The sequence below is a fragment of the Eulemur rufifrons genome, chromosome 15 (genome assembly GCF_041146395.1).
Source record: "Eulemur rufifrons isolate Redbay chromosome 15, OSU_ERuf_1, whole genome shotgun sequence".
NCBI classification, from domain to species: Eukaryota; Metazoa; Chordata; class Mammalia; order Primates; family Lemuridae; genus Eulemur; species Eulemur rufifrons.
Window position 1 is genome coordinate 101,783,802 of NC_090997.1, and position 144,179 is coordinate 101,927,980.

The 144,179-nt window shown below is 45.2% G+C and overlaps 1 protein-coding gene across 1 annotated transcript; it reads left to right on the forward strand.

Moving 5' to 3' along the window:
- The first annotated feature begins 21,229 nt into the window (after nt 1-21,229).
- On the forward strand, nt 21,230-109,645 carry FNDC1 (fibronectin type III domain containing 1). Its single transcript, XM_069487852.1, has 24 exons — nt 21,230-21,329; nt 45,153-45,347; nt 47,827-47,913; nt 48,351-48,419; nt 60,863-61,069; nt 64,850-64,948; nt 66,458-66,575; nt 68,453-68,640; nt 69,498-69,605; nt 72,293-72,481; nt 73,848-75,898; nt 75,941-76,460; nt 78,205-78,305; nt 80,237-80,348; nt 81,300-81,770; nt 87,740-87,808; nt 89,161-89,310; nt 91,302-91,532; nt 98,060-98,168; nt 102,508-102,587; nt 104,529-104,558; nt 105,304-105,465; nt 106,773-106,895; nt 108,896-109,645. Exons 1-24 carry the CDS (start codon nt 21,230-21,232, stop codon nt 109,009-109,011), a joined length of 5,685 nt encoding a protein of 1,894 aa, XP_069343953.1. The 3' UTR covers nt 109,012-109,645.
- The last annotated feature ends 34,534 nt before the right edge of the window (nt 109,646-144,179 follow it).

Below are 144,179 nucleotides of genomic sequence, written 5' to 3' on the forward strand. Positions count from 1 at the left end.
TGGGTGGTCTACACTGCAGGGCTCCCCTGGGGGATCAGACTGGTGCTCCCTTCTGTGGGACTTTTGCTTGGGGTTGAGCCTTGGGTTAGCCTCCTCCCCTGCCTGCCCTGCCCTCCTGGTCTGCCCTGGTGGGGACACTGCCTTCCTAAGCAAGAAATCACCCGCATGGGAATCTTCATCCTAGAATCCACTTCTGGGGAGTTCTAACTTAAGATAGGGACCTTTTTAGGACAAAAACCCTCAGACATGCCCAAACATATGTAATCTACACAGGATTGTGATCAACAATAAAAATGTCTCAGGGTACTCTGTTAGACACCGAGGACGTGTAGAGACAAAAGGCACAGTTGAGGTCCTGGAGGGAGTCAGTATCTTGCTTGGAACATGTAAAACAGGCAGGAGACAAAGTGTAATCGTACCTGGGGCAGGAGAGTATTTGGAGCCTACTAGCCCATGGTTTCATCTCCGTGTTCTCCTTGCCCCTCGTTCCCCTCCCATACACCATCCTTTATGGACGGGCTGTGTGCTGTGTCCGCGCCACCTCTCTGAGCCCAGTGTCCCTTGGGGTGCTGAAGGTCCCTGTGTCCTTAAGTGTGGCACAGAAGTCACGGGGAGAGCTGCCAGGTATGAGGGACGGTGTCAGGAACACGAGGGGACTTGTGTGAACAGATGAAATGAGGGCTCCATGGCACCTTCCCCAAAGCCTCTGCACCCTCTAAGCGTCCTGGAACTTGGACACAACTCCAGGGAAAGGAGAGGGGAGACCCTGAGTTGACTGAGATTGTTTCTCCTTATCCTGATAGGATGTGGCATCAAAATAGAAATCCAACTGGGGTACAGAAAATAAAGTTCTATTTCTTGCACCCCTGCATGTGTGGACTGAGATTCATACCCACTCTAAATACAGAGGCACACGCCGAATCAGTGGTGCAGAATGCGGCCTTATGGTATTTGGCGTGTTAAACTTTTTATGGGTTCAGGGAGTTTCTGCCACGCATGTGTATTCTTGCAGAAGGTCCCTAACATCTTAGACCTTCAGGGAAGTAAAAGCATTAGATAAACCAATAAATAAGAGAAACCCTATGCAAAAATCACGCCCTCATTTTGTGCTTTGCTTTGACTTGCTTCACTTTTAAGCTTGCCCCGAGGCCAAGGAATCCCCAACTCAAGGCTGGTTAGAAGGGATCAGAAAAGTTTTGTTTAACAAAGCAAAGGGAAGTCAGCCCTTCAAAGCGAAACATTTCAAGGGATTTAATTTTTATGAACACAAATGTATCATATTTACTGAGTTCCTAATCTGGCCCAGACACTTTGCCCTCTTATGAAGATAAATAAGGGTAGGGGGGTGTCTGCTAGGTCCTCCTTTGTGTTTCCTCCATGAGCTCTTGGAATGAAGGATGAGTATGTCAGACCCTTGCTCCTTAACGGACTGCTGTTTCTTTTCCCATTTGTAATATGGGGTGGATGATATTTGCCTCACTAATTATGAAGGCAAGAGAAAATAAATGAATCATTTTAAAGACCTGGCTTACACAGAGCATGACCTTAGAAAGCCAATGCTCTTATGATTGATGATGTTGGCAACGACATTGGCAGTGATACTGTTAGCAAGCCCAGGTATCAGTCAGGGTTCAATCAGAGAAGTAGAACCACTAGTGGAGATAAATATATCTATATCAATCTGTCTATCATCTACCTATCATCTGTCATAGATATATATCTCACACACACACCCCCCTACCTGAAGGGCTGTGTCACAGAGGCTTGGCCCTACACAATTCTGGGAGCTGGTTGAGCAGTCCCTTCATGGCCACTGCCTTTGTTTCTGATGCTGCAGGGCTGGGAAGAAGGATGGATGCGAAGTCTTGGCAACCAAGAACCAGCTGAGAGCCCAGAGCAGGACACTGGAACCCATGTGCATTGTCCTGGTCCGACCTCCATGGTGCGGGTGTCCTGCAGGGGCTGGGCCCTGGGTCAGAGTTGCGCACGCACTCCTGGCCCAGGAACCAGAGAGGCTGCAGGGGGTCGGGGAAGGAGGCGCAGCTGCAGGCCACGCCAATGAGGGGAGCCAGAGTTTAAGTAACATCATGAGCTACACAATGGCTGCTATTCCTTTTCCTCCCTCCAGACTTTGCCCAGTGATCTTGTGGACCACCCTAACAGAAAACTTCCAGGCAAGGGAATTCTGGGAGATGTAGCTTGGCCAGCCGTGTTGACACACTGCCAAGTCATCACACCCCGAATACTGAAATTAAATGTGCACTGTGCATGTGTGGAATGAACCTCCCTGGGCAGCCTCTGCAGCTGTACGCAGAAGCCATAGTTGCTTTAAGGGTGGGTCTTGAAGTAGGTGAAAATAGCCTTTAGAGAATCCGACCATCTGCCAATTATTGTGCCTTTACTTCCCCATTACATTTGAGTTATTTACCTTAAATCACACTTTCCTTCAACAAAGACTGTGTACCCTGTGACTGGCGGTAATTGAACTTTCTGGTCTTCCGACATCTCACAGGCGCTTTTGCATCTCTGCTGAGATTTTGGCTGGTCTTGACGATAAATTTAAACAAAATGAAATCTGACTAAATTGGTTTCTTACACTCTGGCTCCAAAGAGGAATTTATTTGTGAAACTTAGTTCGTTGTGTGCTGCTATCACAGAATACCTGGGACTAGGTAATTTAGAGTGAACAGAATCAATTGGCTCGTGGTTCTGGAGGTAGTGAAGTCCAAGATCAAGGTGCCCTGTCTGGTGAGAGGGCCTTCTTGCTGTGTCATTCCATGGCAGAAGGGGAAAGAGAGGGCAAGAGATGCACAAAAGAGGGCTGACTTGTCCTTTTGTAGGGAACCCTATCTTGTGATAATGGCATCAATCCATTCAGGAGGGCAGAGCCCTCAAGGCTTCATCACCCCTCAAAGGTCCCACCTCTTAATAATCTTACAGTGGCAATTAAATTTCAACATGGGTGTGGGGGGGGACAAACATTTAAACAATGGCAGGAAATTAAAATGTATTTTTAAAATTTATCTTTTTGCCTTTATCTGTTTCATCTGACTCTACAAATGTTGCAGTTGAAGAAATATTGACAGCGAAAATTGTCACCCAGCGTGAGTGCCTTAGCTCAGTTCTCTGGCTTTGGGTAAAGAACAGAACCTCTTTCTTTGGTTTTTCCACGCATATAAAATGGCTATAATTTCAGAAGTATCAAATTAATGTCACAGGTAACAACTCTTACTAGTCAGATTGTTAAAACAGTCTTTCTTTTTGGATTTTTAGAAATAAAGGCATACATTTTCTTCTGAAAATCCTGAGAGAATTACATTAGGAGAACATGAATATATTGTGATTAAAAACTCTTCCTGAGGGTTCCATGTTGGATTCTAGAAGTCCAAATTCCTGTGGGAATAGATAGAGAGCCACAGCTCGGTTGTGCCTGCAAAAATACTGTTTTGAGAGGGATTCTTGGGGTGCCCTTACATTAATTGAAGAGAATTCTGAGACTGATTAGTCATGTCTGCTAAGGGGGCAGGATAGCAGGCCATGGTATGCTTGCTGTGTGTTTTTAGACTCTTTTCATGTGATAGCTAACATTACACTTAGTGCTAACAATGTGATGGATTTTTATGGTTAGGTGCCTTATGTATTATGTCACTTAGATTGAACCACCTGTCATGGCTGTTTGTGTAGGTAAAGAGTGGTTGAATAGTCACAATTTCCTACGATTCAATTTAATCGTAATCCATTTTAATCCTCACAAAAATCCTGTAAGGAAGACATTCTTCTTACCCTGTTTGACAGTTGAGGATGCTGTGGCACAGAGGGGTGAAATGACGTACAAGGTCAGTTACCTTGTCAGTGGTAAACTGCAGCGCTGGCCGCAGCAGTCGGGCCGCCATGCTCTCAGCTTCCTGTCTGGCAACTAGTCTGGAAATACGTATAAAAGACAGGTGGCTTTTGTTTTAAAGCTGAGTACTTCTAGGCTACTATAAGTGTACCACAGAATCTGAAATAAAGGATTTTATTCATTACTATCATAATTTTTATAAAAATATTTTGCATCTGTATTATACTTCTAGGTATCTTCACAAAATCTTCTTTCATCATTACAAATTCTTGAAATACTTTAAGTCTCTGAGGCTCTCTAGTTGCGATCAAACTTAATCTATTTGCACTTGAATACTGAAACATCCAAATGAATGATGTCTAAGCCTCAGTTTCTTCACCTGTACAATGGGAATAATAATGAAATCCTATAGAATTGTCCTGAGGAATAAAAGATGTAATCTATATACAGTGTTTAACTCAGTGGCCTGGCACATAATGGCCCTAAGTAAATGGTACCCTTAAAGTTAATCCTTAAATAGTGCATACAAACATTTCATAGCACTGTTAAAAACCTTTCTTCTTATGTTTATTAGAAGAGGGTTCGGTGATCAGCCAGCAATTTCTGCCTAGTCACATGGGAAGAACAGAGAGAGTAGATATGGATTTTGTTTAAACATGTTGGGTTTGAGGGACCCATGGAACACCCAGGGAGGAATGATCAACAAGCTGTTGGATGTGCAAGTCTCGGGCTAGAGTCGGTAGACAGTAGATAAAACCAGGGGAGTGGAGGTGCACGTAAACTCAGACACATGGCATGTTGTAAAGGTGTTTTAGGAAGATCAGTCTTATGCAAAGGTACAGGATGTTCTGGAGTGCGAGAAAGGGATATCGGCTAGAAAGTGATCACACTTACCTAGGTGGGAAGTGAGAAGAACCTGACGAGGGTGGTAGTAATAAGAACAGAAAGAAAGGAGAACAGAGACATTCAGCAATTCAGAACTGGGAGGGCTTAGTGATGGACTGAATAGCTGAAGTGAGTTAGTGTCTAAGATGTTTGTGTCTAAGAGCTTTGGAGAATGGAGGGACATTAATAGAAATAGAAGGTGTCACTTGTTATGGGGTAGGGGTTAGGTGATAACAATGAAAATCGTAGGGGATATTGTCATTTGGATTTTGATGATATAACAGGACATTTAAGTGGAAATAACCAGTAGGAAGTTAGAAGGGGGAGCTGAACTCAAATGAAAGATTGAGGCTGAGAATACAAGCCACGCTTGTAAAGGTTCAAGTTGAAGCTTTGAGATTGGAGAGGTTTCCTAGGGAGAGTGTGGACCCTTTATTATAAGTTTAAAAATAAGAATAGGCAGAATAGGTCATCTTTTCTCCGAATTACAAACTGTCAACAACTAAAGTACTGCCAATTCTCATTATTTGTGGTAGTTATGGTCCATAAATTTGCCACAAACTCTGATTTAGCGAATACTAAACCATTGCTCCTAGGGGAGATACAAGATTCGGTTCCTGCGGGCCTCTGATCCACAACATTTTCATCAACCAATCAATGCATGGCCTTTATAAAATGTATGTTTCCGTTTAAATAAGCTTTATTTGACATACATTGTTGATTTGTTAACATAGGTCTCGTGGCCAACAGCACTGTAACTCATGTTTGCATGAACCTTTTCTAACACATGTGTTTTCTCTGCGAGGCACATCACTTTGTAACGCTAGACAGCACTTCAGCACGATGCTTGGGGGCCATTTTAAACAGTGAAATCACCAACAAGCCCACAAAAATGTGAAAAATGTGGCAGTAAATAAATAGTGCAAGGGACACTTATTTACAATATGAGAGCTGGAACAAGAAGGCAAAGTCTCTGCTTGTTAGGTCTCAGCTGGGAATGTGCCAGTTGGGTGATTCCAATTTCCACCACCCTGTACATATCTGAGAGTGGCTTGCGAGTGCCATGAGTGCTGAATTTGGGGTTACAGATAAATTTTATAAAGTAGGCTGATTTGTAAACCGGAAGCTGTGAATAATGAGGATTGACTGTACTTGTATGAGAAGAATATATAGTGACTAAGAACTGGCATCATTTACTACTCGGTTCCAGCTTTAAACTTCAGGTTTAGGAGACCATTTGCAGATTTACCTGCAGTAATTTTTTTTTTTTTTTTTTTTGAGACAGGATCTCACTCTGTTGTCCAGGCTGGAATGCAGTGGCATCATCATAGCTCACGGCAACCTCAAATTCGTGGGCTCAAGCAATCCTACTGCCTCAGCCTCCCAAGTACCTGGGATTAGCACCCATCACCGTACTTGGCTAATTTCTGTATTAAAAAAATTTTTTTTGTAGATACAGCGTGTTCTTATGTTGCTCAGGCTGGCCTTGAACTTCTGGCCTCATGCAATCCTCCTACCTCAGCCTCTCAAAGTGTTGGGATTGCAAGCGTTGAGCCACCATGCCCGGCCTCCTACTGCATATGTTTTAAAGGAACAGTGTAAGACAAAAATAAAGAAGTTTTCTTATTAGATCTTACGATTTTTTTTCCTGTTCAATGGACATCTTTTAATGCTTTACATAAACATTAGACCTCACAAGCTCTTTTGAAACTTCCTTTATTCACTTACTGATGTATGACAGGGTCCACTGACTTTTATGGCTGCTTACAATTCTGCAGTGCGGATGTACAATACTTTGTTTAGCTACTCCTGCATTGATGGGCATCCATATTATTTTATTTTTTACCATTAGAAGCAATATTGCAAAAGCACTGCCCATCATCCGTAGGACACACGAGTGGATTCTTTGGAACGGAGGCGCTGGAGTGGAACTGCCCTTGCAAAGAAGCTGGAACACGTGTTGCTTCGCTGTGCCTGTCTCCCATTCTCCCTCTTTCCGATAATAGCATCTCCATTTTCCTTTGGGGGAAATGGAGGTGTAGTAAGACAATACCTCTATTTTCTGTCTTCTGCTGTTCTTTTAAAACTGTGGGTAGAGCTTTCCCATCCGGAAGAGAACTCTGCGTCCCGCCCTCTAGTGGAGAAGGGGTGTCACGCCGCCCAAACTGAGCCAACCAGAGGCTCCCTGGGGGAACTTGAACCCTGAAGAGAGATACAAAAATGGAAAGTGATCGGAAATGATTTGTCCAGAAAGAGGTGCCTTAGAGAAGCTGGCCAAGTGTTTCTGCCCTAGAGCTTTCCTGAGTCCTGTTTTTTAGGAGACCTTGTTATTTGGCCTTTTCTTTAATCCAGTGAGCTACTCCATGTTCTAACACTGGTTTGTTTGTTTGTTTGTTACTTAATTTAGCCAGAGTGTGTCTCTATTGTTTGTCAATGATATAAAGGATATGTTCATTTAATATTTTGACAAATACTTGTAATTACCCTCCAATATGAGGTAGCAATTTACATTATACTTCTACCAACAGTTGGAAGTGTCTGGTTATTTTGTTTTGCTTTTATTTTATTTTGATTTGCTTTGTACAGGTCTGTGGTCTTAGGAGCAGAATTTCCTTTTATTCAATTTTCCTAATACAATACCACTTTGATTTCCTGATAGAGAGATGTTGTTGATTTCTAAATAAGTGAAATGCCGTTTACTGTAGTGGATTGGCCAACAAATAGCTCATTTATTATTGCCAGAATACAACTGGTTTGTATTAACTTGCCAGAGGTATAGCTGATGAAATGATCTAGTGTCAAATCAATTTCATTTATAAGTGGAGTGATTCACAAGGATATGAGCCGCCAACTTGGACACTAAGTATTCCAAAATTCAGCATTCTTACACGATTACCTTCGCCGCTGTACATAGTGACATAATCATCAAATACCACTAAAAAGAATGGTCAGGCATGGTACAAAAAGTTCCTTTAATGAACATTATGTTCACCGATTACTTTATTCTTAGGAAAGCCAGCTGTGGAAGTAGAACAATCTGTGATCTGAACTGAAGGCATACAAAAATAATTCAGATTCTCTAACTGGGCAAATAGCATCACTGAAATGATGTCCTGTGTGCGTGTGGGTGTGTCTGTGTGAAGAAAAATGTCCAGGTGGTTTGTGGAAAACGTGAGCCACAGGTGAAGATGAACTACAGTGAGAACTCAGTCACCCAGAATCGTGCACACCGGGAAGGGTGTGAAGAAATGAAATCACGCCCACAGCCAACTTCTTGAAACATTTCCTACAAAATGAATAAGGGAAAAAATGTACACAGTGGACTTTTATCTCCTCTTTTTTTTCCACTTCACCTACTTTTGTTGACATTTTAAAAAAGAATGGAAAATGTTCAGTGGAGAGAGATTTATAATGCTGGAACAAGGGCTTTGCAAGGTTTTGCACAAGAGCAAAAGTGTTATTCAAAATATTTGACAGCCAGCATAGTAATGTAAATAAATATATAAAGCAAAATTAAATCAATAACCACCATGCGTTTTATAGGATCTCAGAAAGGAAGATTACTTAAGTAAATAAAGTTGTGTTGTTTTGTTACTAAGATACATGGAAAGGATTGCCTTTCCTGTGCCAAGCAGTACAACTGACGGCAGGAGACACTCCAAGTGCCTGGAATAGATAAAGGCTCCTTGCCAGGGCCTCCGTTGTGCTGTCCGATGGAACTGACAATAGTGGACATCGCCTGCTTTGCAGAGCTCACAATTAAGAACCGTGTTTGCTGTAGGTTCTTTGTAGATACTATTGTTAGTTTACGGACTCCCCCTTGTGTTTTGAGTCTCTTAAGATTCTTTTTTTTGACATGAAAAGATGTTGAATTTTATCAAATACTTTTTCTGAGTCAAATGAAAAGACCATATGGTTTTTTCTTCTTTAGTCTATTAAATGTGGTAAATTACATTTATTCTAATGTTAAACCTCTTCTGAATTCCTTGGAGCAAATCTGGACAAGACACATTTTCTTTTTTTATGCTTGGCTGGATTCAGTTTGTTAATGTTGTATAGGATTTTTGTGTCGATATTTATCAGTTAATCATCTGTAACTTTCCTCTGTCATATCATCTTTGTCTAGCCTTGGCATCAGGCTATGTTAACCTTATAGAATGCTACTACGGGAATATTTCATTTTTCTATCTTCTAGAAGATTGGAACACTTTTTCCTTGAGAGCTTTTTAGAATTTTCCCATAAAGTTGGCTGTGCCTGCTATTTTCTTTGTGGGAAGAATTTGAACTACTTATTACATTTCTTTAATAATTGTAGGAGCATTCCAGCATTCCCTTTTGTTCTGAGTCAAATTTAGTAAGTTATAATTTTCCACGAATTCATTTATTTCAAATTTATTAACATAACTTCTGAGGAACAAATGAAGTAATTATGATAAGTAGATAAAATAATTATGATAATTCATAATTATTCTCTTTTCTTTTTATGTCTACGGTTTGTGTAGTTGTGTCTCTTTTTAAATCCTACTACTCTTATTTGTGCCTTCTATCCTTTATTCTTGATAAATCTCACTAAATATTTGGTTATTATATAATTCTTTTCTACGAACCATTTTTTTTTGTGTTAGATCCTCTGTTGTACCTTTGTTTTCCTTTTCATTAATGTCTGCTGATATCTTTATTGTCTCCTTTTTTTAAAGAGTTTATTCTCTTGTTCTTCTCCTAACTTCTTAATGGGAAATCAGCTTATTTTCAGTCTTATATTTTTAAATACAGTATTTAAGTATTAAGTATTTAAGTATTTAAAGCTATATATTTTCCTCATGTATACATATTAGGGCTACATATTTTCCAGTTTTACATCTTATAAGTTATATGTACAAGATTTATTATTGTTCAGTCTCACCATTAAAAATTTCTATTAGGATTTTGTCTATGTTTAATTCTAAAAATATATTTTAAATTTTGATTTTGATTTCTGACTTTATTGTACTGTAGTAAAAGAACATAATAAATATATTAATAATACAATTTTTTGAAATTTGATATGACTTCTTCATGGCATAATTCATGGTCAATTTTTCTGAATATTCTATGTTTGCTTGAGAATAATGTGTATTCTATATATGATCATTAAATCAACCTTCATAATTGTCTGGTTCAAATTTTCTATAGCTTTACTGCTTTTTATGATTTATCCATAATTGAAGAAAAAATATTGAAATCCTCCCTTTTTCTTGATTTAGAAGTTATACACTTTATATTTTTTAGCTATTACTCTTAAAATTTCACCATATTTAACAACAACAACAACAAAAAACTCAAATTAATTTCCCGTCTTCCCTCCTGAACAATACAAGTTCATTAGAACACTCTTAACAAAGCTTACCCCAACTGGATTCTACTCTTTCGTGATCTAGTATTTTAGTTGTCTTCTTTTTTAACCCCATGATTAAACATTTTAAAAATTATATTATACAATTGATGTTTGTTTAGATTTGCCAATATATTTCCAAATTTCTTGGGTCACCATTTCTCCTTGCGATGCTGATCATAATCCCAAAAGATACAATCCCAGATGCCCTAATACTGAATGTTGAAACCCTGAAAGATCAAAATCTCTAAAGTTGAAATCCCCAAAGTCTATAATTTCTAACATCTAATTGAATCCCCAAACCATAATGACAGATTTGGACTTTGGTGCCATCAAGGCTTCTAAAAGGGAACTTCAAGGTGCTACCAATCAAGCTGATCTTTTTCCATTCAGCCCAATGCATTTGTCAGAAAACTCAGATGAGTGGATTGGCCACCCAAAATGGCAATGACAAAAACGTCAGTTTAAAAATGCATTATTTGTCTACATTGGCATTCCTTCCAGCTGATGAAATTCCAGGAACTTTTAATGGATTAAAGACACATTGCCTGAAGATGCCAGTGAAGTACTGACTGGTTTGAAAACAATTACATGCACAGTAGGATAAGAGACATTTAAGTAACAGTGTTACTGTTCAACACTGGTATTGTTTTTGCCAATTTGTAGTCTGTATAGGAGTGCATGTGGAATGGACTTCTGCGTACCCAAAGCAATGTAGAAGCATGGCACACAAGATGGGAAGAAAATTTAATAGGAAATACTCATGTTAGTGCATATCAAATCTAAGAAAAACTTCAAAAAGAGCAGTGCCACATAGAAAATGCGTGTGAATTATTCTCCAAGGAGAGCCATGCCTTAAAAGAAAAAAAGGGCAGCTGTTCATTGCAACATGAGACTTCAAACTATGGATAATGATTGTGAAAACTGGCCACCCCCACATGATTGCCCATAATCTATCCCTGTGTACCCTTTTTCATATGTCAAATTTTCTTTCAGTGTTTTTTTTTGTTTTATTTTTTCACTATTTTAAATTGTCAACATTATTTTTTACAATTGCTATGTTATACATTTCATATTCACATCATTTCTAATATTGGAGGTATAAATTGGGTAAAGATTTGTAGAGAGTTCTAAATCATTTTGGCATTTTTTGCAAATTTGACTCCACAAAATAGCATTATCACAACATTGACTTTGTGTATAAGCATTGTGCACATACATACAAATGTTGAAATTTCAATAAATGAAGAGATGTTCTTTTTGTATATCTACATTTGTGAAAGATGAAGTTTCTCGAGCTCTGCTTCTGCTGGAGACGGAGATGTCTCTGACCTACGATGCTCAGGAGTCCAGAGTGCTGGTGGGGTCAGAGGCGCTCAGAGTCAGCGTCGGCCTGCGGTGAGCCCAAAGATCCGATAAGGCCCCGCCACATCTATACCACATTCTGTTGATTTTGCCTCCACAGTGTGTTGTGTAGGGATTTCTCTGTCTCTGAAGCCCTCATTCAGGCCTTTATGACCTCTCATTGGGATTATTTTAATGGCCTCCTAACTGCCTCTCTGCCTTGATTCATTTCTCCCACCGATCAATTCTACAGCTGGATGCCGCGTTCATCTTTCTAAAATGCAAGTTTGATTTTTGTGGTGTAAATCCATTAGGTTGGTGTAGCTTGTCACTTTTTTGAAAATGCTGCTACTAGGTTGTCTGACTTATACTTCACTGCCCCTTTGTGAGGAGCAGTTGGTTCACGTTTCCATTCGGTGGCTCCCTCTTTCCTTTGAAATCCCAGCTCTCTCCTGCCTTTAAGCTTTCCCATTATTAGCTCTCTCCTATCTTTGAACCTCATCACCTGCTCACCCCTTTCATGCACCCTACAGTCCAGCCAACCTGCACCTCTCAAATCTCTCCTTTTCCTTCTTTGCATTGGTCTCTCTGGGGAGACTATCCTGTCACCTCTGTTTCCCCTGGCATTGTCTTTTCTTCAAGGTCTGGTTCCAACACTGACACTCCCAAGGCATCTTTCACTGGATTCCCCAGCTGGACATGTTCTGTCTCTCCTGTGCACTAAGCAGTGTGTGTGTATAAACATGGATGTGTATTTATATGTGTATGTGTGTGTACACACTCACACACACATACACTCATATCCTTCCTTTAGGAATTAATGGCTTTGTCTTATAGCTCCTTTTCTTTTCTTTTCTTTCTTTCTTTCTTTCTTTTTTTTTTTTTTTTTTTTTTTGCCTCTTTCCTGCTACTCTGAAGCTGCTTTTGGAGTTCAGGTTCTGTTTCATCTTTGTACTTGATCCTTTGTTCTGTTCACTCCAACCCCATTTTTAATAATTTTTCCACTTAAAGAGGAAATGCATTCGCACAATCCCAAGTATTGTGAAGGGAGCGCAGGGGAGACTGGGGTGGTCACAGCTCTGCATAATTCTGCCCAGTCGCTCCCTGAAGGATTCCTAGATGGAGGCTGAGACTTCATTCTGAAGAGCTAAAACGCTAAAAAGGGTCTCTACTGATCTGTGTTTCACATGAAAGAGGAAAACCCAGACAAAGCAGAGACACGGTCTTGAATGGGCTTGTGGCGGCGTCCGCGTTCAGAGGGCATCAGAACAAGGCAGAGATAAATAGTGCAGGGAGTGGGGCCCTCGGTCCCTCTGTTGGGGGACCATGCTTGCCACGGAGATTCTCCTCCCTGGTTGGAGAAGTCCTGGTGAGTCTCTCCTCTTGGAGAACCTGTACCCGTCATCTGATTTGGAAGCTCAGCAGTTTCAAGTTTCCTTGTAATATGTGATACTTTGCATATTTTCTTTCTTGCCAACAGTTAAAACAAGATGTCTTACTTTTTAAACACATTCCAATGACATTTTCATGTAAGGCTCTGCAAACCAAGCTAACAACTGCATAAAAGGAATGTCCACATTGATTAATAGCCTCGTTTAGGAGTTTGCTAACTATTGCAATATGCAAAGTGACCATGTTGTTACGTTTCAACCTTTATCTGATATGAAGTTCATTAAGCCATTCAGAGAAGTCACACTTTCAAGTGAATGACACTTCATTGAGCCTTGTGCTTTGTTGATACGAAAATATCATTTGTCAGGAAAACAATTCCAGACACTGACTTCATCCTGTTTGTGCCTTCAGTATTGATCACAGCACTTGATGCATAGTAGGTATTCCATGAACGATTATTGAAAAATTCAATGAGGTCATTTAAATATGATTTTTTTAAGGCTCAGTTTGTTCTCTGCATTCTTGGTAGTTCTATGAGATACACAGGAGTTTGCTCAAGTCAGGAACAAGAACATGGGATTATAAACCATGTGATATGAAACGTAAGTGCTAAAGGAATTTGGAGGGAAAAATTTTTTGAGGGGCTAGTCAGGGAGGGCTTCCAGGAGGAGGTGGCATATGATTTGAATAAATATTGTAAAAAAATTTGTTGGGGTAAACGGATTAGGTAAAAGGGAAATGTATGGGGGCTGTCCAGGCTAAGGGAAGTGTGGGAGAGAACACGGGGCGGGGGGCGGTGATCTATTGGAGCAGTAAAGAGGGAAACCCGCATCATTTCCGTCTGCAAGATGCTGCACAGGGGGCCTTGTTAAATGCCATGAGGCTGCACATGGAGGCTGTGTTGGACGGGCTGCTGCACAGAATTTATGAGCTGCAGTATATGTCATGTTTTATGAGTATATAAGAAGGATACTTGCTGTAAAAGCAAATCAGAAGGTTTTAATCTAGTTTGAAATATTCTCAGGTACACAGGACAGTGGGACACACTGACAGAGGATGTGCCCAAACAAGGATACAAATAAGAGGGCAAAGGCTTGGAGGAGCAGAAAGTCGTGCCCGTGACCCCGGGCAGCAGGTGTCAGGGGCCTGTGCAGGTGTGCGCCCTCCCCATCAGCAAGGGCTCGGCTGGAACAGAGGGCAGTGAACTTGGGGTAGAGTCAAGGGAAGATGAGTCACAGGTTCAGTGAGCCTGGAGATTGGCAGGAAAGCAGGTTTCCCACTGCAGGGTCAGCCCGTGGTAGTGAGATCACAGCTCATCTGATATTTCTAAACTGTGTCTGCCAGAGCATCTCCCGGCCTGGGGACATCTGCCCATTTGTTCACCGAATTGCTGCTGTGCATGGAGGCTGTTCCCCACGGCCAGGGTCTGTGTGGGAGAGGAGCGGCAGCAGGGAAGGGGTCCGAGCTTACGCCGACTTCTTGCAGAGGCCGGTTCTACTAAGCTTGCGCTACTGAATAGAGAACATCCCTCATCCACGCGTGCATGCATCCATGGACTCATAAATGGTGACAGTGTGCCTGCCATGGGTCATGTCCTATACCAGGTGCTGCGCATGTGAGGCGAGCAAAACCAGACGTGGTCCCAGTCCTCGTGGAGCTGACCGTCAGGCTGGGGTGATGGATGACAGGTAACCACAGAGAAAGGACAACAAAGGAAAGTTGCACAGTGCTTTGAGTGGGTAGAAAGGGGGGATTTTACCTGATCAGAGAGGTCAAGGGGACTTTGGTAAAAGCTGGCCTCTGAAGGGTAGGCAGGAAGGCAGAAAGGGGCAGGGGACAGGATTGGCTGGTGCAAAAGCCCTGTGGAGAGGTAGCACGGTGACCCCGAGACTGGAAGGGTGGGTGGCCGGAGCAGCTGGGGACGTGGATGGGATCTTCCACGGAGAGAGGGGAGGAGGTGGCAAGGGCCCGGCACTGCAGAGCGGGAGGGACAGTAGCGGGAGGAGCAGAAGAGAAGTCAGGATGGGATCTGGTGGCAGAGGCAGGGAAAGATGCTTCCAGAATGAGGAAGAGGCCATGAGCTTAATGCTGCTCGGGGCTCAGCAAGTCATGACTGAAGCAGGAATGGAGAGGACCCTTCCCAGGGCGGAGGCAGCCTGGGAAGTGGCGTTGTGCTTTCTCTCTTCAAGGGCATCACAGAAGTATGGACGAGGCACGACTCGTGAGCTGTGTCAGAGACGCACATTGATTTGGATGGTGCAAGATCACAGCACGTTCCTCCTGGATGCCAGTGTCTGTGCAATTCTAAAGGACCTAAGGAAAATAGACTTTGCTCCTCCAATGTTGCCTGAGAGAGCTGGTTATAACGCTGATGCAGAAAATGGCCCTTTTTCTAAAGTCAGAAAAATCTAAGTGTGAATAAAGAGGCCCTTGTCCTAAATGCCTCCCTGCTGACGATTCGTTACTGCTAATTCCACATTGGAGAATACTCTTTGACCGGCCTGTAGTGCCAAGAACACTGCATTTGCAAATGGAGTATCAGGATTTGCTCCTGGTCATGCTGTTTACTAAGCGTATAAATGTGGGCTGTGCACAGAACCTCAGTTTCCACCTCTGTCAGATGGGCACAATAATGTGTCTCCCTCCTTGATGGTTCATGAGGATGAGTGAGATCATGTTTTGTGAATTGCAAAGCACCACACACTTGGAGAGGAGTCCATGAAGCCTTGTTAGTCACTCACGCACATCTCAGTTAGAAGGGGGTGATCAGAGCCTCTAAGGAGGTTTGATGGGTGTGTGGGAGGGGGTAGAGTACAAGAGGATATGGTGTGCCTGGGTAGGTGGCATGAGAGGGGGATGCCACCCAGGAGGAAAGGGGCTGAGGCCACCACAGGCAAACTCTACTTCATCACCTTCTCCCGGGCTGGTCACACTGGCAGGTCACACCACCAGCCAGGGGTGGGTATTCTTTGGGAGAGAAGGATCTTGCCGGGCCTTTGTGTGGCTTTCCAGGGGACAGCCCACTGGACTGCTGGTAGCAAAGCCCACTCTTAGCTGTCAGCTGGTCCAGATGACAGGTAACCGCAGAGATAGGACCATCTGGACCAGCTGTCACATGTCTGTGCCCCATTCATGAGCCGGGTACACTATGGGGGCTCATTTCAGGACTGCTGCGCAAAAGACAAGTCTTCCTATTTCAAGAGTGAGTGCCTGTATGTCCTCATGCTGTCCGAGGCACGTGGGCTTCCGTGGCACGCCCCGCACACCGCGGCGTGGACCCGGAGGGCAGCTCTGCTCTCGACACGAGGCTGAGGCAGGAAAATGCAGCAGGGAAGGCAGCCAGACGTGTGTTTTCCTAGCATAATGCCTGGGCCAACTTTTAAAACTGCCAACTGCAGCCTGAAGACTACATTTTGAGCTCTTATTCTACCTAGATTTACTAACCACTCCTCCCCAAACTGTGCTCTTTTTAATTCCATAGGATTAGGGTGAATGTACCCCTATGTCTGCCCATGGGAAGTGCATGTAGGGTTATAAACCTCCTTGGTGGAAAAGTAAAGTAAAGGAAGAGATGGGCAACATTTACAAAAATTCTCTTAAGTTTCATGGCCTGAGTAGCACAGTAGTTGTCACACTGGATTGTCGGGGGCTGTTTGCTTATCTGGTACATTTGATTGTGAGCTCTCGGAGACCAGGGCTGTCTGTGCCTTAGTCACATTAGTACACCCAGGTCCCAGCACATTACCTGCAACAAGAATAGGTGTTCAACAAGGGTTATATAAAGGAATAGATGAATTACAATTTCTCTTGGTATGGCCCAGTCATGTGCCCACTGACAAGTGGGAGTTGGCAGAACTGAAATATCTGCTTCCGTTTGTGGTATGAAGGCCTGATTTACCTGGGCCGTTAGATAGAAACTTGGAACACAAGTCTGTGGGCTTTTTTTTATCATGCCAACAGAAACATTCTCAGAACCCTCCACAATGCATATGCTAGGCTGGGTATGTGACATCTTAATTCTTTATGTTTCACTGATTCCCAGGAGATTTCTACAAAAGGATAGAATTGCCTTGGCACTGCCTTGCAGTGGAAACAGGTCAGAGCTTCTGTGCAGAGGAAGCAGCTTTCGGGCAGTGATGGTTCATAGCAGTTTTTTTAAGGAGCACCATTTCTTTCCTGCATCTTTCAAACCCTGAGAAGATGAATAACGTAACAGTGAGGTCTTAAGCAATTGTTTGCTAAGAAGGATTGGTTACCATTTGGATGATAAGGAAGTGCCTCTGATAAATCTGTACTGGACGTGGGGCGTGCAAAACTGAGTTTTATTCGTACTCTCTGCAGCGATCTTGATGCTTTTATCGAAAATCTGAGAGAGAGGGACCTTCTGAGGTGTCTTAGTGCAGTGGAGAGAGATGTGCAGTCGGAGTCAGAAGTCTCAGGCTGGACTCAGGCTCACCAGTTAGAGGACCCAGGACATGCCACACAACTTCCTGGAACTTTGCTTTTCTCCCCGTAAAATCAGAATTGTGTCTCTAAAGTTGCTGTGAGAATCAGAACAAAAGGGACACTGCACAAGGAAAGTTTAGTAAAGAATTATTTTATTTGATTGTCAGCTAGAAGCAATTTCTATCATCCTTCTCCCAGGTCAAGGTGAAATTGAGACGGTAGAGTCTACTTGCTGACCTCTGTTTTTTCCCCTTTCCCTCTGTTCCTGCAATTCTCCAGGTCTGTTGTGCCTAAATGATTGCTCTCCCCATAGTTACTCCAAGCACCATAGGTACACCCTCTCTTTCATTCTGCTTCTGTGTATCTTTTAAACGTCAAGTGCACATCACTGTTGTGTAATGGATGCATAATGTCCCGCTGTAGTTACAATATATAGATATATACAAATGTGGTGCTTAAAAAAGAATTAAAGAGCCATCTGAACCAAATCAAAGACTGAACAATATTTGGCATCAGATGCATAGTATGAGGAATGCCCTTTCAAAATTCTACTTGAGTTTGTGCTGGATGGTCATGCGAACTTGGTTCTCATTTATTCACATGAAACACGAGAACAGCATTTTAATCTACCCTACCACGTGATGCAGGAGTGCCATGACAGTGTATGTATGGAGAGTGTTGAACTCTTTGGATGTATGGTTAAGAAATAACTAGAATCAGAAATAGTGTACGTGGAAACAGACTGATCCAAAAAGCAAGAAGTAAACCCTAGAACTAAGTTGAGCATAGGCCAGCAAAAGATCCCATTTAGATAGCTGATGTCTGTCTAGCCCCAGAGTGACCTCTACTCTGTTTTGTTTTGATGAAAAAAATAGTAGCGATAGCCAGGAGATTAAGAAATTGTGTGAAAAAATGGTAAAATCTCTCAGTACAACAGCGACAACAAAGTGGACTCCAAATTGGAAGGAAGAAGACTTCAGTGTGCTTATATTTTTGAGATGATCACATTCAGGACAGATGACTATGATTCACAGTTTAGTTTATTTTGAGGTCTCTTAAACCTAAAAGTATAATTCTTTGGAAGTCTCCCTTAGGACATGTTTGATTAAACACACATTCTCAAAGTTGTAATCAAATCAGAATCAAGACTCATAACTGTCAGTAATTTCATTTAACATCTAACATCCCATGATGGATGGTTCTAATCTAGTTATCAGAACTCTAAAGCTGGAAGTAATTTTGCATTGCACTTTACTCTGAAACGTCCACCTAAGAAAGTTGCTTAATAAGTAACATTCTTGGGGTGGGGAGGTCGATAAATACACAGCAGCTCATGAGGAAGGGGGGAAGGAAACCACCCTTTGATGAGCTTTCACTGTGTCCTTCTACAGATTATGTGATGTGATAATTTCATTAAAACTCAATTGAGGCGTGAAATCCTGAAATTATGAGAGTCCTAAAGGAGAGTAAACGACCAGGGTGAGAACAGTGTGGCTTGGTATGTTGCCAATTCTCTTTCTCCTCACATGCACTTAGTTGGAAAATCATCCCATCTGAACCTTTGAGATGTGCCAGGATCTCATCAGTTCTCATGCCCCATTGCTGTCCTTCAGGCCCAAGAACCAGCTCATCTCCCCGGGAAGCTAAGAGGCTGCTCACCTGGCTCCTCTGCACCCACACCTGCCTCAGCCTGCAAGGTCCTGACCGCTGCCTCCTCCCCTCTCTTTGACTTAACTCCTGCTAGTCCTCTGCTCTTAGTCACCACTGATCCCCAGGGTCTAGAGCAGTGTTGGGCACATAGATTCACAACAAGGATTTGCCGAATGAACAGATGGACGGCAAGTAACTGGACATTACTATGTGCTTGATACTGTGATGGCCTCTTTTGGGTGGCAGATAAGAACTAAAGATAAATCTTGGTTCTTGTCTTTTTAAGGATGGGGGAATGTACTAACCAAGACAGGTGTGGCTTTCTTCTTTCTCGCTGGTGTCCCTTCTGACTGGAGCCAAAGCCACAAGCCCGTCTTGGCTACTGTGTTGGTGTCCTCTGGCTACTGCAACAAATAACTGGGTGGCTTAAACAATAGAAATTTATTCTCTCACAGTCCTGGAGACCAGAAGTCTGAAATTAGTTCACCGGACTGAAGTCCACCACAAGCTCTAGAGGAGAATCAGTCCTTGCCTCTTCATCTCCCGGGAGCCGCCAGTGTCCCTGGGCTTGCGGCTGCATCATGTCCCCGTCTGGCTCCATCCTCACCTTGTGTGTGTCAAATCTCCCTCTCCTTCTTATCAGTATACACATGATGGCATTTAGGGCCCACCCAGATAATCCAGGATAGTCTTCCTATCTCAAAATGCTTAATTTAATCACACCTCCCCTCCTTATATGAGGTGACATTCACAGGGTCCAGGGACCAGGACAGGAGTATCTCCTGGGGGGCCGTGTTTCAGCCTGCCACGGCCACCGTCATTCCACATCCACAAATGATGGCAGAAAAGGAAGAAGACTTTTCCACGGGCTCCAGTTAGAAAAGTCCTGACTCTGTCTGAGTGACCTGCCTGGGCCGCTGGAGATTCCTGAGCCAATGGGGGAGTGGGGCTGTGGGAAGGAGGGCGGTCGGGCTGTCACTTGATTGGAGTGGGGGAAGGGACTGCTATTCCCCAAAGAAGGGCGGGGTGGAGGCTGCTGGGTAGACAAAAGCCATAGCTCCTTAGCTGGCACGTGGGGAAACATCACGGCATTAGGGAGCAATGTAACAAACTGTATTTTCACAGTTAAATGCTTGCAAACTCTGAGCGCCCTGGGGGCTCATGCGGCTTGCAAGATGAATGAAGAAGGAACTCTTGTCGGGAACCAGGAGCACGTTTTCCCAAAAGGAAGGCGGCAGATTTATGCCTTCCTGGAAGCTCAAACTGGGCAAGGGGCACAAGCCAGGGCTTAAGGGCATGGTTGTGTTGTTTTCGTTGTTTCTTTTCAGAAAGGAGATACCGTATTTCTAATTTCATCAGTTTACAATTCATTTGTCAATTTTTTTTTCCTCTCTGCAGAATGCCACAAATCTGGTCAAGTTTTGGGAGAGGAGACTACATTGGGTTTTGAGTTCAGCCGGATCAGGTCTGTGAGGACACCGGTCGCTGTCGCCTCCAGGGGCGCTCCGAGCCCGCGTGTCCCAGGCGGGAGCTGACCAAACGCAGGCGGGAATGAGGAATCCGGAGACCCTAAGGCAGCGCTAAAATTACAGAAATGAGAGAAGCGAGGTCAGTTAGGTCCCTGGCCTGGATTATAAAGCGCGCTTGAAACTGTTTCCTTCTCAACTAGTATCATGTGCCCCGCAGAAATGACCGCCAGGAGCGACGGTGTCTCAGGATCTTCTAAAAGCCCCTTTCCTGGGCGCACCGGGAGCGTGGGAAGGACGGGGATAGCCCGGGAACGACGGCGACGCGCAGATGGAGCGCAGGGTCCCGGCCCGCGGACACGGGCGGTATTTAACGGGCAAAGTGCATTCCTGGGCTTGGCAGCCACTGGGCGCGACGGGCTGTTTCCCCAGCCAGAAAATGAGACGTTAGACAAGGGGACGGAATTCCCCGGCCCCTCGGGCCGGCACGGCGACCGCTGAGTTGCCAGACTCTCCCAGTCGGGATGGGGCACCTGGGACCCCGGCCCCGCGCCCCGCCCCGGCCCGGGCCCCCGCCGGCCCCTCCTCGCCCCGCGCCGCCGCCGGCAGGGGGCGCCCGCGCGCGGCTAAAAGGCGCGGCGGGAGGTCGGCGGCCCCAGTGGCGGAGCGCGGCGGCCGGTGCGCGGCCGGGAGCGATCGCCGCGGGGCAGGGGCGCGGCGGGCACTGCGCAGAGCGCGCAGACCAGAAGGACGGCGGCGGGGACCCGACGGCAGCGCCTCCGCACCCCGACTCCGGCCAGCGCCCCCGGCCAGCCCCGAGCACCGCGGCTCCCGATGGCCCCCGAGGCCGGGGCGCCCCAGCGCCCGCTGCCCTGGGCGGCGCTGCTGCTCCTGGCCGCGCTGCTCCCCGTCGCCTCCTCGGCGGGGGCCCCAGGTACGCAGCGCCGGCCCGGCTGCCGTCTCTCGGCGCCCTGCTCGCCGCTTCTCTGCCCTCCTGCCCGGGACCACCGCCCCCGCTGTGTGGCGCGCGTCGTGTCACTAACCTGTGCGTCCTCCTCCCTCGCGGGTCGGGGCGCGCGCGGTCTGGGCACAGCCGGTCCAGAGGACCATCGCGCCCCGGCTTTAGCTTTGCCGTCGATCGCCTTGGGGGCTGGGGCCGTCTAACTGTCGGGGAGATTCGGCAAAGAAAAAGAAAAAAAGGAAAACTTTCAGCGTTGCGGGGGAGAAAATGCCTTGGTGTGCCCAGAACTGCCCCGGGGGCGTGGGTGGCCACCCTTCTTTCCTCACGTTCACCTGTCCTGAGGCAGGATGGCTGTTCAAGGGGGCACTCGGGAGAGCGGAGGGAGGCAGGGAAGCAGGACTGTTCCAGAAGGGCCCAGAGAAAGGATGGAGCCTCCCCGGGGCCGTCGGGGTCTCTGCGCTCCTGGAGGAGCCGCACTTTGGGAGATCCGCTCCCTCCCGGGAGCTGTAAGCCCAAGAGCCCTGGTGGGAACTTTCGAGCTGGGAGAAGTGGGAGAAGACTTTTGTCTTGAGAGGAGGGAGAGGAAAGTGGGAAAGTCCGTTCCAGAGAAGCTCACCCTTCCCCGAAGGATGGCTCGCGCTGGAGCCGGGATGGATGCTTTCGTAGGGAGCAGTGCTTTTCAGAAAATGCTAGCGCGCTCTTGTGAGATTTCTTGCACGTTTCCCGCAGGGAGAGAGACAAGTTTGCGGTGAGGTTTTCATCCCTATGCCTCTGTGGCCCTTGTTCCCACCCCCGGTGCAGGCATCTTCACACTTGAAACGCTGTGGTTTTTATTTATGTCATCGGCTGGTAGAAATGCAAGAAGTAAACGTTGTTGATACTGTCCACGTCCAGCTGTGTTAGAAAAATTCAGATGCTATTGCAGTGAGGGTTACTTGCTTTATGATGCAATTTAGTGTCTATTTTGCTCTCTTACCGCAAGGGTAAAGGGAGAAATGTTGAGGGTCACACTGCTTTGTGACTTTTTGGTGGATATATCATGCTTAATGCTTGGTTCCCGTTTATGCCAAGTATTCTGATGGCCAAGCCACTTTTTAATAAAAGGCTGTGCCAACTGTAGGGTCTTTTTTCCCCCTGGTAGCGATCTCTAGGAAAGCATTCACTGAATATTTTGAACATTACTTGACAAGAATAAAACTATTTCAAAGTCTTCCAACTCCCCCACCCACAACTCCTGGCTTTTGTTTTTCTAAGTTAAAGTTTTCTGAGTGTTGAAAGAGTTTTTGTTTCAGAAAACAGTCAGAAACTAGAGCCAGTGCTAAACTGGCTGTGTGGTGATTACAGCTTTATTCCTTTAGCCTCCTCTGCCACCTGCAGATGGGTTATCCGTGAGTGTCTGAAGGCAGGGTTGTTTGTGAGGCTCCCGGAATCCTGCCGAGTTCTGCGCTGTTCCTTCTTTTGCCTTCTGCTCTGTAGATCACAGAGCTGTGGAATGTCGGAGCCGGAATGCTTCCTGGCACTTCTCTCTGCTGTGTTGACGTGGGATCTGCAGTGAAATGATGACCAGACTAGAAGTGGACAAAGGAGGACAAGCACATTTCAGAATGACTATCTACCACATTTAAATTAAATCAGAGGATGTAGAAACACACTTAGCAAGCTGCGGATAGCTTCCAATGCTGTGGAAAAAATCATGGGGCACATAATTTATTTCATGGGCTCCTGATGGCAACATTATGGGCAGACTGCTCGCTCTCTCTGGTTGAAGTAATGCAGGGACCAAGCAAGCTGCTTGTGTCCAGCCCTCCCAGCCTCCTACTCCTTTGGGGCCAGACTCTCTGTAAGGAAATTGCCCAGGGTGGCATAATAGTGGCAGACACTGCATTGCAGCTCCAGAGGGAGTCTCCTAAAAGCAGAAGTGATTTGCAGGACACAGTGAAGTTCTAGATAAACCTTCAGCTTAGGGTCAATTAAAACACAAAACAAAATAAACAAGCAATGCAATGCTCCACATCCCAATCCATCCCTACACTAGGCTGCTGTGCAAACACTGAAATCATCATGGTGCTTGCCAGTCTGATATGATACATTATTCTAAAAATCGTGTATACACACATGCATGCACTCCTTTATAGTGGCTATCTTAGGGTGGTCAGAGGTGATTTTTATTTTCTTCTTTGAAGATCCTTTCAGGGAATCTTTGAGGTCAAAACTATTTTCAAAACAATATTAAGATGCTATTTGCCTTTTTCACTGCGTTAGCATTTACACTGAGGGTGCAGAGGCTTGGTGGGTAAACTGCTGGTGCCTTATCATGAATCAAGGCAGGGACACTGTAATGCGCTAGCAGCCATTGAATTTTTCTAGCCTTTGCAGTTAAAAAAGGATTTGCCAGTTTCAATTAAGAATGCCCTTGATACCACAGCAAAATTATTACTTTTACCAAATCTTTATGTCTTTGAATGCATGTCTTAAATATTCTGTGTGAAGAAAATGGGAAGAACACAAAGCACTTCTGCTGACTACCAGGTTTAATGGTAACCCCAAGGAAAAGCACTTGTGTGGTAGTTTGAGTTGAGAGTTGAACTAGCTGCTTTTTTTTTTTATGGAATGTGGTATTTACCAAAAAGAATGACTACAGAGAAACTATAATTATTTTGACGTGGGTATTTGGCAGACATTTTCTCAAAAATGAACAAAGAGAGCCAGCTACTTCTAGTAAAATAACTGCTGGTATTTCTTGCCAGTGATAAAATTTGAGCTTTCAAGTGAAAATTAGAATTTTGCCAAGTTGTTTCCATCATTGTCATCTTGAAAGCTTCTCAATACTTAGAAACTTTTTTAATGAGATAAATGGTGATATAAATGAATGTGATTTATAAATACGTTGTAAAATGTGTCAACATTTGGATGATCTCCCTAACCAAGTGAACCAATAAATCCAAATGGCCAGTGTATGGTGAGTGTTACAAAAATCTTGCATGAGTAAAAGATCCATTCAAAGTGCATGACAGCCCAATGCATTTTTAATGTAACAGAATGTGAAAAATGCATTATATGGTTTCAGATTCTACGGTGGAACTAACCTTTAAGAAATTGCTACTTGATGAGTTTTGGTGTAGTATCAAAGATTTTCCAAAATTTTTTCCCGTCCCCCAGGTTTTCCAAATTTATCCAAAAAGTCTATTGAAATACTTTTCCAACTACACATCTGTGTGAGGCTGGATTTTCTTCAACCAAAACAACATATTGCAATAGAGTAAATGCATAAGTACTGTTAAAGAGATTTGCCCAAATGTAAAAACAATGGCACTCTTCACACTATTATTTTTTGTTTTAGAAAACAGTTTTTATAAAAATATGTTTTTATATCAATATGTAATGGTTTATCATTTTAGAATGAATTAATAAATAAACTTTTCTTAGTTTTAATTCCTAGTACAGTAGGCAAGGATGGATAAAACCCACATAAACAGAACCTCTGTGGGATCCTCACAAATTTAAGAGTAGAAAGGAATCCAGAGACCAAGAAGTTTGAGAGCCGCTGGTATATATGGAGGGAAGTAGGTTAAAAAATCAAGATGCCTGGGTTTGAGTGGCAGTGCTGTCAGGGGACCACTGGGGACCTTTGGCTAGTCTCCTCTCTGGGACAGAGCATGTGACTGAAGATTCCTTCCACCTCTGAAGGCTCTCAGAAGCTTTCCAGTGGCCCAACCTGCCTCCAGCTCTGTAGAGTTTCCCTGTTACTTTTGTCATCCTTGAGGGGAGGTGGTGAGCACAGCCTTTCCTTTTATCTTGTGCATTGCAGTCCTTCGGTGAGAGATGGAAGACCTGTTTGATTCATCAGCTGAGCATGAAATTCATTACTGTGGAATTAGAGGTTGTAGTAGGATTGCAGTGACAGTTCACATCCCTGGAAAGTTATGACCAGACAGTTCCAGAGCATTATCAATATGTCCTACCAAGATCTTTCATATCTATGTAATATATTTAAGTACTAAAGGGCCATTCCCTGAAAACAAGAGGGGGAGGGAGTGGGGAGTGTCTTAGTTTCCTATGGCTGTTGTAACAAATTACCACATATTTAGTGGCTTAAAACAACACAAATTTCTTATTGTACAGTTCTTGAGGTCAGAAGTCTGAAATTGGTCTCATGGGCTAAAATTAAGGGCTGCCTTCCTTCTGGAGGCTGTGGGGAAGAGAGAATATGTTTACTTGCCATGTCCAGCGTTGAGAGGTGCCCACGTTGCTCGCTTGGGAGGACTTGCACAGGACATCTTTGGGGGACCATTATTCTGCCTACCTCAAGGGGTGAGGGTAGGGCAGGGAGCCTAGAAGTAAAGGTTTCAGGAGAGGCCCCGTGGCCCTTGGCTGATTAAGGAAAAGACCTCTTTTCATTGTTCCCTTGGAACTTAGGGATTTCTTGCATTGTAATTAAACCTCTGTTATCAGGAGCTTTTATTTCAGCTGGAAAATAAGAGGAGGGACCAGGCTCGGTGGCTCACGCCTGTAATCCTAGCACTATGGGAGGCTGAGGCAGGAGGATTGCTTGAGCTCAGGAGTTCGAGACCAGCCTGAGCAAGAGTGAGACCCGTTTCTACTAAAAATAGAAAAATTAGCCGTGATCACTTGAGCCCAGGAGTTGGAGGTTGCAGTGAGCTACGATGAAGCCACTGCACTCTACCCAAGGCAACAGAGTGCGACTCTGTCTAAAGAAGAGAGAGAGAGAGAGAGAGGTGTGAGTATTTCAAGGTATAAAAGTAAAAGAGAAAATAGAATATGTATGTGTATATATTTACTTGTAAATGCATAGGCTATTTATGTTAGGATACGCATGAAACTGCAAACTTTGCTGGCTATGAGGAGAACAGGCTGGCTGGCTGGGGGATGGTGGTGGGTATTGTTCCATCCGTATCTTTTGCCAACTTTAGCAGATGTTAAAGCTTTTGGAGTGAGGGAGGTGTCGGTTATTCGCTCAAGTTAGCATCCTCTCTTCCTTCCTCCTGAAAGTTATCCTTGTCTCCAGAAGACCTGAGCCTTCCTCCTGGCCCTGGCGCGCGGCCGCGCTGGCGCTCTGCGGCCTTTAGGGGGCGCTCCCGGCCTTCCGGAGGCGGCTCCGCCTCCTGCCGGCCCCTTCCCTGCGGGCCTGGGATGGAGAGAGGTCCTTGGCGGGAGCCTCCGCTTTGGAGATAAGGAAATTAGGACAAACCTTCAGTTCTCGCGCATTGTTCCCTTGGTGCTTGTCTTTTGGCAGTTTTGCTACTCACTGGCACTTCCTTCAGACACTGAGCTGGGAAGGACACATCACTGATAAGAGTCCAAATGAGCGACTGTTAGCAGCTTTGGATGAAGCATTGGTAGGAAAGGAAATTGAAGCCTAAACCTAAAGCCGGGGTCAGCAGTGCGTTAGCTGTTGGGGTGCCCCAGCTGCCTCTGCAGGCCCCGCTAGAGCTGCAGCAGCCGGAAGATGGAGTAAGAATAGGAGATTCCGGAGGGGGTGGCCTCAGTGTCTGCCTCCCTAGCCCTGACTGTCCCCTCGCAGCCTCTCCCCTCCTCCCTCAATGTTTATTTTTGTATCAAGGGAGAATATTATAATTATAAATGATATCTAATTATAGTAGTTATATATAGTAATTACTGTAATTATAACAGTGCTACACTTGCAATATAGCAAAATAACTTGAGAGCTATTCATGTTGACTAGAAAAGAAATAATATATTTTTCTATTTATGTCTCCTATACACAGAGGAAATTATGATTCAATTATGGCATTGTCATAATCTATCCATAATTCTGTTTTCATCTTTCTGAGTTCTTAGATGTACATTTTTATTTCCTTTTAGTAATAACTGGCAATTTAAAGTGTGGTGGAGTTTGCCATTTCTCTGTATGTTATGTCATTTAATTTTCACAGTAACCTTGTGAGGTTGGTAATATCCTCGTCTTACTAGTGCGGGAACTGAGTTCAGAGAGGCCAACTGGCTTCCCCAAAGTCCACAGTCCAGTACGTGGTAGTCCTGGGATTTGGACCCCAATCTTCTGGATCCAAATCCCACACTGTCCCTGCAGACCACCCGGCGCTTGTTGGTTTGAGTTCACTGTGTGGCCCTTGTTTACTTCTCCAGGCTGGGTGCCAGCACCCACATTGCTGTGTTCTCAGAGCACCCTCTGAGTCTGTTCTTGTAACGTTGCCGTTGGCTGTTGAGAAATGATTCTCTCACACACAGAGATGTGTTGAACTCGAGTAGGGCTTAACTTAAGATGGAGTTGCAGTGAACCTATTCCCTGTTACAAAATAGATTTTGCCTGTGGATACAAGCTAGGTCCTCACTGTGGGAAGCAGGCTTTACTCGGGGGTCCTGTTAAAACCTGCCCTGGCAGCTCCCGGAGGCCAGTCCTCTGTGTCTAGCTCATTACATAAACCCTGCACGTTAAACACAGTGGCTTTCTGTGAGTGCCTGGTGCTGGTGATGGAAATCACAACCTCGAACCTGTCAGGAATATATTTTAACCAGAAGGCTCTCAGAAGTCCCATCACCTCATGCTAAGACATTCAGGTGTGTTTACTGGACCACTTAAGTCAAAGAACAAAGCTGAGAAACTTTTGTTGCTAATCTATGGGGTTGACAAATTCCTGCTTCTCATGGTTGATACTATTAATAATGGCATTAAAGAGTCTTGAACTTTTTGGAAGAAATATGTCATTTAAAGCAGGGCTTTGTTATTTAGGGCCTTTTTTTTTTTTTATAGTGTCACATCTCTTCATCCAGTTTATTAGGTCTTGATCAGCCACTGATTGGGCTATGTGATTTTGGGCAAGTCATAACTCTTCAGGCCTCAGTTTTCTTATCTGTAAAATGAGGGGATTGACCTAGGTATTGTTAAGGGCCCCTGCAGCTCTAACTTTGTGCCAGTCTCCATATGAAGGATGTCCATTCATTCATTCAGTTAGCAAGTGTTAATACATGTCAGATGCAGGATGCAAAGTCAGATAAACCCTGCTGTCAGAGAAGGCACAGGAAGGGGAGTGGCAGGGAGGGAGAGCACAGATGGTGATATATGATAGGACAGAGAAGTACAGGTGCCTTGGGGGTGAATTAACTGGAAGGTCAAGGTGGGAAGATGCCTGCTTCCCACAGTGAGGACCTAGCTTGTATCCACAGGCAAAATCTATTTTGTAACAGGGAATAGGTTCACTGCAACTTCATCTTAAGCCCTACTTGAGTTCAGCACAGCTCCGTTTGAGCAGGGCTTTGAATAGGGCATAGGCATCAGCTGGAGAAGGAAGACAAGAAGGGACATCTCGGGTAGAGGAACAGACATTCAGGCTTGGAGGCATAGGCAGCAGCCATCTCGGGAAGCTCCTGAGTTTGACATTGATCCACAGTGTTGGTGGCAGTTGAAGGGGTGTCTTCAGTGCACCACCAGGGGGAGGCTGTGCAGGCAGCCGAAGGGAGGAGCGCACTGGGCTCCGGCCAGAAGGGGCAGTCGATGCTTCTGTTCATTGTGTTTGGGGGCTTCTTTTGTATTTGCTTGCTTACTCTGGGGTGTTTCTTGACTACAGTGTAGACCAAGTCAGCTACTAGCTACTGACTTTACCTTTAGTCCTATCTTATTTGAAGAATCTTCTTTGTTTCATGTTTTCTGAAATGGCTCATATATTCTAGAAAAATCCCACTTTGGAAAAGGTTCCAGAGTACCATGGGTCTCATGCATTCAGATGTGAACAGTCTAGTAGGATTTATAATTAAGGTAAGAGTCCTGAATGGTGGAGTGCATTGGCTTTGAGGCCATGGGTGGGTCTGTGGGCAGAAGTGCAGTGTCCAAATGGAGACTCCATGTGAGTAATTTTAGGAGTTCATTGGGAGGGGTGGTAAGTAACTTGGATTAAAGAGGAAATCAGTGGATATAATTTACTTAGACTTTTATGAAGTCTGCAAAGAGAGTGGAGATGAGCATGCGTTGCTCTAGGAGAAGTGTGGATAATGGGTCCCTTAAGCACCAGTGCTGTGGCTGGAGCCAGGTAGCATTTCATACACAATCTGAGAAAGGTGTGCAGTGACAGCTCCTACTTTGTGATGTCCCACGTTTGTCTGGAGATGAAGTCTCACCAACAGCACCTTTGGCAGAACTCACAGGGCTTGGTGGGGTGCGGCAGGTGTGGACAGCGCAGAAGTGGTCATGTGTGGTCAGGTGTGGTGTCCTAGAAGCTCAGGAGAAGCCACCACAGTCAGGCGGGACCTGGGGGTCACTGTGAGCTGCCTTCTGAAGAACCAGATGTTTTGACTAAAAAACTCCATGAAATTTGCTGCCCCCCCTCCCCACCCCTATAGGTGAGTGCCCCGGGGGATGTCAGGAGAAGCCGCTGCAGAGGTACAGACTCACAGGGGAGCTCCCCTTCATCCTCACAGTGTGTTATAGAATAAAATCCCCCTGCAGAGAAGCCTCAGCCTCCTCTGGAGGAAGGTGCCAGTAATGAGGACGGAACGCTTAGGTGTGCCTTTCACAGAGAAGCCAATATGGCTGCACTGATTGTCGCTCAGTGTCAAAGCATGTGTTAGGTTTTCCTTTCTCAGTAGCCAATTCTAGCATGCCTGTCCCGCGCCCCGCACCCCACCCCCCCACGCACATAAGGGTCAGGCTTTTAGACTTCACTATAGGCTTAAAAGCCTATTTTTCGAAAAATGACTTTTAAAAATTTTTATTTTAGGATAGTTGTAGATCCAGTGTTTAAAACCTTTTGACATCTTTGAGGGGCTTCCTCAATGTCAAAAATTTAAATTAAGTCTTTTTGACATAGAATTAACTGTGGGATTTTCCTGTTGAGCCCCTGGAGTACAATCGAAGGATGTATTTCTCATCTTACAGAGATATTATTGATTGATTAGGCTTCTTCATGGTATGGGAAACACTCTCAAATGGTAAATGATGCTAGATCTTCTTTAAATTACATTTATGGGTACGTTATTGATATGAATGTTTCAGAATTGTATATGTTCATAGAAATCTAGTATGTTGTGAGTCATAATTTCAGTTGTTATGTTAAGATATTGTATGCCACAAAAATAACCAAATTTCCTTGTTGATTGCTGATTATAATGAATTTCCATCAGATTTTTAACCGTGGCTCTTCTGTTCCTGTCATTCACAGTTATGATTAGTCTCTAAAGACATTTGCTGTCAGATTTATGGAAAAGACTCTTAAATACAGGTTTCTAATAACTTTAAGGTCAAAGAACTAAAAACATTTTCTGAACTCTCATAAAGAAACTGATGCATTCATGAAACTACTAATCAAGATCAAGCAAAACAAAAATTAATTACATGAGATTAAGTAACTGGTAATGTTTTCATGACTTTTACTTAAAACATTGTTGGTTCTTTACTTCATTGTATTATTTTCCGGATTTAAGGAGATTTTCTCTCTTAGGCTATCTATGGTTTATAGCAATTTGATAAAGTCTACATTTGTGAACAAAGGTGGAAACTTTTTCTCTCTACTTGATTCCTCTATAATTTGGAAATTATTCATGAATATCATATGGCAATATGTTCAATAAAAATCTGCTCTCTCTTTGTAACAGGATACAATTAGCAACATTGGCTATATCACCGAGGCTTTGACTGATATATCATATTTGAAAATGTACATAAAATGCCTGGCTTCGAGGGTCGCTCGTCTTAGCATGAGTGAATAAAAGTTGTCACTTCCTGACAGGCCCAGAAACCTTAAGACTGCAGGGAAAATCTAAAGTCTGCCTAGCCTCAAAAGGTTTTTAAATATAAGATTCCTATGTGATCAATGTAGAACAAAAGTTATATTTTTAAAGAAAAATTATAATACACCTGCTGTTAAATTGTAGTCCTGTGCCTGTTTTTGAGTGCTTGTTATCTACCTAGAGACTAGACTAGATCCTGAGTTTTTCTAGATTCCACCAGTCCAACTTTTTTCCATGAAATTATTAAACATGGGAACTACTCTGTTCCTGAAGCCCTATAAGGTAAAACTAAATAAATTTTAAGGGACAAGTCTTGTGCCTGCTGTATGGGCCACACCAAGAGTTGACCAAACAGCTTGGTGCGGTAACCAGAGACATTCAGACTGCAAACCAGGGTCTGACTGTCTAGTCATGGAAAGTACTGAAGTGGATTCACAGTCGATAGGAAGATTGAAGAGGGGAAATTGAATTAGATTATCTATGTTTCCTTTCAACTCTCAATTCTAATTCAAATGTATTAGCCAAGATTAGGGAACGGGAGGACCCAAACCCACTCCTGCTGTGCGAGGAGGGAGAACTGGCCAAGAGCCAACTGGGAATCGTGCTAGCTCGTTTCGTGTTGGGCTTTGATTGATGAGATCAGCCGTTCTGTGGCTGTAATTCCTAGTATTGATATTATCTCACATCTGTTGAGTGCTTTATGATTTTATTTCATATTTTATTCTTGCATCAATCCTATGAGGTAGGTAGGGTAACTATAGAAAGGAACTAATTAAGTTTTATATTTGCAGAGAGAAGCTTTTGTGGGGTATTTGCTTTGTTTGGGGGCCTTGAACAGTAGTGGCTGATCTGATTAGAAGAGGAGAAAAATAGGTTCTTTTCAGCCTTGACTTGATATTGATGGACATTCCCTTCTTGGAATCTCTCCTCTCCTGGCTTCCACGATGCAACTTGTGTCCTGGTTCTGCTCTTTATCACTAGTATTTCAGGCTTAGAATGTCCTCTCCTCCCCCAGCCACCCCTCAGACATCTGTGTTCTTTGGGTCCCACGGGAGATGTCGAGTCCACAGCTGGACACACGGGCACACAGGGGGAAGCCAGGCTGGAGTTGTGAATTCAGGAGCCATCCGCATGTGCGTGGTATTTGCAATCGCAGGACCAGAGGTGCTAAGTTGGGGAGAGAGGGCAGAGGAGTGCAGTAGAGGAGAGGGAGGGCCAGGGGCTGGGCTCTGAAGCACCCCAGCATCGAGGGTCCTGATGTGGAGGAGAGGCCAGGGGGCGGGTGTCCTGGAAGTGGGTGGTCAGGGAGGATGGGAGAAGAGATGACTCCAGGGCGAGAAGCAGTCAGCGGTCATTGGAAATAGAGGCAGGTGAGGACCAAGAGATGAGGATTTGGAATCTCCTTGACATCCACAAGATCTCATTTGGTTCAGTGAGCTCATATGTCTGCGTGACTTCAGCTGCCACTGGAGGCTTTCAGTTTTACGTCTTTGGTTCCGATTATTCTCCAGGTCTGCAGTTGCTGCTTTTGGTTATAGTTATAGTCGAGAGGCAACCAAGTGTGGTAGAAAGAGCATGGTCTACGGCTTCAGATAGGTCTGAGTTTGACTGCTGTCACTTACTAGCTGTGTGGCCTCCAACAAATCACTTAACTTTCTGAGACTCAGTTTCCTAATTTATAAAAATGGGTATACCGAACAGTGTCGTCATGAGGGATAAATAGTTATAATAATGTAGAACTCTTTTTTACCCACTTCTGCATGCCTAGTTTCTAGCTTAGAATCTGACACATAGTAGGCACTTAATGAATATCTGTTGGAGTGAAATGGCTGGCACTAAGTATGCAACAAGTGCTCATTTCCTTTCTTCTTTGCTTATATATTTTTCCTTTATCACAAATGTACCCACTGCAAAACTCAAATTCTTTGCTCATGAGGTGTTTTGTGTATTTTTCCCTCTTTATTGATAGATTATTTGCCTGTGTCTGTTCATAACCATTAAGTGAGTATCTGAAATGTTGAAAAAATGCTCCCTTAGCAACTAGGTTGTCACCGGGTCCACATGGTGGCCGACCCGGCTCTCATCGTGCCTGTCTCATCTGCTCTGTTTCAGACCAACCTCTCCACAATATTTCCTTGGCTTCTCATCTAAGGATATTTTTCTGGGAGCTTTCTGAGTAATACGAGTGGTGATTTTGGGGACAGTAATGCCCAAGTATTTAACATAGTTAGACAATGACTTTCACATTTCGGGAAAAGGAATGAATTTTCAGGGAGTTTTTTTTTTTTTTTTGGCTGGTATGTCAAGCAGTTTATAGTAGGCTGAGTTTAAGCTGGACCAACAAACAATGGTAATTCTTTAAGAAACTATTTCTTGGTTACAAATTGAATTTGAAGAATGTGCAAAAGATCCCACAGAAACCTGGAAAGTCCTGGTTTCCAGCTGGGTCTCCGATGCCTGTTGATGGTGGGCACGAGCCCTTTCCAGCTACAGCATCTGCTCTTCAGGACCTTTTTTCCCGTATTGTTGTTATAAATAAATATACCCATCTAATCCCTCCACTTCCATTTTCCTAAAGTGTTCTGGAAAGCTGGTTCATATGGGGGAAAAAAATCTCATTTTTTTTCTCTGGAACAGTAGCTTTTCCTCATACTTGTTCCTGAATCAAATGGCCAAGAACTTTAAAACCTCAAATCCTAATGATCAAATTCTGCCAGCTCTGCCGGTTAAGTCCATTCCAATTTCTGGCTGCATCGTTTTCTGGACAGATGAACTTGCTCAAGTCAATGGCATATTGGCAAATAAGCATTCACATTGTCAAAATTAAATTCCCAGAGGGGATCCTTAAAAACAACAAACAGAAAGAAAATAAAAGTTAAAACAAAGCAGCTCTCCTTTAGAAATCAAGAGGAAAAGTGACTTAATTTTACGGATCCAGAAGTGACAATGTTAGGTAGCAATGGAGCCATGGATTGGGCTGCTGTTCACATATGTGACTAACTGTGGCTAAACACATGAGGGAAATGTTTATCTGACTTACCAATAAACCTGGGAGCAGAGAGACTGGGCCTGGCCCAGTGCTTTAACAAGGTTGTCATGGACCAGGATCATTCTATTTTTCTGCTCTGGCCATGTCATCATTCTCAGGCTGGTCACTTCATGTTTCGAGATGGCGGCTGCATCTCTGAGTGTCATGTTGACATCTCAAGGGGCAAAAAAGGAGGAAGATACAAAAGGCCATGGGCACATAATAGTAGAGCTTTTAAAATGCTTTTCTTGGAAATGGCAGCAGTAACTCCCCATATATGTCATTGGCTAGATCATATGGCCATCCTAGCTGCAAGGGAAGCTGGAAAGTCATGACCGAATGTTTAGTATTCCAACCTCTGTAGCAGAGGAAGGTGAGGGAGAAAGAAGTTGGGAATGGCTTTTGGATAGACAATCCACAGCGTCAACCACGGTGGTTTCTGAATTTGATGTAAGCTGCTAAACTGTTATAAATTAGCTGGAAAACTTGGTTTGAATGGGACTAACAAAAATCCAGATGAAAAAGTCCCAGAAAGTACCCTGAGGGAGAAGGCAGATTTATTTTAAGAATACTGTCTGGGCAAGCCATGGTCCATCTCTGTTAGCTTGAGAATTTGATTTTAGTTTTGCCACTTGCTGTTTATTTTGAAATAGAATTCCTTTGTGCTTTATTTCATTGTTCCATTTTTGTGTTTTTCTGCTTTGCAGATCTTTTCCAAGCTGGGAGTGGGGCGGGGAAGGAGGGACTGAAGTAGGGAGATAATGAAAGGGACTAATGTATGATAAACTGTATTAATGAACATTCTTTCCCTTCACTCCAATTTCCCCCCAAATACAAGTAAACAAACAACCTAGAATCTAAAAAGTTCTAGGCAGAGTTTGTCTATAAGGAGCCATTCACCCTGGAGGTAACAGAGCATGTCCCAATGCCCGACTTTGTTTGCCAGCATCATGGGTTGTGCAGGTGGTCTCAGGTGGAGGTTGGGGGACGACTCCTGAGGCAAGAGGATGAAGGGGAGAGAGAGCTGCCCAGGTCCAATGGGGGCTCTTTCCTTAGGAAGTGCCCGAGTGCTGATGGCACTGTCTGGCAGCCCCCTGCGTGACCGGCTTGTGTGCAGCACCTAGGCAGAGCCAGGCGACATGGGGATTTGAGTGCAGTTTACTGAAGCCCAAGTGTGAGGATCACCTCGACATGCGGCCACTTGAAACTCACCCAAGGTGGAAAACACTTGCACAGAAATGGGTGAAGGTGGTGGTGGTGCTGGCAGTCTGGAGGGGAGAGAACCAGACTCTGACAACCTCCATTTAAAGATGGGCAGGTGGCTGCCATTGGAGATTTGGATGGCTTCACCATCTGGCTTCTTTGAGCGGCTGAAGAAACAGTGTGATTCACAATTGTATTCAGTGACCACTGAGCGCCCTTATGAGCACGTTGGCATGTATGTGTGTGATTTGGCCTTTTAGTCTGAATAAAATGATGCTTTGTTGTTGTCAAAATGCTGGACAATGCCAGAGGGGCTGGGGATGACCACAGGGAATTCAGATTTAGTGGAGGTGGCTTGGAGAGGTGAGCCGGCCTCCAGCTGGCTCCCTGGTCAGGAGTGAGTACTGGACGTGCAGCTACCAGGGCTCCTCACTCATCACCTGCCGCCCTCCCAGGTAAACACAGCAGGGCACTGTCGGGCCTAGGGGTGGGGTCCAGCAAGTTAGCCTTATGTGGGGAGCCGACCGGGTGTGAGGAAGATGGACCCAGGACAGAGTCTGCAGAGCATGGTCTGATTCCGTGGCTGTCCTTGATCTCCCAGGGGACCCAGGACATCTACCTGCCTTGATGTTTCTCTCTGACCCGATGACAGTGCTGTGTGGCCACCATGGTGGGGTCAAAGGTTCTGTTTGTAAAACTCTTTCAGCTCCCTGGAGTGTTTTCCAAGTTCAGACTCTGAAGACCTAGAGTCTGATGTTATTTTTCATACAGTTATCCCTAAAGACTGAATGGCCCCTGTGGAAAACACTTTTACTGAATGCCATGCATACTGAGGACTGCCAGACAGGGAGCCAGGCTGCTATTTTAATACCAGACTCTGTCGGCTCAACACCAGCCTCCCAGGGGCACAGTTCAGTCCACCATCTGTAAAGTTTCCCCGTGTCAGTCTTACGTCACACAGCTACAAAGAGAGCTGGACTTTCAGGGGTTTTGTTTGAAGAAGGGGGATCATAATTGTTTAGAAATATAATTGCCCCATCCATTTGAAAAATTATTTAAAATTGGGTCAGTCATTTCAGTGTCAGTCGTGTTGCTAAGTACCCGGATGTTTCTGAATTTCTGAATATTCTTGTGCTATCCAGTATCATATGGGTAATAGCTAAATTTTTCCACCTTTCCTCTGAATCGTAGTCTCTAAGTTGGATCTCACATTGATTCCTACCCCATAGCTACACTGCAATTTTAGTACATCCTAACCTCTTCTGTCTTATCTGTTGGATTTTTGATCAAAGACTCATGATTACACTGAGATCTGTGTTTTCTTCATTTCAGAGTCTGGGAAGTGTTTAGTGGTTTCCAGTGTAAAACTTGAATTTCAAACAAAGATGAAATAAGGAGACTTACATAAACATGAAAGGTTTTTCGCATTAAAGAGCAATCTTTGGTATACTTAAGAAATAATTTTAGCATTTTTGGGGCTTTAAGGGATGAGTTTATCTCAAGGGCCCTTAACATTGCTCTGGGGGTTTCTATGTAACCCAGGTTGTCCTCACCTGCTCCTTAGCACCCACCACCAAACTGGGTGGGCTGCGCGAGCGAGCACTCAGCTGGGAATGGCAGCCGGAACCGGTGGCATTTGCCTTCATTCCTTTGGGTGTGTCTGCACTGGCAGGCTTTTGTGACCCAAGGCACTGGCTGTGGGGGTAGCTTCAAAAAAGCTTTTTTAATTGACTTTCATAGAAGATCTTGATTAATAATGTCCTGGTCCATTAGGGTCTGACTGCAAATGGCAAAAACCCAACTTGAACTAATTTAAATCCCAGAATTCAGTGGCCCTCAGAGCTACACCATGGGAAGGGGAGGGCTCGAGCTGGTCTTAGGGAGCCTAGAACCAGGGCTCCAGATGTCACTCGAACTCTCTCTTCATCTCTGTCCATGTGGCAGCAAGAGCTGGTCACCAGCAATTGCAGGGCCCTCCGTTCACAGACTCAGGCCAGAAAGCACAGGCAGGATCTCCAGGCCGGCTGCACTTAGAACAAAGCCAGGGAAGTGTCCTGGGCAGTTTGGGGTCACATGGTCACAGGTCTGTTACCTGAAGAATTGGGGAGCTGTACTGGATAGACAGAAATAATGTGTGTCCTGTATGCAGCACAGCTTGGATTTGCTTCCTCATGGAGAATTTAGGGTCTGAGGACTCAAAGAATTTAAGCAAATGGGAAACTTTGGATTCAATTATTCTTACTTTAGAGAATCCTGAAGAAATGGCGACAATTTCAGTGAATGGTGGTAGGGGCTTCGGTTGCCAGGGGAACTCTGACCCCATCTGGGCATTTGAATGAATCTCCTCTGGCTCAGACTAAACAGTATAAGAAGTAAGAGGAAAGCTATTTGAACTTTAATTTCTTTTGATTTTATGCTCTAAGATAAAGAAGGCTTTACTTTTGAACTTTAAGTTTCCCCTGGGAATTTTGTGATGGGAGGGATTTCTATTAAAATCGGGGTATTTTTATATTGCGTGTATTGTGTTAGCAGTGCGTTTTTGTGCCGTCATGCCAAATCATTGCTTTGGGCTCTTTGGACCACGTAAACTTGGAAAAATTTGGGATTGGAACAGGACAGGCCAGGAGTGGATTTTCAGCCTGAAGGTCGACTTGGCTTTGGGGTTGGCTCAAACATGATCCTTACTCATGTCCGAGCTTCCTGGGGTCCTGGCGGGGGTGATATCCCACCAAGAACTCCAGGAAGATGCATGGCGGGACTTCAGGGGGTCTCCTGAAGATGGGGCGAGTTTGTCCTAATTCTCACCCTGAGGGGCGGCCATAGCTTGACCACAGGTGGATCATTGTGCTCGGTGGGGTCAGGGACGACCCTCTGGGGATATCAAGGGGTCTTAAGGGGGCTTCTGTTTTCTTCTTCTCATGTTTCGCCAAGGAGCTGTCTCTAGAGTGACATTCTGGTCTCTTACCTATCCCATACTCTGCTCCATGGGACAGCTGTGCCTGATGGGCCAGTGGGAAGAGCCCACGTTGGTGACCTCCTCTCTCTACCTGGTGGTGTTACCAGATTAGAGGCCACAGCCACACATGTCTCTTTTTGGGTCTGCCTGCACTCGGCTCCAGTCCCGTGTCCCTGAGGATGCTGGCTGGGGTGGAGCCCAGGCCTGTTGCTCTCTGTCACCAGCTCGGGAAAGCAGCGTGCTGAGCCATCTGCTCTGCAGGGTGAGCTGTCCCCTCTGTGTGATCCAGTGGCCAGAGCTGGAGAGGGGAGATGGGGAAGTAGGAAGCACGATGATGGTCACAGGTTAGAGCCACATTCTCCAATTCAAGTGTATCAGCAATAAATCTGATATTTTGATTTGTGACACCTTTACCTCTTTTCTCAATTTGGTTTTGAACCCAAATGTTCATAAGAAGCACTTATGCTTCACATTCAGGGAAGACTGCTTCATACATTTTGTTGGTGAAATAAAATTAAAAGGTAATTTGTCATTTATAAGTATAGTAGAAACATACAGTCCCTTTTTTATTGCTTGCCCACATGTATTCCATTTGCTATTTAAGATATAACAGATGGGTTCTAAGAGTCAAGGAACTGTGCAGTACACTATGACCAGGAGTTGTAAGATCCAAAGAGCAACTCAAATCTACTTTTCAGACTTGATTTTCAAATCAAATCAAACCAATTTTTAGTTACTTGAGTAATTTTTTCCAGTGAGCACTTGGTAGAAAAACCAAAGAAGAAATAGCGTTTGTTTTTCTTGCAACGAGTCCATCAGTCATTGCTTTAGAAGATATTTGGTTCTACCTACTCAACATTTTATTGGTGGGTTTTTCCTATGTTGTCTGTGGGTTTTACCTTCATTATCCACAATGATTATGTGGATGGTAGTTCTGCTTCAGTGCAGATACAGAAGCTGAAACATTTAAGCATGTTTATCAGCTGCTGTTTTGTTCCTGGATGGTAGGTGGACTGTAAATCAAACTTAAGGTATTCATTCGCTCATGTGACATTTATTGAGTGCCGACTCTGGGCCAGCACTTTCAGCGCTGCAGCGTATTTGGCCCAAATCAGCCAGCTTCACCGTGGTAGTGGAGCAAGTTCGAGGGTGCCTGGTGGAAGACAGGCCTGTCTTTGTTTCTCGCGGGCTCGGTCGTGCTCTCATAACCGCTCGCTCTCTCGCATCCACCATCCATCTTCCTTTCTCTTTCTACCTACCTGGAGAATTTAATGAAGTAACTGTATTTTAAAAAATTGAACAAAACAAAGAAACAAACAAAAGCAACACTTTGAATCCAGAAAGATTCAGTTACTGTTTCGAATGTCAGTTTTCTCAGCATGGTTTCTGTAGGGAGTGTGTCATTATGGTATTACTTTTACCATTGATTCCCTCTATTAACTGGTTCTGAACTTTCCTCCTCTTTTTTTTTCTGAGAAATATCCCTTGTCAGAATTCCCTTTAGAGGAAACATGTATTTTCATTCGTTGTGGATATGCCTGTTCACTTAAGGATGACTCTGCGCATCTAATTTAGGTGCTTGGACGGGTGATGATGTCTGAGCCAAAATTGAGCAGTTCAATATTGTTTCATTTGAGCATGTTCAGTTTGAGGCTCATATGGGACTATATAGACGGTAGGGAATATTGGTCTGGAATGGTTAGGCCAGAGATAGACGTGCAGAAGTGGTCGGTTTTGCTGGTAGTTAAAGCCTGCATAGCTTCCCACGTCCCCTCCCCGAGCCTTCCTGGGATGTGTCTTCTTTATTCCTTGGAGCCCAGGACAGCTTTCTCACAGCCTTGGGTCTCGGGGAGGGAGGGGGAAGAGGGGGTCTGGAGGTGGGACATGATCCCTTGGGCAGATCTTTGCCTAATGCCTTCGGGGGTTGGGATAGCTCCAGTTCTCCAGACGTTAGCTTTCACCTTGATTCGTGGACCCACATTCACAGAGGAGTCTCAGAATTGAAACTGGACTTTGGGGGACTGTCTGCATCAGCAACTAAAGGATTTCTTCTGGGGTCAAGGTCGAGGTCACTGACCGGCCACCGATGGACTGAGTCTGGCCAGCTGGGTTATTTATGTGTGTGTGTGTGTGTGTGTGTGTGCGCGCGCGCGTACCCCCACACAGTGTTTTTAAAAAGTGGAATTAATCTCCAGTTAATATAAAAATTGGGAGATTTCACACAAAATTCAGGATTTCTAGCTTCTTAGGAAAAAACCCAGAACATCTGACAATGTGGGGCCTGAATTTCCTTTTGTCAGCAGGTGCCTGAAACCGAATTGTGCCTGTAGCTGGGGTAGATACTCTTCATAAGCCGCCCTCATCTGTGTCACCTTCCTGGGCCTTGCAGGCATTTAAGTGAGCACTGAGTGTGCGGTGAGGCCTGGTGCCCGTCCACTGTGATGAACAGACACTGCAGAGGTTGGTCAGGCCGGTCCTGAATACTTAGCTGTGGGCTCAAGCTTAGTGCTGGACTCAGAATGTTCATTATCCCTGGAGAATTTCTTGAGGCCCATCTGGGGAAGCTGGAGACCCTCTAAGGACAGATACTGCAGAGCCAATGGAATCTTGGAATCCATCCTGGAGCAGCTGTGGATCTATACTTTGGAGCTTGAAGCAAACTGGCCTCCTTGGGAGCTCTTGGATAATAAGATCTGCTTGGAGTTTGGAGCTAGATTAAAGTAAGGAATCTGGGTGCTGGCTGCACCCTTATTTTCCATTCCCAGACAAACCAATAGACAACTCATGATAGCTGTGGCACAGAAATAGCTAGCCTGGCAATTGCTGGGTATCTGCAAGATCATCAAAATATTATTTTGCCACTCGGTCCCTGGCAGAATGTCCTGGAATCTGTATAGAGTTTACCGGTTTGAACTATGGCAGTGACTTTGCTGTGGTGTGAAATGTTTGAGGTACAGCAGGCCCTTGCTGGCTTCCTCCTTCTGTCGGGAGCACCTTGCCATCTGTCTCCATCCAAAGTCAGCCCGGACTGGGGGAGATGGGGAAGGACATAGACAGGAAATTATTTTTATTTGACCCCAAATCTCTTAGGCTGCAGCTTAAGCTCATTTTCTCATTTTGCATCCCGTGGAGATGAGAGACAGCTCATTGTGCCCTACCTGCACGCCTGCTCTGCGCAGTGACCTCCCAGCGTCCCCGCTGTTGGGCTGTAGAATTCCTGCTGTGTTGATGCTTGGGTTTGTCCCTTTGTCTTTAGAGACACAGCTCGTGGGGTATATAGCTTTAAGGACTGTCCCCAGCATCATCTGTGTTGGATGAGGATGCTGAGGATGATCACAGAAGGTCATGTGCTCCATCTGTCTGGTGGGGAGGATGGTCTGTACTAAGTGTCTAAGAATACTAAAAATCAGCAAGGACCCACTTTGTCATGTTTCTTCTTCATGCTATCAGAACGCTGCTCCCTCAGCACGGAACCCAGAACGCAGCCTGCAGAGCCTGAAAGCTCTTCCACACTCCTTATGCCTTTATTTCACATCTAAAGACTGCAGTCATTAGACCTTTAAAATGCTGCTCAGGAACCGGACAAATTGTCACACTTACTTCTAGTCCCAAGGATAAGTTTTCTGTCCAGTAACCTAAGGGCATGCACACTGGTTTGCAGCTGCCTGAGCGATGGCTCCCGAGTCAGGTGCTGGTTTGATGACTTCACTCAGAGCTGAGGTGGTGCCGGGTGAGGGTGGGGCAGGGTTTGCTTTCTCTCCGGCCCTCCTGCTGGTCTGTTTGGCCAGTTCTCTCTGAGTTAGGCATGCAGCCCCCAAAATGTCATCAATTTTAAACAACAGAGTTGATGGGAATCTAGGAAATGGAAATATCTTCTAATCAGGCCACGTATTTTGTTGAACTGGCCCAGTTTGTGTGTGTTGGGGGCCGGGGAGGGGGGAAGGGGGTAGTGTATGGGCCTAAGGCCCCTTGAGAAACAGAAATTCAGGACTGACTTTGTAGGGAGATTGACTGTAAGGTTGCCTCTGAGGTCTGGTTTAGGGTCCCTGAAAGAATTTTATGTTAAAAAAAAACCCTTTCATTAGGTAACTCTCTAAGGCCTAAAATGTCACTACTAGAAAGTCCCTCCTCTGGCTTAAAGTTTTGATGTAAGAATGCAAATGTCCCCAGGAGAGCACATCATTCACTTATTCTACTCCTTCCAGAGAAAGGGGACAAGGAGGACACCTAGCATGAGGAGAGGTGATGGAAGGAGGGGCACAGGTGCCCGCAGAAAGGAAAACAGTGGGGGAAGGTGGGCGAGAGGGTGGTAGGAATGGTAAACACAGCTACAGAGGCCTCACATTTGTGTTAGGATAGTTGTGGCTGCCTAAATTAACTGTGTTTCACTGGACATGGTCATTAATCATCTAAAATCAGGGACCAATTCTGAGGGCCCATGAACTCCTGGAAGAGCTGGGCATTGGAGGTGAGTGAAACCTTTGCAGTAGCTTTATCCCTGGAGCAGCTGTGTGGCTCTGGGAAGCTCACCTACCCTCTCTGTTCCAGGTCTTGATGTCCTCATCTGTAATCTAGAGGGAGTAAATACTTCCCAAGGTGTGTGTTATGAGCATCTCTTGCAGTGTAAGATTAAGTGGCACATAGTAGACACGCCATAAGTCCCCTTTCCCATTCATTTCACACTCCCATTTTCATATGTTTTAGAGCAGATAGACATCATATGCCCTTTTTCCTAACATACAGATGTGGGCCCAGGCAGTTATTGAGTTGATGGTACTTGATCATTGGGGAGAGGAGAGCAAACAAACTCATGCATGAACACACTTGGAAACTCTGAGTGAGCAGACAAAATGATATGCATTAGATTTTGGCAACCAGGGCATTTTCCTCTTGCCTTTCTCTGTTATTTTTGCTGGAACTCCCTGATGGATTTAAATGGCTCTCTCCTCATGCCAGGCTGATGCGTCCCTTTGAATGTGGATTCTCATGTGAGTTGGAAATTATTCAGTTCTTTGTCCAAGGATAAATGCAAAGCATAGCAGGGAAGAACAACGAGTATACTTACAAATTGTTCTTTTCATGTATCAGTAATAAAAGTAAATCGTTTTATAGCCTAGGTAGCTGTGTATGGATTGAATCACTAGTGCCCAGTAGAAAATGTGACAATGTTTGGGTTCCACAGGTCTCACATTTCAGAATGTCTATTTAGGTCTACAGCCATACCGCCCTGAATGTGCCTGATCCTGTCTGATCTTGGAAGCTAAGCAGGGCTGGGCCTGGTTAGTACTTGGATGGGAGACTGTTGAAGATCAGACTTTCCTTAAGGGAGATTTGGAGCTGAACAGTAAGGAAAAGTGCTATTCACATATTCATTCATTCAGTTTCTTCCTTGGGAGAAACACCCAACCGTGAGCTCCGTTTTGCTGTTTTTGGATGTCTTGCTTTGCTTCTACACACCTTTTGGTCAGTGTGAGATACTGGATTCCTGAGAATGATTCCTGAAGTTTTTTGTAGGTGAGGAAGGGTAAATGAAAATTAGAGAAGAGTAGCCACTGTTGCTAACTTTAAATGCCCCAGAAGGGATTGGTGTGCTGTGTTTGTAGTCTACCCAACTCCCATTTCCCCAGAGAGCATTAGATTGTATTTCTCTATCTCAGGCTCGTGGAAACCGCACATCTGGAGTTGGGGGGAATGCTCTGGGGACTTTGGTCTGTACCCTTAGCCAAAATTGTGTATTTGTCTCCACAATGGAGACTCTTTCCCTAATGCTGTGAAAATCTTCACACTCATGCTCTTTTTAGTTCTCTCCTTTGCTAATCATTTTACTCCAGAGGCAGGGGGCAGTTTTGGGAGGAGTCTGTTGAAATCATCTGTGTTTATTCTGTTCAGAATTTTCATCCAATATTAAAAGCACATCCTAACCAATGTGTGTGTCACCATGAAACATTCTCCTTTCCCTTTCTTCTTCTATGAGATTCCAAATGCATTTTTCTTAATGTTACTAAGTTTAAAGGTTTCTGGATTCTTTTTTCTTAGGTCACTTTTTTTTTTCCTGAGAGTGCCTTGCATTATTGAATAGTCAGTTTCAGATCCAAGTTTGACCAAAATGTGTTTGACTATTGCTTGAATATTTAGTCTGTATTTATGTTATGTTGCATTACAATATCAGTTACATAGTGAGCTGAGAGATTTTGTTTGACAAAATGTTATGTTTCATTTTAGTAATTTTGAAAATCAAGAATTTTCTTTGGAACCTCATAACTTAAGATAAAACTGTAATTGTGCTTCTTACTAACTTGTTTTTCTTCTGCAACAAAATATGGAAACATTTATATTAGCTATATGCAGATAAAACCAGAGTTTTATCTCCCTTTTAAGCTGTTGATGAACTTAGTTTGTTTCCTTTGAGGAAATGAATGCTTCTGAATCTCACTTAGAATACAATGAATATTATTCCCTATGAGGATAGTTTTATGTTGTTCTTCTCAGAGGTGTTTTAAAGATTGTCCAACTGTATCATACAAAATACTAAGAACGTATTTAACATGTGAATGCATCTGAGACTATGTCAAATTACCAAGTTGTTATTCTTTGCACTAGCAAGACAATGTAATCAAGCCAGAGAATGCCTAGAGTTTATTTTGATTTGTTTCTCGTTTGGTTTAAATTTACCACCCACAGTTATCCAAAATACATAAAAGCTTGTGGGTTTGGTATATTTGTTTTGCTGTCATACTGTAATGATGTGCAAACATAACTGTACTTAAAGTCTTTAGGATCAAACGGATTAGATGTCATTTACTTTTTTACTAACAATATCAGAGAACATAAAAAATTCATTTTCCTAATCTGCTATTGTCATAAGTTGATAGTTGCACTGTTTGCGTAGTTGACCACCCTCTGAAGCCAAGGCACGTGAAACTGCTGTCCACTAAAATGGGCCTGAAAGTCACATGGGACCCACCCAAAGATGCTACCAGTAGACCCGTGGAGCATTACAACATTGCCTATGGGAAGTCACTGAAAAGTCTTAAATACATCAAGGTGAATGCGGAGACATACTCCTTCCTTATTGAGGATGTGGGTAAGTGACATTGTGATCTTGTTGCCAGTCAGAATTAACTGTGCACCAGCATTCTCGGTTACATTCTTAGGGTGACTATTTGTGAGACAAAGGATGGCTGGGCTCAAGGGACCTCATAGTTCTTTGGGAATGGGGACCCAAGTTCATTGGCTCTCGTTGGGAGGCTGTTGCTTGACAGCCTTCATCTGGCCACTGGGCTTACCCATCCGTGCACTTGAACTCAAGTGCTCCTCTGTCCACATTGACGTAGCAAACAATTTTTAGTTTCTGCATGTGCTTTTGGAAAATATATTGATCCTTTTTTGTCTTATAGAAACTTGACTAGTAGACAACTTAGTAGGCTACTCTGGAGACTTCTAACTCATTTTATAATCAGGGGTTTTTCAAGTCCTATGTCCCTGTAAAGGTGTGTGGAATATGTTGTGCCTAGCCACATCTGGTTAAAGTAACATTTTTCCCTATTTAAATTTAAATTTGATTCTGGAAGTTTGGAATATTTTAGATCTTTCCTCAATATGTATTGCCACGTAAGTGCAGATGCAGGTGGTTTGGACTTAGGCTTTAAGCTGCCTCTGGATCCTCTGTCTTCTACTTTTTTTGGTTTCAGTGGCCTGAAACTCCATCGATTCTACCATCATGTGGTGGCCTGACCTTAGATGGATCATAAGGAAGTAACAGAAATCAGCATATAGGACACAAGGTCTCCCCATGCCATGTTGGCATTTTGATCCTTTAGGGCTGTGGTCCCCAAAGCCCGGGCCGTGGACCAGTACCGATCTGTGGCCTGTTAGGAACCAGGCCACACAGGCTCCACCCATCCCACCCCGGTCCATGGAAAAATTGTCTTCCATGAAACCAGTCCCTTGGGGACCGCTGCTTTAGGGGATCGGTCAGCTCATGGCTGCTCAGTGCTGGTCGCCCAGCCATCGCCTACCTCACTCCTCCTCCACCTCCTGCATTTGATATTATGCTTCCTGTGGAACAGAGCAGAGAGTATATAAAAGGGAGATAAAGGAGGCCAGACTCCCAGACTCCCATCCTCGTGGCTTCAGCTGAACGTACATTCCCTGAATCTCACGCATCACCGCGGCCCCCTGAGCCCACCCTCGAGGTCGGTGGGGAGCCTGTCAGGCCGAAGGCACGAAGGGTCACATCTGCCTGCTCAAACCTTGGGTTGTTGTGGTTGCTGCAGAGAAGAAAAACATGTGAAAAGAAAGCCATAGAACTCCCTGAAGAACAAATAGCATCTCCCAAGCAACTTTCTGATGAGTTAACTGTGTGGGAATCAGAGACATGTGGATTAAGTTGCTTTGAAATATTACACAAACAAGCTCAGAGCGCGAGAAAGTGTCTGGCGAAGCTCGGTTTTGCGTTCTGTCTGACCCCAGGGCATCTTCCCGTTAGTCTGGCAGGCCGTGCCAAACCCTAGGTGACCCCAGGTCCTGTCATGGCCAGACAGAAGTCACAGCAGTCTTGATCACGGATCACAGCAGGCCCACAGATGCTGTCAGCCCGGTTGCTGTTTCAGGGCCTCTGGCTTGAGAACTGAGTGAAGTTTTGTTAAGGGAAGGCTCCTTGCTTTGAGAAATGTCATTATCATTACTGCCTTTGACAGAATGCTTACCTCTTTGACCCTTCGTTGCCTGACATGCCCACATGGCCGCTTCACTTACTGTTACAAGATCATGGTTCATTTTGAGGAAAACCAGCACGACTGGAGTTTTGCTTTTTGAAGCTCCAAGTTCAGGGTACACTCTCTTTGTAATGTGGTGTCCTGGTTTCCTTTCTTGTCTCAACTTCAGGAGCACTGCCAAAGAAACCTTTGCTATTTGACCTTAGCTCCTAGGTGAAGGTCAAAAAGTGAAGCCCAATTATTTCAGGATTAGCATTTCCAAGATTCTAGGAAATATTTTTTTCTAAATTTTTGTTGAAATGGTCAAAAACAACTTGCAGATACAGTACAGGGAACATTTTGATTGTGAAAAACAGAAAATTTCGTGAAGCTTTATGTATTGCAGTGAAGATTTCCCATGTGCTAAATTTTATGAATTACATTGACATTTCTTATTATTTTCTGGAGGTTTTCATTTGGAGCTTCTATGGGGAAATATTATTTGTAGTTACTGACACCAATGTCCAAACATCTATTTAGTGGATGGTGCGTTTCAACTTCCTACATTGACTTCATGTTAAAAATTCAAAAACTCTTGGTTGTCTGCTTTTGAATCCAGGTTTATTATTCATGCCACCTACTTTGTAGTAAATAAGTTTATGTTTTTTGGGTCAGGTGTGTTTCAGTTGCATGAGAAGAATGTTAGTGAATTTAATAAAAAAAAAGAGAGAAAGCTATTATTATGCTTGTCACTTAATTCAGATTTTATGTTTAGTTATAATTGGTATAAGGAAGATGGTTAGTGAGCCAAACTGTGTCATTCTTAGAGGTTTGAAATGGTGGCTTGATACAAACCGTATGTTTCAGAGCCGGGGGTAGTGTACTTTGTGCTGGTTACTGCAGAAAACCACAGTGGAGTGAGCCGTCCAGTGTACAGAGCTGAGAGCCTGCCTGGTAAGTCTTACCTAGAATTGAAGGCCGTAGTTTTGTTACTTAGCTTGGGAGAGACATCCCTCCTTGCTTCTTCAAGTCAGTATAAATTTAGAATTATTAAAGAATTTCTGAACAAGAACTTTTTAGACTTGTAAAAAAAAGTTGAAAGATTGAAAATGAGGAGAGACTTATCCCTTCTTTTAAAATAGTTTTAACGTAGGTTATTATAATAGTGTTTTGCCTGAACTTTTTGAATACTCACTGGAGTAAACCCTGTGCAAAAGACCAAAAATATGTTTCGTCCATAAAGCTTAGGTGTCTAGTCACCAATATGGCCTGGGCAGATCCTTTTGAAGACTGTTGCAAAGATTACTTAAATATGCATTAGGGATGCACTGAAATGTGGAAAATCCAATAGTGCTTGTTCCTAACTATCAAGTTGCATTTCCCTAATTTAGGAGGTGAATGGATCAAGATTGATGGTTTTCCCATCAAGGGTCCAGGACCATTTAATGAAACCGTCACAGGTACTACTTGCTCATTCGTGTCAGATTCATGTCTTCATTGAAGCACCATCTCGCAAGGGGGTTGTGCTTCTGTCACACACATGTGCTCACAACCTTTGTTGAGTTCCCATCGCTAAACTAACACACACGCCCCACCGTCTCGGTCAACCTGTTCTGCACCTGGGGAACCAGACTGTAGCCAGTGTCACTCATTGTTCGCTGTTCCTTCATGTTCTCGCGTGGGGAAGTGTCTGTGTCTACATCTGGGGATATTGTCACCCTGTTAACAGGCAAATATGGTGGTTGAGATGGCAGTAGTCCCACAGGATACTTACAGCTCTTTTACCTGTGAATGGCATCAATGAACGGGACTCACAAAACAGTGGCTTTTATTGGCTAATACGTTGTATCACATCTTGCTTTTTTCTGACAACCTTGGGATATTTTGTGGTATGTTAGAAAACCTGCCTTCCATCTCTGCTCCATATTTGTGTATCTGTATGTTTTATCATTTGGATGTTGATGTTGTCTGATCATATTGTTTTACTTATTGAGAGAAGTGTTGACATTTCTCATATGTTTCTTGAATATATTTAATGAATGGTGGAAAATATAACATAAAATGAATGCAGTTATTTCAGAGTGTGATTAATATCCCAAAGGCATTCTGGTGAGGAGCTATGTTTTATTTTCATGTACTATATGTTTAAATATCTCCATCTGGTGTTATTGTTGAGAGGAAGGTGAGTATGTGAAACCAACTACCATAATTTGGTTTTCAGACCAGGTTTGATGGGCAGAGGTAGTTTTCAAAGTCCCTACTGTATGAACAAAGGGTGGAACAAAGTCCCTACTATACAAACAAAACTATCAGAAAAGGAAACTGGCTTTTGGGGGAGATGATGTGTTCTTGTTCAAATATGATGGACTTGAGGTGACCATGGAGCATTGCAACGGAAATACCTTGTAGGTGATTCAAGAAGAAAGAATGGAAGTTGGAAGAGGGAAGTAAGAGCTAGGTAGCCACATAGGAGCATACTATAGAGTAAGAGATGAAGTAGAAAGTACAGGAGTGGGTGAGGGAGAGCAGGAGGCCAGGATCACACCGTGGAAAACATGGATAGTACAATGGTCGAGATGTTAGTACACCTAGGCAGTGTGCAAAACAGGAAAGGACGTTTAGTCCCAAGGCTGTTTACCCATGAAGGCACACATGGAAACTGACACACATGAACCTTTTACTTATAGATGTTTATACCTTGGATTTGAAGCTTATATTTTGTATTTTAAAAGGCCATATTTTTATATTCTTCCTGATAAAGTTTTCTAAATGATGGCAGTTTTGGAACAATTAGTTTTCTTACTTTTTCATAAGTAATTAATTTCTTATGCCTTCTTTAATGGAAAGACATGCACACACGTGTGTGCTTGGGGGTGTGTGTGTGTGTGTGTGAGACCTTTCTGAGTCAGCAAGCACAAATCCTGGGGATCAGGGATCAGAGATAATCATGTTCCAGCTCATTACTGATTTTATGTGTTGTGAGATGATTTAACCTCTCTGCAAAAGCCGTTGCAGGCCTTGGTTGCCAAAGCACCCTGCTATAAGACATTTGTCATACACCATGATTAAAAATGACACTAGAAGAAATTGCTCAATCTGGGATGCTGAGGCAGTAGGATCACTTGAGATCAGGAGTTTGAGACCAGCCTGAGCAAGAGTGAGACCTCATGTCTACTAGAAAAAAATAGAAAAAAATTAGCCAGGCAACTAAAAATAGAAAAAATTAACTGGGCATAGTGGTGCGTGCCTGTAGTCCCAGCTACTCAGGAGGCTGAGGCAGGAGGATTGCTTGAGCCCAAGAGTTTGAGGTTGCTGTGAGCTAGGCTGACGCCATGGCACTCTAGCCTAGGCACAGAGTGAGACTCAGTCTGGAAAAAAAAAAAAAAATGAACAAAGAAATTGCTGGCTGAAACCACTTACAGCATATGATATAAAGCAGAACTTAAAAAAAAACAACAACCATGAATATCCAGTATGCACAGGCCAGGTTAAAGTGCTCCAGGGAAAAAAATCACATTTAATTGTTCATAAAAGTAATAACTTAAGAGAAATTATCAATAATGTATCTATACCCTTTTATGAGGCTTGGAAAACGTGCTATGCTATCATTCTAAGAAATGGTTAAATATATAATAGTCTTGTCAAACAAAACAAATATTCAGAATTCCACATCTTCATTCAAAGGAAGGGATTTGCCCTTAAAACTTACGAAATTAACATCAGCACCTGGTGTGAAGCCCAAAGGGGTTCACTTTAGTGCTTTGACTGATGGCATCTCATGTTCTTCCAGTGTTTTATCTGAAACCAGAGGAAAATCTGTTCTTTTATGCTGCTGGAAACAGTGGTTTCATTTCAAATTCCAGAAGGCCTTCTTTTACTGGCTTAGACCTATTTTAACAGAATTATATTTACCTAAAAATACAGGACTTTAATTATTTCGTTTATTCATCCCGGGCACAGGTGTAGGGCTAGAGATGCAAGGTAGACAAGGCCTCACCTTAGTGAAACTCAGATTCTAATGAGAAGGAAAGACAATAAACAAATAAGCAAAAATTGATGTGGATAATCTATCAGTTTGCTAGGGCTGCCGTGACAAAATACCACAGACTGGGCGGTTTAAACAACAGAAGTTTATTTTCTCATGGTTCCGGAGTCTAGACGCCCCAGGTCAAGGTTTGGTTTCTCCTGAGGCCTCTCCTTTGCTTGCAGATGGCCACCTTCTTGCTGTGTCCTCACATGGTCTTTCCTCCGTTCTTGTGCACCCCTGGTGTCTCTCCTGTGTCCTAATCTCCTCTTCTTATAAGGACACCAGTCAGATTGGATTAGGGCCCATCCTAACGGCCTCATTTTAACTTAATCTCCTCTTTAAAGGCCCTGTCTCCAAATACACTCACATTCTGAGGTACTGGGGTTAGGACTTCAACATATGGATTTTGGGGGGACACTGTTAAGCCCATAATATGATCATAGATTACTTGAAAAACAAACAGCACTGTGCTATAGAATAAGCAGACAGGGGTGAGGGTTTGGGAGCCTGGGAGGCCCAAGATGGCGGCACCAAACTGAGACCACAGAGGGTGAAGCCACGTGAGGAGAAGGAGGAACGTGCCAGAGAGTTCTGGAGGTGGGGCAGGACCTCCGTCATTCTCAGATGGGTCATTCGTCCAAATACGAAAACTCTCAGGACTCAGAAAATGATGGGACTAAGTGAAAACGCAATGCCAGGGCAGAAGTTTTGGCTTCCTGTCGTGTAGCTCATCTCATATCTCTCAGTCAGAAGGCTTTCTTTGTATTTAATGTAGAACTCCTCTTGCTGGGACGTAAACCCGTATCCTCCTGTTCTGTCACCAGGGAAGAGACGTCACACGTCTGCCCACTTATTGGAAGGTTATTATTTAGCTTTTCTGCAGACTTCTTTCCTGCGAGCTGTTTTAGCTTTTTTTCTGCAGGTGGGTCTGGGTAACGGGCAGTGCAGAGCTGGCCCCAGGGTCAGGGCAGAGCCACACTGGGGCTTGGGACACAGACACGTCCCAACTCTGCCACCAACCAGCCAAGGGACTCGGCTGGGCACAGAGCATTCGCCAAACTCTTCATCTGGAAAACTGTGTTAGATTCTGGTTAATTTTAGCTCTATATAATCATATCTATTTAATAATTTTTATGATTCTCTAAAAATCTTTGTGGTTTTCTCAAGCTCTGGAGCCTAAACTAGACATAGGACTGAAATAAAAATCTAATTTGTATCTTTCGTTTTAGTTCATGAAGGTTGCTCATGTTTTGGACAGTTAAATAGCAGCTTGGACTCAAGGTCAGCATAGGACTCACGTCAGCCCTTGGCCATCTCCAGCCAACACTGGCGTGACATTCACCTGTGCTCCAGCTATTCCCTTTCCTCTTCCGGCCACCCACTCACCTTCAGGTTGCTCCCTGAAGCCAACAGCATGTGGGCACTTGGCACATAGTGTCTCTCCACATCAGGCATCCATGACGATGGCCCATTTGATGTTCTCACCTCCTGGGTTCTAACTGCTGCCTCCCCGCACAGAGTTAGAGTTAGAGACAGAGCTGCTCCCTTCCAGAATCGGGGATCATGGAATTCCCTGTCTGATGACCATCGTCTCCCTCCTTCAACACCCTGGTGTTGCAAGCTTGCTCTCAGGCCTTGTCAGGCTTTGACCTGCAGACCCTTCCCAGTGGCAGGGCCTGGAAGCCAGCCCCCGCCCGCTGCCTTACTATACCTGGGTCCCATCACTCCCACCCGCTCTCTCGGGTCAGCCCTGGTCCTTCGAACTGCCTCTCTGGCCTGCCTGGTGCCCTGCAGGGCCCAGCTCTCTGGCTTCCTCTGTCTGGCATGCTAATTGCTGAGCCTTGGGAGATTAAGAAAGATCTGAGCTCATCTGCATTACCATAGCTCACCAGAGCCGGTTTCCTCACTTCTCTGGGTCCTCAGTGCTGCCTGGTGATCATTCTGTTAGTCCTAACTCAGTTTCCTCTCTCCCTGACACAAGGGCTAGTCTAAAGTGTTGCCACTAGGTCCAGCTCCTTTCTCAGCCAGGGTTCTCCTCAGTTCTAGCAGGTGACCTCGCTTCCTGCTTCTCTGCAGAGGTGAAGTTTCAGCTGACATCCTTCATCTTCCTCCTCCTCACTTCTAAACCTTCACTGCCCCCTCCCCTCCTCCGGGTTCTGGGGGAAGGCTGTCCTCACCTTGGAAAGCATGATTAGACCCAGGGGAGGTCTGGGGTCCCACTCATCTTTGGACCCCTCCCAGTGCCTTGCTGAAAAGGTTGATACCTGCTGTTGACCAAATTGTTTGACACCAAAACAGTGAAAATGTGAACTCATGAAAAACCTACGTTAGCATCTTTACTTTATTACCTAGCACTCCTTTCATGGGAAATATCTACGGATGTATGAGACGTGTATACCCCAAGCACACAGTTTGGTCTTCTCTATCAGTATTTCAGCAACATAAGCACCAATTTTCAGGCATATTTTCCTGTCAGTTTGCTAATTTAAATACCACCATTGTGGAAGTTAAAAACTCTAACCCTACTGTCTTGAGAGGGCTCTTTCTCTAATCTGTTGATTTAAGAGCATAATTCATCCACCAAGCCTTCGTTTCATCACTGCTCACCTGTGAACACCTGGCCCAGGCCTGACCAGCACACAGGTGTCAGCAGCACCTGCCTGCTCAGCGCCTTGGGTTTCTCGGCTGGGAAATGATGGGACTTAATGAGAAGGTTCTGTGTTCCTTTCTAAGAACTTTTTTAGGCTCTAAAGTTCTTTCTTTCTAAAGTTCTAAGGTTCCTTTCAGCTTTGAAAATTCTTGAATCTGTGACACCAAGTGGACTGAATCCACTTCTAATGAGTGATGCTAACTGACAGTTGGGAACCATTTGTATTAAGGAAAAATCGCTATTTTCCTGTTGCTCTACCCTAGGTAGAATGTTTTAGGTCAGCACATCAAAAAATAGTACTAATGAAGTCAGAAACGCTGAATTGTAATTTCTGTGTTTTGAGAACATACCTGAACACACAGAAGGTGCACAGAATCAAGAATCATCTCTGTTGACATATGGGAGACTCCTTCCCCAAGAGCTCCTGTCTGTGTGCCCTTCCCTTCCCCATTTGCAATGGCAGGAATGAGTCAACAGAGTTGGCCACGTTCACTTACTTAAACTGACTTGTGTTATTGGCACCCTGGATAAAAAAGGTGCCATCGTGGTAAACCGATGGGCAAGTCAGGGGTCAGATAACACTGCAGTCAGATTGTGGGGCTGCCGTGCACCAGACTTGTGCTTAAATTCAAAATTATGGAATTCATTATGAATCTAATACTCTTTTTACTTACTAATTTTCAATCAAAGTCTTTGGCCAATGGGAAATTAATAATGTCTGTGATATTATTTTCTCAGTAGCTTTCTCATGCAGTTATGAGTTTTATTAAGTATGCAGTTTGCAGGGCAGAAGTTTCTGGGTCATGGTCTGGATGGTGAGCGCCTCAAGGGCAGGGTGCTCTGACTCACTCACCTTCGTGTCTGCAGACCTGGGACAGTCGCACAGTGGGTGCCCTAGAGATGTGCCGTGGGAGAGGAGCGAGCGCTGACAAGAGCTGGGCGCTGGGGGATGCAGAGCTGCCTGCGAGAGGCTCAGGGTCACATGACCTCCGTCTAGCCCAGCATTGATTCTCGTGGGGAGCGGCTTCCCGGCAGGCCGGTTTGTCGGCCGCAGAGTGGCGCTGCCATTAATTGGAGGTCCCCTTTCTTGTCTTCCGCTACTTTGAGGGGCTGGGTGGAGAGAGACACTGTGCTCGCCTGTGCATTGGGATTCCTCGGCTGGCTGGTCTGTGAGGATGAGGTGTTTGCACAGACAGATCTGAAGAAACGCTGCCCCGTGACGGGCACCTCCACCCTGGAGGCTCAGACCTGCTTATCTGAGTGCCCGTTCCAGGGAGGCCTCTTGCGCTAGAATATGGTTAGACTTCACCGCCCCGAGAGCCCATTCCTTAGTCATGAAGAAGTGGGCGATGGAGGTGTGTGTGCGGAGCCGTTTGACTGCGTTTAGCCAGATGTCCTGGGGAGGATGGCAGGCTCAGGAGTGGCAGCCCTCGCCCCTGGCAGAAATGCCAGGGAAGAGAGTCAGGAGCGATTCAATCCGGCCCACGGGAAAAGGCAACAGCGGGAGCAGCCTTCCCCTGCACCAGGGCTGGAACAGCATTTCGTGGTATGTTGTCACAGGTGTTCCATCCGAAGACGGAAGCATCCCTCAAAGACCCTGTCGTAAGCTGCCGGGCATGTGCTTGTCTCAGAGGCGGACGAGTGGCTGTCCCAGTGTGAGGGCTGCGGGCTCAGGGCAGCTGGAGAGATGGGTTGTCCCCCTGCATGGTCTTGTGTGAGATGTTTGCTGACTGGCCCTCATGTCCTGGAAGAACCTACAGTGGTTTAACAAAACCTCGTGCTTCTGACGAGGCCCGCATCTCCGGGGCCAGACGCCACTTTCTGACTGATACCCGCCTTGGGCTTTTCTTTGAACGCCTGCCAGAAAAGGAGGGCAGGCGTGGGTGTGTGACACCTTTGAAGAGCGTCTTTCTCGGAGCACTAGGCGCAGTTAGGGATTGAAGCTGGCTAGTGCAATGAGTAGGTCCTGATGGGACAGTTGGCACCGACTTCCCCTGAAGAGCAACCAGGCAGGTCCTTGGGAGTTTTGCCGGCATTTTCAGTCAGTGGGTGTATGAGAATGTCTTGGACAGGGGTTCCTGGTGCTGCATGCCATATCCTTCTCCAGAGGTGTTTGGGGGGCACCAAGAGGCCCTTCTCCCAGAGTAGGCGCCGTGCTTGTGCCCCACGTGGCTGCTGGTGACACCAACTCTGCCACAGCCGTGAGCTTCTCAACGGGGGGAGGCGGAGAGAGCTGGGGCTACAGGTCCACGTCCTGCTTGGTGCTGACTCTTTCTGGGTTTGAAAATTTCCCTCAACCTTCCTGAGCCTCACTTTGTTTGTCTGTAGAAGGGTTGTTATTGGGGTGTTGTGAAGGTGTACGCCAGACACCCTATACCTTGGTACATCCAGTTACTTACGTGGGATGGCGGCACGCGGACAGACGCTATTCCAAAATACAGAGATTCCCTTCCTCCTTCATGTTGTTAAATAGCTGGACCTATCCAAATATCACAAAAAACTCATTAAGTAAATAGTTAAAAACGTTGAAGCTGTTTATTGGAGAGGAAAATACGGCCTTAAAGAGAGACTTTGGAGTAAGTGTTGCAAATATCAGGTGTGTAGAAGAGTTTTGTGAATCAGTTCCCAAAGGTCTTTCAGGAAGGTTATGTGTCAGAACTTACCCCCAAAGGACCGGCGTGGCAGCCGCAGGCTGGGAAGGGCTCTGCCCCGCCCACCGACCTGGAGATGTCAGGCAGCGCCGGGCCTGGGCCTGGCCGGGGGCAGGGAATTCAGACGCTGAGTGTGGTGAGTAGAGCAGGCGTCCCACCCATCCCGCAGTCACACCTGGCCGTCATTGCTCCCCAACGCACTGTCCCCGCCCTTCTTCTTCCTCCAGGCTTGCGCTCCTCTTCCTCACCTTGCCTGCTTATCAGGAGTGCACAGAGGCCTGGAATCCCGCCCTGCGCTGGGGGCGGGGGGAGACCAGGGTGCGTGTTCACAGCCCTCCAGGTGCTGCCGGTGCACACGGAGCTCTGGGCAGCCAGGCTCTGCCCTGACAGCGGGACTCCTCCTGCCTGAGCTCAGTGTCCACAGCTCATCGAAGGCTGATGTTCCGGGATGAGCACACAGGCCTGCTCTTTCAGGCCACAGGCAGGAGGATCAGGGCCACCTTTGTGAAGGCAGCGGTCAGCACCATGGGGCGTCAGGTTGGTAACGGAACAAACCAGACAGACCATGGGCTCTTCAAAGCGATAGCGTGAGTGATTCCTCACGTTCTGCAGGAAAGTGAGAAGTCCTGCCGGCCAAGACTGAGACCAAGAGAAAGTGGCCACCAGACAGCAGGGAACATGCATTCTTTATGCCAGTGAAGAGTAGGACTTAGAGTAATTGATAATTGTTAAATGTTGATGAAGTTAATGAATAATGCTTTCAGTTCATGGCGCCAAAAAAGTCATCTGGATAGACAAGCTCCTATCTGAAAAGACATTCTGTGTAAGGGGTCTTTGGCAATAACTCCTGTCTTTTGCTCATGTCTGGTTCTTTGAAGACTTTGTTTAATGCCCCTGCGTGCAAGGCATGGCGGTAACTCTGTGATACACTCACGGCTCCCTTTCTGAAGGGCGCTGCCCACTCGGGTCGTGAATCTAATGAACGAGAGATTTCATTTTTGTCGTGGCCACAAGCATAACTAGTGTGCCTAATACAGTATATGCCCGGTACGGTGCTGAATGCTTTCCATGGATCACATCACAAAACCTGATACGCTATGTGCTATTTTGTGGCAGAACAAACTGAAGTTCAGGGAGAATTCTAAAAGTCACATAGCCAGTAAGTAATAGATTCCATTCAGACTTTGACGTTAGAGCCTGTGTAAGCCCAATTCAGAAGCTACCAAGTTTAATTAGCATAGAATTATAAGTGGGCAAAGCATCATGTTGAATTTGGGATTTTTTTCTATATGAAAAGAACAGACTTTGATTCCATACAACTTAAGAATATTTATGGAGTTGCAAAGCCGGTGATACAAATCCAAAATAGTCTAACGCTGTCTGGCTTTCTGATCTCTACTACAAGCAGGATGGATTGTTTCACCCAGCTTCCGTGCCAAGTGGATGATGCCTAATTAATTGCTGCAGGTCTTCTTTTGTCAACCAGTTCTGAGTATGACTTACCTGGTTATGTTGTATCCGGAGTAATCAAGGGAACGTGTCATGCCCAGTTTGAAATATGTTCAGCACTGGCGGATGTAGCTCCATTACTGTTGGCAGTTACGACTTCCTGTTTTCAAGATAAGGACTTATAGAGATTTATTAGAAAATTTCAGAAGGCTTTGATGAGCCTATCACACACAACTTAGAGAAAAACTTAAATAATTTATTGCAAATGAATTTGAACCACATGCATAGTTTTCTTACTGTGTACCTCATCTTAAAAGGGGATTAGCAGGCTGGGCATGGTAGCTCACGCCTGTAATCCTGGCACTTTAGGAGGCTGAGGTGGGAGGATCGCTTGAGGCCAGGAGTTCAAGACCAGCCTGAGCAACATAGTGAGACCTCATCTCTACCAAAAATAAATAAATAAATAAATAAAAAAGAAAACAAAAATTATTTGAGTGTGGTGGCATGTACCTGTAGTCCTAGCTACTCTGGAGGCTGAGGCAGGAGGATCACTTGAGCCTGGGAGTTTGAAGTTGCAGTGAGCTAGGCTGATGTCACTGCACTCTAGCTTAGGCAACAGAGAGAGACCTTGTCTCAAAAAAAAAAAGGATTAGCAGATGATCTATAAAAGATTTTTGATGGTATATCTAACCCAGAATATTAAGGAAGGGAAATTTTCAAAATACATGAAAAAAATGTGTTTGACTTTTCTAAACCCAAAAATTTGAAAGAGAGACGATAGTGTTTAGAGGGATGACATCCTCACTTCGCTCTGTGGCTTTCACCAAGACAGTGAGCTCCATGTTGTCGTGGGGCCATTCCTCCTGGGGCAGTCTTTGGTGAGAGTCCTCGTGCGTTTGCTACCTGCGGAGATACTGTCTGGTTGACTGTATTTAACGCCTACTGAGCAAGGCAGTGTGTTCTCACTCTGAGCCTGTGGGCTCAAAGCCTTTGTTTCACGTTCATTAGCAGAAGAGGTTGGGAGGTGGGGGAGACGGTGCTTGGGGTGGGAGGGGAGCTCAAATGGAAGGGCATAGTTGAAAAGGGCTGGACCTTGGAATCCCAGTGGCTGAATTCGGATCCCTGCTTGGCACTACCATCTGTGTGACCTTAGGTCAACTGCTTCACCTCTGTGGGCCTCAGTTTTCTCTTGGGGATGCTGATGTCCACCCTACTTACCTCAGGGCTGTGGCGAGGACAGCTAAGATAAACTGTGAGAGAGCTTGTCACAAACTGTAAAATTCTATGTAAAGCAGGCAATGTGATGGCTGCAAAAACCAGCCTCAGCCCTGCTCCCCGCAGCAGCTCAGGGCCTGGCCTCCTTCTTGGGCCCCGGGGTGGAGTGGTTAGACAGTGAGGCCGGAGCCCGGGACAGGGAAGCCCGGACAGTGCCAGAGGGCAGCTGTTGTCCCTGCCGTTGGGCTGTGTGGCTGGTGTGGGTCAAGACGGAGCCATGGGCTGGGCACCTCAGGCAGCAAACCTGTGCCGTCTGTGACTGCCCCTGTCCTTCGAACTTCACTTCCTCCTCCTCAGGGACCCCATCACTTTAGGAAATCCCAATGGTCTTTTTTATTATTGTTTTTTTCACCATCTTACTGTTGAGCGTCAGGGGTTGCCGAGTATGAATCTGTGTGTCCTGTTTGGAGCAGAGACCTGCAACCCCCCCCAAGGCCCCGGGGTGACAGCGAAGTCTCCAGGAGCCCTGTTGGAGCACCGTTCCCATTCCAGATCCAAGGCTGGAAAGATTTCCAGACTGGAGCGGAACTCCAGGGCAGGGAGTGCCATCTCCGTGCTATAATTTATTGTTTAGCTGACTCACATAAGGCCCGTGCGTGTGTTTTCAATAGATTTGCTCATTTTACTGGACTATACTATTGGATTAAAACCTTTTAAATAATGACTACTTTGTATATCGGGGGAAACACTTGTTGAAACATGGTGCTCTCTCAGTGGCTGTTAGGAATGGAGTACCCAGGGACTGATTAGGTAACTCCAGCCAATCTACAAATGGATGTTCATTTTGATTCGATTCAGGATGCTGGAACCAGGTGTCTGGCATTTCAGAATAACTGTCTCCAATGGCTACTTATTTCTGTGTTATTGAAGCTCACACTAATTCATGATATTAGTTTTTGTTTTTATATCTTAGTGTTGACATGCTAGCTTAGCTGGGAATTTTTCAGTCTCATAAAATTAGTCAGAATTGATGATGGAGTTGATGGACATAGTAGAGGGAGAATGCCTGGAAAGTAACTGCCTTACAGAATTAAAGAGATTCCTGTAGGCCCAGCCAGATCCTCAAAGGAGGGCTAGAATGTGGTCCACTGTTAGAAGTGGGCAAGGCGGAGGTTGTATGGTCCCAAACATGCCAGCTGTTAACTTGATGTAAAAACAAAACTTTAGACACTAAGTATCGGCCACCAGAATGCACTGCTGTGAAAAAGTTAGCAATGAGAGCATTTCTTGAGATTAATGGTTTTAGCAAGAGGATTTCTCAAAATTGATTAGTTTAGCGAGAAGAAAACCGCAGACCCCGAGGATAGCAACGATGGTGTAGCATGACCAGGATCTGTCTGGAGGAGCAAGACTTAGACATGGAAGGAAAATTAAGACCCCAACCGAAGTCAGTTAGTATTTAGCTCCTAGTGGTTCATTGCAAAGGCAAGGAAGCCCATCTTTTCAACATTACAGTGAAAAAGCTTTCTGGAGGACAGTTATAAATAGCACATAATGTGTCTCTGCTATATTTTTACACTGACCTTTAGCTCTTGCCAGGGAATATATAGTTTTGGCCTTACGGGGGGGCCAAAGGAGCTAGATGAAAGGGGACATTGTCAAACCTCCAAGATGTCTGGCCAGCGTCTCCCAACATAGAATGTTTTCGTGTTAAGTTCTTGAGACCTTATGAAATGTGAGGGGAACATGTGGATGGAGTGTTGATGCCCTTGGGAAAAAAACGTTCTTACTAGATTTAATTACCAAAAATGGATACTTGTTGAGGCTCGGTGTTTGGGGAGACTTCTTATGCATAATCGTAAACTCTAGGTGGTAAACTGTCTAACGGCTCTGTGTCGTGTCCTCTTTAAGAAAAGGAAGTGCCCAACAAGCCCTTGCGTGTGCGTGTCCGGTCCTCAGACGACAGGCTGTCTGTCGCGTGGAAGGCGCCACGCCTGTCTGGAGCCAAGAGTCCACGCAGATCTCGGGGTTTTCTCCTGGGCTATGGGGAGAGTGGCCGGAAGATGAATTATGTTCCACTGACGAGAGATGAGCGGACACACGAAATTAAGAAGCTGGGTGAGTTTAATATTCATTGGCATTAAGTGTTTTAATGATCTTCGTGATTGTTTTAGTATTTAGAAGCTCATTCATGACAGAACATTCTATTTTGGTTGTAATGTCCATTTTCCAGGTATTACTTGAGACGGGGCTGATGCTTTTGCCATCTTGGCTCCGTCTTCGTCATTTTGTGCTTTGAAGCTTTGTCTCAGAATCCTAGGACGCTGGACCTCGGGTCCCACAGAGGTGGGACGTGGTGGCAGCCGAGGGCAACTGCAAGTCAGGCCGCCCCCCTTCCCCCACCCCTTGGTGGGTGGAGGAGGCAGTGGCTGTGGAATGCAGGAGGGGGCCCTCGCTGTGGCCGGGAGGGACTACATGTGTGGCTCTGGCCCGGGTGGGGTCCTGATCCGTGCTGGGCTTATCCAGCAACAGGCTGGTCAGGGACACGGGCCTCCTCTGCGGCCTGGTGCTTCCTGCATGCGGAGACAGTGCCAATAGCTGTCTCTCTCCTGCCTCCCTCATCTACTTGGCGGATCGGAAAGAGCGTCGGGTAAGTGTGGCTGGGCCCCTTCATGTCTCCCTGCCAGGGGCAGCGGGCTCTGGGGGCACCCGTAGGGTCCAGGCCTGCTTGGGTGGCGGAGTCTGCCTAATTCTGGGTTTGACCCCCTATGCCCAGATAGTTTTACTGTGCGGGTAAAATAGCACTATTTTGGTGACGTGGACCAAATTCTACCTTTTTAAATAGACAGTTTTCATTGTTCTGAGTCTTTCATAGACAACACACGTTAAAATGTCATTGAACGTTGACAAGTTTTTCATCTGACAAGGCCTGCTCTTTTTTTCATTTCTTCAGTAGCGAGCCACTGGCGGAAAGATTTTTCTTTTTCGCCTGAAAATACTGGACAGGAGTGGGCAAGTCCCAGACCGCATGGATAGGGCAGGCCTCTTGGGCTTCTGGTAGAAATGTTAGTGTTTGAACTACTACCACATAAAAAGCCCTGGGCTTGCAGTCGTGAATGATGTAAGAGGTTACCACGAGGAGGAGGAGGGCTCACTGGAAGCTTGCCTCATCTTGCGGGGGCAAGTTGGGGCTCAAGTGGACCCTCTAGAGATGTAGGATTGGACCTGCCGTGACACAGGGACCCTGTCTCCTTGTTTATCGAGCATAGGACTCCATTCTGTTTGTAACAGAGATGCCACCAAGCCTGCGGTACTGCAGAGAGTGGTCACATATTAAGAGGCCTCGGGGTGGGAGGTGGGCCTGAGGTGGGGGCAGCAGAGCATCACTCTCTGTGCCATTCACAAAACACGTCCTACTGGGCCTCTCCTGTGTCAGGCACGGTCCCGGGGGAGGCGCCAGTGTTGACTCGAGGGTCAAAGGAGGCCCCACAGAGAAGGTGATGTTCGAGCAAGTGCTGCAGCTGGAGGGGCCACGGGACCATCCGGGGAGAGGAGATAGCGGGAACAGGGTTCTGCTGAAGAACGAGGAAGTGGGGAGTCCTTCAGGAGGTTACGACAGACCCTTAGAAGTCGAGGCAGGGTGTTTCTGCCACCCTGCACACTTGAGGTCGGGAAGTGGGCCCATGTGTTGGCTCTGGCTGGTGACGACGGGGTCATTTTGGAAATTTCATTTCCCCCCTTTATTCAGTAATCAGGGGCACAGAGGAGGTATGTTTGTGTACCAGCGCGTGTTCTTCATTGCGTCTCCACGGAGAGGAGACGGATCGCTGCCTGGGGCCGCCCCTCCTCAGCTGCGGTTATTAAGAGCCTTGGCGTTGGAGCCCGCAGACCTGCGAGGGGCCTGCCACTTACTCTGTGACCCCGGTGGTCATCTCAGCCCTCTGAGCCTGTTCTGCATCTGAGAAATGGAGACAGTGAGAGGAGCTTCCTCCTGGGGCTTCGTCACGTGTGAAATGGGTAGCCCAGGGCAGAGACCGATACACGAGAGCTGCTATGGTAGTTACTGCAGGAGAGAACTTTTCCTTAATGGTCTTCTTGGGCCAAGTTTAGTTTCAAGAGCTCAGCAAATCAAGAATCTGGGCATAAAAATAATCTAGGAACTTTAAGCAGTACACTGAATACGTGGAAACATTTTGGTTGTGGGAAAGGATTCACTTCTTGGTGGTTCTGGATGAAGGGTGGGGCAGTGCGCTCCACGGGTGGTTACTTACCGTGCTCCTGGGCCGTGAGGTCGGATGGCACATTTTTTCTTTGTTTACTTTTGGCACAATTCCACTGTGAATAACACCAAAAAATTAACTGATCTGAAGTGACTCTCTGTACAGAAGCTCAGTTTGATGTTCTGTGAATCCAAGTGTTACCAATGTGATCCCTTGCTTTCACACAACACGCATTGCAAATTCTTTGGTAGAGTGAGACGTGAGTGACTTAGTGTAAATAATGTTCTCATGTCACAGCACGAGCTTCTCCTGCTTTCAAATATCATCCCCTTCCCTTGAAATCTCTGATTAGTAGACAGCAGTTCACTCTATATAAATAGGTCCCTCTGTGTGAGATTTGTGAACACAGGTATCCTTTTATGTTTCACTGAACAAGTTTGTAAAGACAAAGGGTTGATTTTTCCCTGACATCTGAAAGTTTGCAATGCCGGAAGGAGGAGTCCTATGTTCTGAACTCCCTTTAGGATCTTAGTGTCAGCCTCTGTTATTGTACCTAGATATTGCCTAATAATACAACTGTCTGCACTAGAAATCAGTCAAGTTGCCTCATTTTTATTTTTGAATTGATTAAAGCTTGAGTAAGAGGCTTGTTCAGTAGAGCCTAGAGTTCGGCATTAGCAATTTTGGATTCAGAGAAGATTATGAGTGCTTCTTGCAGGCGTAACCTTGGGCAAGTCACTCAATCATTATGACTTTATGTCCTTACGTGTAAAATAAGAAGGTCAAATTAGAAAATAACTGAGGTTTACCTGGGTTTCAGACTCTGTGATTCCATAGTGCTCAAGAGTACAAATTTTACTCCATCATTTTGTTTTTTCCCCCCAATACAGTCATCCCTCGGTGTAGGGGGGAGTCCGTGCGAGGACTCCTTCCGTGTACTCAGATGCTTTCATGCTCAAGTCCAGCGGTCGCCCTGCAGAATCCCAGTATATAAAAAGTTGGAACTAACTGAAAGAACCATCCAGAAATAAAGGATACATTTAAACTGTTCCATTTATTCTTAGCAAATCTTCAGAGACTCTGTTCTGAGGATTTTAGTTTCAAAGGGCACAGCATCCCACGAGAAAATAAAGACCTTCTGGGCTATTAACATAGCGCATCTGCTGTTCTTTTCTCCTTTCTTTCTGATGACGGATAAAAACAGAGTAACTCCCTGTTCTCTATTTTATAAATAAAAAGAAATTAGCGCACTCTATGGGGTATGGGCATGCTTGTAGCTCTGGCTTGGGCGATGCAAAGGCATTATATGTAACCAAAATGTTTGTACCCCCATAATATTCTGAAATTTAAAAAAAGGAAATAAATAAATTGTAAAAAATAAATTAGAGGAATTATGTGGGTAAATATGATATTTTATTTTTTAAAGCATTGCTCATCTCTTTTTGATGTTGATAAGAAACTCATTTTTCAGAAATTATAGGTAAAAATCAGTTCCTCATTTTCTAACATAATAGTGTTCTTTCTGAGTTTAGTTCCTATAGTTCTTGGGCTCATCTTTCGTTGCCCTGAAGAAGTGGGAATGCAGAGGGAAGGGGAGGGGGGGATGCAGACCCCCAGGGGATGTGTGTTCCCAAGAGGTCCAAGCCCAGAGTTTCATCCGTCGCTCCCTGGTCCACAGCCTCGGAGTCAGTGTACGTGGTCTCCCTGCAGTCCATGAACTCCCAGGGGCGGAGCCAGCCGGTCTACAGAGCTGCCCTAACCAAACGGAAGATTTCAGGTATGTTTGTAAGGATGCATTTGGTCAAACCGTGGTCTAATATGAATGCCTTGTTGTTTCCAAATGGTGCTGGCTGGCTGATGAATGACATGAATGTTTCTGAGGATAAAAGAAACAACAGGGCAGACTTGGTCATATTTTAGGTGCAAGTGTGCTACTTTTATATGCAGAGCCTGGAGTGTTCTTGTGACAGAATAGATTTCCTTGCATATGTTGAGTGGCTTTGCTGTGCAGTAGATTTGCCATGTTAGGAGTAGCCAAACATTTATCCCATGGAAAGGCATAGTCTGGTCCACCCATAAGCTGCCCTCAGTGAGGCACTGAATGAAGTAAAAGAAAGAAAGGCAGGTGTAGATAGCATGCTAATGTGATTTCAGCTAACATTGCATTCAAATGGCATTGAGAATAGCGAGAAAAAATGTTATAATGGTTTGCTGATAGCCTGATCACTGTCCACATACTAAGGGACACTTTTTCCCATGCTCCTTCACAGATGTTTGTTATATTACTTGTATATTAACAAACTACATATACCTTTTCTGGACCATGTGGCTTAATTTAAAGAGACAATTTACAACTATACAACCTATAATTATTTTCATGAACTCATGACACAAAATGAAATTTATTTTACATTATATAAAGAAGCCCAAATATATGATGTTCCACTATTATTATTTATTAATTTCTGCCAGAGGAAAAGTCCCTTGTCACTTTTCTAACAGGCTAAATATTTCCACCTTCCCCTGTTTCTGCACATCCTTTAGAAACGTGGCCCCTGGAAAGTAAAATGAAACATACGCAAAACCAAACAAATAGCAAAACAAAAAACCCAGAAGACTAAAAGGCAATATTAAAGACATAAGTCTTAATTTGTTAGAGATTGATCTAAGACTAAGCTTCGTGACTATGATATATTCTACTAACAACAAAGCTGAATTTCTGTAAGAAATTGACAGACTGAATTCTATTTTATATCTGAATATAAATTTTAATCTGCCGTGGAATCACCTATTCTAAAATGTGAGGACATTGAGCCCAATATGATTCTTGCAGTTGTTTGAAACCAATTTTCATTTCATGCCATAATCGCCAAGGAAATATGAATTGAGCTTTTCTTCCCCTAAACTTTTGCTTTCTATAAAAAGTTTATTATTTCCCAGAAAGTTACTGTGTGCATTGAAGAAAACACGGAGACCCCTGGACTGTCTTTGGCCAGGGCCAGCACCCGCTTTGTACTGTTCCGTATGTCGACTGGGTTGGGCAGCTTTTAAAGTGAACTGCCCATTTCTCAGGCTGTGGTTAAGAAAAGCAAGAGTGGAAATTTTTGCTTTCCTACACAGACCAATCAAATAATTGCTTAACTTCCCATCTGTTTCATTTTGTCTACATCAAGCATAAGCAATCTAAAAATTATACAGGGCGAATAGTAGACTCAGATCCAGAGGAACTCAGGGCAGAGCCCATTGTTAGAGAAAGCCTTTTCTATGGGTCCTGTTGTCATTTCAGAAGAGGATGAACTGGATGTACCTAAAGACATCACTGTCCGGGTTATGTCATCCCAGTCTGTGCTTGTGGCCTGGGTGGATCCTGTTTTGGAAAAACAGAAGAAAGTTGTTGCATCAAGGTACATTTGCTTATTTCTTTGTCTTTATGTATGAGAGATGTGCAGTTTCTGGCCCTAAAAAGACATGTGTTTAATGATGTTACTTTTGGATTTGTATGGATGCCGGCCCCTTTTGTAGCTCGATGGTGGAAGGTTTTATGGCAACGTAGTCAATCCCGAGTGTGGTCACACATTTCTCACAAATCAAATTCGACCAGGGTCTCGTGTGTAATACACACAGAGGACCTCACATCGCACTGGCTCAGAGTTGGATCTTGTGTCTGGAAATCTCCTAGATTGCATTTCTTTCTTTGCTTCCATCCGTGTTGCCTTGTTTCATTCATGTTCTGTTCATGCACAGGGTCCATCTCGGGGAGAGTCTTACCATTCCTCCCGTTACCCAGGAAGAGTCACAGTAAGGTGGATTTTCTGTAGAGTGGTGGGCATTTGTCTAATGCCTCACACTTAGTGGCTCCTTATTAGACATTTGTCCAACACTGAATTGCTTCATGTCCAGCTTGTTGGTGCATAACAAAATGCACTTTAGTGTCCCTTAGACCATGATGTTGTGCTATTCTGGTTTTTATATTCATTTGCAATAGCAATAGAAGAAAAAACAGTAACAAGGTTAAAATAATTTGTATATTAAAAGACCATTGGGAGCACCATTTCTGGTTAGTGGTAGATTAAATATATCCATCAAAATTTTATGTGTTCAATGACTGCATAGTTTATGTAACCAAGAGCAAGCCCCAAATTTGGTGGCCTACTTATTATGTATTAATTTTGAACCTATCTGCAACCAGAAAAAGGGAATGTACTTTAAAGTGAATGGAACATAATGTTGAGATTATATACATATATAGACTGTTGTTCATTTTAGATAGTTTCCTTCACTGTCTGCAATTGAAAAAGACATCTGCACTTTTTGAAAGACCTCAGAAGATTCATAGCAATTCTCTCCCTAGCGGTACGGCCTTCCTGAGCATTAAGTGTCCCTGATTGCCACTGGGCTTTGATTTCCAACATCTTGCTGGAAATCAGAGAAGGCTTACGTTTTCTTAGCAGAACTGTTGTGTTAATTGGGGTGCTATGTCTTCAGCTGAAGCCTTCTCCTGACCTACTAAATGTGACAAACAGCACATTTTTAATGGATCAAGTGCTTTCTACTGCAGAGAGGCTACAAAGAAAATTTCTTTTAAAAAGAATCCAGTAAACAGTGTTTGCAACTCTCAGAGTGATGCAGGTATCTGGGGTTGTTGGATATTCCATGTTGGGTCACATCGCATTTCTCTCCCTGCTAGTCACACACCGGAGTTCCTTTCCTGAGTTCCCCTGTTCCACTCTATTTGTTACACATTTTTGCTCCTTTTCATGGCAATAAGTCTACTCAAAACCACATGTTCCCTTTCTTCCTGAACCTATAGAAAACATGCCTGATTTGGCATGAAATGAGTTTTTTGTGTTTTTTTTTTGTCTTTTTCTCTGGAGATCCAAGATACCCTGGGTTCCTCCTGGTCCTTAATATTGCCCCTTTCCCACCAACACAGACACCAACGCACACATACCCCTGACAAGGTGGCGGCCTCATAAAATCTGTCTCCTGTCCATCCCTTCCCTTTGTAATCTCTGCTTGGTCTCTTGAGCCGTTAAGACTTTGGTCTTGAAAAGACACCAAGCTCCATCTTTCCTGGCCTGTGTTACAGACACCTTTGCCTGGAACTTAAGCAAATTCTTTGAGCCAGTAACACAGTGAGAAGTTTAGATTTTTCTCCTGTTTGATTTCCCTACTTATCTCCAGAATTCATCACTTACGGGGAAGGAAAAACAGCAGGAACCTAGTCTCCTGTTCAGTTGCAGAGAATTTGGATACATTGTTGTGTTGCATTTTCTTATAGACAGTACACCGTGCGCTATCGAGAAAAGGGAGAATCCGCCAGGTGGGATTACAAGCAAATCACTAATAGGCGTGTGTTGATCGAGAACCTGATTCCAGATACCGTGTACGAATTTGCAGTCCGGATTTCACAGGGTGAAAGAGATGGCAAATGGAGTATATCAGTCTTCCAAAGAACACCAGAATCTGGTCTGTATTTGAAATGGCCTTTGGATTTTCAATTTGGGAATTATTCCTAAAATAAGATTTAAAGTAAACAGTTTAAGAAGCCAATAGTGACAAAGGCTAGCACAGGCATTTTTGAAAGACACATGAACCCTAAATTTTGGTCGTGTTTCTGTGTACAAATGCGGAGAAGTTAGGGAGCTGTTTCCTTGGGTCCATGTCGTACCCTTCGCTGGCCTTTTCCACTAGCAGGTTGTTCATGCTGTTCCTACATGCGCAGCACATTACATCTCAGCATGTAGCACACATAAGTCATCGCTGTATGCATGAATGCCCCTGGGAAATGCATGGCTCTTGAATGTAGGAGAGACTTTTCTTTCCTGAGGCTGAGGTTGTGTTTGATTCTGGGGGAGAATTTTGTTTTGTATCCAAGGCTACAATTCTTTTCTTTCAAACCATATCTTTAAAAGTTTTATTAAGAAAAATTTGGAGCTGGATTTTAATCTTCTTTGTATATTTCAATATTTAGCAATGAGAGAAATTCTGAATTCCTAAGAGCATTTCCCTAGATATGTCTAAACTCACTATATGAGTTGGTTGAAGTGACATAAATCACTGTATTACACAAAAAGCAAGTATAGAATTTTCTCTCATGTGTAATAAAAATTAACACAGTAGCTCTTCAATAAGACATGTGTACATAGAGACTTCATGCCATTTACTTTTAGGATATCCCCTAGGGCAGCAGTCCCCAACCTTTCTGGTATCAGGGACCAGTTTCGTGGAAGACAATTTTTCCACGAATGGGGGTTGTGGGGGGTGTGGAGCTCAGGTGGTGACTCAAGGGCATTTTAAAATGTTTGATTCCTGCTCGTTTGTAGCTCCTACCACAGCTCCTGAAAACTTGAATGTCTGGCCAGTCAACGGCAAACCCACAGTTGTCACTGTGTCTTGGGATGCGCTACCGGAGACTGAGGGGAAGGTGAAAGGTAGGAATCTCATTCCGTAAACTGTCAGATACATGGATTTTGATAAACACTGCCTCTACCCACAACTTTGGTGCCTGAAAAAGAAATAGGAAAACAGCATATGGGTGAGAGGTGCTAACCCTAGGGACAAGGATATTTCATGCAAGATTTTAACTAAGGGTGAGGTAGTTGTGAAGGTGATTCTTCTTTCCATCTTCCTATGAAGGGTTTTTGGTGTTGCTATTAGGAGGGATGTTTTTAATGGCATGGGTGTGACATCGGATAACCTTTACCCATCCAAACAACACCCTGGTTTTTCCGCCATGGGTCTTTTCATTATGCTAGGAAGATCACGAAAGTAAGAGTTACAGAAATCCTATAGGACCATAAATATCTTTAATGAGACCATAAATATATTAAGTGGGTTTGAAAAACTCAAGTAATAAATGCTGGAAAATGGATCTATTTCCTATTTGTCACTATCTATCTATCTATTTATTTATTTATGTATGTCATGGAAAGTATAACATTAAAGTAGAAAAAATACTGAAGATTTAAAAGAATAAAAATAAACTATTCAGAACTAGTTAAATTTTAAAATTGTTGAAAATACTAAAGTGTCCAAATCTTTTCTTTTTAATGTCAAAGCATTCAAGAACCTTTCATAATTCTGTTTGGAGACATTTTAAAAAGTCATATTGAGGTTTTTTCCTAGCATTGCCTATACAAATGTACCCTAAGGGTAGAAAAGAATGAAGCTTGTATTTAAGAAAGGAATATTATTTATTGTCATTAGACTTTTGGAGACCTCTTTAAGACTAATATGTCCAGAAACTATAAAAGTTTGTGTAAACTTTAAGAAATTCAATAAATTACCACTAATCTCCTTTGAGAATTTCTTAACGGAAAAAAATTAAAATTTTTTGTATTCAACTATAAGTTATCTTCGAGGATGTGTTTTCATGGAACAAACAGAAGGTAAGGAAGGTAGATGTGGAATGGTACTTTCTATACTTAATGCTTTTTCACTTTCCAGTTTGTTAGGAATAAATTGTACTATTCTTCTTGCTCATATGTTTCCCACTGGAATAAATCAAAACCAAATGAAGAGAATACCTATTTCGTTGGCCCCTTTAGATCATTCTTTTTATGACAATTTGGACATTGACTCCCTCTGTATCAGTTATTGTTGTTATGCTGAAAAAGTCTCTGAAAATTGAATTAAGACATTTTTTTGGCTGAACAACTTTTTTTTAGTTTTAAAAAGTCAGTTATTGCACCTCTAGTGACTTTATTACCATGTTACTTATTTGTTCTTCCCTTCTCCCACATCTTAGTTTATCGCTCTTTGGTGAAAGAAGCTCCTTGGTAGTCAATTAAATATTGCCCAGAAATAATAATAGCTACTGAGTTTTTATGTCCAAAAGAATTCATGTGTTTTACCTGCTTAGACAGTTTTCATAAGGGTGTAGTGGTGGGATTGAAATTCGTAATTACATTGGGGCATTTTTCTGTGTATAAGAAATGTAAAATATAATAGAAGAATATACTTTGACATGGTTAAATTTTTTCCAGATGAATTGAGTCCATATAAAATCTGAATTATAAAATTTTATAGACAATGGGTTCTCTTAATTCTTATTTTTGACCACCACAAATGATGTTTGTTCATTTTAAATAAGACAAGAATGCTGTGGATTTTTTTTTTTTTTCAGACAAATGCAGCAAAAGCATTTTTGGTTGAAAGTTTTTTTTAATTAATGTACTTTTTAAAGATTAGAGCTTAGGGAAAAGAAAAGATCTCCCATGCTCCTGATAATTGCTTGATTTTTGTGTAATTTAGATTATTTTTCTTAGCTCCCACTCATATTAATTTGATAAGTTTTATAAATCTTGAGTCCTTTGGGGGAAAATAGGCATGACAGTTTTTAGCTGAAGGTGAAAATTGTTTTAAAATATGACTTCCTTATGTTACAATATTTCCATGTGAGCATAGAGATATTTTACTTCCTTGGACTGAACTTGCTGTGGTTTTCAAATTTCAAGAGTATTACATACTTACAGATATAGTCAATTAAAGAAGAATACATTAGATATCTTGTAAGTCTGTTATTTACTATAACATCTTTTTGTCATAGTTTTAAATACTGTGAAATATTCTTATTGGCATATATTTAATAAAAACTTATATCAGTACTACAAAATGAAATGGTATTTCAAATATGGAATTTTTCTGATTTAATATGCTAACAAAAATAACTCAGCTTAATAAACTGAAACTCTTGAAGATGTCAGCAGCTATTCAGAATCAATTTCTAGCAGTTGGTCACTTCTTTTTCCTTAGTTTCTTCTATTTGGGATATATTCCATCATAGCAAATTAGTAAATAAATACAATTTTAAAAAACCACACCCACAGTGTAAGTATTTTAGGGAATTGTATGAAGACTGGCCTCCTGGGTTTATGTTTAATTTGCTTAAGATCACAAAGTGCCCACTAATTAAACGCATAGCCCTGTCTGGTCGCCCAGATGAATGTGCAATTGCCTTCTGCTGCGTCTTCATGCTCCAGCTGGGGACTTGGCGTGCATTGCTAGCGTATTGATTTTAGTAACGCACGTTCTAGTTCATCCTGCCCAGGCAGTCTGTCTGCTGGACACAGGACTGTTTTCAGTTTCCTCCTTCCAACTGTCTGCCAAATCATTTCAGAATACATTCTTTCCTACGCCCCGGCTCTCAAACCATTTGGAGCAAAGTCCCTCACCTATCCTGGAGACACCACTTCTGCCCTGGTGGATGGTCTGCAGCCCGGGGAACGCTATCTTTTCAAAATCCGGGCGGCAAACAGGAGGGGCCTGGGACCTCACTCCAAAGCCTTCGTTGTCGCTATGCCAACAAGTAAGCATTGTGTTTGTGGCTCTCTTTTCTCTCTGTCTTCATTCCTGCTATTTGTTTTGTGTTCCTTTGAATCATGCTCTTGGGTTTAGAACTGTTCAATTGATGATTTGGGGGGGCTAAGTTGCATATTGATTTCTAAAATATTTTTCTAGTCCCTTTAGAAATTAGTCTCCTCAAAGACTAAAATGTTATTGATTGTTTGATAACATTAATTGTTATTATAATATTGATGTATAAGTTATATGATTAATCTTATATCACTGTTTAATTTGGGGCTTATTGTGACAGGGAAAGAACACTTTTACAAGTGTAATGTGACAATTTTCATTGTTAGCTCACTTTAATTTCTACAGAGCATTTAAAATTTTTAGTTTGTATTCCATTATTTAGGAATGAAGCTTCACTCAGAAGGATTTCAATTGTCTAGTTTATCTGATCAGTATCAAAACCAGACAAGTTAAAGATCCAAAATTGGAGAGGAATGGTTTGAAGTTTCTTTTCTACTTCCCCACATTTACGCCAGAAGTTGGCAGCGCTGTCCTCGGTTCTGTGCTGTGAGGACGCGTGGTAGACTGCAACATGAAACAATTTTGTTCTGGGAAAAACTGTGAAATGGATGAAGTTTGCTCCCTGCGGATCCCTCACTGCTGTGTAGATTCCCCTCGCCTTGTAGGAGCTCTTCCCTCAGCCAATCCTGCTCTCGACAGGGCAATGTAGGGTACATTTAATATAATGCCTGCTTATCCAAGGAGCCTTTTTATTTTAAGCCTCATTTTAGAATTGTAAATGTATTTATTATGAAAGGAATTTTAAGGAAGAAGGAAGGAAGGACATGTTGGGGGAATAGCGAACCCCTTGGAATGCCTCAAAAATTACAAATAGGTTGCTTGTCACACACGACACATTCCCATGTGGTTTTGAAGTTAGATCATCATTGAGTATTTTGCACAAAGTTTATATGTATTTCATGCCTATTAAGAACAGGTATAATGCATATGTAATGTCCTGACAGTTAGTTATAATAAGAAAATCCTACATACGATTTTGCATTTACAAAATCAATGAATTAATTCAAGGTACTATTTAAGAATTCCTTCAGATAAGCTGTGATATAATCCGATTCAATTTCTAGAGATTCAATTCACATATATCTTCTGGGACTATATCTGTTACTTAAAGCAAGATAGAGCTTTAGAAAAGAACACTATCATTGGGAAAATAAGTTTTCAGTGTTCTAAGGAATTAGAAGTTATCAATTGTGATTACTGATTTGCAATGCCCCCACATTGCCATCTTAAATACTCACTTTTTGTCACACAGCTTTTGAATTTCTTCTTTGACAGTCAATTCTTTAAATCTGTTGTAGCCAGGAGCAGTGACGCTCAGCAGAACACGGAGGGTAATTGGAAACCTCAAAAACCCGATCCTCCCTCATCTTCTCCCAAAGCTGCAGCTTCCTCAAAACACACTCATTTGCCTGTTTCTCCCCAAGATAGAAATGTCAAGGACCCTCTTCTTGACTTGAAGAACAAGATATTGGCTAACGGTGGGTTGCCCAGAAAACTCCCGCTTCGCCCTAAGAAGACTGAAGAGTTGGATCTTCAGTCCACAGAAGTCACTGAGGAGGAGGAGCTAGATTCCCTGGAGGACCCTCCAGCCTCGCCCTCAGAGACCCAAGACCAGAAACGAACTCTGAGGCCACCAAGCAGGCATGGGCACTCGGTGGTTGCTTCTGGCAGGACTCCCGTGCTGCCACAAAAGGAAGGTGCAGATAAGCGTGGCTCCTCGCTGACCGCCCACCCCCGCTCCTCGGTGGCGGCCTCTTCCGTCCACCACACAGCTACCCAGGGCACCTCTCACCGTCCTTCTGGGGGCTCCTCTGCCAACCCGCCTGCCAGCTCTGCTGACAACGACTTGGTGGACCCAGACGAGGACGAGCGAGCTGCAGGCTCCCTCCACCCCAAGGACACGTCCGCCCAGCAGCCACCTTCCAAGATCCCAGTCCAGCCTCGGCCAGCCCTGTCGCCCAGCCGCCAGTCTGCCTCCAGCGTCCTGCGGGACAGAAGTGCCATGCACCATGGCACCAAACCAGCCTCACCGGCATGGAGGGCACCCCATTTTGGGGCCATGGAAGAAGATTTCAGCGCCTCAGCCCCACCATCGAGACTTTCTCCTTCCCATCGGGGGTCATCTCGGTTGCCGCCCACTCAACCACACCTGAGTCCTCCACCCTCCAGGGCCTGGAGGGATGGTCATGAAGCCCCAGCTGCCAACTCTAACGCGCCATCACGGTCTACCATGTCTTCCTCCAGGACACAGGTCTCCGAGGGAGCAGACGCTTCTGATGGCCAGGGCGACAGTGACGGTGATGCAGAAGACAGTGGGAGGCCGGCGGAGGCCACGGCCCAGACGCTGCGGGCCCGGCCTGCCTCTGGACATTTGAGTTTGCTCAGACACAGGCCCTTTGCTGCCAACGGCAGGTTTGCAAACAGGTTTGGCAGCGGCCGGGGACTCCGGCTGCAGCCCTCCAGCTCCCCACAGTCCACGGTGCCCTCCCGAGCCCACTCTAGGGCTCACTCTCATCCAGCTTCCGTCCCCAGGCTTGGCTCAGGTATCCATGGAGACGGGGAGGATGAGAAGCCACTTTCTGCCACTGTGGTAAATGACCACGTGCCTTCCTCCTCCAGGCAGCCCACCTCTCGAGGATGGGACCCCCTACGAAGAAGCCCCCAGAGAGGGGCCAGCCTACATCGGAAGGAGCCCATCCCAGAGAACTCCAAATCCACGGGGACAGATGCACATTCTCAGGGCAAATCCTCCTCTCTGTCCTCTAAGGCGCAGGACGTTCAACAGAGCACAGAAGTGGACATGGAGGGTCATTCTCCCAAAACGCAGCCAGTGTCCCTGGGCCGCCAGCCGTCCTCTGCTCGTCCTCCTGTAGCACGGTCACAGCACCACCCTGCGCTCAGTTTTTCCCGAAGGATGACACCAGGCCGGGCTTCAGAAAGGCAGCCCCCTTCACCCGTCTCCACGTCCCAGCACCAGCCCTCAGCCCCCCAGAGCAAGGATGCCGGGCGGTCACTTACCCAGCCCAAGCTCGCGCCGGCTCCGGCGGGGCGTCCCCGCCCCACGTCGCAGGGCAGCGCCCACTCCCTCTCGGACCCGTACACCGCAAGCTCCCGAGGGGTGCTGCACACTGGGCGCCGGAGCCAGGATGAGGATTCCCAGAGCAGCGACAAGGGCGACAGCACGGAAGTCGGGGCCCCCGCCCGCGCCAAGGACGCCGCCCCGCCCCTGCCCAAGCACCATCAGGTGGAGTCGCCGGCGGGGAGTGCGAACGACAGACTCCGGAGCGGACACGCAGGCTCCTGGTCGAGGCCCGGCGGGCCCCAGACCCGCGCCCGCGTCCCTGGCAGGGCAGGGTCCCCAGCGGGGCAGAAGGAGAGGGGCGCGGACCAGGCCACACCTGGGGAGACCCAGCCTCCTTCTAGGCGGCCCCTGCCATCCAAATCCCAGCAGTCAGTCTCCGCGGAGGACGAGGAGGAGGACGCGGGATTTCTAAAAGGAGGAAAGGAAGACCCTCTGTCTTCCCCTGTGTCCAAGTGGCCGCCTTCCTCCACCCCCAAGGGCAGCAAGTATGCTGATGGCAGCCTCGCCAAGGACCAGCGGGAGCCTTCCCTTGTGCTGCCTCCTCGCAAAGGGAGCCCAGCGCAGGAAGAGAGCGCTGCTCCCGGGAAGGGACCTCTGCCACCACCTCCAGGCAGCCCCCCGAGGGCCTCCCACCTACCTCCCCGACTGCCACCTCGCAGCCCTGCCACCCAGAGTCCCGTCACGGGGACCCCCTCCTGGCCGCGGTCCGCCACCCGCGCCCCTCCCAGCTACTCCACCACCCCGATGCTCTCCTTGCGCCAGCGGATGATGCATTCGAGATTCCGGAACCCTCTCTCCCGCCAGACTGGGAGACCCCCTTACAGACAAGGTAATTTGTTTGTAAAAACAGTCGCTTGATCTGTTTTTAAAAGGCACTCAGTAGTGTTCATGGCAATTCTTGAGGCAATGAATAATATAAGCAAGTCCTGTTTATTTTATTTAGCATCTGCTATGTCTAAGCACTGTGTTAAGAGCTTTGCATGAGTAATATTATTTCATCCTGTTAACTGTCTCTAGGGTTTGCATCACAACCTCTGTTTTTCAGATGAGGAAGCTGGGGCTCAGGGACACGAGTGGCTTGCCCAAAGTCAGACAGCTGTGGAGTGACTGTAATTCCAACCCCAAACGGTCTAATTGCACAGCCGTCTGTCATTCACTCTCCCATACTGCCTCTTGGAATTTCTTAACTTACACTATTAATCTGTGAAAATGTGTTGCAGCCATGACACCAGACTCAGGTTCCTGTATGTTAGATTCTTCTTAGTTCACGTGCTAGCATGTATGGAAGGAATCCACAGTAAGGAATTAGATATGCAGTGGGCTTATCTTGTTCTTGTTCTCGTCTCCTTCATACAAAACTCTCAATCGAACAAACCCTGGGACAAACTCAAATGTCTTGGATATGAATTGCTCAGACATTGCAATCAGTGAATGTTGTCTGAAACCTCCAGAAAATGCTTGGTAAAGATGGTTGTCACACAGAAAGGTCACAGGCAAATGCATGCCTTGTATTTCCAGAACAGAGGATGGAGCATAGACAGCTATGAACTGCAGTCTATGTAGACTCCAGGGAAGGGTCTAAGGTATTTACCATAAATTTGCATTCAGTTAAGTGGTGCCTTGAACTATCCTTGCATGGAATTGGGGCTACATAGAACATTCCTGAGTGAATGTATTATTTGTTAATCTGTACAATACATTGTTATTTTAGTCCAATGTAAACACTTAGAACAATGCCCCCATCAAAGTCAGGTTTCCACTGAGATTGATTATTTTAAGCAAACCTAATACCCCAGTAATAGATGTAGAACTCAACATTCCCGTGAACATAGCAGGAAGTCAATGAATATTTAATGAATGAATGAAGGAGTGAGAGAAATGTGTCCGACCTACACATAGCTGTCAGGAAGCCCAAGCACTTGACGCGCAGTGAGGCCGGACCAGGGCAGACCGCAGCTGATGAGAAAGAGCTCCACATGAGGTGGAGAGGGACCAGACAACGGCAGGGGCACTGCTGCACCCTCTCCCTACTCTCTGGGCAAACATTAATACTTCCCAGGCAGCCCCAGGGTTCAGCAGGCTGTGAGCTGGCCCTGTGCACTCGTACTTGGCAACTGATGACTGGGACCTGAGTCAGCTGGAAATAGTTGTCATGTTTAGTATGACATGCCGAGAAAAGCAGGACAGCTTCTAGTTCATTTTAGAGATAATTTTCTCTGCCCTTCCAAATCTTCCTCCCTCCAGCTTCCAAATGGCTAAAATAAAGCTATAGCTACTAAGGGCTTAAGCTTTATGTGCTAATTTTACTTAAGCCGCACATGCTGATGCCCCCAGTATTGTCAGAGAACTGTAACTTCACTGTACTCTCAGTAGACATTCATATTTGTCATGGAGAAGTCACAATTTAAGACTATCATTATCTAAGGTATTTGAACTATTGGTTTAACATTCTGTTTAGTGTTTCTGTTAGAAATGATGTGTTACTACTTACAGTTTGATATGAAGCCAACTTTCCAGGAATGTTGAACGTTGAACTTACCAGGCTCTGTTATTGGTTTTTTTGTACCATGTAGGTTACAATGGCCGACCAAATGTAGAAGGGAAAGCTCTTCCTGGTAGTAACGGAAAACCGAATGGACAAAGAATTATCAATGGCCCTCAAGGAACAAAGTGGGTAGGGTACATTTCCTTACACATACAAGTTGTTTTCATGCTGTTGAGAAAAGAAATATGGTGAACATTTCTACTCATATGTGAAGATACTTGGATATGGTTTCTTTCAATGCTCAGAAAGATCTTTTGTTCTCCCAAGTAACTAGTTTGTTTTCTTCTTATAGCTAGGGAGATGAGGCATGGGCCTTTGTTTGTCATTTGCCTTGGCTTGTGGGGAAGGTCAAACAACCGTATGGCCCAACCACAGCCATTACGGAGCTAACGAAGAACTTATCTCAATGAACTTATCTTTTCCCTGTCCCTATAGTCGCATTTTATTTTTATTTTTTGTTTGTAGTCAAATATTATACATATTTTCTGTAAGTTGCCTCAAATCTTTTCTAAAAGGAAGCAGAGTAAAAACAAGCAAACAAAAAAAAAAACCCCTCTGAATTATATAGGCAATTTTATTAGGTCATCTCTTGAAGCTTCCAACATTTGTTGTTTGACTAAAATCATGCATTAGTACTTTATGTATGTCTAAATTAACTTTTACTGCTCAGGGTTACAATAAATGTTTAGGGGTTTTTGGTGGGTTGCGGTTAATGGAAAGAATGCTTTACAATATTCAGGGATTTAAAAATATATATTTCAAAGAACAAAAATAATGATCTATGCTGGAATTCCCAGTCAAAACTTCCCCCTTAAAACAATACGATTTAAGAAAACATTAAAGGACTTTATGAAATTTTCAGTCATAGGTGATCTAAAGATGCATTTTGCTATTTCTCAAAGGAAAAGAAATTTATAATAGGAAGAAAGCATACTAGAGCAAAATGTCATTCCAAACAATTTTGAATTGAAACCGAATGGGGTGGATTTCAAAAGTAGGGTTTATATAAACTTTGTTTTAATTACTGAAACAGCACCCAACAGCATGGCCTGCTCACTGGGCTTCCTCCAGTAGCCTGACTGTGCAGAGCAGTGGTTCTCAGTTGTCAGCCAGCTTAGGAACCCTGGAGGGCTTGTCAAATTCAGGTCTGGGTGGGGCTGGATGACTGGAGTTTATGACAAGTTCCTATGTAATGCTGAGGCTTTGGGTCTAGGGCCATGCTTTGAGAACTACCAGCAAAAAGCATGAACTTGTTCCTTAATAAAGACAATAATTGCCTTTTTCAAGTTTTATAGTTTCTTGGAATATGAAATTTTTGTACACATAGTATATTAGCCAATATTAATTACAAATTATATTGTTTTTGCTACAGCAGCATTAACTTTTAATATTAACAACAAATGGAAACATGTTTTTAATATACTAAAAATCTATGTTCATTGCAAGAATTTAAAACAATTCTGAAATGTATGAAAAAGAAAATAAGCATCCTCAACCCTAAACTACTTCTCGGTGATGATCACGGTTAACAGTTGGGGGTATATCCTTCCAGAATTTTTTTCTCTGCAGTCTTAAGCTTATGTACACACAAATGAATGTATTTTTATCTTTGCAAAATAATCAGCCCTGTAATCTGCATTCAGCATAGGTCAATATATGTAGAATTCCCACATCCTTTTTATTGGCTGCATAGTATTCCACCACATGGATGAGCCATAATTTATTTAGTCTCTTCCTTCAATTGATAGACACTTGTGTTGTTGTCTCTTTCCCAGCATTAGACATAGTGTACTTAATGGTAAAGATATTTTGAACATCTTTTGTGTATTTGAGAAACTTAAAACAATTTACAAATTATATGGGTAAGCAATTATAATAGGAAATATAACTGGTTTGCACTTAATTTTTTTAAACCTTATAATGGTACTGACAAAAGTAATGTCTCCTACTCACATTATGGTTTCCTTCTGTGAGAGTGTTACACATACGTACATGTAGTTGGACTAATGTGACTGTTTCGGAATGTCCAATATATTCTTTAATCTATGTCATGGATTTAGGTTGTGGACCTTGATCGTGGGTTAGTACTGAATGCAGAAGGAAGGTACCTCCAGGATTCACATGGAAATGCTCTTCGGGTTAAACTGGGAGGGGATGGCCGGACCATCGTGGGTAAGTGAGAATGGTTTTTAAGGAACAAAAGTCTCCTAAGAGGTGTAGAGTAACCACTTCTCCGCCCCTTCCTTTTTCATGGCTGTCCTTGGTCCAGTTACTTTAGTTACGTGGGAAGAAGAGCCTCAAAAGAGGCAGAACTCAGTGCTTCCGTCATACAGCTTTACTTCCACTTTTCCTGCAGGCTCCGCCCTCTAGAAAATGTGTCTTTCTACTTTGTTCTTGAAACTGGGCAGTTCAGCGGAGGGGTCTGCAAACTGCGGCCTGCAGGCCAAACCTTGTCTGCTGCGTGTCTTTGTAAGGCCTATGAGCTCAGCATAGTTTTTACATTTTTAAATGATGGCTAAAAAAATAAGAAAATTTTGTGATATGTGATAATTAAAATTCACGTTTCGGTGTCCATACACAAAGTTTTATTGGAACACAGAAACATTTATTTATGCATTATCTAATTCATTTGTTATGTGTTATTTCCGCATTGCCTATTGACTTTTTTGCACCGCAAGGGCTGAGTTGAGTATTTACAACAGAGACCATCTGGCCCATAAAGTTTAAAATTTTTACTCCCTGCTCTTAACAGTAACAGTTTGCCACTCCTGGTCAGAAGTAGCACTTTCCTCCTTAGGAATAGGAGAGAGGAGGTGGCAAGTGTTACTTCCTTTGCTAGACTCTGAGAGTTACCTCAGGATAATGGGCATACCCATGAAATATTGCATATTTATGCGCGGTAAGGCAGGGCAATGGACGCTGGAATAAGCCCAGGAATTTCCGGGTAGCAGTAGATACTGCCACCTCAGCTATTGTCCTTTTATCATTAATAATAATTATCTCTTTGCCCTTCACTGCCTGAAACACGACAATACATGAGCTCTGGGAGGTGCTTATCACCTGTTCTTATTTTCTGTGGATTGTTTCACCTTCTTGCCTGGCTCTCGGCTGATTTTGTTTCAGATCTGGAAGGGACCCCCGTGGTGAGTCCAGATGGCCTCCCGCTCTTTGGGCAGGGGCGACACGGCACACCCCTGGCCAGTGCCCAGGATAAGCCAATTTTGAGTCTCGGTGGGAAACCCCTGGTGGGCTTGGAGGTCATCAAAACAACCACGCACCCCCCCACCACAACCACACGGCCTACCACGACTACAACACCCCTGCCTACCACTACGACCCCTCGGCCCACGACCACCACCACTCCGCGGCCCACGACCGCCACCACCCGCCGCACGACCACCACCCGCCGCACGACCACTATGCGCCCAACGACCACAATCCGAACCACTACGCGGACAACCACCACCACCACCACCACCCCTGAACCCACCACCGCCGTCCCCACCTGTCCCCCTGGAACCCTGCAGCAGCGTGACGATGGAGGCAACCTGATAATGGGCTCGAATGGCATCCCGGAGTGCTACCCTGAGGAAGGTAACCTGCCTGGTTCTGTTGGGGCCCCTTTACCCGGTGCACGAGTGTGCGGCATTTCAGAGTAGCGTGGCGAACCAAACCTGCAGCGGAGGGTAAGTGCTGTGCACAGTGGGACAGCAAGGAGAGGCGTTTGACAGTACTGTGTCACAGCTAAGGTTGTCAGATTTAGCAAATAAAAATATTGCATGGGACATATTGATATGGAAAAGTTATTTGCTGTATATTTAAAATCAGCTAACTGGGCATCTTGTGTTTAATCTGGCAACCCTTATCACGACCCATGTCAAAAATTTAGCTGAAACTTGTGACATTATTAGTTTGGACTAGCATTTCCCAAAGTGTGTTCCAATGGATATTAGAAGATTAGTAGTTGTTTATTTTCTTTAAAAAAAAAAAAAGGTTCTGTGATTAACTACGTGATTTATACAGGTTGGATGAATTTCTTAGTGTTGGAACATTTAAATCATTGAATAGTCTTGTTGTGAATCTCCAAGAAAAGTAGTATTTCTCAAGCACATTTGGCAGCTGAATGTTTTTTTGAGCAGCCCTCCCGTTGGAAAATGCTAACCCTCACATGGCCGGCCTTCCTGTGGGAGCCTGGGCTGTCAGCTGGTAGGGACATGCCTTTCCCTGCTTTGCCATCCTGGTCTGGGCTGTCCTGCTGCCCTGATGTGAGTCTGTCTTCCTTCTGAGAACGGCTCCTTCTCCCTAAAGAGTGGGAGCCAGAACACCTTCGTCCATCCTTCCACTCAGTTCCTTGTTCAAGCTGTTTTGGGACAAGTCATCGTAGATTTGCACCAGGCATGGAGGAGATAAATTCATCTTCTTTTCCTCGGTTTGAAATGAATTGCAATGTTGGCTAGAAAGCTGATGTCTTTTTAAACTAAGGCAGAGTGAAGATCCTTCATTTCAGGAATCATTTGCACGCCTCTAATTCTTAACCAGCAAATTATTGACCATGATAAGTACAATCAGTTTGAACATGAATGCTGTATCCAACATGAGAATTCTGTCTGAAGTTAGTCTTCCCATGGAAAAGGTCCAAATAAACAGGAAAACTTGACATGTCTAAAAAAATTCACACCGAAGAACAAGGAAACATGAAGGAAGAAGACCATTGGGATGAAAATTCTCGCTGTTCATTTAGCCTGTGAGTATAAATTTGAATTTACTCTTGAGTTTCTTCTATTAAAACACTATGTCATTTTCCTTGACTTCTTCTGCATACATTAATGTGTTTAATTTTAAAGATTGAGGTATAATTAAAGCAGACAATTGCTTAATAATTGATTGGAAACAAAAGAGTGACAATTTTGGATTAGGTTTTAGTTTCTATTGCTATTATTTTGCACTTTATTTTGTGTGCTTTTATTTAGGCCTTATAAGTGTGTTCTTTTTATTTACTTTGTACTTTTGGACACTTATTTGGCATGAAAGTCAATATTTTTTCTTGGCATTTTTGTTTCTTCTTTTCTTTGCAAATCATAATATACACATTCACTCCTATCTGGTCTCCTGGTTCCCTAGTCCAAGCCAAAGGACACTAGGCGGCATTTTGAAAATAAGTACAAATCAGTGCAAAGTCTTGGGAAAAAATTAAATTTGGGGACAGCAACATACCATCCTCATATGATATTTTAATGTAGTATAATTTATTATTTTAAAAATACTTCTGTGTGGCCTCTCTTCCTTTTTTATTTCTGTTGCCACTAGCAGCTTTAACATTTTCTTTCTTGTATTAATTCTAATCATAGTTAATTTGATCTTTCAATCTTTTTAAACCAGTTTACTGAGGTCTGACTGGCATAGAACAAGCTGTACATATTTAATCCACACCCCGATGAGTCTGGTGTAAGAATACACCTGGGAAACCACCACCCTCACCCAGGCTGAGGACGTATCTGTCACCTCCCGAAGTTTCCTTCCCCCATATTGTTAGTATTATTTTTTTCTCTTAAAAGTGATTATTTTTTTTTTTGTGGTAAGAAGTTAAATTTTTAAAAAATGTTTATAGCTCTATTGAGATATAATTCACATACCATAAAGGTCATCCTTTTTAAGTTAGTGGTTTTTAGTATATTCAGAATTGTGCAACTACCACCGCTGTCAAATTCCAGAACATTCTCATCACCCACAGAAGAACTTTGTCCCCATTAGCAGTCACTCCCACCTCTCCGTCCTCCCAGCCCCTAGAAACTCCTAATCTACTTTCTCCCTCTGTGGATTTACCTATTCGAGACATTTCATATAAATGGAATCACATAATATGTGGCTTTTTGTGTCTGGTTTCTTTCACTTAGCAGAATTATTTTTAACATTCATCCACACTGTAGAATGTATCAGTACTTCATTCTTTCTAGTCCATCGTATGGCTACAGCAACTTTTATCCATTCATCAGTCAATGATCATTTGGGTTATTTCCACCTTTTGGTTATTATTAATAACGCTGCTATGAACATTTGTGTACAAGGTTTTTTTCTAAATACCTGTTTTTAGTTCCCTTGGGTATATACCTAGGAGTGTAATTGCTATGTCAAATGGCAACTGTTTAACCCTTTAAAGAACTGCCAGACTATTTTCCCACAGCAGCTGCACCATTTTACGTGCCCACGGGTAATGTCTGAGGGTCCTGCCTTCTCTACATCTTCACCAACACTTACATGTATGTGCACGTCCTCATGCGTTATGGTGTCGTCCTGTGTGCAGATCCCTACAGGCAGAGACGCATGTTATGGCTTGTTCTGGTGCATTGTTGTTACATATATTTCTCTCTCTCTACACATACTTGTGGTTTTTGGGGTGTTTTTGCTTTTTTTTTTTTTTTGCTCAGTCTGACTTCTCCATTAGGTAATAAGCTCCTTGCAGTTGAGACAATGTCTTCTGCTTCATCCCTGATTCCTTGTGTTGCCTAATTATGCATCTTTGGGTATCTAAACAACACCTTAAGAGACAGGCATGCTCCATTTTCTAACTGAGAAGTAAAAGTCAGTGCTGTTTGTCTTTCAGGTTCTGTTCCTACAGATCTGATGATATCGTGTGCATTTGGAAATGGGACCAGCCAGCTGAACATCTTCAAGAATTTGTAGCGTGACTTCGTTGCATGTTGCAGAAAAACATGGGTCATTACGGAAAATGGCTCTGCCCCACCACAGCCTGCTCTCCAGACCAAGTACAGAGGGAGGAACTGACAGTTTATTTGAGCTGGACCAACCGTACAATGTGCAAACGTACTTGAGTGTCAAGTGGCTGTGATTTAAATGCTTCTTTCTCTAAACTTCTACTGAGAATAATTTTTTTCATATATTTTGATTATCTCTGGAGCTAAGGCCTTAATTCATTGGTGACATTTTTCACTCATTTTTTCCATAACTATTCAGATAAACTACTGAAGAGAATAAACTACACTACCATGGTTGATGGCTGGCAGCTACTTTTATGTGAAGAGGTTGAGGCTTTTACCATTGATGCCAGGTTGACTTGTTAATATAAAACATCCAGTTATACATAGTTTCAAATGGCTCAAAATGGCACCCTGGTGGGGTAAATGCAGGTGGTCAGCTTTTAAAAAAAAAATTGTAAATATACTTCATTACATCTGGAATTTACTTTCACTTGGAGTCAGGATGGTGCTATTTTTGAAAAATTATGCCTGCATTTATTTGGCCTTAAAAAAAAGAGCGCTGAGTCACTCCGTGAGATGTTTCCTTATGCCGGAGGATTGACTGTCACTCGTCTCAGGAGGTGATCTCAGTTTGCATTTCTGAGGCCTGCTGCGTGGGCCCGAGTGTTTCAGCACCTCAAGGAATTACCATTAACACCAGAATCCATGAAGGAAATGATATACTTTCCCCTTTCCTTGTCTACCCTGGGATGCAGACGCTGAACAGTGTATTCGTTTTTGACCTGGCTAAAAGTAATAATGAGAAGAAATGAAACTGAACCGATAATGAGGCAAAGCAAGACTATGTTTCTAAAAACTAAATTGACAAGGGGAAGAACACGGTAGGCCAGGAAACCATGGCAAGATAATCCCAAATTTGGGGGGATGTGGACCTGAAAATGATCCAATTTGAACAGGCCCAGAAGTAATTTGTCTTGGATCCAGGCGTACTGACATTGGAACGACCTAAGGAAAAACCATGTTGAATAGTGTTGCATGAAGTGGCCATCCTGCCCCTAACGGGTGGCTAATTCGCACCTTCTCTGTTGTTGACATTCGTTGGTTCATCAGAACATGCCTGAGTCACCACAACAAGGAGCATCTCTTGGGCCTCTGAATGGGGGCTGGGGGCTTCTTACAGTGGCCCATAGGAGGATGGGACAGACAACACGAGGCTGTCACTGTCCTCTCCCAGTGGAGTTTATTTTGGCAGCATCACATTCATGATGTTATTCAAAGTGGGCTCAAAACAAACAAACAAACAAACAAAAAAACACCAAAAAAAAGGCTGGTAGAATAATTACCTTGGAGTTTATATACTTTCTACCTCACTTTCCCCTTCATTGTACCTCAGAATGATGATTCTAATAGAGCACCTTAAGCCTCAGAAAGAATTTGATTGATTAGTTCAACTTTTTAGAAGTGGAGGCAGTTTTATGAGGTATAAACTACATAGTCTTTGGAGCCAGAGGGCTTGAAGTTCAAGTTCTGTTTTTGCTGTCATTCACCATCTGTGTGTCTCCAGGCACGTTGTAAATCCTCTCAGAGCCTTGCTGTCCCTGCCTGAGAAGTGTGGGTATTATAAGCCTGACGAACCTCGAGGGTTTGTTGTGAGGATTAACTTGAACAATATACACATAAAAGTGGCTGCTGCACACAAGGCGTCCAATAAACCGAGGTTATTTCTTCCTGTCTCCCACCTCACCCCCTTTGAAGAGTGCAGTGAGCTTAGCGAGTTCTATGTAATTGATGTGGGCTTTAGGTCAAAAAAAGGGAAGGAATTCCTTTGAATTTTTTGAGTTATAAAATTTTTTGCCTCCAGATTTTATCAGCCACAGTGAGATGTTCTCCTTTTTATAGCTGCATCTGTATCCTCCAAGCAGAGGAATAATGTAATTGATACCATGACACCTTCTCAAAAAGACCTCTGCTTAAACTACCCAGATAACAGAGGCAAAAAAATTCCGTGTTATGCTTAAATCACTCATCTTTCTTGACCACGTGTTACTTATGCTCATATTATCGGTTCAGTCATTACAGGAATTTTAATAAAAGTTCTACGTAGGGTTTCCTGGAAGGTATCCAAAAATCACTTCTAAAATTCTATAAGTTGCATCTAAAGCATAATCCTGTAGCCCTGATAAATCTAGTGGTTATTAAGCCCAAACTGTCTGTGAAGAGAACTTTCTGACCACTGGCATATTATTTCCAAACTTCCTATGCGAATCAAGCAATCTGATAAGTACAGATTTATCTCCTGAGTCGATGAGAGGGGGTGGGAGGTTAGAAGGAAGTAGAAAAGCACAGGAAACTCTCATCGATGGAGTTGGCCTACTTGGGAAAATAACCCTGCTTCTAGAACATTCCAGAGCAAGATTGAGAGAGTGGAGGGAATGAAGGTTGATGAACAGAAGACTTCACATGTGAGGGGATTTTTGCCACCATCGTGAGCACCAAGCTTCACTCTCCCCACTCTCCTGGTTGCCCTCTGAGAAGGCCCTTCCTCGGCACCCAGGGCGGGCAGGCTGGTGGGGCGGGGCGGAGGGCGGAGGGCAGAGGGCGGAGGGCGCCATGGGAACACAGAGGGACTGTTTGCTTTTGAGCTGAAAGGCATGTGGATTGCCCTTTTCTGAGCCCAGAGGAGAGAAAGTATGAGTTCCATTCCAGTGTTCTGGTGATTTTCCTTCTGCAAAAGCCAGGGAGGCTCAGCCTTGACTGCTCCTGGGGGTGAACTGTTACCTGGGGGCTGCGCCTGGGCAGCAGCTGATGGGGAAACAGTGGGTGACGCCTCCCCTCTTTCTCCACTAGACGAATTCTCAGGCTTGGAGACCGACACGGCAACGCCCACGGAAGAGGCCTACGTTATATACGATGAAGGTATGAACCGGGTTTTAAAACATTATCTAGACACTTTCCTTCCTGATCAGAGGATCTTGTTTTAATCACTAAGTGGATGATCTTGGTGGCAGCTCCTTTCAGAACTCTGCACGGCTTGGGGAAGGGCAGGTGGATATGTGCATAACGAGAAACAGCCAACACGGCCCCAGAGAAGTCCCGTGCACTCCCTGTTCCCTCCCTCCTGACCTCCACGGCTCAAGAGATGCTCGAGCTGCCTGTCCAGGAGGCTCCTCCTTCACTGATAAAACTGCTTGGTTTATCCAATGTCCCGGCTTCCTCACTGGCTCTTCTCTTTCTCCTCCTTCCTTTTCTCTGCTTTTCTAATTACATAAAAAATATAGTGCTGTATATGTGTTGATTTCTTACTGTAGAATCTTTGCAAGGGTAAATTTATAAGATTAAGAATACAAAATGCCTTGAACAGCATGGAACAGTCACTCAATGAATGGTAACTCATGTTGTTATTACACTTGAGACCCTGTGATCCTTTTGTATGCTTTAGAAGTCACCTGTGCAGTTGACGGAGTTCACGTAGGAATCTCGTCCCCACCTGGTGCTGGCCTTTGACACCTGGGCTCAGGATTCTCACCTGTGTGCTTCCCCTTTTCTGCTACTCTCCGTAGCTCCAACTGTCTGAAATCACAACTGTGTGAATAATGCCACCTTTGGCACTTTATTTATTCATAATAAAGCTTGATGCAGTGGTTTAATCCAAGGTTTTCAAACAAAAACTGACTTAAAAACAGCAGGTGTCAGAAAGCAAAGGAAGATTTCTTAGCACGTTTGGAAAGATTAACCATCTTTCTTATTGTCTTTGAACAGTTTGAAAGGAGGGCAGAGTTTCATTTTCTTTTTCAAATGTTAAAGGATTAGTTCTTTTAGCAGGATTAATCCCACCTGCCTCCCCAGAAAAAAAAACCATACACAGAAGATAGCTTTTAAGAAAAAATTCTAGTTGATTTTCTGATGTGATCTCTTGTGGCTCTAAAAGGGAGAATGACGCAGGTAGAGAATGGCCTTGAGCCAGTACCATGAGCCGAACCGATGGATTTGAAGATTCTCTCCATCTCTGATAATAAAATTTCATTTTTCTGATCATGTGTGTTTCTTTTTTCCCTTTCTCTCTTTTGTCTGCAGCCACTTTGCTGTGAGGACTGAAATGGGAAGAAATAGTATTTTAGTGGAAACAAACTATGTCTAGGCGTAGCTTTTATTTTAGGCTGTCTGTGTGTGTTTCAGTCTACAGCTGAATCTTAAGACGGCATCACGTGACTGTAAAGGATGCCCCTTTTCTGGCAGGGCCCAATGACAGAGCCTTCGTCTCATTTCAGATTATGAATCTGAGACCTCAAGGCCACCAGCCACCACCACACCTTCGACCACCGCTGCCACAACGACACCAAAGGTCGTCCCAGAGGAAGGCACCATCAGTTCCTTTCCTGAAGAAGAATTTGATCTGGCTGGAAAGAAACGATTTGTTGGTAAGTATAACTTCCTTAATCGGAGACACATGAGTTTTTAACTTTTGCTCTTTGAAAAAGAGCATAACTAATCTCTTGGCCTGGCCAAGGCAGTGCATTTTGAGTTTTCCCAGAGTAAAATTTCCATTTGGGGTAATTTAGTGAGTCAGTCCTGTTGAGATGCATATTAACTTGCTTTCTGCGAAGTCAGAAGCGGGGGAGGATGCAGGAGGACTTTTGGTATCCAACAGAGGACAGTTTGGAGAGGCTGCCTTGTGTAGACTAAGAGTAAGAAACACAAGTCCTCAGGACCAGGGGACATGAGTGTTTTTATTGCAGCTAGCTTTTCTAAGACAAGACTTACCACTAGGCCTGATCTGCTATTGTTGACTAAATTCTTCCTAAAAGGTTAGCAGGTTACAGAATTGAGCCACTAGCGCTTGCAATATTACAGAGCCAAAGCTGTTTTTCTTTAGTTCTTGCCTATAATTTTCATTAGCCTCAAGGATTTGGGCTTTAGAGATTCATCTTACTCTTCTTCACAGTAATTAAAACAATTTCAATAGGAATTTCTCTGTAACTGAACTGTGTTTCATCCTCTTTGCAAATCTTCTTTTCCCATGCCCTTAGCGAACTTCATTAATGAAACAGTTGGATTAATATGTTACTAAGTGGAGACAAGCAACAGCTTAAACCAATATCGCACTTTCTGTTTCCAAAACAAATGTTCTGCCATGAGCAGAGAGCAGCTCTTGCCAGCCGAGATGTAGTGATTGAGTGTCTAAACCACACGGACTTGAGGAACTAGAGTATTAATTTGAGGTAGCATTCCTGAGGCAAGCGCTAATGCTGGCCACGGCGTGCAGCTGCCTGGCTGCGTTCACCAAACGCTGACTTCTCCCTCTGCAGTTCAGTGGCAGGAATCGAAACGCTTTCCGTGCTATTACTGGCTGTTCGCAGAACTCCTCTGCACACTGCAAGGCTTGCTGTTGTCTGGCTGTTTTCCTGTGTCTGTCACTCTGTAAAGCATCATCGCCTCCTCCCCCACACTTCTGGATAAGATCCATCGACAAGTCCTAACAGCCTAATTTCAGACTAATTATTGGAAAATGAAGAAACTAAGAAGTGCATTCAGTGCTAACAGCCAGCTGAGAGTGAGAACCTAGCACTGAAAGATGCAATGGAATCTTCAGAAATTACTAGACGTTGGTACTTGAGAGTCTGGCATGTCAGAAGCCCCAGCCTCATTTCCTTGACATTTCTAACTTCTTAAAGGGCGGGCTGTGAGAAGGAGCTGAGGGCTAGCAGTAGAAAGTCTCCGGTTTGACCCTTACTCAGTGGGCACACCCAGCGCTGGTAGGCAGGCGGTAACATGGGGACATCCATCTGTATCCTTCCTCATTCCCAGGATCTTGTATCCACTGAAATAATGTGTGTAGAAAAGGCTTCGACCTGTCCACAAATGCGAGTAGCTGTTAATACACTGAGAAGCAATGTGGTAGAAAGCTGTCCAGGCCTGGCCTTATGCACAGCTACTCCAGATGGTTGTGGGGGGTTATGAAACTCTAAGGAAGGCCACCCAGGGCTGAGGTTAGAGGCTGTACATCTTGACCAGTATATATATTTTTTCAGTTCCAAGAAAGTTGAGGGAATGAACTGTATTAAGAGAATGCTAGTGAAGTGTAGGGTGGGCCTGACTCACACTTTTCCAAATGTTTGAGCACAGAAAACTATATTACATTCAATTATAGTTTGGGGATCTTTCAAAATCACTTTGAGGATGTAGTCATCGATGTTGGTTATCAGCAGGATCTTTTGAAACCACCAGATTGAAAGATAAAAACACACGGATCCATTAAGGAGAGCTAGGGATGTGCTTTTGAGCTTGGCATTGGGCCTGGGGGCTCTGGAGCCTCTGTCTGGTGGGGAGAGATGGAATGGTGGGTCTCACTCCGTGGAGCAGATGCTGTAGGCCTTCAGCAGTGCAATTGGATATCTCTGTTCCTTTCTAGCTCCTTATGTGACATACCTAAATAAAGACCCGTCAGCCCCGTGCTCTCTGACCGATGCTCTGGATCACTTCCAAGTGGACAGCCTGGATGAAATCATCCCGAATGACCTGAGGAAGAGTGACCTCCCTCCTCAGAATGTCCCCCGCAACATCACCGTGGTCGCTGTGGAAGGCTGCCACTCGTTTGTCATTGTGGACTGGGACAAAGCCACCCAGGGAGATGTGGTAACAGGTATGTCCTAGGCAGAGGGTAAGAGTTCCCATGATCTGTAGGTGGGAAACACAGACCATAAGGGATCGATGGATGAGTAGATGGATGCATGCATGGACAGATGGGGAAGTGGGATGGATGGATAAGTGGATGGATGAATGCATGGACAGATGGGGAGTGGTATAGATGGATGAGTGGATAGATGCATCCATGGATAGATAGTGATGGGACAGATGGATGAGTGGATGGATGCGTGCATGGACAGATAGGGTGGGATGGATGGATGAGTGGATGGATGCATGCATGGACAGATGGGGTGGGATGGATGGATGAGTGGATGGATGCGTGCATGGACAGATAGGGTGGGATGGATGGATGAGTGGATGGATGCATGCATGGACAGATGGGGTGGGATGGATGGATGAGTGGATGGATGCATGCATGGACAGATGGGGTGGGATGGATGGATGAGTGGATGGATGCATGCATGGACAGATGGGGTGGGATGGATGGATGAGTGGATGGATGCATGCATGGACAGATGGGGTGGGATGGATGGATGAGTGGATGGATGCATGCATGGACAGATGGGGTAGGATGGATGGATGAGTGGATGGATGCATGCATGGACGGAGGGGTGGGATGGATGGATGAGTGGATGGATGCATGCATGGACAGATGGGGTAGGATGGATGGATGAGTGGATGGATGCATGCATGGACAGATGGGGTAGGATGGATGGTTGAGTGGATGGATGCATGCATGGACAGATAGGGTGGGATGGATGGATGAGTGGATGGATGCATGCATGGACGGAGGGGTGGGATGGATGGATGAGTGGATGGATGCATGCATGGACAGATGGGGTGGGATGGATGGTGAGTGGATGGATGCATGCATGGACAGATAGGGTGGGATGGATGGATGAGTGGATGGATGCATGCATGGACAGATGGGGTGGGATGGATGGATGAGTGGATGGATGCATGCATGGACAGATGGGGTGGGATGGATGGATGAGTGGATGGATGCATGCATGAACAGATGGGGTAGGATGGATGGATGAGTGGATGGATGCATGCATGGACAGATGGGGTGGGATGGATGGATGAGTGGATGGATGCATGCATGGACAGATGGGGTGGGATGGATGGATGAGTGGATGGATGCATGCATGGACAGATGGGGTGGGATGGATGGATGAGTGGATGGATGCATGCATGGACAGATGGGGTAGGATGGATGGATGAGTGGATGGATGCATGCATGGACAGATGGGGTGGGATGGATGGATGAGTGGATGGATGCATGCATGGACAGATGGGGTGGGATGGATGGATGAGTGGATGGATGTGTGCATGGACAGATAGGGTGGGATGGATGGATGAGTAGATGGATGCATGCATGGACAGATGGGGTGGGATGGATGGATGAGTGGATGGATGCATGCATGGACAGATGGGGTAGGATGGATGGATGAGTGGATGGATGCATGCATGGACAGATGGGGTAGGATGGATGGATGAGTGGATGGATGCATGCATGGACGGAGGGGTGGGATGGATGGATGAGTGGATGGATGCATGCATGGACAGATGGGGTAGGATGGATGGATGAGTGGATGGATGCATGCATGGACAGATGGGGTAGGATGGATGGATGAGTGGATGGATGCATGCATGGACGGAGGGGTGGGATGGATGGATGAGTGGATGGATGCATGCATGGACAGATAGGGTGGGATGGATGGATGAGTGGATGGATGCATGCATGGACAGATGGGGTAGGATGGATGGATGAGTGGATGGATGCATGCATGGACGGAGGGGTGGGATGGATGGATGAGTAGATGGATGCATGCATGGGAGGATGGCGGTGAGTTGGATGGACGAGTGCAGCTGTCTTCTTTCAACAGGATAAAATGTAGGCAACAATGGAAGCATTGTGGGGTAGGGTACCGAGCATTGGATGAAAGTCAGAAGTCCTGAATCCTAGTCCCAGATTGATTTGCTTGACCTTGAGCTAGTTACTTCATCTTCCTGGGCCTTGGTTTCCCCATGTGCAAAATATCATCACATCTCTAACATTCTATAATCTTGCAAATGGCCAGGGAGTCCAGGGAGCTGCTTGTAAGACCAGGTCCTGCAGCGAGGGTGTTGACAGAGCTCCTGCTGTGCTGCCCTGTGTCAGAGTCAACCCTGGGATCGTGCCTCTGCATCTTTCCATGGCTGCTGGGTGCTTCCAAACCAGGCTGGGTGCTTCTCAATTTCTTATGTGGGAACTGAATGTGATGGAACAATTCCCAAGGATCTTCAGCCCTGCTGGGTCTTGGCCTTTGAGATGTTTGTGACTTCATGTGACTCTGCCAAGGATATATTTGAGGATAAATCTTGAAATAAGTTTTTATAGAAAGAGAATCGATATTTTCTTTGAATAATCTTCCTTTGCAAATGATTCCTCCTGGGCCCATGAGCTGTGTAAGAGGAAGGAATATATGTGTGGCATGTTATATGTGTCATGGGCTGGGGATGGTGGCAACGCAGGTTGGAGTTTGACATTAGCTGTCACCATTATGCTAGTGTAGTTCATATAATTCAACATTTCTAGTGCTTTTGTTTTATTTCCCCAAAATTATCTCTTAAAATGAGAAAAAATAACCAAGTATATCCAAAGAATAACTTCTATTGTGGAATTTGCACAGCAGCCCAAAGCCAGGATAAAGGACACAGGGAAAGAATGCTGCTGGGTATGGTGCCAGGGGAGGCTGAAAGGCCTGGGGGTGTGGGGGGCTGCAGCGTTGGGGAGTCTGAGTCTCTGGTGCCAGTCACTCCAGGGTGTGTGCTATGTGGGCTGCTGAGACCAATTTCTGTGAAGTCCAGTATGTTCCTAACAGAATGCACATAAATCAATGGAAGGAGGAAAGCTTGTAGTCAAAACAGCCAGAAAACCCTTTTACTTATTGACTGTGCCTTTTTGAATGGCAATTTTTAAAAGCAAGCAGGCATTGAGAAAAAATAATTGAAAATCTTATTTTAAGCTATTTAGCTTTTGATCTCTTGCATAACAGATATTACTTAACATAAATATATGGCTGTGCCCTGAGCCAAGGGGCTTCGAAGAAACATTGGCTGCAGGACCGGAGCGCTGGCCACATTAAACGTGCCTCCAGGGCTCTTGCAGTGAAAAAAGAGCCTTCAAGGAACTCGTAACACATGCCTCTGAGACACAACTTAGACATGATTTCTGTGTTATCCTGCAGAGGTCGGGCTTCAGAAGCACCCGTGCTCTTGCTCCCCCGGCCACCGGCCATGCATTCCAGGCTGTCCAAAGCTTCCTAGAGACCTCAGTGTCCTTTCATCCTTCGCATACCCTACACCTAATCTGAAACGAAAGCTCAGTGCCCTACTCATGAGTACTCACGACACTGCAGAACAGTGTGGGTGAGCTGTGTACAGGCATCTGGGCCCTCCCAACATAACACCACCAATGCCTGTCCAGCTGCCTGCCATGGAACATGTCAGCACGTGACGCCAGCCCTGCCGTGTGGAGGAAAAGCTGCAGGTCCCACAAGGCTAGGAGAGAAAATAGCAGGAGCTCTTCCCCAGTCAGTAAATCAGGCACCAGCTCTTCCACCTGCAGAACAGGGAAGCTAGGTGGATACGATGACACCCTAAGCCTAAACAGAACAGCTGTCATCGGGACTTCCTGCAGGGCACTTGGACCCTGTTAGCTGTGTGAGATGTAGCTGAATTTCCCTCGCCACTCCCCCTTCGCAAAGGCCAAGTTAGTGTGTAACCAGGTGGTATCCAGACAATGTGAAACCGCCGGGTTCCTGCGTGCAACCTTCCCAAGCCACCCTGAAGGAACGAAGTGATCAGTTCATTAGGAGTGATTCTGTGGGGAGTCACCAACGTGATGACCTCTTGGCTTTTCAGGAGCAGGTCATCCGTTAGTTTTGGGGCCTGGTTTTGATGGGAACCACAGAGAACTTCGGAGTTACACTGTGTTCAGCAAGTATTAATACACTATCAAAACCCCGAAGCCCTCAGAACCCAGGCACAAGGACACACCCTGCACGGGAAGCACAGGGTTCTGATGGAAGCCAGAGTCAGAGAGTCTGAGCCATGCCAGCCCCAGCAAAGCCAGGTGTTGTGGCACAGCTGTGATCTTCCGTCGGCCTCTGGGTGCACCACGGTGAGACGCAGCACCAGCCCGGGCATGCGTGGCTCGACTTCACTGTCGCCACAGCAGGAGGGAACTTGTGGACGGAGCAGCAATACTTCACAGGTTCTCATGAAATATCTGTTGAAAAACAAAAGAATGAACCTCCTCCATGGAAAGGTGCAGAAAGGCTCCAGGGCCCAGTTCGCCTGGCTTCTGGCTCGTCCTTGCCCACCTGTTAGCTGTGTGACCCTAATGAGGGATCACAGCCTGCTCAATCACGTTTACCTCCCAGATGCATTGGAGGCTATCCATCTTCCCTCCTCGTGGCCTTGCGTGATCCAGCTCTCTCAAGCCGTCCATGCCCGTGCGGGCTTACCCACTTTCATCCTGACATTGATGGTGGGGTTTCTCAAGGCTTGGTCCTAGGTCTTCCTTTCTTCTTGCCCTGTCTTCTCTCCCCACAGAGTCTCACCCACGTACGTGGTTTTAATTCTTCCTGGTGATGAGTCAATGATTTATATATAAGTCAAGGTGAGACCTTCCTCTCCTCTGAGCCTCACACAGTAAAATCAGATGCAAACAGGGAAATCACTTGACGTCATCACTGGGATGTCTCCAAAGCATCTCAGACTCAGCGCATAAAAAGTCAAAGCCACGGTCCTTGGATCCTCAAGCCTGGCCTTTGTCTGCGTTTCCTGTTGCAGGGAATGGTTTCGCTTTCCACATGTTGTGCAAGCCTGAAGCTTTGGAGTCTTCTTCAAATCTCCTTCTTTTATCTCACCTCCATATTCAGTTCGTCAGTGTTACCTCCCCAATTTCTCTGGACCCCATTCATTTCTCTCCAGTGACGACCGTGTTAATCCAGCAGTTGCCATGTCTCTCCTGGCCACGGCGAGAGCTGTCTGACTAGACTGTCCCCCTCCACGCCCACGGTCCACAGCCAGGCCGTTCTCTCTCTGCGCAGGAGAGGTGCACTGAAGATGCACACCTGTGTCACCCCTGTAATGTCTTTCCCTTTCTTTTATAATGAAAAGCAAATGCCTAGCATGTCCTAAAGGCGTTCCCTAGTTTTTCTGTTCTGTGCTGCTTCATCCTTAGCTCCTGCCCGTCCCTAGCCCTGCCACTCCCAGGCCCCAGGCATATGCCTCCTGCTGGCTCCTCCCTCCTTTGCATCTCGCCCAGGGATTCCCTGTACCTGGGGCCCTTCCCACCTCCTACCACACCTTAACTGCTTCTCATCCTTCAGAGATCAGCTCCATTTTTGGGACCTCAGGGAAGCTCTTCATGTCCTCCATGGGGTCAGCTCTCCCTACACACCCTCCTGAAGCACCGTGGACTGGCCCTGCAGAGCGCCCATGCCACCATATGCTCCGTCTGTCTGTGCACCCTGCTGCTCCAGGAATTCGTGGTCACTATTTTATCCCCATGCGTAGTGTAGTGTCTGGCAAACAGTAGTCACATAATAAATACTTGCTGGATGAATCAATGAATGTGAACCCAGACAAGATATTTAACCCATCGCTAAGACTCAGTGTCCTCACATGTCAGAATGGGGATAGCAGTGCCTGCACACTAGGATCGTGAGAATTAATCCAAATAAAACTTAAGCGAAAGTGCTTAGTGTAAGGTTTGGCATATGCAAATATTTTCTTTCTCTGTGTACACATGAGAGACCTACCATGAAGGATGTGCTGAGCTGTGGTATAGACTTCACTTTGCCTCCTGGGGCAGCCGTGAAGGCTGGGCAGGTGTCAGGGCTTAGGGCCACCTGCCGAGGTCTGACACCAGCAGATGAGACAGCAGGTTGGATGGAAAGAAGCGCTGCCTGACAGCTGTAGTTAGAGAAGGCAAGGGCGGGCGCAGGTACTCAACAAGGAGCGGTCAAAGGACAGCCTTCACCAATGGGCGAGGGGTCGCTGGGAGTCTGGGGTCTTTCAGCCACACACACATGCATAGGATTCACTCCCAACACTCTTGGCTTCCTGTGCAGGACAGTTGTATATTGTCTCTACCCGGAAAATCTTAAATATGTGTGTGGAGGTCGCTCTTTTTTTCTTCTGCTTTTTTTCCTCTGTGCGGTGAAGACTAGATGTGCTCTAATTCTGAGGAGATGGGGGAGGCCAGGAATGAGGGGTGCAGAGAAGGAAGAGAAGTGGTGAGCTAGCAAGTTGTCAGGAGCTGCTTTTATTCATTGTCCCCATCTGGATTCACCAGGAGGTGCCATCGTTATGTTCCACCCTGTCCCGAGGGGCTTGCTGTGCCTCAGTTTCTCCCACAGCGTCAGTCTCGGCTTCGCCTCACTGTGTGCCTTCTCACCGGGTTACAGCTTCTGTGTAACTCGGTCCCTCAGCGCTCACTGGGTTCCTCCCTGTTTCCGTGTTCAGGTTACCTGGTTTACAGCGCGTCCTATGAAGACTTCATCAGAAACAAGTGGTCCACTCAAGCTTCATCCGTGACTCATTTGCCCATTGAGAACCTGAAGCCAAACACAAGGTATGATGTGTCAGTCTTTTAGAAACAAAAGATGAGACCATGTGCATGGTCACAGAGACCCTTTGGTTGAAAATGAAAGGGTTAATCAAAATGTTTTTATGATTTCTTTGAATTCTCTGCTTAGTTCTCACAGAATGTCGATGAATGCTTACCATATGTCATGTCGTTTTCTTAGGAGAAATTACTGTATGTATTGTAATTGTTAGGTGTTTGTCTTTATATTTTATTCCCCATTTTCCTAAGCACTACCTGCCATTGGGAAAAGAAAATTGTTCTGTGTGTTGGAAGAGAATTGGTCCATTTTCAGTCACCCATGTGGTGGCATTAGGCAATGCAACTTCATATGTGACATTCATGGAGCAGCAGTTGCTAAGCATTTTAGTTAACTGGTACTCAAACTCTATGACATAGAAGCTCACACCATTCCAGGAGGATGCTTTGCACATAGAGATAAAGGTTACAAACATGCCTTCCTCAGCGGGAGCGGCTGGCTGGCCAGAGCACCATGCTGGAAGCCAGTTTACAGCCCTCAGTGCAAAGTAGGCAAAACTGGCTGCCAGGGGTACAGAGAGAGTGATGTTCATCCCTCTTTTGTGCTCTCTGGTGTTGATAGCTGTGGCCGTCAGAAAGCTGCTCTGGTGGGTGAACGTGGTGGTCAAGCAGTGGTGCACTGGTAAACTGGCTTTCTGGAAAACAAGTCCCCGGTTGGTAGCGTTTTCCAATTTCTGTGGTGTAAATGCTCCCACCCTGGCAATTTCAAGCCGCCATGGGCTGGCAGAGTTCTTGTGTTTAGCAATGACTCTGCAGCCTGTGTGAGCAGCTCCAGCATGTGCCGCAGTGCCCAGCCACCATGTGTGCCGAGCAGAGGGCGCAAAGTGACGATGGCACCCAGCCCTCTGCTTTCCTACACGGGCGGGGGACAGAGAAGGCTGAACCAAAATTCGCTCATGAAATGCAAGTGTGGGAAAGGGGGTAGAATCCGGACGTTAACCACGGGTGTGGGGAGACTGCTGAACGAGCTGAGGATGTTCCTCGGCACATTTTAACGTGCCAGTTGGGCTCTCTTGCACTGAGCTTTCATAAACCATGATGCATTTCAGGATCTGGCAAATAAATAGCAAATGGTAAAATAGGAAACTGAGAAAGCACTCTTCTTTATTTTTCCATAATAGTAATGGAAAATTGATTAACTAGAGAAAACAAAAATAACAAAATTAGAGAAAATGGGGTTCACATCCGTTGGCTTTATTGTGTGCAGAGTGACAATTTGTAGCACAGCTGCAGCGTCAAAGAGCTGAAGGCCTTCGGGAATTTTGGCCCCAGAGCTACTTGCCGTGGAGCTTGAACCCAGCCTCCCGACTCCCCCAGCCCAGCGCTCCTCCACAGCCCTGCTGCCGGGCTGAAGTTGCGTTTTGAGTCAGGTCGGGGCATGATTGTGTAGGATGGTGCAGTATTCCTTCCTGCAACAGGTATTCAGTCAGTGCTTGCTGTGCACGTACTCAGTGCCAGGTGCCCGTGCCAGGCTGGGGCAGGGTGGGTGGCGTACACACCGCCCCGTCCTGGAGGGGCTTATGGTCTGGTAGAGGAGACAGATTCTTTTTATAAACACCCGCGGGTCAGTGTGGTGAGAGAGGAGCACGTGGGCTTGGGGAATACACAGCAGGGGGATTTATTTCCTTCTGAGCATGCGGTGGAGAAGGCAGTCAGGCGGCTTCTCAGGGGATGTAAGGTCTGAACAGTCAGAACCAGGTAATTGGGAGAAAAGGTGGGTACCATGGGGCCAAATGGCTGCAGGCAGAGAGGATGCCCCAGAGAAGGGCATGTTCTGGGAAGCAAAGGAGCCCAGTTTGGAGTGAGGGGCGAGGGTGAGGCAAGGCCAGACAGACCAGTGCCAGAGTCCTCTGGGTCCCTGGTCGCATCACAGCCGCCATTCTACCTTCTGCCCATGAGGTCTGCCGCTGCTCCTGCAAACATTTCCTCAAACCCACTGCATGGCTGCTAAGTTTCACACCAAGGAAAGTGAGAATGTGATGTGAGAACTCTCACTTTTTTCCAGCATTGCTGGACCGTGGTGGGCTCACTTTGGCATCTGCGTCCTCATGCTCATGACGGCCCCCAGGAACGGGCATTATCTGCCATATCCACCAGCCTGAGCCCCGCATCAGTCTTTGGAGTCTGCGTATAATCCATACTTAAAGTACACAGATTTGTCACTATTGAAGCTTTTCAAAAGAAGGTGCCGAAAGCTCGTATAGGAAGGCAAGGCAGCAAGGCGAGATTGCTTCTGTTACTTGGAGACTATTCGGAGTAGGAAACAATGTATTGTAGTCCATAGAAAATGCTTAATGTGGTTTTTGAAAATGGGATTTTACTTTTTTCATAATTTCATGTTGTTTTTCAGCTCAGTATATTTAAATTTCCTTGACACAGTAAGTGAAGTTCAAATGGAAATATGTCTTTGGAATTGGCACATGTGAGTTTCTGGAGGACTAGAATCACTGCCTCAGTAGGGAAGGTGGGGTTGGAGAATTCCTAGGTGTCAGTGGTAAAACAAAACTGATACCAACACGTGCATGTGAATAGGCTCCCTCAGCCTCTCCGTTGTCCCCTTTGCCACCTCCCCAGTTGCACAGCAGTGTGTCCCTCTGTGGAGCTCAGGATGGGGTTAGGGTGGTCCCAGCAATGGCTTGAGAACTCTCTAGCAGAAATGTCCGCTGCAGCCCCTGGATTTGTGTCCTTCCTTAGGTTTTGATTTCCTTTTTTAAAAGAAAGTATCTGTGAAGTTTGACCGAGCTCACCGATGTATGCCAAACCCACTGCTTGAATTGCCTACGGAGTTTTGCCTTAAATAACTCCACAACCACTGAATAAAAGTATGCATAACTGGGAAAACACGAACTGCTGAGTGCATTGAGATTTGGAAACTCATATGTTCTTAATTGTGCATATGTTTTTTTAAAAAATTGAAATTTAAAAAAGAATACTTGTAAATGAAATGTGAATGATGTAAGATGACTAATTTTACCCAGTAGCTTTTCTTTACTTTCTGTGTAATCATACCCAACATAAAATAGCTCTATGTACCACAAGGCCAGAGGCGGCCTTGGCCATCTCAGCAGCCCGGAAGGCTCCGTGCTAGGGCCACTGGTGCAGCAGGCGTAACCCTTTGTTCTCTACACGTAAATAATTCACCTTTTTAAAATTTAATGCATTTTAATTAGTGCATATAATCTGTGTGCCTGACTTAAATAAATAATTCTGTAGCATTTAATTGTGACATTCTTGCTGGCCCAAAGCCAGAGGAAAAGGCTCCTTATGAACTCTCTAAAATGACAGAGCCACCACCACCAGGATTCTTTACACCCCTTTACCTGTGAGTAGTTAAGTACTAAGAGAGCACATAAACATCTGGAATTCCGGAGGAGGAAAAAACAAAGATTAGGAATAAATGTCGTGGGTCACAACTGTGGTGTTGGTCGCCAGTGTTTTTCTAACCACTACTCCTTGTCTTTTAGCTGTAAAAGTGCAAAGTGAGATGCGTGGAGACCCAGTCTCCCTCTAGACGAGCTAGCTGACTCAGACAGTGTGCTTTCTAGCACATTCTCTGTTCCAAGGCAGAGTTCAGCTCTACAGCAAAGCCTCTCTCTCCAGGCCTTTTCCTGTTCCCTTTCCTGGACTTGTTTTTCTTTCCTTGAGGCACAGAAGCTCAAAACTCAGTGACTTTTAAGGCAGCCCATTCCTAGCTGCAGAGCCAACCATAGCACTTCTCATGCGCCCAAGATGTCATTGTTGTGCTAGTTGTGTGGAGGCCAACCTCTGGCCCCGTTCGCCTCTCTCTGCCAACCACGGGTTGCATCATTGCTGGTTGGAACATTCTGCTTTTCCACGTGGACTCTAGTGATAAGAACCAGGTTACAATTTGAATTCTGCTCGGTAGTGTTTTGCTGCTTCAACTTCTCCCTCTGGAGCTGTCGAGCTCCAGCTGGGACCTGGGTCTTAGGCTGTGACGAGAGCAGGGTCAGAGGGGACGTCTCATCTGGGGGAGCCGAGGAGAGCCTGCGCTGAGCAGGGGTGGTCCCAGGGCTCTGAGGAGCACACGTTCTCCCGCCCGCTTGTCCAGTACGCCCCTCTGTTCCCGCCAGGCTCGCAGCTATGCCACGGTAATTGTATTATTTAGAAATGTTATTCAAAAATGAGAAGGTTCAGAAAAACACAAAGAACCATTATTGGTGTACGCCTTTGTAAAAATCAGGACTCAAAACCTGCCAGTAGTTTCAGAATCTGTTTCATTACACAGAAACCAAATTTCTCTTTCAAAAGATCTTTTTTCCAATTCCAGGTATTATTTTAAAGTTCAAGCCAAGAATCCTCACGGCTACGGACCTGTCAGCCCTTCAGTGTCATTTGTCACGGAGTCAGGTACGAGTGATTCACATTCTTATTTGTTTGTTTGCTTCTTAAAAATTAAATAAAAAATCTAGAATAATGACTGCAATAGAGTAAACATTAAAGAAATAAAATCCTTACTTTTCTATTTAATAAGCTCACATTGGATATCTCTTTCCAAAATAAACATTATTTTCTTTGTGCTGGATTAAAACTTGGATAAAAAAAATTAAAAGTAGTCTTCACTGGCTCTCTGAGGAACAGAAAAGTCAAATTCCAATGAAAGGAAAAAATCTAGTTTTTAACCATGTAGGAAAGATAAGTTCAAGTCTATTTGTACAAAATTTAGTTGCAGAGTTCAAAAAAAATTTTTTTTTATTGCAAACAGCTGAAGAGCATATAGTCTTGCGGTCTGAGAGACAGCTGCTTCTCCACCGAGCCAAGTCTCTGAGATGCCTCCTCTACTAGGAAGCAGAGATGTCTTTACTTAATATTGAGAGTTTAATGAAGACATCATTCACTCATAAGCAATGTCACTTGGAGCATGTCCTTGCATTTTGGGGTGCTGGTGAGCAGAGCTCCCTGACTCTTCTATAAAATGTTCCTATGGCCCATGGGCTGAGGCACACTGCCCCGCTGCGACAATTCTTGGGTTAAAACTTTTCTGTATAGGAAGCCAAACCGGGTTCAGACCAACCCAGCCAAGCCGGCTCTGCACCCAGATGCCTCTCACTTCCGTTTGGTTAGGTGACTTCCTAGATGTAGCCTGGTCCCAGAAAATGTGTCACTGGAAGATATTTTTAAGTATAATGATTTAAAATATACTGAATCAAAATATGTGGGAGAAAAAAGTGTTTTATGAGAATATGCTTTATACCAGAAATTCAGGCAAAGGACCTCAAAAGTGTTTTTACCTATTTTATTTAAGGAATGTGTTTCTTGTTAGTAATTAAGAAAGATAAAGAGAAAACCATTGTCGGTGGATAATTTGCTAAATTACGGAATGTGTCTGTGTTTACGGCTGCATTTCTCTTTGCAGGGAGACCTGCACAGTATACCTTTTGCAGCCATCAGAATTGTCATGATAAAGGTCTATGGAAAAAAAATAATTCAAGCCTAAAAAGCTATCAATAATAAACCTGAAATCTGAGAGTAGAGAGGGATTCATTACTTGTAATTTCTGGGACTGCGATGTAAACTTTTGGGAAGACAGCTGTCTTCTCCCTTTTCCCGAGGAAAGCTCCCGGCTCATCCTTTATGGTCTCCAAGGGGTGGGTGGTGAAAATTCAAGGCCCCACCTCGCCTCTGCTAAGAATGTCTGGGTGAGGCCCAGGTAACTCACTGCCAGGGAGCTCCCGGGAGACCCGGTAATCTTGGTTCAATCAGTTTATTCAACTCTCTCCTTCATTGTGTGCCACCTTGCTGAAAGAGGTTAGGTGAGCAACAGGAATTATCAAGTAACTGAACTGTGGCATTTGCCACACATAATCTAAAAATTAGTCTGTGAAGTGACTGTAAGTGTGTAATGTAGGCTGTGCCACGAGGTCAGGTTTTTGTTGTTTGTGCTGTTGTTTTGCCTTGTTCCCCTCCACCTGGACATGGAGTATTTGGGATTGACCTTGAGAAGTTCAGAGCAGGAGAGCGAAGCAAGCATTTTACCCTGACAGCTGCAGCGTGTCCCTGTGTTTTGTGGCTGACGGACGATGCCAAAGTAAATGGTCTGTGCACAGGGCGGCACAGGGCGACCCACAGCTTCTAGGTAAATAACAAGGCAATATAACTAGAAAAGAGTATTTCTCAAAAGGAAATGCTTAGAAAACAAAAGTTAAGGAAAAACTTTGGCATCTATCAAATAAACTTTATTTTTTGTCTTTATTCCAGTTTGGTTAGCTCTTGAAATTACAACACACATTTCAACAGTTGTATGGTTGTGAAATATGATGCTAAATCAGTTATTTCTTTTTCATTCTGCAGATAATCCTCTGCTTGTTGTGAGGCCACCTGGTAAGTTTCTCTTCTTGATAATTTTGATGTTCTGGTAATTAGGTTGAATATTGAATATGAGATTGCTATGATTACTCACAAGTAGAAATGCTGGACCATTTTTGCATTTTCATAATTTTCTGACAACTTCTATGGTTTCCTTGCACTTTTCATCCTGATCTATGGAAGAGAATGACTTGGGAATTTTTTAATAGGGCCACAGTAGTTAATGCCTATGAAAATCCATTATAGTGTAGCCAATATCTATGAAATAGATACTTTGTTTACATAACCCCTTTGAATATTTTAAATTACTGAAAAGATAGCAGAATACATTAAGTGTACAGCAACATTTTGCTTTGTTTTTCATACAAAGTGAGAAAGCCCTGTTGCTTAAGTGCAAGACAGGTCTTATGAGTGGCAGGACGCGGAGTCTCTGCTGAGGGCCAGGAGGATAGGAGAGCACACCCCAGAAGACCAGCTCTGCCAGAGCAGCTTATTTTCCTTAAGGCTTCAGGGGCTTTTGTTAACTCTGGGGATCCCTTCTTGAAATGCAAATACCTTAAATATGCTCAGGTTAGGGGAACCTCCCCCCAGTTATACTTTAGTACTAAAAAGACAGAAAGAGAAAGAGGGTGGGAAAACTTTGCTTAGAATACCCTGCAAGGAGGGGAAGGCCCAGTGAGTAAGTCCAGTTTCCTGGTACTTTGGGCAAAAATAAACACATGGAATGTCATACCTTAGCACTGTGTTCTGTGTTGTCAAGGCGGTGAGCCCATCTGGATCCCGTTTGCTTTCAAACATGACCCCGGCTACACGGACTGCCATGGCCGGCAGTATGTGAAGCGGACGTGGTATCGAAAGTTTGTGGGAGTGGTTCTTTGTAACTCACTGAGATATAAGATCTACCTCAGTGACAACCTGAAAGGTAGGTCTTTGAGGCTGGGTGGTGTGGAAGGTGTGGAGAATTTGTGTTGTATCAGGTGCTGAGGTGACACAGCAGGTGCATCAGATGCATCTGAGGCCTGGATCTATCACTGTGGCTCACTCTGCCTCAGCTACAAACCAGCTTCACGGGCTCTACTTTGGGGAGACTAATTTTTGCATTGGCACCCAAAAATATGTGTTTAAAAATCTACTATGTCTTAGAAATGAGGTCCAAAATTCTGTTAGGAATGGAAAGGCCTGCTTTCTTTGCCATTAATTCAATAATAATAGGTACGAGTAGTGTAAGGCGGAAGAATTGAGGAAAAGTCCCCTGCTACAGCCACAACTTTACAGAGAAAAGTGTAGGTGTTGATACGTGTCAGCGGCACTGTTGGCTCTGTGTCCAAAGAAGAATCACATTGTTTCCATCATGGTGTGGGCTTAAAACAGAGAATAACATGAGTACCTTGAACCAGTAACACTTCGAAATGTTGTGTCTATCCAGCTGGCTGTGCAAACTTTTTTTTTATTCAAAACCTGCACAACTTTTTTATTTTTAATGTATACATTTTTAATACTTACCCTCAGCTTGTCTGTATTTTATCAGTGATTAGTTTTTTTCAATTTTTAAATTATTTTTTCTTGCTAGGTGTGATCATTTAAAGACAGTGTCCTCCCATCCCCCACCCTGGCGGTTTCTGTGTACGTGCCTTTCCCAACAGCCACAGTCTGTTTATCTCTCTGCCTTTTCCTTTCTCTTCCACCGCCACTCTTTTCCTCACCCGCTTCAGAATTCCTGGGAGAGGTTGCATAGCCACGTCCAGTGACCCAGGGTTGGGAGACACAACTTCGCCCTACTGTGCAGCTGTGGTTCAGCACCACGGACAGCGCCCCACCCCACAGATGCACCCTCCTAGCTATATGTGAAAATAGGTCTTCTCTTTTTATAGACTTTCCTGCCTTTCATAACTATTTTGTAATACAGTCTCTGACTCCTGTAGTTTTCTCTATTCTTTTCTTAAAACTAAGGAGTAGAAAGATCTACCATTTATAGGTTGAAACTGCCTATGATATTAATACTGTGATTTCCACTTAGTGAACATTCATTAAGTATTTAGCATACATGATCTTGCTAAATTCTTACAACCTTTATGAAATTGGTGACATTATCACCATTTTTCAGACATGGAAAGTATGGCATACACAGTTTCTGTGTCCAATTCAAATGATCTCCAAAGCTTGTGCAAACTCCTAAGCCAGCTGTGGCATTCTTTGACTGTGACTGACTCACTGTATTCCTTTATGCAGATACATTCTACAGCATTGGAGACAGCTGGGGAAGGGGAGAAGACCACTGCCAATTTGTGGATTCACACCTTGATGGAAGAACAGGGCCTCAGTCCTATGTAGAAGCCCTCCCTACCATTCAAGGTAACGCAAACAAGTGCCTGGTGTATTGCACTGGGGGGTGCAGGGGGAGGGTTAACATAAGGAGGAAATTCACTGTAGCTCAGCCTTTGTTTTATCATTGGAAGATGGAGGCTGGGAACACTTTAGATCATAAAACTAAAGAATGAACAAAATACTGCATGTGTTGGGCGCAGGGAGCCTGGAGGAGGCAGGGATACAAAGGAATATATAAGGCATCGTCTCTGCTCTCAGGAACATGCTCCACAACTGGGAGGAGAAAAGAGAGATGTGAAAAGGTAACTAAGAGTGAACACCTGCAAGAAGAGATAATGACAGGAGTTTTGCCATGATTGTGCCATTGTCAGGTGATTGTGCACATAGTAGTCATTCTATGAATTCAAAGGAGGCAAATCTCTTGAGGCTGTTAAGGAAGGTTCCTGGAAGAGCCAGAGTCTGGGCTGAGTCCTGTGGACTGGCTGAGCGTACAGAGGTTGCAGGGCCTTCCACGTGGGGAACGGCATGAGCGAAGGTGGGGAAGGCACAGATGGACACACACTAACCCACAGTGGTAGTTTCAGGAGCTTGTTTCATTGTGGCACGATTCAGTGAGGACAAGTTTGCTAATCTCAGAGGTTACCAACTTGTAGTGCATTATAACTCCTGCAACTCTCCAAAAAATAAACAGAGTGGCCAAATAAATTCCAGCACTTTTTTTTAATTATGCACTTGGCTCTTAGTGATCAGGAGTTTTCAGGACATGAGACGTTCTGATCTAACACATTTTTTAGCTTGGGAAAAAACACTCTAGGCTGGTACACAAATTACCCATTTTCAAAGAATTAAAAAATAGTAAAATATACGAAGCAGTAAAGTAAGTGTTTTAGTCACAGTTCTCTCATCCAGAGAAAAAAAACCAATAGGATGGATGCACCTATCTACTGAGAGATTTATTTTAAGGAATCAGCTCCTGTAATTTTGGAGACTGGCAAGTCCAAAATCCGCCGCGCAGGCTGCCAGGCTGGAGAAGAGCTGATGCTGCAGTTGAAGCCCAAAGGCGTCTGGAGACAGAATTCCCTCCTCTTCAAGGGGGGGATCAAGCCTTTGCTATTCAGGCCTTCAACAGCTTGGATGAGGCCAGCCCGTGGGGGATAATCTGCTTGATTCAGTCTGGTGGTTTAAATGTTAATGTCTTCTAAGAAATACTTCACAGAAACATCTAGAGTAACATTGTATCAAATGTCTAGCCTTGCCCAGTTGACACATAAAATTAACCATCACAGCAAGTAATTTTTTCAGGACCTTGCCGTCCCCCCGGGATGCAGTTACGTGCACTGTGCGAAGCCCCCTGCATTTCTGTGACTGTGTCACTGTACTGGCTCTGCACAGAGGTGCGGGGTGTTCAGTTCACGGGCTGCAGAGTGGCAGGCAGCCATTTATTTGCCAAAGATGAGAGCTGTGGTTGGGTTTGCAGAAACATTTTGGAGAGGTTGGAGCTGCCCTTCTACATAAATGGAAAAACAGTCAGAAATAGTACAGGATTCTTTCCTTTGAGATATTGCCTAGAAAGAGCTGAAAGTCCACCACAGATTCCAGGGATTAAGGATGGAGGATTGAGGTCCGGCCAGGTTGGAGGCCCAAGGCTCTGTGAGAGCCAGGTGGGATCTCGTTCAACATTGTTGCCCAACCTGGGGCCTGCCCGCCGTGAGTGCCCACTAGGGGTTGGCTAAAATCGTCTTCTTTCTTGGAGAGAGAGAAAGAGACAGGGCGCTAATGATCACTCTTTCCTGCCTGTGTTACACATGCGTGGGGACTGGATTATCCCACAGATCTTCTTGGGATAAACCTCACAGGCTTAGTGACCCCACATAAAAATGATTCGTTTTGTTTGGAGGTCACACTTTGTCGTAAGAGCAACTTAGCAGAGGTCTCCTGTCTGAAAGCTTGCGAGGATGAGAATTTTCCCCATTGATTCACGTGCCTCTGATGCCTTTTCTTCTCCTCCCTTCCCGTGACCCGTCCAGGTTACTACCGCCAGTATCGCCAGGAGCCTGTCAGCTTTGGCCACATTGGCTTTGGAACCCCCTACTACTACGTGGGCTGGTACGAGTGTGGGGTCTCCATTCCAGGAAAGTGGTAACCACAGGACTGTCGCTCCGCAAGCTGGCCCTGCCCAGCCCCATCAGCTAACTGGCACTGGGGGCTGTGAGCAGAAGTCAGATGGCATCCCCAGCCCTGCTGTGGCTGCCCGGCTGTCAGGAAGGCCACAGGGTGGACACTGGACATTCTGGTCATCTTCAGTCTGGAACTCAGTCCCATTTCTCGGCCTAGACTACAAACAGAATTCAGTTTTGCTGTTAACTTCTCTTCTCCGCATTGTTTGTTTATAGTAAGCACGTCCCAGAGACATCAGAAACCAGCAGCTGATTCAGTGTGATTTCCAGACTTTTAAGGCACAAAATTCGGACACTTTTGTATTTTCAGGAACAGCATAAGCACACTGTGCTTGCTTTATGGAATGCTACATGCTTTCTGTTTTTCTCATTTTGGACTCCTCCAAAACTAGGTGAATTTAAGCTTCAGGTCTCTTTGTTTGCAATAGAACTGAATTACTAAGAACATCGCCAAAGAAAATATATCCTACTTTGAGATTTATTCTATGGACCTACCCACTGCTAGACTAAATGTATCAAATCTTATTTGTAAATTCTCAATTTTGATATATATATGTATATATGCATATACATATCCACACTTGTCTGCAAGAATATTGATTAAAATTGCTAAATTTGTACTTGTTCACTAGATAAATGTGTGTGGGACTTCTTGGATAAAGGTACTGTTTCTTAACATCTTTTGGAAGTGTCTGAGGACACGGGCTCTGCCCACAGCCGCGGCGGGGAGGTGCGCATCTTCGTGTGGATGCGGCTGGGCTCTGGATGCTGGGGAGGCTGAGTGATGTCGTGTCGGGACTAGATCGGGCCCCACCACGCACGGCTGCTGTCGGAGTGCCTCCCACCTAAGGGGCAATCCTCCCAGACCCACATGGCATATGTATTTGTTACCACTGTGGGGGCATATCCAGTACGTTTCAAGATGAATTAGTCTTTTAGAGCCCAAATAATTTAAAAGTCCTGTTTTTAAAAATTATTTTTTTCGTTCCTTCAATATCTCCTCATTGCCATAGAAGCATTCTGCATCTCTTGACTGCAGCATGAGAGGGTTTATTTAAAGACACTTTTTCCTGACTGTTTTCGGAGCATGGTGTCCTTACCACGTGCCCAGTGCGTCCACCTCCCTCGGCAGCGCTGTGCGGCAAAGGGCTCCTCTTCTTCCCTAAAGCCGTCAGCAGGAGAGAAGCGGGTGGAAATGGGTAGGAGGTGACCACTTTTCTGGAGCCTCAGGCCTCACCCCTCTGGAAACCATTGCACTGCAGGGTGCAGCCCAGGCTCCCGCGCAGGGGATTATTTTCAGCACTAGGTTCAGGTGAAACCTGGTGTGTCTGGCGGGTTTGCAGGTCAAACGCACCAGGAGACAAGTAGCTTTGCAGGGCCTTTGTGGTGGGGCTGTGATGTCTATTTTCTTCAAATTTCACAATCTCCTTTCTACAGTAAACAGCAGTAAAGAAAGTGTAGGCCTTATGACAGCCTGGGAAAGCACTGGATTCCTTAGGGAGATAGATCATGTGCTACCCACATTTTAGTTTGCGAAATAGGGTAGGAGTCTTGAAGTCGCTTTTGGGGGCTCTTATCCATGAGAGGAGGATTTGGGGAGGAGACGCTCTGTTTTTTACACTGACCAACATTCAAAAGTGCTTCACGGTGCCAAGCCAAGGATAAGATCTTCAACTCTGACTGAATTTCCTAACAGCACATAACTTGCTTCCCTTATCTCCCCTCCCCCCAAATTTCTTTCTGGTTGTCATCGCCCACCAGCCTGCTCCTGGGGAGTAGAGAAAGATGCTGGAACGAGCCGCACCGGCAGATGGCTTGCTTCCTGCAGATGTTTCCTGGGGCGGACATAATTTATTAGTGTGCGCGGGAGAAGAGCCATTCACTCTGGCCTACAAGCCTGTGTTGGCCATGTGGCCCCTTTGGAAGAGATGGGCATTAGGCTCCACTTAGCGCTGCAGGCGACCTCGCCTCCACACTTCTCATACATGCGAGAGTTTGGTCCCGCCCCTCAGAGGAGTTTGTGCTCACTGCACAGAAATCGGAAGAATTCACTGCCATTCACTCATGCCGTGACTTTTGAGCCCTGCCTGAAATTTTGAGGCTGTATTTGATGACAGAAATTTGAACTTTTATCAAAAATAAATGTTTGCAATTTTAGATGGAAATTACCATAATCCCCAAATGACAAGAGCTGCCAAAACAAAAACAATGCATCTAAGCCTAGGAAGTATTATTATCAACATTCAGCCCAATTTAGGTTGTGTAATATTTCAAATGAATCTACAGTGTTTGCATCAATCTTCCAGAACTGTGTAAATTCTGGAAGCCATGTTTTAGGAAGGCGATTGTCAGGGAGATTCCAAGAAGGAGGCATTCAAAATAGTAAAGAGTCTGGAAACCGTTTCATATCAATGTAGGATAAACTTGATGGGAATGTTTACCTGAAAAGGGAAAACTTAGTCTACTTAAAAAGCCTAGGAGGAATAAGAGAGTTTGTCAACTCTTGAGGTCAGAAGTAATTACAAATGGGAAAACAGGAGAAGAAAATTCGGTTCAATATGACAAATAATTTTAGAAGAAGCCAACTATCGAGTGAGTGTCACTGGAAAATGGTGAGATATCCATCCCTGAAAACCTGTGAATATAACTGGAAATATCTGGCTTCACAGCTGCGGGCCCCTGGCCTGTTCGCGTGGCCCATGAGCGCAGCATGGTTTCTGCCTATTTAAGAGTTGTAAGCAAAGCAAACAAAACCCAATAGCTTTAGATAGGGACCATGTGTGGTTCACAAGTCCTAAAATATTTATTATCTGATCCTTTAAGAAGAAATGTTTGTGTACCCATAGATTAGAGTTTTAAACAAAGTCCTAATTTAAAAACTAGCACAAACTGCTTAATAGATGTTTATTCCCTTTTCTCGTACTGAAATTATGGTTATTTTCTGACCATCATTCCCTAGTGCCTAAAACCTGAGCTCTGCATTTAGTGGTTGGACCCCGGCTTGCCAAGTTTCCTGTCCGGCCAGCCCCCGCCTGTGGTGTGGTCTCGGAAAGTGCAGTGCTCTTCAGGGGGCTTCCTGCATATTTAATATCACAATTTGGTTAGAACATATTTTCCAGCTATTACCTGATGAGCTTTGACTTATTTTTCCTCCTTTGATCTATACTCGCTACATGTCTTGGTCGGTCCAGGAGGGTGAGGAATTTGAGAAAGTGAGGAGTGAAGCTAGAATGGGTCAGCATGGGGAACGGTCCGTAGTCGTTCGGGTAATTACAAAGCAATTCCACCGACAGAATCGGCCCATGGTGCTGTAACATCTCACGTGTTGTGGGTGCCTTAAAATCGTCTCCATATGATGTAACTACTTTGCAACTAGAGTGAAGAAGTGAGATTAAAAAGGTAAATATCTTCCTCACCATCCCCACATCCCGACCCTCAGACTAGGCTGAGCTCAGTAAAGTCGTACGAAAACACAGTCACCTGTGTGCGTGGTGAGTAAGGGGAGGTCTCCGCGCCAGGCCGGAGCTCGCAGTCTGGGACGGGAGCTGTCAGGACCGGGAGGTGCCGCCGGCTCTCGGGCTGCTCTCGCCTCCCGTCTCATGCACTTTCCTCGCTCGTTCTCTGTGTGCTTTGCTCGGCTCTCCTCCCTGAGACTGGCTTTCTCTGGACACACGTGGCCCACATGGCCACCAGCCCCTAGTCTACCCTCAGGGCTGCCTCGTACGACTGTGTAGTGTCCGGCTACTGCCATGCGCAGCTACCCTGCCTGCGGGACCTTGTGGCTTGGCTTCTCTCAGCCAACCGTCCACGCCCTCAGGGTCCAGACCCAAAGACCTGGGATGAGGCTCTGGCGGGGCATGTTGGGGCAGGTCCCTCCACCCTGGTGCAGGTGGCTGCTCCTTGGGGGGTGTCACCTGGTCTAAGCTGCCTGCCTAGGCCTGCCCGGGGCACAGGGGCTGTCCATGTGTGGAAGGGGATGACCGACAACTCCAGGACAAATGTGCAGACAAAAGAGAAATAAAATGACAGGAAAATGAGTCATCTAATTAGGTGACTGATAATTTTAAAGTGACTTCACTTAGAATATATTGAGAGTTCTGTGTTTCTTCAATAAAATCCTCTGTCTTCTGTGCTCTGGTCTTTCTAACTACCGCTGGAGTAGCTTCCCTTCATAAACTAAAAGAAGTTTGAGAACCATTCCCCATATTGATAAAATGCAATTATGGGCTAGCTTCACTCTACCACATCTATGTTTTCAAAAAAATGAGTTCATTTCTTTTGTTGTCTGAGATGCTCCCAAGGGAAAATTCTTAATTTTGAACAGAAGATAATCAAATACACAAAGGCTTTCTGCAGCTTTCTTTTACCAGACCAACATGAAATGAATAACCAGTATTAGAATAGTCTTCTGGAAAAGGACACACTGGATTAGCCAGAGACAGAAAATTCTCAAAAGCACCGGCCAGTAATGGGTCCTGGGTGCTCACGGTGGAGCAGGGGGAGTGTTTTGGGCGTAACCTGGGGACAGCCTTGCTGGGCCCTGTGGTGCCAGTTCCGTAGGGCAAAATCCTGAGTCCCTCCCACAGCCCCCAAGGTCCTGCAAGATCTGGTCATGACCCTCCCACGCCCACTCACACTGACGGCCCGGCCACCGCATCAGTCAGCGGCTTGCTCCTCTGTCAGGAGTCTAACTCGCAGAAGGCGGGCCTCGGCTTCTGATGTTTGGACATCCCTCGGCTAGGACACGTCTGGTCAAAAGCTGGACGTCCCGGCACTCCACCGTCGGGAAGGGAGCCTCTCTGAGCTCTGCCCACCTGGAGATACCAGGGGGTCTTTCTTTTACTACCAGAGCCCCCCGCTAGTGGCACAGCTGCCATTGCTGCCCTACCCCGTCCTCTCGGGTTCACTGGGGCTGTCCAGGTGGTGACACTCCTAGAGCAGGAGCTCTGCAGAGGGAGAGGTGACGAGCTTCTGCCTGACATAGCATCTGTGATCGCAGGGCTCCGGGCTTGGCTGAAGCACCACGTTAACGGCTTCTGTTTCAGGCTTGACACTGCCAGGCGCCGCCTGCTTGTCCTCTGTGCAAATGAGGGATTTCAAGACCAGCCAGCATGGCTGTTTGTAGTTTACTGCATGAAGGAGTTACACTCGTCCAAGGTAAAAGCAGACCCCAAATGGTTACATTATACCAGCTGTGAGGTTTTCAAACTTGTGACAAGGGACAGAGGGGAAATTCTACTCATTCTCATGCTTCAGTGAGCCACCAGCACATAAAACCCGTGAGCCTTCAGCCGGTCGCCCTTAGCCAGTTCAGGCTCTGCGAGGAACCGGCGTGTGTTCTTGCGCTGGTCACCCTGCCGCCAGATTGCTTCTCCGTGTTCTGGAAGCTCAGGTACAGAACCACTGCAGGCAGATTTCTTCTTACACGCCTTCACTAGCTTCTCTTTATTGTAGTCACCAGGGATCCCTTGGACAGTAGTGAGGGTCTTCCCGCCATCTCTCTGTTGAGTTCTTTCGTGGATATAGTCCTCATGCCAGGACGGAGCCCCGTGCTCACTGCTTGCCTCCCACTTCACGCCCGACACACTCGTCACGCCTCTGCCGTCCACCCGCACTGGCCAGGCCAGGGCTCCTTAAGCGCCCTAAAGTCACAGTTCCATGTGCTACCGCTGTCCCGGTGGCTGTGGGGACACTCCAGATGGGGCCTTTAGGTCATCTCAGGGGCTGAGGGAGAAAGAGAGAGAGAGGAGAAAAGAGAAGAGAGAGATACCCCGATCTAGAAACGTCCACCGAGATTTCAACAGCAGTACCGAGAGAGGCCTAGAGAGCAAGACAGGCCCGGGAAGAGCCCGCTGGTCTGCGTGGGCCCATCCTTCTGCTTGGTCCTGGGATGTTTGCTCTTACTCAGAAACCTTGGTTTCTGCTCCGCAATTCTTCTCTAGCTTTGCTTGCCACAGCCTTGGTCAGACTTCTGCAAAGACGATGCAACCATCTGAACAGACGAGGATGCTGTGCACACTTCGTTCATTAGCAAACAAGCATTATTTACTGACTTCATCCAAGGCAGCACGATGCTGGATCAGCACCCAACAGTAAACAGATGCCACATTCAAATTAGGACAATTCAAGGAGATTTAATAAAGGAGCTATTTGTGCAGGGTGCTGGGTGCCACAGGGATACTGCGTGGGTGAGCTGTCACTTCCCGAGGCCAGGGGCCGGAGCAGGGAGTGGTTGGCAGAGTCTGGAAGGAGAGTCTTAGAGAGAGTCCGGGTTTAGAGAAAGGACGATCTCACTAAGGGACAGAGCCAGCCTTAGGCAGCCCTGCAGGGGCGTCCCCCACCCTTGTCCCCTTCCTCCCGCTTCCTGCCTGTGTCCCTGCTGGCCAGACCCAGCTGGAAGCCAGGCGGCAGGGAAGCTGGCGGATGAGGCAGGGCGGGGTGAGGAGAGGAAGAGCAGATCTGGAGGACAAGTAAGTACGGCCGAGGCCACATCTGGGAGTGGACAGTGCATTTTTCACGGTCATTAGTTACTTTTAGCTCATTATGATATCACGAGCAAAGTGAGTTAAGGACAAGTTTTCAGGGCCTTCAGACTGCCTTCTCTTCCTGGAGCTGGTGGAGGTGTGAAAGGGCACTTGTCGTTAAGGAAACTGAGACGCAGAAAGCAGAAACAACCTGCCCAAGTCACACGACCAGCCTGGGCCTGGGATGGGAACTGCAGGCCTGCTCTTCCCGCCGCACCATGGCACAGGCACGCTCGGCCACCCGCCCTCTGCCTGAGCCACCACGCACATCACTAATCGGTCAGGGCATTTTCCCGAGGAGCCTGCACGTGAGGTGGGGGGGGGAGGGTCCCTCAACGCTTCCCTCTGGGTGGCTCACCCAGGGGGTGGCGCCAGCGGCCAGGTCCACACCCACTTGCCACCTCTGCGCTCTGCTGTCCTGGGCATCGCAGATGTCGCTCAGTTTTACTCCTGCCAAGGACTAAACTCCTACCCTCAGGGACCCAGGATATGTGGTCAGAATAGAGGAGAAACGATAATTTGAATTAAATCAGTGTTTTCCACCCAAGGGGGTCCAGGTTTGGGTTTAATGAACTAAATTTTCATTTAGTTCACATTATCTAGTCTTCATTCAGCCTCTACCTTACCCTCCGCGCTGTCTAGCTGGGTGTTTGTTGCTCTCAAAAAGTTGAATCCAATTTAGGGACAAGACATCCCTGCTAGGCCTCCTCAGCCGGGGCTGGCGGGGGAGAGGGGGGTTGCTGCCACCCAGCTGTTCTCTGCAGCCACCTGCTGTGACCAGATGCAGAGGAGCTCTGAGTTCCTCCCTCTGTCCTGCCTCAGTGTGGCAGCCACGCACGTCCTCTCCACGGCCACCCGCTGGCCCCGGACAAGCGAGGCTTGCATGCCACCCGCCCACCCTAGCGAGACCCTGATAAGTCCCACCCCACTACCACCTCCGTGGAATGTTTGGAAAGTTATAAATTTGCTTCAGGATGAAAAAGCGGGGGAATTTGGCAGGGGATTCCGAGACGGGTGTTGAACGTTTTATGCAGGACATAGTCCTGCTGTGATCAAAGTCCGAGGAATAGATGTGTGTGGTGAGGGGCTCCCCGAGTGAGGTGACAGCAGCACCTCCTCACTCTGGGCACCTAGGTCAGCATTAGGGCAACGTCGGGACAGTGGGGGCAGCCACACTAGCACACTCAGCACGCGAGGGCTTTGGTCTACACCAAAACTGTGCTTGGAAAGTTGGACTTTTAAAAATAAGATTAGGTATTGTAAAATAAGATTAGGTATCCAACCTACATGTTGGTTGGGTGTTTTAAATGTGCTTCCCCGTGTGCTGGCCGTCTCAATTGTTCCATTTCCACGTGAAGTGCAGCTGCTTGGAGACTCCAAATTCCATTTGCAGCAGTTTCGGGTTGCCTCGCTGTATAGGAAATATTTATTTGGTGACCACAGCTCCTTTCTGGTTTTGATGCTGAATTGGAAAATGCTGTTTATCCATTGGGACTGCGCTAGTTAACGAGAAACAAATGGTGGTCTGAGAGGTCCAAAACTGTTGACCAGTTGTAGTGAATTCTTACAGTCTTCTGCGGCCTCAGCATCCATTTTGAATACAGGCTTGACTTTCTCGGACCCGAAAGAGCTCAGCCGCCTCGACTCAGCTTCCGGTTCACACCACACCCGGGTGGCCCAAGCCGGTGGCCAGAGGTAAGAAGTAAGAGGCGTCTCTTCTGCCTGGAGGGTGGGGCTCCCCTGTTCCCACGGGCGTTTGCCTGGGGACTTAGAGCCACCCACACCCTTGTCCTTTTTACATACAGTCGTCCCCCTCATCCCAGCGTTTGCTGTTCACAGTTCCAGTCACCTGTAGTACAGTACGAGGTATTTTGAAAGAGAGAGACCACATTCGCATAACTTTTATTTCAGTACATTATCATAATTGTTCTATTTTATTATACGTTGTTGTTAATCTCTCACTGTGCCTACTTTATGTATTAAACTTTATCACAGGTGTGCGTGTGTAGGAAAAACACAGTATATATGGGGTTCGGTACCATCCACAGCTTCAAGTGCCCACTTGGGGTCTGAGAACGTGTCCCCCGTGGATAGGGGGGTTATGCTGTGCCACTAGTCTCCATGCTCTCTCTCGCTGTCTGACCCTACATTCCTGCCCCCAGCGACCAGGGGACAGAGGACTTCCCTCCGTCCGACTCATTACAGCCTCCCAGCAACTGTAAGTAAAAATCTGTGAACTTGTGTCCTACCGTGGTGCTGTGTTGAATTTGTACCTTCCATCTGGAGAGCCCGGGGCCGCCCCAGGCTGAGTTTTCCCCACGCTGGGGAGAACACAAGGCCGGGCTTCCAGCACCAGAGCGAAGCCCAGGCAGGCACAAACTGGACACAGGTCACGCGAGCCACATGAGGGTCTGCCAGTATAAGCAAGTTTCCCACGTGAGGGACCCCCTGGTTGCGGGTTGGACAACTAGGCATCAGGCCGTCCACCAGGTAAAAGAAATATCCCGTGAAAGGCACGCCGTGAATACCCATACGCAGCTCCCTTTGTTCCCTGTTAGGGCAGGTTGCTTGCCGCTCTGGTACCAAAACCCAGTTTAACTGGGGGCTCTGAGAACACCAGTCCAGGAGATTTTCTTGGTGCAAATTCAGGACTTCATCTGGAGTCAGGATGTTTCTGAGTTAATTTGTAATTATTGAGTTGGAAAATAGTTTGTATCCTGTTACACAGCTCAGACACAAGGTAAGTATTATTAATGCATTCATCTATAGTCAATAACAGCCAATTTCAATAAGTGCCTACTAAGTGCCAGGGACCCTTCAAAGTGCAGATTCATTCCTTGTTTGTTTTTATTTACTTTTTGAAAATTTATGTAGAGTAGAACTCGTTCTTTTTGGTGTACACCTCAATGAGCTCTGACAAATGCATAGTCATGTAACTACCGCCAAAATTAAAATAGAGAACAGTTTTTCACCCCACCCCCCCCAAATCCCTCTCCCCCCTCCCAGGCCTATTAACCTGTTTTCACATTTTCCAGACCATCATATAAAAGTAATCATATAAACTTTGCGTCCGTCTTCACTCTTAGTAAGAAGAATGTATTTGAGATTCCTACACATTGTTGCAGATACTAGGAGTTGATTCCTTTTAGCTCCTGGGTACAGTCCCATTGTGTAAATATTCCACAGTTTGGTTACGCACCCACTGAGTGCAAGACATTAGAGTAGCATCCAGTTTTAAGTGATTATGAATAAAGCTGCTATAAACCCTCATGTACAGGATTTTCTGTGAACATACGTTTTTATTTCTCTTGGTAAATGCCCAGGAGTAGCATTTCATATGGTACGTGTATGCATGCTTCACTTTGTGAAAAACTGCCAAACTGTTTTCCAAAGTGGCTGTATTATTTTGCTTCTTACCAGTCATGTGTGAGAGTGTCTGTTTTTCCGCATCCTTGCCAGCATCTGCATTTGTCAGTGTGTTAAAATGCTAGCCATTCTGACGTGTATGGTACAGTGCCTCATTGTGGTTTTAATTCACATTTCTCTAATGACTGATGATGTCGACCATCTTTTCATGGGCTTATCTGTGATCCTGACATCACCATGGATGAAGTATCTTTTAAAATATTTTGCCCATTTCTTTTAATTGGGTTCCTTGTTTTTTTAGTACTCAGTTGTAAAAGTGGTTAATATAGTTTGGAAACAAGTTCTTTGTCAGACACACGATTAGTGCATATTTTCTCCCAGTGTGTGACTTGTCTTTTTAATTCTCTTGACAGTGTCTTCTGTAGAGCAGAGGTTTTTAATTTTGCTAATGTCCAATTTATCAATTTTTTTCTTTCATGGATTGAGTGAGATATTCATGAATTTACAAAGACTTTCTCCTATGTTTTCTTTTAGAAATTTTATTATTTTGGCTCTTAATTTTTAGTCTATAATCCATTTTGAGCTAATTTTTTATAAGGTACAAAGTGTAAGTTAAGGTTACTTCTTTTCTGCATAAGCAGTTCCCGGACCATTTTTTGGGAATACTTGGCTTTCTCTACTCAACTGCCTTGTGCCCCTATTGAAAATCCATGGACCAGGTAAGTGTGGGCCCATTTATGGACTCTCTGTTCTGTTCCAGTTCTATTGCTCTACCTTTATGCCAATTCCACACTGTCTTGTTTTCATAGCTTTATCATAAGTCTTAAAATCAGGTAATGTGAGTTTTTCTTATTTTTACAAAATTATTTTGGATATTCAAGTTCCTTTTCCTTTCCATATAAATTTTAGAATCAGCTTGTCAATTGCTAAAAAACAAAATTCCTATGGTATTCTGATTGGTATTGCTTTGACTCTATAAATGGATTTGGGAAGATTTCGTATCTTAAAAGTAGTATCCCAATCCACAAATACGACATATCTTTTGATTTATTTAGATCTTGTTTGATTTCTCTCATCAGTGTTTTTAGTCTCCAGTATACAAATCCTGCATATATTTTGTTGTACTTACACCTAAGAATTTCATGGTTTTTGGTGCTACTGCAAATAGTACTTCAAAATTTTTTTGATTTCTAATAGTTTATTGCTAGTGTATAGAATTATAATTCATTTCGTATGTTGACCTTGTGTCCTCAACCTTGCTAAACTCACTTATTAGTTTTAGGAGGTTTTTTTTGTTATTGTTGTTAACATCTTGGAACTTTGTACGTAGACAATTATGTCATCTATGAATGGAGACAGCTCTATTTCTTCTTTTCCAATCTCGATATGCCTTCTTTCTTCTTGCCTGTCACTCTGGCGAGGACTTCCAGTATGACGTTGGGTAGGAACAGGAAAGGAGACACCCCCACCTCGGTCCTCACTTTGCTGTCATGAGTATCCCGCAACTTTAACAATTTTAATAAAGGAGCTGAACTGATTTGAATAAAGAAATCAATAATAAATAATTTATTAAAATGTTAAAATAAAGAATTTTAATGTAGGGACTGATTTTAATAAGTAACAGTTAACAAGTTTGGGGTACTTCCTTGTGCCAAGCCGTGTTCGCAGTATTATCTCATTTAATCCTCACAACCAACCGATAAGTAGATGCTTTGTTCTCCTTAGTTAGAGTCAACACTAACAGTAACTGCGGAATGCTAGATGGTGAGGGGCAGACCAGGGATGTGAACCCTGCAGGCCTGACCTCAGAGCCCAGGCTTCAACCACCTGGCCCTACGCAGGCTCTCACAGCACTCATGTCCCTTCTTCCCAACAATGGCGTTCCTAAGTTTGAGCAGGGAACATGCTTCCCTGTGGCCACGTCCCTAAGTTATGGCCACTAGAGTAGGAACAGATGTGATGAGTGCCACCTAGAGACCCTGACCTTAAAGGGAACAGGTATTCACTTTCCTTGAAACCTTCACCTTCCCTTTAGCTGGGTTTCAAACACGATGGTGAGTTCAAAGCAGCTTTGGACTCTGAGGTGTCAGCCAGTGTGGACTTTGGCAGCAGGGTCCCGACAGCCCTGCTATATGAGAGGGGAAATCCTGTCTTGCTTAAGCTGTTATATTTTAAGGTCTTTCAGGCACAGGGGCTTACACTGCACCTTAAGTAATACGATCTCATCTGTCTATAGTTATAAATATGGTCCTGCTCAAAATGCAGAATTCACTATCATTATTCTTCTGTACAAAATGAAAGCAAATGCAGAGAGTAGTGAAATATTTAAAAAATCTCAAATATACATGTCCATGACAAATCTATATTTATGGTTATGTAAGATTTTTAAAAATATGATTTTCATTCCATGCATCTCTGTTAGCTTCCTGTGAATGCTCTAACAAATTATCACAAGCTTAATGACTTAGAATGGCACAAATTTATTCTCTTATGATCCCAGAGGTCGCAAGTTTGAAATCAGTTTCACTGGGCTAAAGCCAAGGTGTCAGCAGGGCTGGTCCCTTCGCCCGTAGGAGTCTACTTCCTCGCCCTCTTCACTGTCTGGCGGCGACCTGTGTTCCTTAGCGTGTGGCCCCTGCCTGCAAAGCCACTCACTGTCAGTCTTTGCTTCTGCCTTGCCCTCTGACTCCCACTCCTCCTGTGTCTGTTTTATAAAAACTGCTTTTATCACTTGGATCTACTCAGATAATTCTGGAAAATCACATCTCCAGGTCCTTAACTTAATCACATCCTCAAAGTCCTTTTAACCATATCAGGTAACACTCACAGGTTCTGAGGGTTGAGATGTGAACTTACTTGGAAGCCATTATTTACCCTCAAACAGCATCTGCGCAGTTTGTTGACTCCAGGTGAGGGTAACGGGCTGGACATTTTCCCCTTTAACAGGCTGCTTTGATTTGGCCTTTGGTTGTAAGTGGATGTATGGACAAGACGACTTCTCTGTCCTTTGTTTACATTCCCTGAAGAAAGATGGACTGATCTGAATGGGCCACCAATAAGAACCATGGCATCAGAATATATGGATGGATTCTAGACACAGAGATCTGTAGACTGTGGCTTATAGATGGTTGTTCTGTGCAGACTGAGACTCGAGACTGCGTCCCCTTCCAGTGTGTGCTGTGGTCCCGTGAAGAGCGCTGGAGGAATAAAGATAGCTGTGGAACTCATGCTTTTGCAATGTTTCATTTGCAAGGTGTTATTCAGAAATACTTACAAAACATTATTTTATGAACTATGAACCAGTACAACAGCAGAATAGTTACACTTGTGGGCTGTGAGATCCAACTTTACTAGACTGGGAAACTAGTCTTCGCTTGTTAATGGTGAATCCTATCTGAGCCACTTTTCCTTTATTAATAAAATTAGGATATTGACAGTAATAGTTAATGTTTATTGAGAAGTTATGCCTTGGCTTGGAGTCACCCTTAACTCCTGTCTCTCACACGACACAGCAAATATGTCAGGAAGTCACTTTGGTGTATCTTCAAAATCAGTCCAGAAGCTGACCCCTTCTGACCACCCCCCTGGCTATACTGCCTGGTCCCAGCCACCCTCCCACCTGCCCTGAATACTGCAGGGACCCCCAACCCACCTCCCCGCTTCTACTCGTGTTCCCTGCACTCTCTTCTCAACACGGCACCCAGAGCAATCTTTCTATAACAAAAGTCAGAAGTTATCACTTCTTTGCTCAATGGCTTCCCACTTCACTCAGAGACCGCAGTACTCAGTGGCCTGCAAGACCTCCGGGACCTCCTGTGCGCCCAGCTGAGCTGAGCAGAGAGCTGAGCTGACAGGTGTGAAGTAGTCATCGAGACAGCAAGCGGAAATGAGGCGACAGCCAAGCCTTTCATCCCTTCCTGCAATGGTACGAGCGAGGGGCTGAACAAGAGAAAGCACCAACTCCCTCCTGTTCCATGTGTCCCCATGGATGGCACCAGGCAAGGTCCCCAGTGGATCAGTGCAGACATGGGGACCCACCAACACCCAGGGAGCCTGAAACAAAAGGCTCCTGCCATTGCATGGAGCCGGGGCCTGGGGGGGTTGGGAGAAAGGAGAGGGGGAAGGAGTGGGTGTGGAAAAGCACTGAGTACGGCTCAGAGTGGGAAACAGTGTGCTTGGAGCCACTCTCCGCTGAGAAGGTCTTGCAGAGATGCCCGCGGAAGGCCCCCACCAAAGGCCCCCAGTAAACTGGCCTTCACAGGAGGCACCTGGCGTAGGAACACACGTGCCGAGAGCGCAGCCTGCCGGGCCCGGTCCCGACTGCAGCTCCATCCGGAGACTGTGGTACCCCAGCTGCGCTGCAAACCAAGTCCCGTGTGAGAAGAGCAAATTGGCCCCATGAGGCCTGCCAGGGAAAGCCTTTGCAGTCGTCTGGGGTCGGGCCTGACTGCTCCGGCCTCCGAGTTGTGTCAGGGACCAGGCCCTCCACAGACACCCGGGGACCCAGGGTGAAAGAGCAACTAGGCCCCCAAACTATGTGTCAGAACTAACTTTAAACAAAATCTCTTCTGTCCTCCTACCTTGTCAGATATACCTGCATAGTTAAAAATAACATAGAAAAGCGAATAACAAATGTAAAAATAAATATGTGTAAATAAAAACTATGTAAAAGCCATGGTTTTTATATGCCTAAATGTCTGGAAAATATCAAAGACAGCTACATTTTTTAATTCCTGTGACATCTTGGTGTCTGTTGATGGGCTGGAGATGTCTGGATGAGTAATAAAGACATTCATACATTATTTTATATTTGTTGGATAATATTTATTTTTTTGCTCACACTTCAGAAAAACTATTGTTATAATTATTTTTACAAAATTTGCATTCTATTGACAGTAATCATCTAAGTTAAAAATTAAAATGCAATTATAGTCAAAGTATATAAAATTTTAAGATATTTTCATCAAAATATAAATTAAATGTAAGTAATTAAAATTGAAAATTTGTTTGCATTTTAAAAGAGTTATTTTTCTTTTAAATTATTCCAAATTATCTATTTAGATATAGGGAGACTACAGAATATGATTATTAACATCACAATTTAAAATAAATATTTAAATAAAGCCAAAAGTTTTTAGTTTGGGGTTTTAATTAAAGCACATTAAATATTTTAATAAAATTGTAATTATTTTGCAACTTCAGATTCAAAGTTCATTTAGTTACCAATGGAAAGAATTGGTACAACGTTGCATGCATGTTTTGTTTACAACTTACATATATATGCAAACTTGAGAGTCAGATGAATTGTCTAGTATTGCAGACTATTCCACAACCTCCAGGTCTGACTGCTACAAATACCACACTCGTTTGTGAGACCCTCCAGATCAGGAATTAGCATATGAAGAGAAGGAACAAAATAAATATTTGACACCACTAGGAAAAGAAAAACAATCCATTATGTAAGAGCCTACTGCATTCATGCTGAGTGTTTGGTAAATTAATCTGTCTTTTCTCTTACCTACGTGTGGCTGTTGCTCAATCTTCTCAATCTGTTGTTGGCCAGAGCACAACCGCCAACCTCTGGGCTTTGGAACAGTTGCCTTGTGCTTCTAGGACAAAGGGCAAAAGGTTTGAAGAAGTGTTTCCCTGGGGCCTGAACAGCGCCAGTTACAGCAGCAGCTGTCTAGAATCACGGGTAGCGCTGTGCGGGCTCTGAGCACCAGATTCCCAATAGCCGGGATTTCCACGAGATGTGTCAGTGAATTAATTTTATGTGTGTGTTTGTGATAGGTGGGGCCTCTAAAGCATGGGTCCTCAGGCAGGTCAGTGCTGCCTTGCATGGGTGTTGCCTTTTTCTGGAATGTTCTTCTTTCAGATAGCTGCAAGGTTAATGCCCTCCCTTCCTTCAAGTCCTTGCTCAAATGTCCCTCTTTGGTGGGGCCTACTCCTAACGCCCTATTTAAAGTTGCAATCCTCACCTCTGCACGCCCCCGGTACTCCCTACACCCCTTCCCTTGTTTCCTGTTTCTATAGCACCGACAACGTTGGGACACACTATGCAATTGACTCGCTCCGTTTGCTGACACCCGTCCGTCTCTACCTGCTGGAACGCTGAGAGGGTGGGGAGCCGGGGTGTCCAGAGTGCCAAATAGTGCCCAGGACATAGCTGAATGGATGAACGCCAGACTCTGTTCTAGCCACTTGCATGCAACAGCTCCCGGAAGCCGTCTGTTGTCATCCCTTGTTTAAAAAAACCGAGGCAGAAGAAGTTAAGTAACTTTCCCAAAGTTCCAGAGTAGGAAATGGTGAAATCACAATAATTGCTCATAAGATCACTGTGAGAGCTGAGCAAGATAATCTGTTTACATTGCTGAGGACAGGGCCTTTTATGTAGCGAATATTCAACAAATTGCAACCGTTTTTATCTGATGAACCATTGGCCCCCTTGTTCTCTGGTCTCTGAGGGCCAACCGCACGTTCATGAATGCACGCTGTTTTGCCACGGTGTGGGCTCTGGAGCCCCGACATTGTTCCGGGCTCATGGCTTACACAGAACCACTGCTCACAGAGCTGTGGGTTTGATGGAAGCCCGGGATGCGTCTGGGCGGCAACTTGCCCTCGGCGTTGAACGCCGCTCCCGTATCCATGCAAACTGGATCCCTGTGCTGACAGCCCAGCCTGTAGCTCATTGACTGCAACTCTATTCAAAAGACGGTCTTTTTCTTGGAAAAAAAAAAAGCCAAAAGTCACATTTTTTCAAGTGGGAATTAATAAAAACCTTAATTTGGTCTGAAACTCTGACCTCAAGGATTTTCAGTAGCTTTTTGATCTGAGCCAATGCAAGGAAGCTTCAGCTTGTGAAAGCTTCCTACGTAAGAGTTCATCTTCCCTGGTTTCTGCCAGGACAACTGATGCAAAACAAATGTCTCTAGATGAGTCCCTCCAAAGAAGCCATCTAGGCCCCGTAAGACTTTGCCGAATGTCTTATCAAACATAACCGATACAATCTCCTTAAAGAATACCACTTGAGTTTTGTGACTGTCATAAAATGATTTCCTAAATTCCTGACCTACTTATGGAAATAATATATATGTATATATGATAGAAATTCTGAAGAGTTATATATGTCTGTTTCTACAGAAAAATCTAGTTGTACAGTGTCTTTTGAAGGGAAACTGTTCCTGAGTGAATGTTGCTTGTATAACTCTTTACAGCCTTGTAAACACAGCATGCGGTGAGCTGGAGCACCTGGAGAATTTTTAGGCACTTACATTTAATGATCCCTGCTTACGGGTGTTTGTGAAAACTGTCGAAGAACACGTGGACTGGTCCACTATAATTACGCATATAACATCGCATTGGCTGCACACTGAGCAAGAATGTGGAAAGGCCTATTTTAAAAGAGAATTTTTAAGAATAACAGTCTCTGTTACAGACTAATTTTCTCAAATTTGAAATAATGAAAACCTGTTGCTGAATTTGAAATAAAATTGAACTCTCACTTTTTACATATACTAAAAGATACAAAGTATTTTGCCTACTAAACATACCAAGTAACTCAAGTGTCCCAGGGCTGCTGGCCTTTGTCTTGTCTGCTGACCACAGGCAGAGCCCTGGCAGCTGTGGCTCTAGGTGGCACCCGGGGCCCTTCCACACGTAGGCGTTGCAAGGCAAATCCTAACCCTCATCAACTCCAGAGTTTCTTTTCTCTTTTGGAGTGAGGAGGACATCCAGATGGAATGCAACATTGAGCAGCTTCTTGGAGACCTGGGAGGCTGCAGGTGGACGAAAGGCAAGGAAAGAGGGACAACAGGCTTGGCAGCTGAGAGATGTTCATTCCCTCTGAGTGGGGTCTACAGAGGTAAAAGTCGAAAACTCGACCTGGATCTGTCAGTAGGATGTGAACGGCTCATGCGACCTTTGCAGAGAGGTGTCCATGGCCCCAGAGCTCTTCCCTGTGAGGGACACGACAGTCCTTATTGCTGTGAGTGGGCAGAGGTTATCGCTGGGGCCCTTGCCAAATATTCCGGTTCTCTTCTTTCCCAGCACAGGGCAGGTTGTAACCTCTGTCCTCCCAGTGGAGGTGACACGTGCCATCACCAGCAGGATCACTCCATCGCCAGGGAGAGGCAGTCCCGCACTCCCTTCCCCTGCTCTGAACTGTGAGGCAAGTGCTGAGACGGGTCCCTGTCATCCCAGTTCTGCACCACGGCCAGAGAGCGGCCGGCCCGCCTGTGGTGTGCGTGCAGGGGAAGGGCTCAGCCCTGCTGTGTCTCTCCTGTGACTTGGAGGCTCTTTGGCACCAGGGATAAACAAGCCCACCCTGACTGCCCCCTGCCGTTTTGGCTTGTCCAGCATCCGTTTCCCATACTCAGGTAAATGCTCCTCCGTCTCCTCTAAGAGAGAACCACGTGGGCCCACCCAGTACCCATCTGATTTGGGTGGAGCCACCCCGTCCTCCAGCTCCAGGAACGGGTATGTGAGAAGGGCCAGGCACGGGAGCGTTTACCGCCCTTTTAGGCTGCAGGACGCCCACCTGGGACTCTTTCTGCAATGTTTTGTAAAGGGGTGCTCTCTCTCCCTGGGTTGTGAAGCTGGCAGGACGTGAATCTAATGCTCCTCGTGGTCATCTTGCCACAAGCTGGAAAAGATCAAAGCTAACCAAAAGAAAGCAGAGCCAATATGTGAAGAGAAACGGGTTCCCAGAGACATGGTTTGAGCACCCAGACCCAGCTATGCCTGAGGGAACACCCTCTGTGCCGTCACGGCTACAGAAGTCAGTGACTTTGCTTTTGTGGATCGGCTGGTTTGAGTTGGGCTTCTGAAACTTGAGTCTGAAAGAATCCTGACTAATACACTTAGGAAAAAGTGAATGATGGGAGAATTCGTGGACTTACCCATCGCTTAGACTCCCCCATTACTTAGACTCCCCTGAGACGGTCCGGGAAGAGAGGGGTAAATAGGTTTGGACGCTAGTGCTGAGTGACAGGGAAGGAGGGGAGGACAGAAAGTTAGGATTCACTCTCAGTGAGGTATGGAGGAGGTGTCTGGCCACTGAGATGGACACGGGGTTCTAGTAAATGATGCTAGAGTCTGAGACCATGTATTTAAATCTTCTTTAATGTCCTTCAAGAGATACTGGACAATGATAGGAGTCCTTTTCAATTACTTCTGGCCTTTAAACTGAGCTCCTTGAACCTGATAATGCTGTTTCTGAGCCCTGTGGGTCTCTAGGCTTGTAAATTTGGTATGCCAATTTGTAGAGTGCGGTTTGTATGGCTGCTTAAAATGGAACACTTTCTTTCTCCTCAATTTTAATTCCTCTGTTTATAACTTTTGTTTTGACTTGAGAAATCTTTAAAAAATCTCTACTGACTTCTTTTTGTCTGGTACTAATATTCTTAGAAAAGCGGTACAGTAGTATTAGGAAAGGTCTGATATGAGATCATAAGAATATCCAAGTTTTGAGTATAATTTTATAAGAAAAAGCAGACTAAGAAAAAGATTCTCTTCTATCCAGAAGCTCCTTTTAAAAAGCAAAAATGTTGCATTGCATAATGAAATCTGTGCTGAACAAAGGTTCCTTGTTTTGTTGTCTTAAAGGATTTGGATAAATTTCTGGAGGCCAAATTTTGGTTAGCTTTGCAGACAGATGATGACTAATCATGCACGAATTACCTGAGAAGTTTAACGCAGACCTGGCCACGGAGCCCTCCGCCGACCACGCCAATCCCATCGTGGTTGCTAGCAGCACGGTTTCTATTGCTTTTCCCTGGTATTTTGAAGATCAGAACATAGAATGCTAATGTTTAGGAGCCAAAGGTGAGTAAATGAACGATAATCCAACTAGCATAAATGTTATTTGGGGTCTAGTATGATAAGAAATACTTATTGCCCCAAGTTGAAAAAGAAAAGGGACAGAAAACAGTTAAGAATTAATACTTTTATTCTTGGTGAGACCCTTCCTGAAGGATTGGGTCTAGTTTTGTTCTTGTCCCTCTGAGGACACTTGGAAAGAATTCAGGGGAAAAAGAGGTAGAAAACCTGTGAGGTTAGTTTCACAGAAATGAGGGCGTCTCTGTGCGGGAGGAGGCCGAGCCGTGCAGACACCGGCTTCCAGAGTCTCCTCTGAGCTTCTTCGTGAGGCTCAATGCACTTTGTGACCAGACGTTTGTTTAATTCTGGTGCCCCCTTAGATCGTGACCCAGTGTCCCCGTACCCAGCCCAGCGCCTGGCACTCTAAGTGGTCAACCAATACTTGCTGAAAGAGCAAATGGAAGAGTCCAACTCTCTCATTTACAAATGAGGAATCTGAGGTCCAAGGGGCTCACACGGCTGCTTAGGAGTACAGGCCTTTTCACCCAGGCTCCATATTTAACACATGGAGGGCTAGCGCCCAGTTCAACTGCCTGTCACGCCTAGCCAACAGGGAACTCTTTTCTAGGCAAGGCCTAATTTGATTTAAAAGTGTAGATCTTAGATTGAAGAGGTTTGTCTTTAAATTCCTTACAAATTCAGGCCAAAGTACATGTAGTGGGATATTTTGGAAATCATAATCTATGCCTTCCCCCCGACCCCAAGGTCTCTTTCTTCCCCCTCCCCCTCCACTGCAGCGGCTGGTGCGTCTGCGGGCATCGTCTCAGAGGGGCTCTGTGTTGTGAAAGCAGACACCCATGCATTTATGCAGGTATTAATTCATTTCACAAATACGCGCTGAGCTCTGAGCCTGATGCAGATCTCAACTCCGACGACCAAGCTGCGTGTACGGAGCCCACTGCTCTCTCCAGGCTCCAGAATCTCCAGGGAGGGTGGAGAGAGTTCAAGGGTCAGCACAGTGTGGGATGGCAGAAGCTTCGCAAAGACTACGGCTGGTCCTCTTCTTTCTATGCCCCTGGACAGAGGGGCCCTGCACCCTGCTCCTGGCATGGTGGCAAAGCCTGGGGAGATTGGAGGAAGCCAGGGGGTTTCTATGTGGTGACCCTGGGGAGGGCCCAGTAAGTCTGGACAAGCAGAGGGGGTCTCCCTGAGGTTCCCAAGCCACAGGAGCCCCTGGGTCCCTGGGTGAGGGGGAGGAGATACAACTGAGCCCTGGGGCCTGGAGGGAGCCAGGAGACAGGGACCCATGTGGACTGCTGACCACAGACCCAGTGCAAAGATGGCGACCTTGGCAGACACTGCCTGGACACACCGCTTTGAGGCTGGCATGTTCCCTGTCCCCCTCCCACATGCACGATGGCTTGGGAATATGTGCGCCCCATCTGCCTTAGCCACACCCTAGAGAAAGGGGAAGAGAGAGCTAATGAACTGAGATTCCATTTTTGCCACCCAGAGGAGTGGGGACAGTGGGGTTTAAAACCAAAGTAAGTTATACTTTCGTTTACATAGAGGACTGAGATTCATATCCACCACGTACCAGTAGGTTTCTTCCTAGGCAGAGTCTGCACTTGAAACCCATGCTGGAGAGCAGTAAGGCGACATCACACGTCTGTAAGTAAAAATATGCCAGCAAGGCTTGGCCTCCCCACTGGCCAGGCAGAACAGGACGCAGGAAGGGACATGAGCGTGTGGGCTCCCCTAGGCGGAGGACAGTGGCATGTGCTTCTCCCCTGGCCTGAGGGACATCGTGCCCTCGGTTTCCCTCCCCGGCCTTTGCAGATGTCCCCGCCTCCAAGGAGTCAGGACGGGGTAGGTTGCCCCAGGCCCCACCTCTATTCCCGCTCCCGTCTCTGTCCCTCAGCCTCAGCGCGCTGGCAGGAAGCTGAGCGCCGAGCTCTACCGAGGGGCTTTGCACTCAGAATAACACCGGGGACGGATGCCGTCCAGTCCTCGTGATGCTCGCAAACCTCCGTGGGTTTGGTTCCTTTCTGAAATCCAGTTTGTTCCTGTTTCTAATTGGTCTTTTAGGAATGTTCAAGAATCAAATTCCCCATTAACTACACTCCCATTTTCCATGAGTACTGATCAGTGGACCCCAACTTTTTTGGCACCAGAGACTGGCTTCATGGAAGACGATCCTCCCACGGACCGAGGTGGAGTGGGGGTGTCCTGGGGTGACCCCAGCGCACCACATTCACTGTGCAGTCAAACCTCTCTGCCAATGACAATGTGCACTTGTAGCCGCTCCCCAGCGTCAGCACCACCGTCCCGGCTCCACCCCGTCATCAGGGACCACACTCTCCCCGAGAGCGAGCCCTAGATCCCTGCATGCACCCTAGATCCCTGTGTGGGTTCCTAGGAGAACCCCATGCCACCCTGATCTGCAGGAAGCGGAGCCCACACGGTGACGCAACCCATGGGGAGGGTGACGTGAGCCGCGGAGCAGAGTCAAACACAGAGGAAGCCTCCCTCACCGGCCCACCCCCGTCCTGCCCCGCAGCCAGGCCCCCAACAGGCCTCGTCTGGCACGTCTGGGGGGGGGGGGGGTGTTGAGACCGCAGCTCCTGATAGCAGCCAAAGACTGCACAGTAACAAAGTACATTTGATTTTGTTTAGATTTAGTTTTATTCCAAGACCGTATGCTTTGATACCCTACAGACAAAAATTTGTTTGGGAAACTACAGGTCAACTTAAATTAACTTGTTGGGAAATGTTCTCAAATGAAATCTAGGATATGTTTTTACTTTAAAGTACTGCTAAAAATATTTTGGCCTCTGAGTAGATGTACATTCTCTGCTGAGTATATTCTTTGATGTTCCTTTGGAGATAAGCCGTTTAATTCAATTTTATTGCATATGATTTGATTTAGTTCAACTCAGCTCATTTCTATTATGCTTATTAATACTTACTAGCGCCTACATTTATATACAGCAATTTACTAGGTATTCCAGTCATAGTCTCTACATTTGAAAACTAACAGTCTAATCAGGAAAATGGGATAATTCTAAGATAATTCTTAAGCCAACTTATAGCCCTTAGGAAAGGCCAGGGATAGCAGAGAGGTGGCAATCATGCCACATTTCCCCTTCCGTGCCCATGGCAGACATTACTAATCATTGCCACATTATCTCTGTGGCCAGTGGTGCCCTCAGGAACCTTCTCAGTCAGTCTCTACCAATCAATCAGTATGAGCATGCTAGCTAAGCCTCTTACCCATGTCTGCAATATATTACATAATAAATAAATTACATAAATGCTCAGAGGGATTCCAGATTGGAGAATTTCCTTCAGGACTGTGCCTGTAGGTTTTGTACTTAAGAAAATAGAGTAGCTTGGTATTTACAAGGATTTGTTGGTCAAGAATGAATTAAAACAGCATGGATCCTTACTGAATTTTTTCCAGTTGACTCACAGCATGAATCTATACACTCTTGCAAAGAAGCACTTAAGAAATTAATCAGAGAGTTTTGAAATCTGAAATTTAGATAAATCTAAAAACTGTATTGAGACTCAGAAGAACAAGATTCTATTGTACTTTGCCACTAAGTAATTATGTGGTCTTGGGCAATTCTCAACCTATACATTTCAGCATTGTGATGGGGGTGGGGAGTGTGAGTAACATTTTTAAAGCTTTTTTTTTTTTTCCAAAATAATCTGGGTTCAGCATGCTAATATAAATAACAGATGGAAATGCGACAGTCCCGCTTGAAGTGAGGCTTGAAACCTGGGCCCAGATCCCCCCACATCTTCCCCTCAGCCTCTACCTGGACCCTATGGAAGGCCCCTGGAATACCTGCAGTTGAGGGGACTAGTTTGGAAAACCTCTAGACAAGACGCTTCGCACACTCTTCCAGCTCAGTGCATGTTCATGGGTGTAAATCAGCTAGATCTGATTCAGTACGGTTGTGCTGGGCATTAATAAAAGTAACAGACTCTGGAAATCACTTGTGTTGGAGGAAAACTTGAGCAGATGAAGCAGATGGTCCCGTGCCCCATTCAGACCTGCTCACTTCCCACTCACTCACGAGGGCCTATTTTTGGAACTTCTGAGCAGCCTGATTGTTTTCGTATCACTTTGCTCCCACTGCCATGTGATGGTGTGAGATCACCTCTGTGTATATAAAATGAGAGGGATGAATAAACTTCTAATGGACTTGGAGGCCAGATTTTTAACTTCAGTCTGTTTTTAGCATTTTGACATTTTCTTCTTGACGCCAGTTCAATAACACGTTAAAAGCCTTTCCAAGGGCTGAATTTATTATAATGCCGTGAAACGAGCTCATTGGATCCTGCCCTTCATTTAGCCATCAAGTTCAGAGTTAGGGCTTCTGAAACTTATTTCTTGGCTAACACTTATTTAAATCTGGTATAGGTAAAGATAAGACAATTTTTATAAATGAAAAGCAAATTTTTGAGCTCAAATGATAACAGAACAGGCATCTGTTGATTTGGTTCTTGTATCCCAGGGTCTAGAGTTACGTGGGCCATGCCATGGCTGCAGAGAGCTGGAGGTCTTTAGAGGTGACTCACTTCAGACCATTTATGGATTCAGTCCTACTGGGTTTGAAGTTGGAGTCACACAAGGAAAACAGGCAAATTAAATCATTTAACACAATCCTGTGTTTTGAATACTTGCTCCTAAATAACTAAACGGAACTTTGGAATGTCTCTTCTGGGATGAACTTTTACAATGAATTTTCCAAGGGTTCTGAAGAAACTGGATCAGTTGTAGGGAGGCCAGAGCCCCTCCAGGCACTGGTAAGTAGCAAAAAGACCATAAGGATAAATAAGTTTGGCCAACATCCAACAGGACTGGAAACCAGCAATGTTAGGCTATGTTGGAGGTGATGAGCACGGGAATTTTTTTAAATTTACTTTTTGAACAGGAATTGCCTTTCATAGGGGAATCAGAATGTATTGGAGTCCCAGCTTAGGAAGAGGAGTTTTGAAGCTGGAGGATGTATCAGACTTACGCTAACTTGCATTTTCTTTGCCTGGTCACAGTGACATGTTTGCAGCTCTCTAGCACCTGGTTTTTCCTTGTTGGTGGGTCTTCCTTGCTGCGAGGTTCAGACAGTGGAAGGCAGACCTCAAGTGCCCTTTTAGGAAATACCCCTTCCTGGGCTCACCTAAAACCTTCCGAATTAGAATATCTCAAGGTGGGTCCTAGAGATAAGTCTGTTCCTCAAGCTGCCATGCTACTCTGACGTCTTCCCTTGGGGACTCCTGCTTGTCCCCCAGAGTCTGGCTTAAGCACTGCTTCCCCAGGACAGCCGCCCCCGGCTCTGCAGCGCTGGGAGCCGTGCCAATTGTACATTTATTTGCATGATTATTTGGTTATTATCTGTCTTTCCCACTTGACCAAAACTCTGCCAGAGCAGGAGTGATGACATTCTCACCTGCCATTGAATGTCAGGTCTTAGCACACACAGTGCCTGGCACATCCCGGCATCAAATAAATTTCTGTTGAGTGAACAGATAAATGAATGAGTAGGTAGGTGAATGGATGAATAAACAAATAACTGAGCAGCCAAGCTTGGGAATACTACTGGGGGTGAAAGTCCCCCTGACAGATTGGCTTTTCTGATCTCTGCTAACAGCATACTCCTTATTATGGGATATATGCTGATATGATTATGATGATTCCGGGGAAGGAGGAAAGAGAGTTAGGAATGGAATCTGCAATGCAGAAAACAACATAAACTACATAAACATTTGTCAGCGTTTACTGCTCTGAGTAGGGATCACTTTGTCACATTGCCAGCTCCACAGGGCACCCTATGCCACAAGGACACTGATGTTACCCACGCTGTAAGCCAGATTCGTTTTCTTTCTTACATTACTCTGGGTCAAAAAGGAGACCATAGTTACCGAGGAGTTCCTGTAGTGATAACAACAAGTTATAAAAACACAGGAATAGTCAATTCAGTCTCCACTCTCGATGATTTCTGACCTACTGAATTCTGTCATGAGCGATGTTCACACAACACCAAAGCAGTCAGGTACTACAAAGACCGGTCTGGCTGTCATTTGACATGGTGTAGGGCCCCAAACTCAATTGCTGAACAGAACCTGTTCCTTTCAACTGGCTGTCTGTGCTATGAGAAATGTACAGCCAGGGTGAATGTACGAGATCGTGCAGGTGTCGTACAGATTGCAAATACCCTAATTAGAAGGTGCAGAGAATGGCAGAACTCGTCCCTCTGGGACCTGGGCTAACTCAACAGGTGCAACTGAGACAAGAAGGGACAGGTAGTGGTTGAGGTTTACAACAGGAAAGGGGCCTGTTTTCTCTGGATGTCAGGAGAGGCAAGAGGTGGAGAGTCTGAGACCCAGGCCAGAAGGCTGGAGTGAGCTCTAGTAACCAAAGCCACACCTAAGAAGCGTCTGGAAGCCAAGGTTACCAGGTCTGGGACAAGCCAGTGGACAGGAGTTCAGAGCTTTAGCCAGGGTTTCACAGATCATGACCCATCTCAGAGGTCAGCCCACGTTGCAAGTTGACACCACTGCACACCACAGCTGCTAGGCACCTGCACCACACGTGGAATCCTCACCACAAAGTTGTGAAGTCGGTATTACCACTACCCATCGCTGAGATTGGGCAGCAGTTCCAGATAATAATAGTTAACGTCTGTTGAGTATTAGTATTGTATTAGCATGTATTAATTCACTTGATTCTCAAAATTCAACTAATACTAAATGCCCACTCTAGAGCAGAGATTATGCTAGGTGCTAGGAATTTAAAGAGAAATAAAACATTGCCAATCACCTTTATGAGCTTTGGGTTTAGAATGGTGGTTCTCAGCTGGGGCAATTCTGCCTCCCAGGGGACATGTGCCAATGTCAAACAATAGTTTGGGCTGTCACTACTGGGGAAGAGTGTCCTAGTGGCACCTGGCGGGCAGAGGCCAGGGACACTGCTAAATACTTCACAGTACACAAGTCAGGACAGCAAAGAATTATTTGGCCCAAAACGTCAATAGTGCAGAGATTCAGAAACTCTGGTCAACAAAGAGGAAAGGAAAGCACACGTAACCTGTAGGTGCCATGAAGTGCTCCGTGTGTGACAATATCAGAATTTACAAATGCAGCGCGGATTTGATGGACAGAATGATCAATTGTACTGTGGTGGCGTGGGAGTGTGCAGGGAAGACTTCTCTGAAAAGGCGGGTCTTGAAAGAGGAGAAAGTGCTGCCCTGGCCTCTGGGACATGGGGGTGGGCCGCGTCCTCCTAGCAGGGGCGGAGGCCGTAGGAGCCAAGGCCAGGGGCCTGCTGTGGCGTCTCAGGGCCTGGGGAGGTTGTCAGGTCCTCGGTGTTAGGTCTCACTCAGTTACAAAAACTACTTTTTGAGGTGTCCAGATACAAAGACAGTCACACATCAGTTTTGCCCTCAAAATTGCTCAAATTGTATAAGACGAATCCTATCTCTAAATTAATTCTTCTTGTCAAGTTTTTGTTTTGGCATGTAACTGAGAAAACATTATAAATGACGGGAATTCCCAACGTGGATTCTGGAGAGCGTTCCAGACATTCGCTATGGTTTGATTCACTTTGAAGGGTCAAGGTCAAGCCATTGAGACCACATTGCCCCCTGAGAGCTCCGAGTCTCAGTCTGAGAAGTACAGGAAGTCGGCAAACTGCACAGGGAGTTCCCTTTTCAAAAGAAGTCCTAATGGGATCAAGAACCTATAAAGTGTTTTGGGAATTCACTAGAACTTCTTGCACTTCTGCCTAGGCTGTCACTGTGTTTGTCACTAACGTGTTCTCACTTGGGTGCTGCTGTGCAGGGGTGAAGTCGGCAGAGCCAGTCCTCTCCCTGGAGACCCACTTACTTACGAGGGCAGGAAGACAATTTATGGAAGTGCTGGCTTGTACGGCCAGAATTTAAAGATACTCCAAAGTACTTACAAAATAGTAATGAGATGTCAGGATAAAACCAAAAGGTCAGTATCCGAGAACACAAGGCAAAATGTACTGAGAGTTACATAAAACTCTGGCTGATGTGGCAAACAGACTTTTCTAAAACCCTGGTATTCAAACCCTCTTCTTATGGCATAGGATAGGGTTGCGGGGACATAATGTGCTTGGTGATCGATCAAACCATTAAAAGGAACAACATAAAAGCTTAGAGTTTTGACAGGCTCGACTCTTTTCAGAATACAGCCCGACTTGCAAATGTGCTGATGTGCATCTTTGCAAAGTTCTATAAAACTGTGGTGAGAAAAGGGAAATTTATATTGGAAACCCTCCACTCGTCAGCTGAATTTCCACTGCCCGGTTCACCAGACTGTCTGGCGGGGGGCTGGCTGCGACAGGGGTGTGGGCAAAGCCCAGAGCTCACGGCCGCACGCGGAGGCTGCCCCTTGGCTGCCGGCCCGGCACCTGGACCAGGAGAGGACATCGGGCCAGGAAAGGCGAGATGCCTGGCCGATAAGGGACGGGCGGGAGGGGAGCGGTGCTGACGGAAAGGAGGCCACCCATGAGCGAAGGAACCTCCCTGCAGGAGGATGACAGATGGTTTTGTGAGCAGCAGAATCTCCCGCCTCGTCAGATAGTAGAGAAGAAAACAAATTGACCTCACGACTTTACTATGTGGAAGAACGGGACCCCGGGACCACAGGGAGCCTCAAAATATTTACAGAGCGGCGCTCCGAGGGTCTTCCCTGGGCAGAGAAAACACACGGCTCCATGTCGTCTTGTTCACAGATGTGTGCTCGTTCCTGCATCTGTCGTAAGCACCAGATTAAAGGGACATTCGCGTAACAGGGTTGGAAAACGTGTTCCGTGATTTGAAAAATTGGGTTGTTATCCTTTAAATTGTTGCCTCTGTATCCCTGTCGTTTTTGCTGAGTTTTCCCTTCACCAATTAATCTCGCTTTTATTCTCTTGTCCCATGTTCTGGAGAGGAGGGAAGATGAGCGACCATGTTACCCCGTGGGGCCTGCAGGATCTTGAGCACACACTGCCTGGCACGAGCACACCCTGGCAAGGGGCACCTGTGGGCTGCAGCCCCCCAGCTCTGCCGAGCCCTGACCCCCACCATGGAGCTGCCGGGTGGCCCTTTTCTCCCTCAGCCACACAGACGTGACGCTTTTGTAACCCACCCACTGGAGGGGACACCTTTTCCTCATTCCCACTAAGATGCTGTTTATGTGCCGGGGCTGGCCCTGGTCTGCAGACCCTCTTTTCATTGAGTTCTTGGGTCCCGAGGGTCCCACGGCTGCCAGCTAGGCAGGACGTGGAATGTGCCATTGAACACAGAAGGGGAGAGGATGCTGGTGTGCCAGGTGGATCAGTCCCATTGGAATGGTCGAGTAGGTCAAGGTTCACCAACAGAGACGGTGCCCTCCTGGTGTCGGATGTGTGCACGTGTGCATGTGTGTGTAAGCGTGTGGCTATGTGGAGTCCACAGGAGGCTGCAAGCCCTGTGTCCTGGACACAGTCAGCTGAGGACAGCATTGTGGTAAATGGCCCAGAACTGGGAGGAACGGATGAGGAACAAGCAGAGACGGGCAGGAAGGGGTGTGCTTGAAAGCAGGGCACAGATGTTGGCACAGATGTTGGAACTCATAAATGGGCTAAAGGTGCCATAGAGGTGAGAGTCCTGTACTTTCTTGTCCTGCCCTGGGCGCCACGCTGAGGCCGGTGGCAGAGGATGGATGCTGGGCCCTTGGGACTCTGACCTCGCTGGGAAGAGCAATGGCTTAGAGCACAGGACAGGCTGGGACGAGCCCTACAACCAGACAAGCCATGCAGGTTCTAATCCCAGCTCTGCCACCAAATTGCTGAGTGAGCCCCTGTAAGTGGGCTAACATCTCTGGGCCATGATTTCCAGATCTGTAAAATCGGGAAGGTTGAGTAGATGGCTTTAAGGTTTCCTGATGTTCTGAAATACTGTGGGTTTAGAAGAAGAATGAATGGAATCGAGCAGCTATAAATTAGCATAACACAAAAAAGATCCCAGCTCCCTGGAATCTCCCTATACCCCAGGCACTGCTGCCAAAAGCCTAGCGCGTCCTTCCTGGCCTGTTCTGGTTTCCACAGCTGTGAACTGACCGGCCACTGCCGCCCTGAGTTCAGCGTCTTTCCAGTGCGTGAGGAAGGACCCAGTGACCCCAGCCCAGGGAGCACCCGGGGGCTGAGCAGGGGTCCCATGGGAAGGGGGCGGGGGACTGCTCTTGGGGATCACAGGTGGGCAGCGAATCTCCTCTCTGCCTCTCCCATTCTAGATCTCTCTCTCCAGCCACGACAGCTTCTTCCCATCCTCCTCAAAGGATGAACACAAAGGGAACATTTTTCTTCCCCACCACGACCTCCTCCACTGTGCTGCCAACTGCCCCACGTGGTTAACTCTGAAGGAAAGACCGTGTCTACAAGGGGCATTTAACACGCCAGCCTCCCCCAAGGCCGGGTCAGGAGGCTGCACCCCGTGAAACGGCCCTACAACCCCCTGCCGCCTCGGCCTCAGAGGTGGCTTTGCTGTCAGATGCAGGCAGGAAACCCCAGTTCCTGTCCTGGATTCTGGGAAGGTTCCCTGCTGCCAATATCCTACCTGTCCACAGTGCCTCGGGCAGGTTATGGCTAACACTGGCCATTTTTATTCAGCTTATTAAGAATCATAAAACAAACCAACCAAAGTCGTGCTGTTACTTCTTCATAAATACACATGTTCAGACCGTTGAATAATGGTGCTTTGTATGAAATCTGTTTTTATATTGAAACATGAGATATTGAAATTAAAAAGTAAAACAAATGTTTTAACCTTAAGAAAAACATTCAAATAATTGGCAAAGCCCATTGCATAAGAGCAATTCACAGGCAAAAATATAATGGTAGTACTTGGAAAAGAGCCTCATTTTGTCTAGACTAAGGCAAACTTGGAATAGCTGAGATTTGCAATAAGTGGTAACCTAGCTGTTAGTTATGAACTGCCGAAAGAAAATATGATTCCTGCCGTCTTTGGTTTATGAGAATTTTTTTTAGGACTATCAGGTCAACACCAACCAAGAGAATCTGACAAAAATGAAAGCCTGTATCTCTAGGAGTCATTTTCTCTTGAGATCTAGCCTCAGGAAGCCGGCCAGTGATTGCAGAAACAATAGTGACATCTCAAAGGCACTGATACTGCACATGCTAGACCAGTGCTGCTCAAACACTGGGCAGGGGCTCCGTGACATGTGCAGGGCAAGGTGCCCGTAAATCACAGGGCCAGGAGACACGGCACGCAGTATTCCCCAAACGTGTGTAGACACTATTCGGATGAGCAAAATACAAATCAGTTTAAAACGTTGCTCTTTGACCTTGCCCCATTTGTGACTCAGTGAATATTATACTAAGAATATGTTGGGGTGCACAGGTAGGGAGCAGACAGAGATTTCCTGAATTGTATTTTGGTCGTAAGGTCGGGAATCACACGAGTAAAGCTTCCACTTCAGGTCTTTAAATCAAATTACGCATTCTTCTTAGCTCTAGTTTTTGACTTTTGGTGTCTTTTGCGCAGCATTATTCACTATAGGGAGAACTTTCCCCAAATTTGGTCCTCCTTGTTGTCAGCGTACTTTTGAAAGCACTCAAAACCACTTATGTCTCTGTTTCACCCCAAGACGACTTTTTAGATGATTTTCCTCTAAGTCTCATTTTACTTGATGCTGATTTATGCTTTCTCCTGCTGATTTATGCTTTCTCCTGCCAACCACTTCAAGTCATCACCAGAGGACTCAAAGAAATGAGTCCTGACTCAGTAGCAGCGAGGGCTGGGAACTGGTGTCAGTTAGGGCAAAGAATCGTCATGAGCAATCTCAGCGTATACTTCCGCCTAACGGTGCCCATCAGCTTCATTTAATTGAGTGAGATAAACGGTTTAACCTGCTGAGTGTGACACTTGGCACGGAGCTCAGCATGCGTTACCGGGGAGCCACTCTGCCGAGCGCCTCTGGTGGCGCCATGACTGTGGTCTTGGTTAGGCTGGTAACCCACTGGCTTGAACCACTTCTGCAAACATAGATATTAAGGAGCAAAAGCAGGATGGAGACAGCAAGGCAAGAGAGCTGGGCCGTGACAAAGTGTATCTGGAATTGCTTAAGAAGTTTCCAGCATAGAGCTGCTCCAGGTCACCAGCAGTAACTGCAGAAGGAACGGAAACACACATGGCTACTGCCAGCAGATCTTCCAGGTGATGCAGGTAAAGGGACTTCTCTAGGAGTCTCATGCTATCAAAAGTCTACTCCAAATAGATTCCGTTTTACTCCTTATGATTCTTTTAATGTTCCAGCCACTCACGCTTTCTTTTTAGAGTCAAAGGTAAAGCGTTCATCTGGGACTCTGCTCTGTACCTCTGCAGGACTGGCCTCCAGGAACGTCTAGTCCTAGATACTGGTGCATTTAGTGGGCAGGGAAGGAAGGTTGTCTTGGATATTGTTAAACAACAGGATAACAGGAAGTGTTTTCCTGCTGGAATAATACTGCTGCCCTCTCAGATGAGGACCTCCCTGAGGTCCCACCCACTGTTTGATCTTCTCTCTTCTGTCTGGATTTGAAATGAATGCTCCAGATTGGAGGTACAAACATCATGCTCTCTGCAAGGCAGAGTTGGAAAATGGCTGGGTCCTGGTGCCTCATTAAATCAAACACATGTCCTGAGCGGTTAAAACACCCTTGGAGACAGTGTGTTTACATGTCTAACTTCCAACAACAAAGGAAATTGGAGTGAGCTAAAGTGGAGGTCTGGGCCTCATTCCGGTGACACGCACAGGCATTCTCTGACAGCTCAGAGTCATTGCTTGTCTATGTTTCTTGTCACTTCTCCCAACACAGACCCTCCTTGTTTCCAATTTCCCGGACTCCCGTGGACGTCTGATCTTCCTAACGGCAGATCATACCTCGCACGGGAGGTACCTTCCGGCCTCTCCCTTGAGCTGTGTGAGTATCTGTGGCCTAACACCTCCCTGGCTGCCTTCCGCAGCAGCAAAGTGGATCACTAGGGTCCTTACAAAACTGTGAGACATTTTCATTCTTCAACAGAGATATGAGAGAACCTTCAGCAAATCCAGTTTTTACTATTCCTATAGGGGTAGGGTTTAACTTTTTTTTCCTACTTGGAGACAATCATCATATATAAGGAACATTGCCAATACAATTATGTCCCCTCAATTCAGAATTATATGTGCAATTTGTTCTGTCAGGAGTTGTGACAGATCTTCAAGCAGTGGGTTTAATTTATGTTTATAATGTGAAAAGGATACATCCAGAAAGGGCTCAAACACTTGCCAAATGCCCTTAGATGTTGCTATTAGTTTGCTTGTTTGTTGGGAGTTGTATAAACATAATTTATTTTCCCATGATTTCTGATCTTCTCTAAATTCCACAGAAAAGAGGAAACACAGAAAGACTGTGATGAAAATGGCTAAAAATTAAGTGGCCTAATCAAAATTATAAACACTTTAGACTTGCTTTAAAAATAAAAACATGCTGTTCCTCCACAATTGAATACTGGAAAACTCATCCAAGCTCCATCCAGATTCAACCTCTGTGCCTGTGGGCCCGGCCTCCACTCCCGGCCTCCAGGGCCCAGCCTCTTGCTAGCATGAGCTGCTGCAGTGTGGTTTGCTCTGGGAGTTCTGCTTCCAACCAAGATGGAGTAACAGGAGAAGGATTTATGCTCCCACTTGAAACAACTAGAAAACCAGACAAAATATATGAAAAAGATCAGAGCAGAAGTCAATGAAATAAAAACAGGAAAACTGGCTGGGTGCAGTGGCTCACGCCTGTAATCTCAGCACTTTGGGAGGCCGAGGCAGGAATATTGCTTGAGCCCCAGGAGTTCGAGACCAGCCTCAGCAAGAGTGAGACCCCATCTCTACAAAAGACAGAAAAATTAGCCGGTGTGTTGGTGCACACCTGTAGTCCTAGCTACTCAGGAGGCTGAGGCAGGAGGATCGCTTGAGCCCAAGAGTTTGAGGTTGCAGTGAGCTATGATGATGCCTGGGTGACAAAGTGAGATCCTGTCTCAAAAAAATAAAATAAAAAATAGAAAAATCAATAAAATGAAAAGCTGGTTCTTTGAGAAGCTCAATAAAACTATTATAAACTCCTAGCCAGCCTGATAAGAAACAAAAAAGACATAAATTTCTAATATCAGAAATGAGAGAGCTGACATGACTGCAACATCTACACATATTAAAAGAATAATTAGGAAATTTTATGAACAAGTTTATGCCAATAAATTTGACAACTTAGATGAAATGGACAAATTCCTTAAAAGACAAAATTTGCCAAAACTCACTCAAAAACAGATAACATGAAAAGCCCTATGACTTTTAAATACATTAAATTTTTAGTTAAAAACTTTCCCACAAAGAAAACTCCAGACCCAGATGGCTTCACTGGTAAATTATACCAAATATTTAAGGAGGAAATAACACTAAGTCTTCACAAACACTTCCAGAAAATTGTAGAGAAGGAAATACTTTCAAACTCATTCTATGAGGCTAGAATTATCCTGATAATAAAACCAGACAAAGACATTCCAAGAAATGAAAAGTATAGAAAACTATTCCTCATGAACACAGATGCAAAAATATTTAACAAAATTTTAGAAAATTGAATCTGATAATTTATAAACAATACATAAAAAGGATCATGGCCATTATGACAAAGTGTGTTTTACACCAGAAATACAAGACTGGTTTAACATTCAAAAATCTGTCTATTTATTTCACCATATGAACAAACTATTAAAGAAAAACTATATGATAATGTCCATAAATGTAGAAAAAACATTAGGGAAAAAACCCCACATCTAAATGAAAACTCTCAGTAAAGTAAGCATAGACAGGAACTTTCTCAAAGTGGCAAATGGCAAATGGCATCTAGGGAAAATGTATAGCTAACATCACACACACTGGGAAAGGTTAAATGCTTTCTTTCTAAGATCAGGAATAAAACAAGGATATTTGCTGACATCACTTCTATTCAACATTGTACTGGAGGTATTGGCTAGTGTAATAAGCCAAGAAAAAGAAATGAAACAGAACCAGATTGAAAAGAACAATGTTCATGTATGTAGAAAATCTGGTGCAATCCACCACAAAGCTACTAGAAATAATAGTAAGTTTAGTAAAACTACAAAAGTCAACTTTGTTTCTATATATTAGAAAGGAACAATTGGGAATTGAAATTAATAAAACAATATCAGTTACAACTGCATCATTAATTATTAAGGATAAATATGACAAAAGATGTGCTAGACATGTGCACCAAAAATTAGGGAGCACTACTGAGAGAGAAATTTAAAAAGACATAAATAAATGGGAGGTATACCGTATTCACGGGTTGGAAAACTCATTATTATTAAGATAACCAATTCTCC

What these genes read in the sequence shown, in the direction of transcription:
- FNDC1 (XM_069487852.1), top strand. Translation starts at nt 21,230, where the DNA reads ATGGCCCCCGAGGCCGGGGCGCCCCAGCGCCCGCTGCCCTGGGCGGCG. An exon ending in GACTGAGGGGAAGGTGAAAG is followed by an intron (nt 69,606 to 72,292) that starts GTAGGAATCTCA and finishes AAATCATTTCAG; the next exon opens with AATACATTCTTTCCTACGCC. An exon ending in GTCATTTGTCACGGAGTCAG is followed by an intron (nt 102,588 to 104,528) that starts GTACGAGTGATT and finishes TTCATTCTGCAG; the next exon opens with ATAATCCTCTGCTTGTTGTG.